We start from the raw sequence: 143,069 nt of genomic DNA on the forward strand, positions 1-143,069 counted from the left end.
CATTTCAACATTTTAGAAAATCTGAAGAAATCATACACTCATACTTATATCCATAAATTATAAATAAATCATATGGAAATTCAGAAATCATACATCTAGCCCATGTAAGTTAAAACCCAGTCATCTCACTAAATATTTAGGTTTTATGCTATTTTATGGCATATGTAGATAAATCTAGTTAGTATACAGAAAAATGTTTGCAAACCTGAGCGCAGGATAACGTTGGGAAAATTTCTCCTGTTTCCCTGACAGGGCTTTGTGTCCCTCACTGTGATGTCCATGGTATGGGATGCACTAGGCCTTGAAGTCTTCACTTAAATTCAAATATTTAAAGGTAGCTGAATATATTTATTTAGCTCCAAGTGTTGTTTCCACCTTTCTTTTTTTTTTGAGACAGGTCTCACTCTGTCACCCCCGCTAGAGTGCCGCTAGAGTGCGGTGGTATCGTCGTTAACTCACTGCAACCTCAAATTCCTGGGCTTAAGTGATCCTCCTGCCTTAGTCCCGAGTAGCTGGAACTACAGGTGGGTACCACTGTGCCCAGCTAATCTTTCCATTTTTAGTAGAGATGCTCAGGCTGGTCTCTTAACTCCTGACCTCAATCGATCCTCCTGCCTCGGTCTCCCAGAGTGCTAGGATTACAGGCCTGAGCCACTAGGCCTGGACTGTCTTCACTTTTCAATGATGTGTGTACATCCAGCTTTGCGTTTAGTCTGGCACCCAAGAAAACTAATCATAACCAGAATGTTACTTGCAGGTCCACCTTGAGGTGCTCTACGGGTTTACCCCATCAAGGTGAGAAAATCTTTTCCTCTTTTGCATGAGAAATTGACCTTGGGTTTACATAGAGTCTGTATCAAATCCTACATAACTAAAATAATTTTAGAAAAAAAGAAAAAACAGAGGCAGCAAGAGTATGTCACCCTTTCTTCTAAAAACTGAGGCTGTCCCTGTCCCCTTGAGCAAGCGTGGCACTCCACAGAAGGGACAGAAGGCCAGCCACGGAAAACAGTCCATAAGCTACAAGGCCCCTGTGGCAGACTAGGTCACTTTCCTCCGTGGTTTCTAGAAGTCATGCGGTGAAAGAGGTATATTCTAAGTCAATGTAGAAAAAGATTTGGTTAGCTAATTGGATTTTCTTCTGGATAAACCGTCACCTTTATTCAAAAACCAATTATCCTCAGGTGTCTGCCACATATTTCTTCCTGCCTGATTTTGTTTTTAGTATAATATATGTTCTTTGCCTTCTTGGCCAATTCAGGCTCTTCCGTTCTTTCCAAACTCAGTTCAAAATTTCGTTTCTGGAGAAAATTCTGATTTTAAATCCCCTCTTTGTGGATCTCTCCTTTACGCTGCGTTCCTGTTTAACTGACATAAGTGAATAATGTACTCGCTGTCATTTCACTGTCAACCGGACCCTAAGCTACTCCCCACACAGCACACGGGGGAGTCCCCAGGGAGAGTGGAGTGGTCTGGGCACACAGAAAGCTTTGGTGCTTACCTGTTGGTGCAGGACACCCGGCCTCATTACTGTTGCTTCTCGACAATGCTCAAGTTCCTTCCTCGTTCTCATCAGCAGCACCACTGTCAGGGCGCCTGAAGATCAGAATCCTTCCCCCTGATGTGGACAAACCCTGATGCCTCTGTAGCGGACTCCAGTGACACTGCCTACGAGATTCATGAAAACAAATGGTGCCTCCGGTTCCCCAAGGAGGGAACGAACACTCCCTGCTTCCTGATGCCCTCAGCTACCGGGCCAGGAACGCATCCACCTCGTACCTGCTCCTTTTGAAGACAGTGGTCAACTGTGGTTTTCCTGCTACAGATTTATTTCTGATCAATCATCCCCAACATTGCATATGTTATTCACTGTTTAGAAACAAAAGGTTTTCTAGAGTTTTAGGATGGAGTGAGTGGACATTCTGTGCTATACTAGGTCAATAAAAATAACATTGCTCTTTTCCATTAGTGTGACCTACATAGTAATTTCTTTTAAGATAGTCCTCTAGCATGTGAAATATCTGCATTGTACTATAACATACATGTTCTATAAATGTATAATGTTTTCACAGTATTTACATTAATGTGAAAGTTTCCAGAAAAAATATTTTTCAGAAACTGTTAAGAATAGTTGTTTTAAGGCTTTTTATTTATTTATTTATTTAGAGACAGAGTCTCGCTCTGTTGCCCGGCTAGAGTGAGTGCTGTGGCGTCAGCCTAGCTCACAGCAACCTCAAACTCCTGGGCTTAAGCGATCCTACTGCCTCAGCCTCCCGAGTAGCTGGGACTACAGGCATGTGCCACCATGCCCGGCTAATTTTTTCTATATATATTTTTAGTTGGCCAGATAATTTCTTTCTATTTTTAGTAGAGACGGGGTCTTGCTCTTGCTCAGGCTGGTCTCGAACTCCTGACCTTGAGCGATCCACCCGCCTCAGCCTCCCCGAGTGCTAGGATTACAGGCGTGAGCCACCGTGCCTGGCCTGTTTTAAGGCTTTTTATAAACAGATTTAATATTGCATCCTTAAGAGGTATGGCCTGCTATCATCCATGCCACTTATTACGAGTGAAGAATAGAAACAATGCATTTCTGTTCCTAAACTGTTTCTTGATAACTGCTGGACAATTTTCAGAGTTGCACATTTCAGGCAGTCATCAGATTACAGACAACCCAATTTACGACATCCTGTACTTATGAACAGGCTCCCAAGGCTCCCCATAAGGATCATTTATAATTAAATGATTAAATTAATAATTCGGGAACTAGTTTCTTCCACACACATAAACCCACCCACGTGGTGTAAATGGTTCGTTGGCGCAACATCTTTGCGCTAGCAGCTAGTCTCATTGTCTGTAGTCGCTTACGTACAGCATCACTTTTGTCTTAACTTTTTAATTTAATTTTGTGAGTTTTTTCCCCTTTGGATCGTGCCTCCAAAGCGAAAGCCCATTGCAAGTCCAGGAGAGCCTGCAGCGAAGGGAAAGGTGATTACAATGGAAATGGAAGTAGAAATAATCAAGCGTTCAGAGAAAGGCCAGGCGCCATCACTCATTGGGAAGGCATTAGGCTTCAGTCGCTCGACTATCAGAACAATTATAAATGATCAGGTGAGAATATTGGAACATGTGAAAGGCGGCACTCCAATGAAAGCATCAAATATTACTAAGCCGCATCGTTGGCTTGTTGATTTGGTTAGAAGATCAAAATAAGCGTAACATTCCTATTAGCCTAGGAATTAAAAGAAAGCACGGTGGTTTCTGTAACTTATTATGACAGTACAGGGAGGGGTATTATTATTGTTCTAGTATTGCACCCTATTACCACACATGAGCCGGTACAGTATTGTTATTATTACCATATATGCGCTGTTCATCAGGGATCCAAGTTACATACAAATCCAACCTAAAGATGTTCTCAGGGACATCTGATACGTAACTGGGGGACCACCTGTATAATACTTTCGTGTAAAAAAACTAGCACAGCTGGATTCATGTGGTCTTTATTAATTGGACAAATACAGGAAAATCTGCAATCATCTATCAAAATTATATCTCACCAAGAATTTGAAAGGTATTTATACAAAGGATGTATCCACAGTCTGTCTGAATCAGGTACAAAGCAGTGTCCATAGAAGCAGAAGCCAGACAGTGAACACGTGAGAGTAAATGACCCTGCTGAAACTCTCATCTCAGCACCCACCCCAACTGCACAAACAAGACTGTCCTGCACTCACCACTCTATATAGTTGATTTTGAAGCTGCCCAGTTTCAACAGGTATGTATTTCAAAAAGAAAATTGCTTTCTGGGAAATCTTTCCAGCTATACAGACCAAGTGGAAATGCCAACCCCACATCCAGGGGCCCAGGGTGGGCCCAGTGCCCAGCAGGAGGTGTTCCACTGCCCAAGGCCCTGGGAGAAGGCTCTAGCTTTCAAGAAAAGGGTTTATTTCAGCACCAGGGTGCTTTTCAATATGCAAATCTGAGGTATTGCCTACCAGAGGAGACTGTTCAGATGATAAGTAGAAGGTTCTGAGCTGGGAGCCTGATGACAGCCTTGTTGGCACACTCTGGTAGGCAATTTCAACAAGCCTTGTGAAGAGCTGAAACCAGTGTTTTTATTACTCTCCTGTGTTTTAGGAATTTACAAAGAGGTGAGAAGATCATATAGATCACTTCTGAGCTCACAATTATAACGATGATATTGTATTGTTTCCATCCCAAGGGCAAAACCAAATGTCCAATTTTCAAGTCTCTTTCCAAATTCAGGCTTCAGAAAACCTTTGGAGGTAAAGAGAATGGCCAGTCAGACTGTTCTTTATAGACTATCCAAAAGCAAATTTAGAGAAAAAGGAGTACTTGAAGGATTGGTTTCTGAAAGAATCAAGTCACCTTTGTAACATCAATTTTGTAAGCCCTCAGTAATGGCAGCTGTGAAAAGTGGTTATTGACAAATACCCAGTAGTTTAAAGAAGTTAAAGTGTCATATACCAGAAAACCAGAGACTACAGCTGCATTCTGAGAATGTGTCTTATGCATATTTGCATCCTTAGATGCCAGCACCATGCCAGGAACACAGAAGACATTGAACAAACCTTTTCATAGTGGTTTCTGAGCTTTTTTTCTTCTGGGGTTAGATTACAAATGGTCAAATATACAAAGCCTCGTTCTGGGGTTTGGGATCAGAGGCTTCCTGTAGACGCCTGACCCCAGGAGACTTTATTGGGTAGTTTAACTTCTGTTTCACATTATATAAATCATGACCAAGAAAACATGTTATAATACATATATATAATGTATATTATGATATTAATACATATTACATATATATTAAGTTATCTGACGCCAAGTAAAGAAGAAGTACTAAAGTATTATTTGTTTGGGCATTTATTATAGAAGGATTTGTAAAATCAGAGGAACATTAAAAAATGGGGACCCAGGAGTTTAAAAGTGAAAACAAGTCGGGCATTGTGGCTCACACCTCTAATTCCAGCATTCTGGAAGGCCAAGGCAGGAGGATTGCTTGAGGCTAGTAGTTTGAGACCAACCAGCCTTAGCAACATAGCAAGACCCATTCTCTACAAAAAGTAGAAAAATTAGCCAGGCAAAGTGGCGCATGCCCATGTGCTACACAGGAGGCTGAGATGGGATCACTTGAGCCCAGGAGTCTGAGGTTACAGTGAGCTATGATAATGCCACTGCACTCTAGACTGGGCAACAGAGAGAGACTCTGTCTCAAACAAACAAACAAAAAAAGTAAAAACACTGTCCCTTTAGCTATTGCTTCTGGAGTGAAATCAATAAATTGCTTATTATGACTATTTTCTTCCAGGTTGTTTAGAATGCTTCCCATTCTCCATTTTTTTCTGACTGAGCAAATTTAGTCCTTCAGAGTGAGAGCTGTGACCCTAGGACCACACAGCTGAGACGTGGCTCAAACGTGAGGAGAATCACTGCCATCTTTCTACATAGGATGGGCTTAAACACGCACACCCCATATACCCTCTTCTGCGGGGAAACTCATCATGAAAGACACATTTGGAACCCTCAAGAATGCTTCCAATCATAAACCGGCATTCGAGTGGCCTTGTTGCAGCTGTGCTTTCTCGAGGACAACACCCATGTTGCCATGTGTCTGAGAGGAGGAAAAGCGTGAATCTGGGAAAAAGGGACTAAAAGGAAAACATAAATGGAGATAACAGAACCTACTACTCTAAGTCCCACTCTTTTTTGGCATAGCTCTTATTTTTCCTGCTGTTCTTAACTGCCTATTCTATGCCAGTTTTCACTTACACTCAAGTTAGTACATGAACACTACTCCTGGTTAGTTTTTTATGAGAAGTATCTCATGACAGAAAACAAATACTCTAAACTCCAAAGAGAACTCCAAACTGGATCACATGATAGGCTGGGAGAGAAAACAGCATGCAACAGAGGAAAAGCCAGCCTTTCTTCATCCATAAGAGGAAACTAAGATTCTCAGAAATGCTTACCATCCATCTGGTCACCATGGCTGAGGGTTCTCTGTGGCGAAAGGAGGGCCGTGCCCCAGCAAGGCTTCATTTGGAGCTGTCATGTGCCCCCAGGCTGATGGCTCTGTGCACCGAACTGCGCAGAGACTGAACTCCACCCCACTCCGCTGCCCGATTCACACAAAGGCACATTGACAGAAATGTTTAGGCAGACAGGAGACCACAGAGCACCCATTGTGAGGTTCCTGAGGAATAACCTGGATCTCCTTCACACCATTAGTGCATTCTGTCCCCTTGGCCGCTGGAGGCCCCTTCTTTCTCCCTCTTGGCAGCTGGTTCTCCTCCCGACCCCAGGTTCTCCTACAGCTCACCAAGTGATGGCTGTCTCCAAACTCTTGCTTTGTACTGATACAACTAATTCATGATCTTATAAACCATCAGTTTTTGGCTGTTAGTACAAATTCTGACCTACTGTCAGAGGCAGTGGGTAATAGGAAAAAAAGAAAAACCAGGACAGAAAATGCTTCACCAGCCATTTTACTCTTCTTTAATTCTACTGTCTTTGGGTACACATCATATCTGCTATGGAAGACAGTATGACAGCAAGGCTGATAGCACTGATTCATAACACGTTCTTTGCATCATACAAAGAATAAAATCCTAGAACACCAGTATCATTTGCTACCATGACAGAGCTGCCTTATTTGCTGCAGGAGAGGACTGCTTGCATGGGAATGGAGGGAAGAGGGACAGAGGAGGCATCTTGGGGGAAGTGAACCTACATGTATGTCTAAAAATTAGGAATTTGGTGGAAAATCCAGAATTAACTTAAGGATGATAGGGAACTGTTGAGCAATATTTCCATTATTTTCAGAAATTACTGAATTTGGAACCTGAGGCTAACACTTTTAGGATAAAGCAACCTCAGATAAGTTCACACTGGCCTTGGGAAGAAATGGTGACCAAAGATGGTAATGAGTTTCAGTGCTTGAGAACAAAGATGGTCAAAATCAACCTACACATATGACTTGACTCAAAGTGGGGGACAGGGGAAGTCTTATTTAAAAATTATAAATCTGCAGCAAAAAAGTCTGGAAGTGAAAGAAAGCGTGAGCCCCTTTCCACCTCTCCATTTTGCTGCTGGTGCCTGCTCTCCTCACAGTATCTCCTGCAAAGGTTCAGAATTCAATTAATATAGATTTATTAGGTTGATTTTCAACATGTAGTTTAAGATGAAGAGTTGTTTGGTTTAAACCACTTCATTTAACCTTTTGGTAATGGTAGTCCTGAGAGTCTGCAGTGTTGGTAAAATCTCCCTGTGACAAAGGGTCAAACCGTTGAGGGAGCACAGCAACTTCTTGGCCCATCACATTTCCTTGTCCTTGTCCCTCAAATCTGGTAGTTTTGCACCGAGGGACACAGTCCACCACGATGAAGAATGTTCAAAACCATTTTCTAAAGATATCTCCTTCCAATGTCCAATACTGCAGGTGGTCAGGAAAACTTGGAAGGAAGCTGCAAAAGTCCAGCCAGGAATCTTGACTTTGTTAGATGTGGACATAGGAAAATCACCTTTGTCCTGCCCAGATTTTATTATAGTCAAAGGAGAAACATTGATGGGATTCTAACTGCAAATGTGCTAGATATAAAACTGATGGAATGCTAGTTGGTCCATGAAGGGCTGTACAAGATAATCCGTGGCAAAGTAGAAAACAAGCCCGAAGGTGATAGAGATTGGAAGAGCCGGCAATGCTTTCTTGAAAATGGCGAGGAGTAGTAACGTAAGGCACAAACCCTGCGGACAGGATGGGAAAGACACAAACTCACACATAATTCTGAAACCATTTTCAGGCAAAACAACTCAATCACAAGTCTTCATTTTAACATTTTTTTAAAATTATGATTTAAAAAAATCCTTTTAGAGACAGGATCTCCCTCTGTTGCCCAGGCTGGAGTGCAGTGGTGCCATTATAGCTCACTGTAACCTCAAATTCCCCCACCTCAGCCTCCCAAGTAGCTGGGACTACAGGTGTGAGCCACCATGCTCAGCTTTGGTTTTAACTTAGTTAATTGAATATTTTCCTTTGCGGTTAAATTTTAGAACAAATATTTCATTAAATCTGGAAGAGCTGCCATGAAAAAAAAGTAGCTTCTTGATTAAAAAGGAAACATTTATTTCTCTTTGCTACAGTTTACTAGGCTCACACTGTGGATATTTTATCTCCTAATTATAGGAAAGGAATAGAATTTGAAAATAACTATTTTTTTTTTTTTTTTTGAGACAGAGTCTTGCTCTGTTGCCTGGGCTAGAGTACCATGGCATCAGCCTAGCTCACAGCAACCTCAAACTCCTGGGCTCAAGCGATCCTCCTGCCTCAGCCTCCCAAGTAGCTATGGCATGTACTAATTTTTCTATTTTTAGTAGAGATGGGGTCTTGCTCTTGCTCAGACTGGTCTCAAACTTCTGAGCTCAAGCAACCCTCCTGCCTCGGCCTCCCAGAGTGCTAGGATTACAGGCGTGAGCCACCACACCCGGCCTGTTCATCTCTTTAACACCGACCTCTAGCAGAGCTAATTTCATACACATCTTTGCTGCTGAGCTTGAAGCAGTGGTTCCCAATCAGAAGTACTTATCAGAATGTCCTGGGGAACTTTGAAAAACTACACAATTAAAACAAATTAAATTAAGAATATCTCTGGGCAGAGCTCACAGTTTTAAAAGCTCCCAGGTGATTTTAATGTGTGGCCAGGAAGGAGAACTACTGAGGTGAGGTCCATTAACTGTGTTTTTAAAAAGCTCCTCGGGGGACTGGAACACTTAGCCCACCTGGGATTAAAACAGACCTGCCTTTAAAAGGATAATCAGTTTTGACATTACGAGTTCTGACACATTTTATTAGTGTATACTTACAATTAATATGGCTACAAAACACGCTATGGTTGTGTTCCAGTCTCCACTGGCTGTTGCTGAGGCTTTACCAACCAGAACACTGTAGAAAATGAAATCTCCCAATCCAAGTTTTACTCCCCCTAAAAAGGAAAGATTATGAATATAAAAAAGTTACTCTTTGCTATGATTTCACAATTCAAAAATATCACTGCCTTACTCCACCCCACATTGAATGAGAAGTAAATGATACACTTAGGCTTTGGCTAGGTTTTCTTTCTTTTTTTTTGGTTTTCAACAATAGGAGTTTCAGATTCTATGTGACTGACTCTGGAATCTTAACAGATGCCGCTGTTATTGATCAATAACAACAACAATAATAGTAATTGTAATCTATCAAATGCCTAGCTTATACTCAATATTTATACTAATAAATTAATAAATTCTTATATACCCTTATGAGACAGGCATCATCTTTCTTTTAAAAAACAGCTTCACTGAGGTATAATTTCTTTTTTTTTTGAGACAGAGTCTGGTTCTGTTGCCCGGGCTAGAGTGAGTGCCGTGGCGTCAGCCTCGCTCACAGCAACCTCAAACTCCTGGGCTTAAGCAATCCTACTGCCTCAGCCTCCCGAGTAGCTGGGACTACAGGCATGTGCCACCATGCCTGGCTAATTTTTTTCTATATATATTTTTAGTTGGCTAGATAATTTGTTTCGATTTTTAGTAGAGACGGGGTCTCGCTCTTGCTCAGGCTGGTCTCGAACTCCTGACCTCGAGCGATCCGCCCGCCTTGGCCTTCCAGAGTGCTAGGATTACAGGCGTGAACCACCGCGCCCGGCCACTGAGGTATAATTTCTTTTAAACTTTATCTACTGTAAGATTCAATGATTGTGGAAAACGTAGAGCTGTACAGCCATCACCACAATCTATACTCCCCTCACCCCTGTAAGATACTGCGTACCAATTTACAGTTAATACCTGCTCCTACCCCAGGCCTTAAGCAACCACTGATCTGCTTTCTATGTCTAGAAATTTGCCTCTTCTAGACATTTCACATAGATTCATACAATATGATGCTCATACTCATACAATATGAGGCTGGCTTCTTTCAGTATAATATTTTTGAGGTTTATCTACGAAATTGCATGTGCCTGTTCCTTTGTATTGCTGAATAGTTTTCCATTGTATGGATATACTATTACTTTGCTTACCCATTTACCAGTTGATGGACATCTGTGCTGTTTTGAGGTTTTGGATATTATGAGTGATGCTGATGTAAACATTTGAGTGCAAGACTCTGTGGGGATAGATTATTTTCTTTCTATTGGGTAGACTCCAAGGAGTGGGATTGCTGAGATACGGTAAGTTTAGGTTTAGCTTTTTAATAAACTGCCAGATTGTTTTCCACACTGGCTGTGCCAGTTTACATTCCCACCAGCAACACAAGAGGGTTCTAGTTTCTTCATATCCTCACCAACACTTGGTATTGTTAGTCTTTTTAATTATACATATTCTGATTAATGACACTGAACATCTTTTCATGCACTTATTAGCCATTATATTTCTCCTTTAGTGAAATGTCTGGTCAAAGCATTCCCTCCACACCCACCTTTTTTTTTTTTTTGGAGACAGGTCTCACTCTGTTGCCTGGGCTAGAGTGCAGTGGCATCACCATAGCTTATTGCAACCTAAAACTTCTGGGCTCAAGTGATCCTCTCACCTCAGCCTCCCAAAGTGCTAGGATTACAAGCATGTGACATCACACCTGGCCTCCATATTTAATTTGGACAATCTTATTAAGTTTTAAGTATTTATTTATTTATATTATTTTATTTTTTTGAGACAGAGTCTTGCTCTGTTGCCCAGGCTAGAGTGCCGTAGAGTCAGCCTAGCTCACAGCAACCTCACTCCTGGATTCAAGCAATCCTGCTTCACCCTTCCAAGTAGCTGGGACTACAGGCATGTGCCACCACGCCTGGCTAATTTTTTCTATATTTTTAGTTGTCCAGATAATTTCTTTCTATTTTTTTTTAGCAGAAACGGGGTCTCTCTCTTGTTCAGGCTGGTCTCGAACTCCTGACCTTGAGTGATCCTCCAGCCTCGGCCTCTTAGAGTGCTAGGATTACAGGTGTGAGCCACCGTGCCCAGCCTATGATGATAACTTTGAGGGCAGAAAAAATATCAGCAAAGGCAAGTTAAACTTGGTGTAAGAGTAGGCAATTATGTCTAGTTCCCCAGGAGTAGGAAAGTCACAGGCTGCAGCTGAACTTTGACATCTGGAAAACTCAGCCAAGCAACAAAGTCATGAATATGCCCAGGGAAAGTTCTGACTCAGTTAAAAGCAGAGCAAGCTATAAAAAGTGTTCTGCTCAAACTGAAGTATAATGTCAAGGTCATAATAATTAATGATTGGCTGGGCACCGTGGCTCACGCCTGTAATCCTAGCACTCTGGGAGGCTGAGGTGGGTGGATCGTTTGAGCTCAGGAGTTCAAAACCAGCCTGAGCAAGAGCAAGATCCTGTCTCTACTGAAAAAAAAAAAAAAAAACATAGAAAGAAATTAGCTATGAGTGCGTTGCACACCCTCTGGGGAATGGTCATGCTTGAAGGTGCAGACCCGGGGAGGTGGGCGGGGGAGGGGATGGAGGTATGACTACATGATGAGTGCCAGGCGCACTGTCTGGAGAATGAGAATGGACGCGCTTGGGACTCTGACTCGGGGGGATGGGCGGGACATGGACAATGTATATGACCTGAACTTATGTACCCCCATGATGAGCTGAAATAAAAAAAAAAAAAAAAAGAAAGAAATTAGCTGGATAACTAAAAATATGTAGAAAAAATTAGCCTGGTATGGTGGCTCCTGCCTGTAGTCCCAGCTACTTGGGAGGCTGAGGCAAAAGGATCACTTGAGCCCAGGAGTTTGAGGTTGCTGTGAGCTAGGCTGATGACACGGCACTCTAGCCAGGGTGACAGAGCAGGACTCTGCCTCAAAAATAAATAAATATAAATAAAAAAAATTAATCATTAAATAAACTAAGGAATCTAGGTGTTTGTTTCTTTAAAATTACTTAATATTTTGTTGTAATGTTTTAATCGAATTTCACTTTTGTGAAAACAGGAAAACTGAGGATACCTTAGTTGTAAAATGTGCTAATCTCCTTATTCAATACATCAGATCTCTAAGACTAACTGAAGAGATGACTGAGCCCTAACCAAGGGGCTCTAATGACTGATAGATAATGTTCCTAAGAAGTCCTAAGTGCTAACTTAAATCTATCAAGTGGAAACACATCTTAGACACTAAAGAAATATTTGCATTTCTGCCAATATTCTTAAAATTAATAAAATGTAGTACTTGCCAACAAAAGGAATAACAATGTAAAAGATTATAACGTGCAAATCCACAGATCTCAGTACAGCAAAGAGTGAAATATATTAATGAAATTTTTGTAGACAAATATATTACAGCCATGAAGTCTTACTGGAATAATTTCAAAATAATCTTTTACTTTATAAAATAAATGCCAAAAGATCAGGCTGTAAAAGGCCAATTTAAAACATCTGGGCAGGTCTGATGGTAGTGGGTTATCAGAACTTATTATTAATAACATTATCATCACTAAAGTTGGTATACAACCCCCTACTGCTAAATTTGACTGGCTTTTAAAAAATGAAACAGGCCGGGCGCGGTGGCTCACGCCTGTAATCCTAGCACTCTGGGAGGCCGAGGCAGGTGGATCGCTCGAGGTCAGGAGTTTGAGACCAGCCTGAGCAACAGCGAGACCCCATCTCTACTAAAAATAGAAAGAAATTATCTGGCCAACTAAAATATATATAGAAAAAATTAGCCGGGCATGGTGAGGCTGAGGCAGTAGGATTGCTTAAACCCAGGAGTTTGAGGTTGCTGTGAGCTAGGCTGACGCCATGGCACTCACTCTAGCCAGGGCAACAAAGTGACACTCTGTCTCAAAAAAAATAAAATAAAATAAAAAATAAAACAAAAAATAAAAAATATGAAGAGCAAAATTTTGCCTATTAGTAAACTTAACTGTAACAAAAGTCATCAACTATTACTGATATTTCTCACTAAAAGCTACATATGATATAGAATTAGACTGTAATGCTCTCAATTCATTTTATTCTTAGAGAGGTTGATAATGTAGCTACCTAAAGAAATCCAAGACTTTGCAACATAGAGAAATGCACATACTTTCCTCTGGATCTTCACTGGCTGGGATGCTGCTGGAAATTTCCTGGACAGCAGCTCGTGACTCCGATGTAGAGCGATGAGGTCCTAGTTGACTGTCCCTTTGGGCTTCCCACTCTTCACTGAAGCCGCCATCATCATTCTCTGCATCAGCATCTTGTGACTCCCTTTCTGTACCTTCAAGAGAAAGTGGAAATTACACTCTAATGCTTAGAAAAATTTCTTAATACCTTTAAGAAAATTATACAGACACAGTAACTACCTGTCACTGTATTATTAATAACTAAGTTAGCTGGCTCTTAAACCACGAAGCTATGGGCTGTAGTAGTGCCTGCTGGTGGCTTCTCCAATCACCATTTTCCTCCTGATTTCCTAAGGGCAGAATCCTGATTCATTCGGGTTTCCACCCCTCAACCACATGACTCCGGTGGTAAATCCTGACCAACCCAAGCCAAGCGTGGTAATCCCAACATTCCTCTTTTCCCAATGAAAGCTCTAAGGCTGTGGGGTTGTGACTCAGTATGAGCCAATGAGTGGTAAGGAAAGGTCTGCTGGGAATTTTGGGGAAATTTTCTCACTTTTTAGAGAGATTCAAGGAAGAAACAAACACTTTCTTGCCCTGGATGTTGTCTTATCTAGCTGCATATGATGCCTGGCATGACAGTGGTGACCATGAGAAGCAGTGAGGCTGACGACCAAGCCTATATGCTAACAATGGCAGAGTAGGAAGATGGAAAGAACCTGGACCTTTGATAACATCAGTGAGCTACAAAATTAACCCAATAGATGCCTCCGGACTTCCTGTCATGCGAGAGAATATATTTCATTCTTTATTTATGGCAACTGAGTTGGATTTTTCTGTTCTTTGTAGCTAAGTTTCCTAACTATTAGCATGCACCACTGGCTTGACTGACTAAGTTATAAAAGTGGATTCATTATGGTAGGAGAAGGGAGAAAGGAAGAGGAGTGAATTGCATTATAGGCTAGTTGCTTTGTTGTAATGCTTGTCAATCTGATTGAAAATGGTGAGCATGACAGTCTGGAGAAACTTCCATACATTAAAAATAGTTAAAATATTAATCATAAATGAAGCTCAAAACATTTTTCTTCCCTTATTTTTTATAAAAGTAATACACGTTTATAGCAGAAGTAAATTTACTGTGAATAAGTAAGTAAAGCTTGTACACGTCAGGGCTCTTACTTGAACAGACTTCCTCTGGGACAGCCCCAGTAATTTTGTATTGGTAGTTTTGTATTCTTTTTCTTAACCAAGTCTCCACAAAGCCCGAATCTTCCCTGGTTCAGAGTTTATAAAATCATTTAAGAATAAGACTTACAAATAAAAACAGCAGCCCCTGTTTGGCCCCATCCCTTCTCACCCCTGATCCTCATTCTTCCTTTCAACTTTTTTTAGCTGTTTCTTTCGGTATTTACCTCCATAATTAATTATAAATAGCATGCTCATCGTGCTCTGTCTTAATCTTTTAATTTAGGTGACTTATTCATTTCCTAGAGGGAAGATGAAGCATTGGCTCTCATCCTCTTATGCATACATACTCATTAACTCCTCCCATTTTCCCAATGTCATCATTTTGTTAAATTCAGCTTTATTAATCATATTATCACTATGAAAATAATATTTGCAACTAAACTACTTTGCTACAGCCAGAATATATTATAATTACATTTGCTTTTTTGAACAACTTTTTGTTTTCTCTGGATAACTGCCTCATTTTTTCCCTTGATGGATCTCTATATAATACCTATGTCTAATTTATCCTCAAACTCTCTGATAGAGTTCAAACACATCAGGTAATCTATCCATTCTATTATTTTTTTTCCCTTGCACAGACATCCCTATTGGAGCCCTATGTCTTTTTGTTCCAATCTAACTTCTAGTTTCACTAACACCGTGGTTTTCAACTATGGATGGCACTAGAGGGTGTTTGGAAATAACCAGAATGGAGGAGTTTTTGGTTACCACAAGGCCTTGGAGCCACCATTGGCATTTAGTGGGTGAGGGGCCAGGGATTCTAAATATCTTGCAATGTGAGACGAAATCCCACACAATGAAGAACTGTCCCACCTAAAATACCAGCAGCACTCTCACTGAGGAACTCTGAAGTTCATCCTGCCTTCTCACCTCAAAGCCTTCACCCATGCATTTCCTCTTTTGGAAAGTTCTTTCTCCACTGCTATTATCACTTCCTCAGGGAAGCCCTCCTTGACTTTCCAGAATACTTAAAATTCCTCTACTATAAACTTAATTATTTATGCAATAATATGTTGAACGTCTGTCTCCCCAAATATATTATAAGCTCCACAAGGGCAGCGCATGTCTTGTTCAGTGCTATATCCCCAGTGCCTGGCAACGTACTGGGCACACAGGTGCTCATATAAACTCACAGACAATTAACCTTTTAATTCTCTTTAACTGAACACAGGTTAACATAATAACCAGGGTTGTAGCAATTGTTGCCAATACATTTACTACTTTTCTACTAGGTCTACTACTGGTCTAACTCCACCTTGTTCTGTTTTCTTGCTCCCTGTAGAATGAAGCCTGATATCTTTGGGTCCCAAATATGAATTCCCAACTCAAAGTGTCCTCCCTGAAGTTACCCAAATGCTAACCCTGCAGTTTTCTTGGTTCTACAAAACCTCAACTCTCCCTTTCCTGATAAACAGCAATTCAAGACCTTTTTTCCTCACTAATCTTTATTTTTCCTGTTTTTCAGCTTCCTCATAAGATTAGCCCTTTGTTTTGCTTTAAACATTTTCCTGTCTTTACCATTTATATTATGCTGTTATTCCTCAACTCTTTCTAATAAAAACTTCTAATTTGTGTTATTAATATCTTCTGTAGTAGCCACAATGGGTCTTTCACTCTTCTATCCTAAGCCATTATTATTCTCTTCCAGAAAGTCACATCCACTGGAATATTTGACCTTCTCAGTATAAACACTACCACATCTCAAATCAAATTATAGTTAAGTTACTCTGGCCATGTTAGATAAGAGGCTCTCATTTTACATGTTTGGAGAGAGAGAGCTCTTACTTTTTCTTTAAAAAATCATAGCCTCAACTTGAACCTTTCCATACTATACTAGATATTCAATAGCAGAAATCTCAACCTAGAGTGCCTTAGTACTGTTGGGTCTGGAGTATCTGAACTCCTTAAATATTAATCTGTGTATTTACTGGGCATTGCCACATCTTTCAAGAAATTCTCAAAGGAGTCCATGATTGCTTCATAACCCACTGTTAGCCTGTAAGATGACAATGACCATGAAAAAGCAGGATATTTCCAAATAAAAGTCACCTACTTTGTGCGTTATACTTAGTGTTTTTGGATACCCTCCTTTGGGCTTCTGGGTCTCCTTCTGCCATATTCACCAGCCACACCATTGTTGCTGTTGAGAAAGACAAAATTCCAGGTAAGCACTGGAAATATGTAGGGAAAGTATATGAATAGACAGTAGTAGTCAGTTACTTCTCTATACAAATCACTAATCTTCTTAATGCTGCTTTAAGAATCCTTAACAATCAAAAATAAATGTATGCTAAAAACAATGATTCTCTTTAATTTTATCAGGAAAAAAAATTCTGAAACTGAACAGTGTAGTATTCAAACTGCAACTGCTACCACAAAACTGTTTATCATTGTTTATAGTCCCTGAAAAGTAGCCAGAAGGAAAACTGTTCAGGCTAGCAAAATACCACTGGAATAATAGCTGGACTAGCTGAATGTCATAAACAGCATCTCCTCACTGATGAAAATTACTTATTGGAATTAAATTCAAAGACAAACTGGGGTTCACAAAAGCCTCAGAAGACGATTATAATTCTAAAGATGAATGAAGGAAATTTCCTTCATATTATGTCTCACTTTTGGAATGTTCAATAATCCTAAACCATGTTTTAAATGTGGAGAAGAGGCCAGGCGTGGTGGCTCATGCCTGTAAACCTAGCCCTCTGGGAGGCCGAGGTGGGTGGATCGCTCGAGGTCAGGAGTTCGACACCAGCAAGAGCAAGACCCCGTCCCTACTAAGAATAGAGATAAAAAAAAAATTATCTGGACAACTAAAAATATATATAGAAAAAATTAGCCAAGCATGGTGGCGCATGCCTGTAGTCCCAGCTACTCAGGAGGCTGAGGCAGTAGTATCGTTTAAGCCTAGGAGTTTGAGGTTGCTGTGAGCTAGGCTGACGCCACGGCACTCACTCTAGCCAGGGCAACAAAGTGAGACTCCATCTCACAAAAAAAAAAAAAAAAAAAAAATGTGGAGAAGAAAAAAAAAAGTTAAAAGTAATGAACATAAAGGGGACTGTCAACTGGCCTGTGTCCCTTATATTGAAATACATACATAACAATATACCTATATAGATCTAGATATGCACACATATCTCTAACACATTTTAATTAAGAGACAATGTGAATACTTTAAAATGGTGCTTCTTTCTCTTATATATTTCAGGTAGGAATGAAAAATGGAATAATCCCTATTGGAGGGGAATTTGATAACATCTAACAAAACTACATGTGCATTCAACCTTCAACCCAGCAATACCACTTTTGGGAATTTATCCTGAAAATACACCAACAATAATAATACAAAAGCACATACAAATAAATATGTGCCATATGGAGCTATAGTAGGAAGCAATTGCCAGCAACAACCTCAGTCCAATCTGGTCACAGTAAGCAATTTTAAACAAGATACTTGGCATCTATGTCTCTCTGGTTTTTTATCACTATAATTGTATAGTTATATCCATGTTCCTAACACTCTTAGGTTTCTTGAAGAAATACGTAGCCAAAGAGGCTGAAATTCTGTAATAGCCAAACCTACTTATTCACCACAGCCTTGTAATTTCTGAAGTCAAACAGGTTTCATTATATGATAACCCAACTAACTGATGAAAAGTCAACATAAGCCAGGCAGGCAATACACTGTTTAACTAGATCCAAAGAAGAAAAACAGAAGGGCAACCATCACATACACTGTTCATGTATTTCTATACTGTTTTTGGCAATGAAGGTAACAGGTATTTATTTTCCTTTCTTCATGGAAGTATGAACAAATACAGTTACAAACCTTTCTGTTTTAGCATTGAATATTATGATGAAAATAAGGGGTCAGATAACTTTTTCTCTAAAGGGCCAGAGATTAAACAATGCAGGCTTTGTGAGCCACATATTCTTCCTTGTTCTTTTAAACAACCTTTTAAAAATGTAAAAACTGGCCCGGCACGGTGGCTCACACCTGTAACCCTAGCACTCTGGGAGGCCGAGGCAGGTGGATCGCTCGAAGTCAGGAGTTTGAGACCAGCCTGAGCGAGAGCAAGACCCCGTCTCTACTAAAAATAGAAAGAAATGATCTGGACAGCTAAAAATATATATATTTAAAAAAAAAAATTAGCTGGGCATGGTGGTGCATGCCTGTAGTCCCAGCTACTTGGGAGGTTGAGGCAAGATTGCTTGAGCCCAGGAGTTTGAGGTTGCTGTGAGCTAGGCTGACGCCACGGCACTCTAGCCCAGGCAACAGAGCAAGACTCTGTCTCAAAAAAAAAAAAAAAAAAAGTAAAAATCATTCTTAGCTTACAGGCTGTACAAAAATAGGCCATAGGGCCAGGCATAGTGGCTCGTCTGTGATCCCAACACTTTGGGAGGCCAAAGTGGGACGATTGCTTGAGGTCAGGAGTTGCAGACCAGTCTAATGAATGAGACCCCATCTCTACAAAAAATTAGCTGGGTGTGGGGGTGCACGCCTGTAGTCCCAGCTACTCGGGAGGCTGAGGCAGGAGGATTGCTTGAGCCCAGGAGTTGGAGGCTGTAGTGAGCTATGATGACGCTACTGAACCCCATCCTGGGCAAAAATCAGACCTTGTCTCCAAAAAAACAAAATAAAAAAAACAGGCCATGGGCCACATTTGGCTGTAGGCAATAGTTTGGTGACCCCTGATGTGATTATTATAAATTATATATTTGTTGAATGAATTAATAATACTAAAATAATATCCAATAAACCACTTTTCTATCACCAAACATCTTAGCTCAATAGGAAAATATGCAGTTTTAAAAATTTACATAATATAAAACCCTACAAACTGATATGAAATCAAAGGAAAGCTTTATATAAAATGATCTGTCTCAAGGAATTGTTAGCTTCATTTTTAGATAAGCTTCCTGAGTAGACCATCTCTGCTAATGACTATGAAGGAAGAATGAGTTAGTTCAAAGAGTAGGTATACATTTTTCATGCCAGATGATAGAAATAAAAAACAAAATTGCTCGTACATTTCCTGAGGATAAAAGCCTTTTGAAAACTGACTACCCTTAACTGGGAGAGAGTGTAAAAATGCACAAAAGGATTGTATTTTTAAAGAATAAATAGCTGAGAAGACTGACTTTCATATTCACGTTTATATCCACTTCCGGGGAAAAGTACTGATTAATGTTACTGTTTTCTTATATTCTGTTAAAACACTAACCAGTACTTTTCCCCAGAAGTGGATATAAACATGAGAATTCTGTATACACAGACACATCCACACATATACAGCCTCCCTTCCCCACTGTCTCCCAAAGGATATTGCATATACTGCTTTAAATCCTCTTTTATATTTAACATATATAATTTTGGACATTTAAAAAAACAGTTGGACATATACAGAGCACCCCATTCTTTCTGATAGCTGCACAACGATCCATTGTAGGAATGTGCCATAATTATTTGAAAGCGCCCCCTTCTGATGGACACTCAGGTTCCTTCACGTTTTTCTCTAATACAAGCATTGCTTCAGTGAACATACTTCCATACTTCTGCAAGTATATTCCTTAGTCTAAATTCCTAGCATTCACTATTAACATTTCATGTAACATTTTGTATGCACAAATATAAATTACATAATTAGATTTTAATTTCCAGATACAACATGGAAGAAGCTGACACTCAAATGTTCTCTAAGAGAAAAATGTTGATGCTCAAAACTTCATCTGCTCTTTTCTGCCAATAAACATAGTAAGCACTTGCTAATAGATTTACGTTGGAAACAGAGTAAAAGATCCTTGCATTCCAGACAGCTGTTCTAAAACTTTACCAAACTTCTCCAACTATGGGCATAACCCCACATCTCTTCCACTTGCCACAAATGACTAACATCAGGTTCACCAGAAAGACTGAGGTCAACTAACAAGTGCTCCCAAATTTACCTCCCAATATTTCACTATATCTCACTCTCTTCTGCTTTCCTGTCTTCCTTTTCCTTCCTTACAGGTATTTCCCTGTTCTAGGCCTAACTCCTCTTCCTGAACTTTTAAAGCAGTTTCTACCTGCTTTGCAGATAAGCTTGCTCTGCCTGTTAAGATTTTTTTTTTTTTTTTGAGACAAGGTCTTGCTCTGCTACCCAGGCTAGAGTGCCGTGGTGTGATCACAGCTCACTGCAGCCTTAAACTCCTGGGCTCAAGTGGTTCTCCTGCCTCAGCCTCTGGAACAGCTGGGACTGCAGGCCCATGCTACCATGCCTGGCTAATTTTTTTAATTTTTATTTTTTTTTGTAGAGACAGGGTCTCGCTATCTTGCTCAGGTTGCTCTCAAACTCCCTGGCCTCAAGGAATCTTTCTGCTTTAGCCTTCCAAAGTGCTGGGATTACAGGTGTGAGCCACCATACCTGGCTGAGACAGGAATCTTTCACATAGTGGGTGGTATTTACTATACCTCTCCTTCACCACTTGTTCTCTGCCTACACCATCACTTCCACTGCCAGCACCAACAAAACCAGATACACACACACCTTCTTCCCTTTGGAATACTGTTTCTGGTCCTATCATTTTACAGAAATTGCTCTCTTCAATGTCACTAATGATGTCTTAGGCACCAAATCCTGTGTAGTTTACTTAGTCCTTAGTCCTCTTTATCTTCAATGACATTTTTTTTTTTTTTTTAGAAACAGGGTCTCACTCTGTCACCTAGGCTGGAGTGTAGTGGCGTAATCATAGCTCACTGCAGCCTCCAACTCCTGGGCTCAAGCACTCCTCCTGCCTCAGCCTCCCAAAGTGTTGGGATTCCAGGTGTGAAACACCCATGCCTGGCCTCTCTTCTACTTTTACTTGAATCACTCACGCACTCCCAGAGCTCAACTATCACCTCTATGCTGATGTTCTTCAACTTTGCATCTCTAATATCAACCTTTTCCCAAGCACTAGTACTTCATTTCTAAACTCCTGCTGAAAATTTCTACCTGAATGGCCCACAGGTACCATAAACTAAATTAGATATGGGCCACAATATATATACATATATAACAGATTCCTCAAGGAAGAAAACATTTATTCTTCATCACCTTTCCTTCAGGCTTAAAACTTCTATACTCAGTTGCTAGGAACTACTGATTCTACTTCTGAAATCTCTCATCAAGCCATTCTCTTGATTGCTACTGCCAATGCCATCATTCAAACTCTATTTTCCAAGTAGATCATGGCAATATCATCTTAGTAATGCTTCCCATGATCTCAGCATCCACCCTCTCCAATTCATCTTACACTACGCTGCCAGCTTGCAAAGGCACGGCTCTGATCAGATTGTTCTTCTGCTTGAGAACCTTCTGATTCCCCAGGGATCACTGAACAGCACACAGATACCTAAACCAGTCACTCCTTAGTATCCTTGATCTTGCCCTAATCTGCCTTTCCAAACTCAACTCCTAGTATTCTCCCCACTTCATACTCCATGTTCTAGTCAAATTGAACACCTGAAATTTGATAAAGATGCTTTGCACTTTATAACTCCAAGCTATTTTTTGTGATGAGCTCACTTTTAGAGTCAACTCTTCCATCTCTACTTATGAAATCCCATCCACCCTTAAAAGCTTTAAACGAAATGCTGCCTCTTCCACCAAGCCTTCTGTGACTCCCCAGCCATATTTTCCCTTTTTTGAACTCTCTCTGCACTCTGATTGTATCTCTTGTAAATACGATAACACTCTGCCTCGGATGTTGCTTTTTTATATACTTGTCTTACCTCACCTCTAAATTGTAAGCAAATGAGCTCTGAGGGAAGGCAAAGTATCTTAACCATCTTTTTGGTTTTCCACAGCACAGATAAGGTTGATGCTCAATCAATATTTACTGAATGATTAGGAAGGGCATAACTCTAAAACAAAAAGAGACAAACACATTCTGAAGGAACAGTATAATTCTTTCAATAAACTAGGGCAAGATTCACCTGTAATATATATGTATACATAAATGTTTAATAACTCTTGACTAACAGTTTTTTAAATGGAAACACTAGCTCTCCAACCTCTAAATATTTCCTTTCTTTCCACTCATACTGAAAACTCTCTTGAATCAACGTCAGGTAAAAGACAATGGTTTGCAAGAAAAAGCGATCTGCAGGAGTTCCATTAATGCTGTGCATTTAAGATGAGAAAAAAGTACCACGATAATGACCACAAGTACATGTGTTAGAGTTCCTATAAATTCTAGGCTGATTACTAATTAAATATCATTCTCAATACTTACAGGAGTAAATGAGAGCTGGAAATAGAGTTTCATTTCTCTCCTGAGCTGTTTCAACCAGCATACGGAGTGGACCTTTTGGACACAAAACAGCCACTAAATCTAGAAAGAGAAAAATACAAAAGGCCTCTGATAAAACATATGGGCTAAACTTGTAAATGAGTGTGTTAGAGAGGAATTAACCAAAGGAAAAGGTTTAATTTTTTGTTTTCATTTACACAAAAGATGTCGAAAGAATATGAAATAAATGGCAGGTAAACTGGTGGAGGAAAAACAACCTAAACAAAATAAATAAAACCACACAGAAGATCTCTAACAATTTCATTTTGGGTATGACTGCTATTTGCTTAGTCTATAGTGTATCATTACTGGATTCTAGGAATAAGTCTTCCCAGTTTGAAGGAAAGAGGCAGAGATAACAAGACATACTATTCTAGGGCAGTTGTCAATCTACGACAAGCAAAAATAAGGACAAGTCACTTCCAAACAAATCACCGCTATGAGCTACAAATAGAAGCTTTACTCCAACAGGAATTTCATAGAGGGGATTTGACTGAACTTGTCAAAATATGAAGAGCACAACAGAAAACATTCATCCCTTCTCCTTTTTAAAAACAGTATTATGTAGATAACTGAAATAAGAGGACAATAAATTTGAATAAAACAAAATAATTAATAACTCTCTGAATGATAAAGTTTAGAATTTCTTTAGTCTCCAGGCAAATAAAAGCACTTTACAAACATTCAGGTCTCAGAACACATGTGGCTGAAATAAGTAGCTTATTTTACAAAAATAGTAATTCAGAGAAGAAGCAATATGCCTAAATTTTTCTTGATTACACCATTACTTCTTTTCATCAACTGCAATTTTTCTTTCATTTTCTGTGTCATGAAAATTCAGAATATAGAAATATAAAAATAATTTCAAACATTTAAAAATATAAAACAGGTATAGCTACATTTGTAAAGGAAGAATTGATAGCTTGTGTTGACATTATTGTCATTTAAATGCATTTAAATAAAAAAACTTCATGCCTTGAAGTGGTCAGGTCTCCTTGTAGAATAGTAACATAGTACAGTAATAAAACACACACACACACAGACACACACAAAGAAATCTCTATTCTCGCCATTCACACTTCAATTTGTTTGAATAAGGGAAATTCTGTCTTGCTCTGAAATAATGGGATTTTCAGCTTGTTTGAAGCTGCCACATCCTGTAACTGTTTTGGTTTTATGACATGTTCTCCCTAATAGAATTGCTAAATTATAAACTCACTTATTTTTTAAAGTAATTGAAGTGAATTAAAATTAATTTTGCTTGGAAAATTTCCAGAACAATCTTTGTAACAAATTACAGCATCTTGAGACCTTATAAAAATGAAGTTGAGAATCACTACTCTAAATATTAGATACAAAAATCTCTTAAGCTCTGTAGAAATAATCATTTGCATTATGTGCAGACAAAACAGAGGGTTGATGGCAGAAATAGCCTAATAAGGTAGAAAGCATACTGGACTTGGGAATTCAGATTCTAGATCAAACAGTTTATGCTTAGGCAAATAATTCACCTCTAAAATACTCCAAGTTTCTTAGCAGTAAAATAGGGACAATAACTACCTTCTTTACTTTATAGAATTATATAAAAAAATAACAACTAACATTTACTGACAGATACTGCTCTAAGAGTATTAGTGTATTACATGTAACACATAATTTAATCTACAGAGTAACTAAGACTTAGGGGTTGAGTATCCTATATCTGGTCAAACAGCCAGTAAGTGATGAGTAGAAGAGTCTAGATTTGAACCCAGGCATTCTGTCTCCAGAACTGGCATTCTTAATCACAGCTAAGCAATAAGAGATGAGTACTTTGCAAACCATCAAGTATTTTATAACATAAGGTCATTATGAAGTCAGGCATAGCAAGTATATGAATTCTATAGTTCCATGACAAATTATTCAAATACAAGAACAGAACCAGTTCAATTCTATTTCCACAGACTGTTTCTTCCTCAATCAAATGGAGATGATGAGGTTTCCCAGCATAGGCCACCAGACATTTTAGTAAGTTATGAACAGTGATAAAAGAGTATGGCCTTACCATATAGAAACTACATACTGACCTCTGAAATCAGATCTCTTTTTAGCTTTCATGCAGGGCAACAGCCACAGAGTATGTACCAGTACAGCTGCTTCAGTTATTTATGCTGGGATACACTTTGTTCAGGACTCACGTCACACTGGTTGTTACAGAATTTGAATCTTACACTGCCTAAATAAGCTTAATTCTTAAGAGTGATTCTACTTAAGTTACCTTATAAGAAGTAGGTAACCTAATTTTGATTTTAAAAATGAACTGAGCAATTTACACATCAAGCACTTTGCTTGTTCTTTTAAACATATATTCAATTCACTAAACTCCTACAACCCAAAGAAGCACTGTTCCCAATTTACAAATGAGGAAACTGAAGCTCAAAGAGCCTGAGTCAGTTTCCTAAGGTCATAAAGACTGTACATGTTAGAGATGGAATTTGAATCTAAGTCTTCTGACCAACAGTGCATGGTTCCTTCCATCAGCCCATCACCAAGCTAAACTGGTGGCAGTAAAAAAACATTTAAAAAAAACTCAACCTCAAAAATTTTGAAATCTTTATATGAAAAAGACATTATAATTACTCCTTGCCCTTTAGAATAAGATCAAGTGAAAAGATACTATAGCCAATTAATTATTTACTGAAGAGCTATAGGCTATAAATGTTACCATTTTCCCTAAGTCAAGATAATTAGATGAGGAAGAAAAATATGCCAGTGAGACATTTCTGTAATGAACAAATTATTAGTCTTGAGTTTTACCATATACTGAGATTACAGCCAAGATGAGCCACGCAGTCCATTCAGGGAGGTACTTGATAAACACCAGGGCCATGAGGGCACTGATCATAATGAGATATGCCTGCTGGAGTCGAAGTGGACCTTTCCAGTGAATGGAAATCATTCCCACCACACCAAAATTCCAGATCAGGAGCGCAACAGTAATGTAGTCCACGGCAACGTTATAGGTTTTAAACACTTCTCTGAAAAAAATTAAACAGATTTTAAAAGATTTATGTACAATAATGTTTGTTTTGTTTTTTTTTTAAGAGATAGGATCTCACTCTGTCACCCAGGCTGGAGTGCAGTGGCATGATCATAGCTCACCGTAACCTAGATCTCCTGGGCTCAAACAATCCTCCTGCCTTGGTCTCCCAAAGGGCTGGGATTATGGGTGTGAGCCACGGCATCCAGCCTTATTATGTACAATAACTTTCATCAAAACATTGTTTAGAATGATGGTTCCCAAACATTAGATGTTTACATCCCACCTTTACAATTTTACCGTATCCTACATCAACTGTGCTTGATATAGGATAAACATTTCTTTAAATTAATTCCCTCTTTTCCTCAAGTTGAGCTTATTTTAACAAGAAGCTCTATATCATTCATATAAATGGAAAATCAGTATCACAAGCCATAGCTATAAAGGCAAGTATGAAAACTGAAAAAGGCCATATACCACCTAAAATACCACATTATGCTTTGGGAAATACTAGTTTAAAATATCTGAAATTAGAAACAATTAAACATGCACCAAAAAATGTTATAGGTAGGACATAAATTTTCATCCAATGAAATTTAGTAGTCATTAATATATATATTTTTTATACACACACATAAACATGGAGTATAGGCATAACACATTGATGCTTGAAAAAAATATAATCCTTTTTATGTAAAATACTGTGAGAGAAGAGTGGGCAAGAAATTGATATATTAATTCCTGAAAAGATGACAGGACTTGTCTTTAGGTGGTCAGAGTCTAGTCATTTTTCACTTTTCTTTTTTATAATCGTTTTTTTTTTTCCAGACAGAGTCTCACTCTGTTGCCCGGGCTAGAGTGCCGTGGCGTCAGCCTAGCTCACAGCAACCTCAAACTCCTAGGCTCAAGGGATCCTCCTGCCTCAGCCTCCCAAGTATCTGGGACTACAGGCATGTGCCACCATGCCTGGCTAACATATTTTTTTTTCTTTTTTTAGTTGTCCAGATAATTTCTTTCTATTTTTAGTAGAGACGGGGGTCTCACTCTTGCTCAGGCTGGTCTTGAACTCCTGACCTCGAGCGATCCTCCCGCCTCGGCCTCCCAGAGTGCTAGAATTACAGGCATGAGCCACCACACCTGGCCTATAATCTTATATGATGTCTTTTTTTTGGTAAAAAACAAAAACAAAAACAATGAACATCTAGCATTTTTATAGTGAAGAAAAATACTATTTTAATTTTGGGGGAAAAAAATCCATCATCTAAAAAGAAAGATTCTGCAACTACAGAAGATGCCCTAGGTAACTGAGGAGAAAGCAAGCACTCCTTTATTTAAGTATAAACTTTGGGTTACTGGTACTATTCCAGAAGATGATTCTTCTCCCATTTTGAAATCCAAAATAAAGTAAATAATCACATTTCTGGACAATGTAGGTATTTGTATTAAGCACTTCAGATATCCTAGAATTCAAAAACTAATTAATCTTTGCCTAGGCAATACATCATAAGATATAAAATTCACAACAGATACTGTGAAAAGTTTTCCTCCCCATTCTGTCCCACAGTTCCCCCTTACTAGAGGAAAGCACTATTACTGATTTCATGTGTATCCTTCCAGAGAGAGTTTATAACATATCACAGACACAAATGATAGCATACTATATACAAATATAGCATACTATATTCTGTACCAGGTTTTTTTCTCTTACTAATATAATGGAGAATTTTCTACACCAGTATCCAGTATATCAGAGCTGCTCCATTCTTTTTAATGGCTATTTTAATTTTTTTTAGATACAGAGTCTCACTATGTTGCCCAGGCTGGATTCAAACTCCTGGGTTCAAGCAATCCTCCCACCTCAGCCTTTGGAACATTTGGGACTATAGGTGTGCGCCACCACGCCCAGCTTATAATGACTTTTTTAAGGATGTACCATAATTTATTTAACCAATTTTCTATTGATGGATATTTAGACTGATTCCATTCTTTTGCTATTGGAAACAATACTGCAATGATTATCCCTGTAATTTACTAGGTTCAGGACATATGCATTTAATATTTTAATGGATTTGTTAAACTGGACTTAATGAAAAGTTATATATCAACATGTATGCATTTATTTCCCTGTATCTTTGCTAGGATATTTTCAAACTATTTGATCTTTGTTAACTTAATATATAGCTTTAATTATTATAATATTAATCTTATGAGGAAGGTGTACATGTTTTCTTTTTTTGAGACAGGATCTCTCCTTCTCATCCAGGCAAGAGAGTGCAGTGGTGTCATCATAGCTCACTGCAACCACCAACTCCTGAGCTGAAGTTATCCTCCTGCCTCAGCCTTCCCAGTAGCTGGGACTACAGGCATGTTCCACCACATCTAGCTAATTTTTCCTCTTTTTTTTTTTTTTTTAAATGGGGGTGGGGGGTCTTGCTCTTGCCTAGGCTGGTCTCGAACACCTAGCCTCAAGCAATCCTCCTGTCTTGGCCTCCCAAAGTGCTTAGCACCTGACTCATTCTTAAATTTTCTTATTTAAGAATAATCTGTGTTTTTCTGTTAACTATAACTTTCTGTTATATCTTTTGTCCATTTTTTGGTTAGGCTGTTGATCTTATTTTCATGTAGAGGTTCTTTATATATAAAGCAAATTAGTCTTTGTCTATGAAATGAGCAGAAGATATATTTAGCAGTTTGTTATTCATCCTTGGATTTTGTTCATGGTGTGGTTTTTTTGTTTCTTCTTTGCCTTTCAAAAATTTTTTTTAATGGAGATGAATTTATTAATCTTTTCTTTTATGTGCCCAGGGTTTGTATCATACTTAAAAGGTCCTTCCTTACTGTAATATTTGTTATAATATTCCCTCTTCCCCATATTTTCCTCTAGTCAATAGTTCTACTTCCACATTTAGATCTTTAATCCATTTGGAACTCACCCCGGGTACAGATATAAGGAAGGAATACAAATTTCCCCCCCCAAATGACTACCGAATTATCCTAACATCAATTACTAAGTAATCCACTACAGTCTACTGATACTAAATTTAGTTTATCATAAACTAAATTCTGTCATATATTTGAGCATTTTTCTAGACTTTCTAATCCTTTCTGCAGGTCTCACTATTTTAATTATTGTAGCTTTATAATTTCATATCAGGTAGGCCTAAGTATGCCTTCATTTCTCTGTTTTTTCTGGATACCCTCATTTATTTTTCCAAATAAACTTTAGAATCTTCTTGTGTAGATTAAAAATAACAATTTGGTTTACAGTAAAATAGCCAGGGGTAGTGGCTCATGCCTATAATCTGAGTACTTTGGGAGGCTGAGGCGGGAGGATTGCTCAAGGTCAGGAGTTCAAGACCAGCCTGAGCAAGAGTGAGACTCCGTCTCTACTAAAAATAGAAAGAAATGATCTGGACAGCTAAAAATATACAGATTAACAGCTGTATATTAAATAAACATTAGCTGGGCATGGTGGCACGTGCCTGTAATCCCAGCTACTTGGGAGGCTGAGGCAGGAGGATATCCTGAGCCCAAGAGTTTGAGGCTGCAGTGAGCTATGATGACAACACTGCACTCTATTCTAGCCTGGCAACATAGCAAGACTCTGTCTCAAAAAACAAACAAACAAAAACAAAATTTAAGATCTCTTGGGAGTATACCTACAAATAAAACAAAAAGTGTTTTCTGTATACTATATAATGAGAGCAAAAGATATATTTGTCATTAAAAAAAAACTGCACTATTTATATGAAAAAAGATTCAGATCCATATTATATTATGAATAATATAAACTGGTAATAAAAATTTCAAGCAGATAATTGGGTAAAGGACAAAAAACAAATTTATACAAGAAAATATAATGAATATGTAAAAATATTCATGTTAACTAGTTATCAAAAATACATAGTAAGGCCAGGCGTGGTGGCTCACATCTGTAATCCTAGCACTCTGGGAGGCCAAGGCGGGAAGATTGCTTGAGGTCAGGAGTTTGAGACCAGCCAGAGCGAGACCTAGTCTCTACCAAAAATAGAAAAATTAGCTAGGCATGGTGGCATATGACTGTAGTCCCAGCTACTCAGGAGGCTGAGGCAGGAGGATTGCTTGAGCCCAGTAGTTTGAGGTTGCCGTGAGCTACGATAATGTTGCTGCACTCTAGCCTGGGCAACGGAGCACAACCCTGTCTCAAAAGAAAAAAGAAAATCTTAGAGAGAACTGATGTCTTATGACACATGTATTATGTCTTTCTATATATCCCGGTATAATTTTCCATTTGTTTAAGTCTTCTTTTTAAGCCCTTCAGAGGTACTGAATATTTCTTATTAATAGATCTCTTGTATAAATTCTTCTTTAATCCTAGACATTTTATCTATTTTGCTGCTATGATAAATGAGATTTTTCCTTTCATTATGTCTTCTAATTCTTTATGTGAAGACTATTGTGTTTAATTTTGTATTCAACTGTCTTACCAAATTTACTTAGTGATTCTAATTGTTTTTTGGTTAGCTCTGAAACAAGACAATCATTTTATGACCAAATATTGACAACTTAACCTTCTTTTTCAAATTATATAGTTCTTATTTCTTTCTTTCTTTCATTTAATTGTATTTGCTAGTCCCTCCCGAGCAATGTTAGGTAACAGTGGTGATAAAGAAAACCCTCACCTTGTTCCTGACCTTAATATGCAAGCCTTTAAAGTTTCCCTATGAGGATGATACTGACTTTCAGAATGAGAGTCACACAATTTTTCATTTTAGAGAATAACCAGCTATTTGTTTCATTAAGGAACTTGGTCAAGAACAAGTGTTGAGGCTGGGCGCGGTGGCTCACGCCTGTAATCCTAGTATTCTGGGAGGCCGAGGCGGGTAAATGGCTCGAGGTCGGGAGTTCGAGACCAGCCTGAGCGAGACCCCGTCTCTACTAAAAATAGAAATAAAAAAATTATCTGGACAACTAAAAATATATATAGAAAAAATTAGCCAGGCATGGTGGCGCATGCCTGTAGTCCCAGCTACTCGGGAGGCTGAGGCAGTAGGATTGCTTGAGCCCGGGAGTTTGAGGTTGCTGTGAGCTAGGCTGACGGCACGGCATTCTAGCCCGGGTAACAGAGTGAGACTCTGTCTCAAAAAAAAAAAAAAAAAAAAAAAGAACAGCTGTTGAATTTTTTTTTTTAACGTTTTTACTTCCCTATCTTAATGGAAAGTTGAATTTTATCAAATACCTTTTAGCATGTACAGAGATGATGATCTAACAAAGTGGTGACTTATACTGAGATTTCCTAATAATGAACCAGTATTCCATTCTGCAAATAAACTCCACTTGGTCATAATCTATTATTCTTTTAATTTATTGCTGAATTCTATTAATATTTAGTTATTCCTTTGGCATTGACAAAAAGGATTGGTCTACAGTTTTCTTCTTGATACTTGTAGGGCTTTAGTTATCAATGTTTTGTGGGCCTCATAAAATGAATCTGAAAGCTTTTCTTCTTTTCCTACATTCTGGAATAGTTGAAATAGTTAGAGTTATCCATTCCTTAAAGGTTTCACAGAATTTCCCTATGAAACTATTGGGGCCTGGTACTGTTGTTGATATTAGTGGAGGTGGAATAGAAACTTCTTCAGCAATCTTCTGTATTTCTTCCTTGCTTTGTTTGTTTGTTTATTTATTTCTTATAAGCCACACCAAGGGACTTTGCTCTGTTTAGATTTTCCCTCTTCAGTGGTCAGTCTTGGTAATTAATTTTTTTCCTAGAATATCACGCATTTCACATAAAATCTCACATTTGCTTTTTTGTCTGTGGTTATTCCCCCTTACCCCTAACCAGGGAAATAACTCTTCGATTTATTTATTAGTTTTACTGCCTCTTCCTAATTTCAGAGTTAGTACAATGGTTTACAAACTGTATTCGGCCCCTGGGAGTGAAAGGGCAGGATGGCAAATCTCTGAGCTTTGCTATGCTTTTCAACAGAGCAGCTCCACTTTTTTCTACAATGTATGTGAAAATTTCACATAAGATTTCATTTGAAAGAAAAAAAAGAATCACTGATAAAAAGAACATAAAAGCATGAAAATAAATTAACTCATGTTTATATACATTCTTGAAATCCTTTCTTAACATTCTGATTCACAGATTTCTACTAGAAGAATATACAACCTTGAAAAAGGCTTAGAATTAACTACATTCTTGAGTCCTTCCAATTATACCTAAGGAAGAACAAAAGAATACCTACCTCATCAGTAATATTGACTTGTCTTTTTTTTTTTTTTTGAGACAGAGTCTCGCTTTGTCGCCCAGGCTAGAGTGAGTGCCGTGGCATCAGCCTAGCTTACAGCAACCTCAAACTCCTGGGCTTAAGCGATCCTACTGCCTCAGCCTCCCGAGTAGCTGGGACTACAGGCATGTGCCACCATGCCCGGCTAATTTTTTCTATATAGATTTTTAGCTGTCCAAATCATTTCTTTCTATTTTTGGTAGAGACGGGGGTCTCACTCTTGCTCAGGCTGGTCTCGAACTCCTGACCTTGAGCGTTCCACCCGCCTCGGCCTCCCAGAGTGCTAGGATTACAGGCGTGAGCCACCGCGCCGGCCTGACTTGTCTTTTATATACCAAGTATGACCTATATGTAGAAACAATTATAATTTTAGAGTAATTCATCAACAAAATACGTGGCTTTAAGTGACAGTTACGGAGCACGAATACAGTTAATTTCTTTTTTTTTTTTTGAGACAGAGTCTCACTCTGCTGCCCGGGCTAGAGTGCCGTGGCGTCAGCCTAGCTCACAGTAACCTCAAACTCCTGGGCTCAAGTAATACAACTGCCTCAGCCTCCCGGGTAGCTGAGACTACAGGCATGCGCCACCATGCCCGGATAATTTTTCTATATATATTATTTTTAGCTGTCCATATAATTTCTTCCTATTTTTAGTAGAGACGGGGTCTCTCTTGCTCAGGCTGGTCTCGAACTCCGGAGCTCAAACGATCCGCCCGCCTCGGCCTCCCAGAGTGCTAGGATTACAGGCGTGAGCCACCACGCCCAGCCTACAGTTAATTTCTGAATGGTATACCAATCATAACTTACCCCAAGTAAATGAAGGAAAAAAAGAACAGCAACAAAAGAGATGATACAATAAGCCAGGCATGGATGACCTAGAAAAGAAAGCATTTCAATATAATAAACAGGTCCCACAACCCTTAAAAAGTACAAATTTCTTACCCCCAAAATAGTATATTATATCTGTGAATGTTATGCTTTTCAAATAGCAGAACAAATAGCTTTGGGATACTTACATATTTATATGGAACTCTTTGGTGCTGACTTACCCATAATATAAAATAGAAACTTCAGCAAGACATAAGCTTTTAAAAGTAGGTGAAATTTTTAAAAAGGAAAGAATGAACTCTAAAATATCAGATTATCAACAGGTAATATGTAAGCTTTAAAGAAGAAATATTTTCAATGGAGTAATCTTACAATGTTTCTGAAATAACAAAAATAACTGAATATCAGATATTCAGTTAAGTGATCTACGTATACATATATCAGCTTTACAAAGAAAATAAGCCCTCTAAATTGCATAACCATTTGACATAAGAATATTCAAAATCTAAAGTTTCAATAAGTACTGCAATATTCTGTTTATTTTGTATGTATGATTAGTAAGTATTAATAATACAAATTCTAAGTCAGTCTATCATTATCATTCAGAATTTATACAGCACTATGTGTTATAAATACTAGTCACTCTTATTAATGTATAGCTTATTAATGAGGGCTAGAATAAAAATTTGATTTTTGTAAACTATTAAATAAAATAAAAATGTTTAATGGTAATTTTATGTAATGGTATATTTGGGAAAATATACAACCTAAGAAGTCTGGAGAACTTTTAAAAACAGAATGGAGAAGCACAATAAATTGCCAAGTAACTTCTAATCAAAAGTGAAAATATTTTGTAGTGGATACACCCATTTTTTGCTTTAATTTTTCAATAGACTTTATTGTTTAATGACAGGAGGAGCTATATAACCAGCAACTTTTCTAAACACCTCTCTTAACCAGAACAGAAATCAAACCTTAAAGAAAGGGGAGAAAAGAACCTCCAAATCAAGAATATTTTTTGTCTTCATTTAAAAAAAATCTCCCACACTCATTCACCAGATCTAGTTGTTCCAATAATCACGCTCTGAGCTACCAAAATCTAGTTGTGACAAGACTCTGTTAATTTTCTCTGTGGCTGTATTTTGATCACCCAAGGTCTTTAAAATCAGTGATCATTAATTCCTTTGAAAGAAAGGATTTCTTAAAAATTCTGACTACATTTCTCTCTTTAAAGCAATCTTATAGAATAGTATAATTTGAGAAAAGGCCAGTAGAATAGCTTTTACTTAGAAGTTGATATTCCTTGGACATCTGAATATTCTAAGTTGACTTTTTAAATACAACAAAGTTATTTCTGGTGCTTTTTCACATAAATTCTCCCCCAACATTATAAAAATCTTAACACACACAGCAAAGTTTAAAGGATTTTACAGTGAATACACGTATACCACCTGGATTCTGCCATTCACATTTTCCAGTACTAGCTTTATAAAATTTCTATCCATTTTCATTCATTAGTCTTATTTACTTACTTATTTGTTTATTTATTTATTTATGAGATAGGGTCTCACTATGTTGCCTCAATCTCCTGCTTCAGTCTTCCAAAATGCTGGGATTATAGGTGTGAACCATCATGCCCAGCTAGTCTATGTTATTTTTAATACATAGCAAAGTAAACCGAGGACACTTGTACATTTTCTTCCAAAAACTTCAACTTTAGCAAAATTTTCTAAAGGGAGCCCTGCTTCTATTTCATCTGCCAAAAAAACCCCAACAGTGCTTAAGCAGAAAGGCATTCCCCATATACTCCATACTCCATCATCTAAAGCTGAGACTTTAGAATAAGCATATAAAACATTACAAAAGACAGAAAAGTTTTAAGGAGTGGGAGATATACATTGATATTTTATTATATATTAAGCTCTAAACTAAGGACCAGAGTAAATATCAAACAGAAATTCTCGTTTTTTCTTAAGAGATGCTTGGGTTTTTGGCAAGGGAATGTGGGGAGATGTTTTTATTTTTAAAAGCACTATTCTTCTGAATCAAAACTAACACACGATTGTAACACTTAGAAAATATTGAAACACTAAAAGAAGACAACTATTTCCAGTGGTCAGTGACAACCAAAGTTGATATAACATTTTCCTTTCAGACGTGTTTTCTGTCTACATGTGTAGGCACATGTAAAGACCTTTTAATAAAATGAGAATCAAGTAGTATAGTTTTACATTCTGCTTTTAAAAATGTAATCTTTTATTACATATTCTCACACCACCAAATATTTTCTGAAAATATGATTTTTAAATGACTAAATAACTAATTACTGATTATTAAAACACATTTGCTTAGTTACTTCACAAAAAGGGCTGGATTAATCTTTACCAAGCGAATATGCAAATATATTATTATTTTAATATGCATTTATTTTTTTACTAATGAAGAGATACACTCACACATTTATCTATCTACTTATTTATTGGCGATCTATATTTCTTTTATAATTTCTCTGCTCAGGCTTTTTTGATTGGTTAGGATGCCTGTAAGTATTCTTTATATCGTGAAATTAGCCCTTCGCCTGTAAGAATGGTTAGTAAACAGTTTTCCTATTTAGATTGGCCATTTATGTTGTAATTTTCTGAATTCAAAGCCTCTTATGATGACTAAATAGCACCTCCTTTTTCTAGAACATCAGGTGGTAAAATAGGCCTTCCTCATCTTGCAAATCAGGTGGTTCACGCCTATAATCCTAGCACACGGGGAGACCAAGGTGGGAGGATCACTTGAGCTCAGGAGTAAAATTAGCTGGGCATGGTGGCCCAGTGAGGAGGCTGAGGCAGGACAATTGCACAAGCCCAGGAGTTTGAGGTTGCAGTGAGCTACGATGATGAAGCCAATGTACTCTACCCAGGGCGACAGAGTGAGACCCTGTCTCAACAAAATAAAAATAAGTAAAATTCTTTTTTAAAAAAGAAAAAAATTTAAAAGAAAATCATGTGCCAAAGGCTCTGAAAGAAAAGTGCCCTACTTCAGCATACAACAGCAAATACCTCCTCTAAACCCTGAACTGTCCAGGCCAGAAGTCATGTGACTTTAATAAGTTACAGTTCCAACTATAACAAATTATGTGTAATAATTAACTACCTTTTGTTTCTAATTTTCTAAGGTTTGGTCTTTTAGCTTCCTGTGCTTCTTCTCATAGACATTGCACAACCAACCAGTGATATGAGAAATCCTTAGGGTTTATTTCCAAACAGGTTCTGGCAAGTTTCTCAATTTCTGACTCAAAAGCTCCTTTTACTTTATACCAGGAGTCAAAGTAAACAACTTATTTTTATAGAATTGGCTATGTTTGCTAAGACTTGAACATTAAAACACAAAAACAACACAACACTAATGAACAAGTATGAAAATCTGGCTGAATATACACCTTTTAGACTGTCTAAAATGAAGCATTACTTGATAAGACATAACTAGATAAGACAGTTAAGCACATTCCACCCTCTTTCCCCGTGAACGCAACTATAAAACCTGGACAGAAAGCAGACAGTAGCCAGCAGATGACAGTAAGTAAAGAGAGGTAGGTGGGCTTGGGGAATTAGAAGTACACTGAAGCAGGGGTGAGCTGACCGCTTTTTTCCTCCAGTACCACCCTCCTCCTCCTCAAGAACTCAACACAGCTCGAGGGGGCATTAGCAAGACAATGGGAGATCTAGAAGTCCTTCAGTTCTAGCTTGAGGAGCAGAAAGGGGGTCTCCTAACAACCAAAGTTAAGTATGAAAATAGTTTTCTTTCTTTCTTTCCTTCCTTCCCTCCCTTCCTTTTCTTTCTTTCTTTTCTGCCTTTCTTTCTTTCCCTTCCTTCTTTTCTTCCCTCCCTTCTTTCTTTCTCTCCTTCCAACTTTCCTTTGGTTCCTCTCTTTCTTTCTTCCTTTCTTCCCTTTTCTTTCTCCTTCCTTCCTCTCTTTCTTATTCCTTTCCTTCCTTCTGCTCTTTCTTTCTGCCTCCCTTCCTTTCTTCCTCCCTCCCTTCGACTCTTTCTCCCTCCCTCTCTCCTTCTCTCTTTCTTCTCCCTTTTCTCCATTCTCTCATGCCCAGCCCCCAAACAATGCTGTGGTGGTGGCAATGGGGATGCCAGGAGCCTAAAGTTCAGAGAGAGGGGAACCTTCCTCTCTGACTGGAAAAGTGGTAGTCCCCAGAGAGCAGGGCAAATAGCGCCTGCTTTATTTCTCTCTCTGTCCTCCAACTTCTTGGCCCTGATGCTAGGAAAATAAAGCCCAGAGGAACAGAAAAGGGAAGTCCAGAGAAAGCAAAAAGTACCAGAAAGATCACAGAAAGGCAGCTCATGAATGTAACCGCTTGAAGCTGTTTATGAACTAGTGGGCCCCTTCTCCCAGGTGAGCATGTGTGGATGACCCTCAGCAGCATACAACTGCATTAGAGGTAGACCACCACTATCCTAGTCCCACTGATGATCCGGCGGCACACACACAGGACAGACCTGAGTTACACTGTAAAAGCTCTGAAAACTGAACTGACAATGGAACCACTGGCCACAGCAGGCTGCTTGGAACTTGTGACCTAACCCAACCAGATTGGCCAATAAAACAAAAATATTACCATTCTCCACAGGATTTAAACAAGACCAGAGCCCATAACATAATAGTCAAAATGTTCAAGGTACAATCCAAAATTACTTGGAATAACTACAAAAATCTCAATTTTCATGGAAAAAGACTCAAACACCAATGCCAAGATGACATATATGTTGGAATTCTAACAGTCTTTAAAGCAGATATTATGAAAATGCTCCAAGAAGGGCAATCGCTCTTGATATGAAAATTTGAAAAGTCTCAGGAAAAAAAAAAAAGAAAAGAAAAAGAAAATGCACAGAACAACAACATGGAAATCTTAGAACTAAAAAAAAATAACAACAACAAAAAAATTCAATGAAGGGGCTCAGTAGCAGAAAGCAAATGACAGGAGGAGTCAGTGAACTTGAAGACAAATCAAAAGAAATTATTCAAACCAAACAATAGTGAGAAAAAGTTTGGAAAATAAATGAACAGAGCTTCAGAGACCTGTGGAACAATAATAAGGGTTATTTGTGTCATCAGTCTCAGAAGAAGAGGGTAAACAATGTGGTACAGAAAAAATTATTTGAAGAAATCCTGGTTGAAAACTTCCCAAATTTGGTTAAAGACATAAATCCAGAGACTTAAAAAGCTCAGTGAACTCCAAATAGGATAAACAAAGAAATCCACACACAGGCACACAATTAAAATGCTGAAAATTAAAGAAAAAGAAAATCTTGAAAGTAGCCAAGAAAAAACAATGTATTACTTATAGAGGAACAACAATTCTAATGACTATTCTTATCAGAAACCATGGAGGCTAGAAGAAAATAGAACATCATTTTTAAAATGCTGAAAAAAAAGAACTATGAAGACAGAATTCTGTGCTCAGTAACAATATCCTTTAGTATAAAGGCGAAATAAAAACAACCTAAGATGAAGGGAAACTAAGAAAACTTGACAGACTTGCTCTAAAAGAATTACTAAAGGAAGTTGTACAGACAATAATACTAGAAGGAAACAACATCAAGAATGAAGTGAGAGCAAAAAAAATGCTAAATAATCTAGGTAAATATGTTAATAATAGATGGTTGAAAGCAAAAATTAAAACTCCTCTGATGGGCTTTTCTTTTTTTTCTGTATTTCTCTTTTTTTAATTGGTACATAACTGATGAACATATTTTTAGAGTACATATGATATTTTGATACATTCATAAATATCTATTGATATATCTTTCCTTTATGCTGGGACCACAGAATTGAGGATTGGGTTTGAGAGGAATGTGTTGATCCAGGCCAAACTCTAGACTGAGACCCCCACACTAACCCATGACCTTCTGACTCATACTAGCTATAGACCCCTGCCCCAGTTCTCCATCTGCAAAATGGGACAACAGGAGGGCCAGCTCATAAAGCTGGTGCTTAGATTAAATGAAACAAAGCAGATATGGTGCTCTAGCATCCTCTGTGTTATCATTGCCCAAGAGTGGGAAAACCCATACGTGCTTAAATGCAGAGAAAAGGAGACATAGTTTAGAGATGGTGGTTTCCCTTATACACATGAAAATACATAAACTCAGACAAATATTTCCTAAAACTACCAGGAAAAAAAACTCAGGTAACATAATCATGAGCCCAGAGCTCCATCTAACCAATTACACAAGTATTTTGAAAAGGAAAGGCAAGAAATCTGGAAGTAAATTCTAGATTACAAGAAAAGGTAGAATTCCATTCCGCAATAAAAAAAACAGAAAACAAAACCCAAAAGAACAAAAGTAGCATATGATCCAAATTAAGAGTCACAAAGTGAGTCTAATAAAACAAAGAAATGGAACTGGCAGACAAAATACATATGGCGAAAAAAAAGATAAAGAAAATTAAGAAACAAGTATATTTAAAGTGGGAGCAGGGGAATGTTTGCCAACGTGGATTTACGTCTTGGCTCTTTGGCTTTTTAAGTATTGATGATGACTTGTCATCACCATACACACCTTTCCACATCAATGTTCTCCATGTGCCAATGTCAAACTACAGATGGTCATCACTTATTTTAACACTTTCACTCAAATGTTCAATAAGCAAGGTTAAACTCTGTATAACTTTAGAGTTTGTATATATTGAAAAGGTATTTGATCTTACCAGTAATCAACTTAATGCAAATTAAGACATTTTGTTTACCTATAAAAACTAGCACAGAGTTTTTAAAAACTTCAATGCTGGTGGGATAAGACAGATACTCTCATTCACTACTGATGTTAAGTACAAATGGATATAACCTTTTGAAAAAGGAATTTTGTATACCAAGAGAGTAAAAACATGTAGATAATTTGCCCCAGAAATTCCATGTCCTTAGGATTTTACCCTAAGGAAATAATTTGTAAAATTGAAGAAGCTCTAAGCATAAAGACATTACTGAGTTTTATAATAGTGAAATACTGACAACAATTCAAATGTCCAACATCAGGGAAATTAGAGGAAGTAGACTACAATATGCTCATTGAGTCAAATATTATATAGCCACAGAAATATTAAAAAATTTTTTTTTTGTAGAGACAGGATCTCGGTATGTTGCCCAGGCTGATCTCAAACTCCTGGACTCAAGTGATCCTCCTGCCTTGGCCTCCCAAAGTGCTGGGATAACAGGTATGAGCCACAGCGTCTGGCCTATATTTCCTAAAAATTCATAATACGGAAAAATGCTTACACCAAACTAAAGGTTAAGAAAGGACACATACTGATTATACATTTTAACCATGTTATTAATAAAAAAGCATACAGAAATAAATACCAAAAGGAAATAGAGTAGATTCCAATATTTGGAAAGTTAGCTTTTTTAATTCCTATTATTTGAAAATGACCTTAAAGGTCTACGATTTGTAATAATTTGTAATTTTTCTAAGGCATGAGTTTGAAACATGTGCCAGGTGGCTGAAATTCAGCAGTCAATCACTTAGCAAGAGAGTGAGCTAGGAGAGAGGCTGTGACCGTTGGGCCTGTGTCTTTCTGTACAACCTCCCTGCCCCCACTTCCCAAGGAAAGGGTAGAGCTCTGCAGGAGAGATGGTGAGGGAATGGATGGCTACCAGTTTAGGCAAGGTATGACCGGCCACCAGTGAGTTTAATACCCACATCTGAAGGTGGCTTTGTTGTTCTGTATCCAAATCTGATTTTTTCAGTTATACCATATTTTATAGGGACTATTATATCCTATAGTGCTATCTGTGAATGAGGGGATTCCCAAAGGTCTTAAGGTATATCCCTTTGGAATGTCATACATATATTACAAATTGAAATATTAAAACCACTTAGATTGTGGTATTATATGAAAATATTTATTTTCCATTTATGACTTTGTATTTTTATTTAATTTATATATAACATATATAAATTATATATTATAAATTATATAAATAATATATATTGTTTAATATATATCATATGTAAATTATAAATTATATAAATAATATATATTATTTAATATGTATATTTTGTTGTTGTTGGTTTGGTTTTTTTTCTTTTTTTTGAGACAGAGTCTCACTCTGTTGCCCGGGCTAGAGTGCCATAGTGTCAGCCTAGCTCACAGCAACCTCAAACTCCAGGGCTCAAGGGATCCTTACTGCCTCAGCCTCTCGAGGAGCTGGGACTACAGGCATGCGCCACCATGCCCAGCTAATTTTTTCTATATATATATTTTTAGTTGTCCAGCTAATTTCTTTGTATTTTTTTAGTAGAGACGGGGTCTCGCTCTTGCTCAGGCTGGTTTCGAACTCCTGAGCTCAAATGATCCGCCCGCCTCAGCCTCCCAGAGTGCTAGGATTACAGGCGTGAGCCACCGCGCCTGGCTGGTTATATATATATTTTTTGAGACAGGTTCTCAATACGTTCCCCAAGCTGGTCTCAAACTCCTGGGCTCAAGCAATTCTCTCGCCTCAGCCTCCTAAGTAGCTAGGATTACAGGCATGTGCATATTTTTAAAATGCTCTTCAATGTGGGGTAAGAAAACTAAAAATTAACTCAGCTCTAGAATTTAAGACCTTTTTCTTCACTAGATCAAGTACGATATGTGACCAAAAAACCCAAGCATAACAAGAATAAGGTGGAAAGCAAAGCTCTGCATCTCATGCTCACCTTATAGCACCTATATTTATATAGAACCACCAGAAGGATAGTCATGACAACAATGACACTGATCATGATGGCAGCATTCAGAACTGAGTGCAGGGCTCTCTGGCCCACAGTCTCGGTGTCTTCTGTGAATGGGGTATAGATTCTACAATAAAACAAAACACAAAAGTCCTAGATAAGCATTGATCCCAAACCACATACTCCCCCCAAGACCAGAATTTTGTTTTCCTTGATTCAATTAAGATCTTATAAGTCACTTTGTTCTATCTCATCAATCTAGCTAAGAATTTTTAACCTAAAGAAAGATAACTATGCTCTAAAATAACTGCTTCAAAATAAAATACCTAACACATATAAGAGAAGAACTTATGTGTGAGCCAGACACTGGCTCCATCTAGTGGATGCTTTACGTTGAAATAATTCATGAAATGTTCTTTCTCCACAGTACATTATTAATTTGTTAAAGAACCAGATTCTGCCACATAAAGTACGTAGGCTGACAAGAGGTTACCAGAGGAAGGTGATATGGCTTATAATTATTGTCTTTCATCTGCAGAGTGATTACAACTGGAGTTGTCTTGAGATAATGTCACATATTCATCTTCCCCTTCTCATTCACATAAAAACATTTTTATTCCAGGTGCCAATGTTCCCAGCCAAAGACTTTATTTCTGATTCCCTTATATTTATGTGTGGCTATGAGACTCAGAAATGGCCAATGAGTTACAGGCAGATGTGTTGAGTATGGAACTTGTAAGAAAGGAGTGAATTCTGCTGAGATGTCCTATGTCCTCTTCTCCCTCACTCCTTCCTGCTATCTGAACGAAGGCTGGGCCTCCAGCCTGGACCCTGAAGTAACCTAGAAGATAGAAGCTGAAGAAGAAGGGAGCTTGAGTCCTTGAATGTGAAGGCACTGCACCAAGCAGGACTGCCTACTTCTGCATTACTCTATGGGAGAGAGACAAAATATGTGTATCATTTAAACCAGTTATTTTGATTTTCCGTAACAGGGTCAGCAAACTTTCTGTAAAGGATCAGACAATAAATATGTTAAGCTTTGTAGGTTGTATGGTCTCTGCTGCAACCACTTAACTGTGCCATTGTAGCATGAAAGCAGCCACAGACCATGTATAAACAAATGGGCAAGGTTGTGTTCCACTGAAAATTTATTCACAAAAACAGGTGGCAGGCAGATCTGGGCTGTGGGCTGTACCTTGCCAACCTTTATTTTATAATGTTGCCAAACCTAACCCTAACTTATACAGATAATGTTAATATTCCCCATTCTCTTTGGTTATTATCTCTAACCCTTGCCCATCACTGTCTTAGCCCTTCTCTCAAAAGACTAAAATCTTGGCTTTCAGAATACCATGCAGTTTTTCAGATACTCCACAATTTTAAATTCTAAAACTTACTTAAAACTTTTCTTGGGGCCCCATGAGAGTATTAGGGACAGACCTAGATGACATCTGAATGGAAGCACTTTTCTTAGAGGCCGAGGGCTGACAGTAGCAGCACGAGGGAATCCACATGACAGCTCCTGAGGAGTCCAGACACTGCCAGCTTTGCATGAGTTATTCATTCTTTCAGTTAAAAAATGTTTTTGCCAAGCATTTATTACATACCTAGCTCTGTAGACAAAGTACCCTCATAGGCCTTACGATAAAGAAGGAAATTAAGTATTTAAATAATGTAAATAAATATATATTTGTAAATTGTGACAAATGAGAAAGAACAAGTTGCTAGCAGAAAGAATAACATGAAGGACCTAATTCTGTTAGGAGAATCAGGAAAGTTATCTCTGAGGATTTAACATCTAGGCCAAGATGAGCAGCGTAATAGGAATTTAATCTACCAAAGTTAGAAAAGGAAAGAACATTCCAAGGAGAACAAAAAAAGGACCAGTGGCTCCTGAGGGGGGAAAGACTGCTACTTTTTTTTTTTTTTTTTTTGAGACGGGGTTTCACTGTGTTGCCCAGGCTGGTCTCGAACTCCTGGGCTCAAGCGATCCTCTCACCTCAGCCTCCCAAGTAGCTGAGAGTACAGGCATGTGCCACTGCATCTGGCTAAGATTACTCTTTACGTGCTCAATTCCAAATAAATCCAGCCCTATCCAGTGATGCCATATAGGAAACATATTTCTGCAGTGTTCATTTTCTCTACTTATAACCCCTCACTCTCTCAACTGCTTCTGGCCATCAGAGAAGATGGACTCTCTAGCTGCCATGCCCCTTTAGCACAGAGGCCTTTAAGGTGATGATGATGCGCTGTGAGAAAAGCCATACTGGCCTTAAGAATAACAAAATATACACTCATACGTACAGCTGCCCATCCTTCCGGGTATAAAAGCTGACTGATTTGATGGTAGCCACAACCACCACCATACAGAGAGTCACAGGGACAAAGAGCATGATCACATGCTTGGCGCCATATTTCAATGTCAGCTCCTCATCTTCTTCCTCATCTTGCTCCACCACAGGCCCAGAGTTACCCTGCGGTCGTCCATTAGATAATGGCTCAGGGTTGCCAAGTCTCCGCCTGTCGCCATGGTCCTGCTGTTCTCTATTGTCATTCTAAAAGCACAAGAAAAAATTTCTCAGTAAATCAGACTCTCAGCAGAAACAAGGTATTCTATATCAAAAACAGAAAATGTAACAGTTAGACCTGGGATTAACAACAGACCCATCAATACTTGAGTTCTAAAAAACGTGAGGGAAGAAAGAACCAATTTACAGGAAGTGTGCAGTTTAAGTCTAGATTATTTACCATTGTTCCCTGAAGGCACTCACGCCTTCCCTTTTATCTGGGCCTCCTTTACCTCACTCTCCCCGTCCATTCTCAACCTAATACAACAATTGTACTCACCCTTTGAAGTTTGACTAAAATACTGACACCTGCAAAAAACCTTCTTTATTAGCTATAGCTGCAGGCAGAGTAATAGCACTTTTTTCAAATTCATTTAGTATTTTCTAACCATGGTTTCATACCAGTTACAAAGGAACTATCTTACCTTCATTATTAATAGGACTTTAAAATCCTTGTAGTGATGTTCAAGGGATCTCTCTATATTATTTTTTACAATTGCATGTAAAGCTAGAATTATTTCAAAAATTTATGCAATTAAAAAAATCTTCAGAGAGAGAAACCAGGCCTTAAACAATTGTGATGGCCCATATCTCTACCTTCCCCACCCCTCAACCAGGCCCCATACAGAGTAAGAGAACAATAAATACTTGATGAATGAAATTAGAATCTTTCTTAGATTCCACTTTCCTCAGAACTTTAATCCAGACACTGTTTTGTTACTTTTATCCTTATCTTGGGTTTATCTTTTCCTATTCTTCCAGTTCAACTTCTGTTATTGATATCACTGTTCATATCTTACAATTCAGTTTTTGTAAAGGGTAGGATGAATAATAAGAGCAATAACAACAACAATGATAAAAATAACACATGACCAAAAAACCAGCACTCCTCTCCTCTTAGATAAGTAAATAGATGAAAGCAGACTGACAGTCACTGTTGCTGGTCACATGACATTAGTTTAAGCTAGGGTTCTGGTAGGAAGATCATTTGAGAAGAAGCCACTCTCATATCTCATTTTTCACTACATAGTATAACTACATACTACTATAGAGTATTACTAGTATTCATTAAAAGTACATTCCACATTTAATAACTGCTTAGAATGATTACAATGCACTAGGGACTGTGACATGTGCTTTACATTTAACACATTGACTGCAATGTGACTTGTATTTAAGTCAGGCTAGTTTTGAACCTGGGGGCCTCGTGAAGCAAAACCCTGCAGTTGGTTCATGAAAATCTTACTTGTTGATGTTCTTATTGTTACAATTAATATTGACAATTTAATTCTAAAAACATGGATTGTGTTACATATAACTCACACAAAGAAAACAATACAAAATAACACACTAGAAAGGATCGTTTTGTTTTAATAAAACACTGGTCCCAGAGAAAAAAATTTTTTTTCTAATGCGGCAGTCAATGTGTCAATTCTCACAGTCATCCATCCCATCATCACCACTTTACAGGTGAGGAAACAGCCACAGATAGTGAATGTTACAGAAAGAGCTTGAACCCACGTCAGCCTGACTCCAGAAATCAGGTTCTTAACCACCTCTTAATTTGCTATTCCCAAGACAAAATGGGAGCTCTGCAGACTCAGTGTGGGCTGAGGATTCTCTTTCATTTCACTTTCAATATATTCATCCCACAAATAATTATCAAAATTTTACTATGTTCCAGGTATTCTGCTGTGGCAATACTGAAATTCTGATCTGGGTTCAAACCCAGGCATTGATAGGGATAGGGAACACAAGATAAGCAGGCTGGAAGAGAGTAGAAAATATTTTGCTTAGAGATATAGGTGAATCTGAAGTACCTACAACCAGGCAGGAAAGTCCAAAGGCAGTTAGCAATATAAATTTCAAGCTCAGAAGAGTTTGGAGGAAGTCATTAGTCTCTATAGCCTCATAAATGATGAAATGTCAAGGAGAGTATAGATAAAAATATGAACCGCGTGGACTTGTTGGTCATTAATGTAATATAAACAGTTATGGAAGGAAAAATATAGAGTGAGAAGATGACCAAGGAGAGAAATGTAAATAACCTCTAAACCTAAGCAGCAGACGATGGGAGAAAACCAGCAAAAGACATTAAAGGAATAGGGGAGAGGAAAGAAAACCCAGAAATGTACATAACACAGAAGCCAAACGCGGAGCACAATTCAAGAAGGTGTCATTAACCGTTGGTCAACAGGCAGGCAGGATAAGGGCTAAAAAGCCACTGAGTTTGGCAATGGGAAGATCGCCAAGCTTTTTACAAAACTAAAACAGTGAAGAGGGAAGTCAGATCATAAATCAGAATGGACTGGAAAATGAATGAAAATTGAGAAAGTAAAGGCAATCATTCTTTGAAGCCAAAACAAAAAAAAAGTTTTAAAGGTCTGACAACAGAGAGGTATAAAAACTTTTTCAAGTTATTTTAGAGCTGTTAGAGACTTGAACATACTTGTCAGGTCAAAGTGTAGACTTAAAATTTAGAGGAAGAGATTGAACATATGAAACAGGGATGATAACTACTGGAATAGCGTAGGGACTAAAAGGAGGATGCTATAGTTTGAATATGTCCCCCAAAAGTTCATGTGTTGAAACTTGGTTGCCATTGTGGTGGTGTTAAATGGTGGGGTCTTTGGGAGGCGGAGCCCTCATGAATGGATTACAGGTTGAGTATCCCTTATCTGAAATGTTTGGTACCAGAAGTGTTTCAGACTTTGGATTTTGGAATATTTTCGTTATACTTACTGGCTGAGGATACTGAATCCGAAAACCCAAAATCCGAAATCCTCCAAGGAGTATTTCCTTTAAGCATCATGTTGGTGCTCAAAAAGTTTTCGATTTGGGAGCACTGGGATTTCAGATTTGGGGATTAGGGATATTCAACCTGTAATGCCATTATTGCAGGAGTGGGTTAGTTATCGTGGGAGTGGTTTTGTTATAAAAGCAAGCTCTTTCCTGCATGTGCTCTCTTGCCTGTCTGCCTACAAACCAGGAGGATGACTTTCACCAGATGCTGGTGCCATGCCCTTTGACTTCTCAGCTTTGAGAACTGTAAGCCAAATAAACTTCTTTTCTTTATAAATTACACAGTCTGTGGTGTCCTGTTATAGCAACACAAAACAGACAAAGACAGAGGGGACAAGAGACAGAGGAACTGGCCTTATAAAGGCATGGGTGCCCTCCTCCTCACTCTGGAGGTCAGGAGGTAACTGTTAGACCTCACAGAGAAAATATTTATGAAGATCCAAACCCTATATAGAATGGAAAGGCAACTATTCCAAAGCATAAAAGGTAAAAATATATATACCACCCATCAAGAAAGATAATTTTTGCTGAACCCAAGTCACTAGAGTGGCCAAAGTCCAGTAGGATGGAAATAGTTATGAGGAAAGTGACGTCTGGAGGACAGGGACATGGTGTGACAGATAGCAGAGGAGCAGGAGAATTGACAGAATTCATACTATTTTCCCAGAGAAGGGGTTAACTAAGCCATCTGCTAAGAATGTTATATCTGCAATTTAATGTTCAACAATACACTTCTGACCAACTTGGTGGACTGATTAATGTTCAATATAAACTAAAATACATGGAATAATAGCTCTCTTTAGATAGTGTTTGATAATTTACAAAGTACTGTCACATTATTTCATTTATTCTTTTTATATCTTGAGAGATTTTGGTAGATGAACACAAAAGTAACTTGTCTAAAATCTAACAACCAGAAAGCAGTAGAGGCAGGAATCAAATTCCAGTCTCTTGCTTCAAAACTTGTGTTCTTTCTATGGCACCACAACCATCCTATCAGGCCATATGAACAGTTTCATTAGGTAAGTCTAGCATGAAAGAGGCAATCATATGCTCATTCACAGTCCTCAACTGGCTATTCTGGTTTATAATGAACATTAGCCAACCAACCCTGTCCTGCCCCTGAGGCTGATAATGGGATACTAGAGCACTGTTTACCAGTAACACACACACACACACTCTCTCTCTCTCTCCTTCTCTTTTCTCTCTCTCACATACACAAATTCTTTCTCTTTGTAGTACTTTGGATACTATTTTTAAAACTATGTTTTTGGGTGTTGTGGCATACAACTACAGTGCCAGCTACTTTGGAGACTGAGGCAGGAGGGTCACTTGAACCCTGGAGTTTGAGGTTGCAGTGAACTACAATGATACCACTGCACTTTAGACAGGGTGACAAAGTGAGACTGTCTCAAAAAAAAAAAAAAAAAAGACATTCTCATTCCCCCTTTTCATACAAATATTAGTTCAGTAAATGTACTGCACTGCACTTTGCTTTCTTCACTTAACTATGTATCTTAGAAATTTTTTACACATCTGTACATAAAGAACATCCTCATTCTTTAAAAAAAAATTGTTTACCCTGGACAACACAGCCAGACCCCATGTCTACAAAAAATAAAATTAGCCAGGAGTGGTGGCATGAGCCTGTAGTCCCAACTACTCAGGAAGCTGAGGGAGGAGAATGGCTTGAGCCCAGGAGTCTGAGACTGCAGTGAGCTATGATGATGCCACTATACTCTAGCCTGGGTGACAAAGCAAGACCCTGCCTCAAAAAAAAAAAAAAAAAATTTTTTTTAACCAGCTACATACTCAGTTTATAAATGTATCACAATTTATTTAGCCAATCCCCTAATGATGAACACTTAACTTGTTTCCAATTTTTTGCCATATAAACAATGCTGCAATGAATGCACCCTATAAGTTATTTAATGTGTGTGGGCATACTGTTAAGGTAAATCTCCTCAAGTATAATTGCTAAGTCAAAGTGTATTTGCATTTCAAATTCTGATGTATGTTGTCAAACTGCCCTCCCTATGGATTGCACCAGTTTAGAGACACAGCAATATAGGAGACCGCCTAATTCATCACACCTTTATGTTAGCAAGTGCTTGGATTTTTACCAATCTGATAGGTGAAATAGCGGATCTCAGTATAATTTAAATTTCTATTTCTCTTATTATCAGGAAGGTTGAGTACTTTTTCATGAACTAATTATTAATTTCCTTTGCCATTTTTGTATTTGGCTTATGATATTCTTAGTTCCTAAGTACTAATTACTATATTAATTTAAAAAATAAGTGTTACAGCTCTTTTAGAATTTGTCTAGCAGGTTTTCTGATTTTCACTAGAAAAACCCCCACTGGGAAAAAAGTAGTAAACACCAGCTATGTGCAAGACACTGTGCTTGGTGCCAGGGATACAGTAGTAAATAAGACAGATAAGGTTCCTGCCCTCATGAACTGCTTTCAAACAGGGAGACAGATAATAAACAAGGTAATCATACACTGGGATAGTACTCTAAAAGTAATAAACAGGGTGACATAATACAGAATACCTGGGATGGGACTGCTTTTAGATAGTGTGGACAGAAAACACCTGTCTGAGGCCAGGCGTGGCGGCTCACGCCTGTAATCCTAGCACTCTGGGAGGTCCAGGTGGGAGGATCGCTTGAGGTTGGGAGTTCAAGACCAGGCTGAGCAAGAGCGAGACCGTCTCTACTCAAAACAAAAAAATTAGCCAGGCGTGGTGGTGCGCAACCATAATCCCAGCTCCTCGGGAGGCTGAGGCAGGAGAATGGCTTGAGCCCAGGAGTTTGAAGTTGCTGTGAGCTAGGCTGACACCATGGCACTCTAGCCCAGGTAACAGAACAAGACTCCTTCTCAAAAAAAAAAAAAAAAAAAAAAGAAAGGGAAAAGGGAAAAGACAAAGAAAATACCTGACTGAAGAAGTAATGTGTAAACTGAGACCTGAAGGATGATGCACAGGTCTGTTGTACAGTCGAAGGATCAACATCCAAACCCTGCACATGCCAATAAAAGACGTGGCCCCTGCTGAGCTCCTGGAAGATGAGCTCTAAGTCCTTGGAATATCCTGCCTGTTCAGACTGTCTTTGTTTACATGAGGCCTTGGATCATGCCAGCCAGTTTCTGCTAACAATGCGATCTGGTGGGGGTCCTGGGTCATACGGTATCAGCTTGGCCTCTGGAAGAAATAGAGCACTAAGGTCAGCCACGTCTGATGTAGACACCAAGGCTCGGGGAACTTTCCTGGTTGGCAGTATTCCAAGTGTGTTGTCACACATTATTGCCAGAATTAAGCACTGTTGGCACAAATCCCCTGGGAGAGGATTGTGCCTGTGCTCCACTGGGAGAAGCTTGTACCTGGTGTCTCCTGGACCCTGCTCTATGTGTCTTTTTCTTTTGCTAATTTTAATCTGTATCCTTTCACTGTAATAAACTATAACTTTGAATATAACAGCTTTTCTGAGTTCTATGAGTCCTTCTAGTGAATTATTGAACCTGAGGGATGCCCAAATATCCTGTACACTGAAAATTACAAAATACTGCTAAGAGAAATGAAAGAACAAAAGCAAAAATAGACATGGGACAACACCAAACTTAAAAACTTCTATGTATCACAGGAAACAATCAACAGAGTGAAAAGATAACCTTCAGAATTGGAGAAAAATGTGTAAATCGTATACATGGTGAGATTAATATCCAGAACTTACAAAAAACAATTCAATAGTAAAAAAAAACCTATTTTTTTTAAATAAGCAAAGGACTTGAATAGATATTTCTCCAAAGAAGATATACAAATGGCCAAAGAGCATAGGAAAAGATGCTCTATATCACTAATCATTAGAGAAATGCAAATCAAAACTACATATCACTACATATGCAAATCAAAACTACATATCACCTCACACTCCTTAGGATGGTCACTATCAAAAGAAAGAAAATAACAAGTGGAAATGATGATGTGAAGAAACAAACCCTTGGGCACTATTGGTGGAAATGTAAAATGGTGCAGCCACTATGGAAAACAATACATAGGTTTCCCCAAAAATTAAAAATAGAATTACCGTATGATCCAGCAATCCCATTTCTGGGTATGTATCAAAAAGAAACTGAGTTAAAAGCAGGATTTCAGAGAGATATGTGCATACCCATGTTCACCGTGCCATTATTTAGTATAGCAAGAGGTGGAAGTAACTCAAATGTTTACTGACAGATAAATAAAGAAAATGTGGTACATATATGTGATAGAATATTATTTGGCCTTTAAAAAGAAGGAAATCCTGTCACATGCTACAATATGTATGAACCTTAAGGGAGTTATGCTATGAAATAAGCAAGTCACAAAAAGACAAATACTGTATGATTTTATTGATAGGAAGTATTTAAAGTTGTCAGACTCCTATGAACAGAAAGAATAATTGTGATTGCCAGGAGCTGAAGGAAGGGGAAAATGGAAAGCTGGGTATAGAGTTTCAGTTTTGAAAGTTGAAAAAGTTCTAGAGATCTGTTGTATGACAATGTGAATATAGCTAATACTACCTAACTGTATACTTAAAAATGGTTAAGATTGTAAATTTTAAATGTTTTGTTATGGGCTGGGCATGGTGGCTCACACCTGTAATCCTAGCACTCAGGGGGGCCAAGGCGGGAGGATCCCTTGAGGTCAGGAGTTTGAGACCAGCCTGAGCAAGAGTGAGACTCCATCTCTACTAAAAATAGAAAGAAATTAGCTGGGCATTGTGACACATGCCTGTAGTCCCAGCTATTGGGGAGGCTGAGACAGGAGGATCACTAGAGCTCAGGAGTTTGAGGTTGCTGTGAGCTAGGCTGATGCCACGGCACTCTAGCCTGGGCAACAGAGTAAGACTCTGTCTCAGAAAAATAAAAATAAGTGTTTTGTTATGTGTTATTTGCTACAACTTAAAATTTATTTATTTATTTAAAAAAATAGGCCGGGTGTGGTAGCTCACGCCTGTAATCCTAGCACTTGGGAGGCTGAGGCGGGCAGATCCTTTCAGCTCAGGAGTTCGAGACCAGCCTGAGCAAGAGCAAGACCCCGTCTCTACTAAAAATAGAAAGAAATTATATGCACAACTAAAAATATATAGAAAAAATTAGCCAGGCATCGTGGCGCATGCCTGTAGCCCCAGCTACTCGGGAGGCTGAGGCAGAAGGATCGCTTGAGCCCAGGAGTTTGAGGTTGCTGTGCACTAGGAGGACGCCATGGCACTCACTCTAGCCTAGGCAACAGAGCGAGACTCTGTCTTAAAAAAAAAAAAAAAAAAAAAAAATCTATTATTTCTTTCTTTCTTTCTTTTTTTTTTTTTTTGAAGACAGAGTCTCGCTGTGTTGCCCGGGCTAGAGTGAGTGCCGTGGCGTTAGCCTAGCTCACAGCAACCTCAAACTCCTGGGCTTAAGCGATCCTACTGCCTCAGCCTCCCCAGTAGCTGGGACTACAGGCATGTGCCACCATGCCTGGCTAATTTTTTTTCTATATATATATTTTAGTTGGCCAGATAATTTCTTTTTATTTTTAGTAGAGACGGGGTCTCGCTCTTGCTGAGGCTGGTCTCGAACTCCTGACCTCAAGCAGTCCACTGGCCTTGGCCTCCCAGAGGGCTAGAATTACAGGCGTGAGCCACCGCGCCGGCCTATTATTTCTTAAAGGCTGGTCAAGTGAAGCAGTGGTAGTGGAGAAGGAACAAAGGAATCTGTAACTGGTTGTGATCAGTTAGTTGTAAACACCACTGCACTCAGACCAACCTAAAATTTTTTTTGTTAAAAAAAAGACCTTGTCACTTGATGTACTACCTGGGAAAAGTAAAAAAAAATAAAAATTAAAAAAATGAAGACCTAAATAAACATAGAACTATGTTATGTTTCCAGATTGGAAGACTCAATATTGTTAAGATTGACATCTTCTACCAAGTCCCCCCTAAATTTATCTATAGATTCAATGTAATCTCAATCAAAGTTCCAGCAGGCTTTTTTTTTTTTTTTTAAGACAGAGTCTCACTCTGTTGCCCAGGCTAGAGTGCCATGGCGTCAGCCTAGCTCACAGCAACCTCAAACTCCTGGGCTCAAGCGATCCTCCTGCCTACCCCCAGCCTCTCCTACTATCAACATCACGCACCAGAGTGGTACATTTGTTCCAACTGATGAACCTACATCAACACTTTGTTATCACCCAAAGTCCATAGTTTATCTTAGGATTCACTCCTCGTGGCATACATTCTACAGGTTTGGATAAGTATACAATGACATGTATCTACCATTACAGTATCATACAGAATAATTTCACTGCCCTAAAAAAATCTTCTGTGCTTCATAATTTATCCCTTTCCCTCCTCCCTAAACACTGATCAACCACTGATCTTTCAACTGTCTCCATTGCTTTGCCCTTAAAGGTTTTTATTTTTAAGGTTAAGAAAAACCAGTGTTGTAGCCATTATAAATGATTTCATTTCAGTGACAAAGGGAAGGATGACTCACTATATAAATGTTGTAAGTTTCAGAGAGGGCGGGGTCCTATGGGAAGTGGTGAGTATGTGGGAAGTGAGTTCCTATGAAGCCAGATTCCTCACAGTTCCCGCAGCATTAAGTCAGGGGCTTCATTTTAATTTTCTCCCTTCCCCTTAATGCAAGTACAGGTCAAGCCACCCACAGCCTGTGGAAGTTACTTCTCAAGCAGCAAAAATTCTGGCAGCATTTTTAATATAGTATAATACCTGCGTGGTTCTTTTTGTATTTTTTTAAACCTGTTTTCTCCCTTTTTTTAGTGTTTATTTCTGTAATTGTTTATAACATAGAAAGTACCCTCCCTAATCCCCTGTCCTACAATATGAACATGGTGAGCAATGTGATGCATGTTTAGATTTTTTAAAAACCATATTCATCAATTTGCTTAATCACTTATTAATATATTGAATACCTTTCTATGCCTGACATATAGATATACCTTAATCTTAAATATTACAATGGGAGCACGGTAATAATGACAATTTTGATAATAATTGTTAATATTTATTGAAGTATGATAAGCACTTTGGGTGGATCTTATTTAATGTAAATAAAGCCCTAAGTTTATTATAGACTTCATTTAACAGATAAAGAAACTGAAGCTTAGCAAGGCCAGATAATTTGCCAAAGATCATAGCACTAAGAAATTCTAGAGTGGAGATTTGAATTGAAAACAGTTTAGCCAAGAGATCCTACTGTTAGCCATTTCGTTATACTACTAATTGGGTAAACCATAAGTAACTAATGCCCCAATGATAAAAGATTTATATCATCTCCAAATTCTCACTGTTATATTAATAAAGCTTCAATAAAAATTCTTGTGGTAATGTTTTTATGGGATAAATTTCTACTAGTTGAAATGCTAAGTCAGATTAGATTAATTGCTAAATTATCTCCAGAAGGCATGTGTATTTGTAGATTTAACTGACAACCTCCCTCCAAATAAATACTAATTTAACTCCCACGAACAGCATATGAGAAAGACTTTCTCCACACACTCAGTAGCAATGGGTATCAATCTTTACTCACTGATAGGGGAAAAATCAAGTTTTAACTTTTGTCTCTGATTATTAGTAAGGTTGATTAACTAGGCTTTTCATATATTTATTGACATTTATATTTCTTCTTCTATACATATTGTTTGTATTCTTTGTTAATGTTTGAGTTGTTCATGTTCCTTTTGACTTTGTAAGAATTCTGTTGTGTATTAGGGAATATCTGTCATTATGCATCACAAGCCTTTGCCCTAGTTTGTTATTTGACTTTGTTCATGGCAGTTTTTGCCACACTTAAGTTTATAAGAAAAAGTATCAAACCTGTAAGACTTTATGGATAGTGTCTGGATTTCTAGAATTAGAAATGTGCAGCTCCTAAGCCTGCACTGTAGGACAGAGCTAGAAGAGTAGCTTAACCAAAGAACTGGCAAGTTAAGTGGAAAATTTGAAAACATTTATTAATCACAGGCCATATGTGTTTCAACAACATGCAGAACTCCATCCGGCACCTGCCCAAGCTTCGTGATTCCCTGGAGTTAGAGGTTTAAGCATTACTCTAATGCCAAAGGCAGCCGTCATCTCCCTGAACAGTTGACCTAACTGGTTAGAGATAATATTTTTTAGGGGGCTGTTGTGTTAGGCTTGAGCCTAGTGTTTCTTAACAAATCATTAAGATCTGTGCCTAAGATTTCTGACTTGATTCTCACGCAAAAGCTAGCATGTTCCTTTGGAGGTCACCAAGATTTTAAGTTCCTTTTCTCCATACTTTACTTTGACATAGCTGGGAAAACAAATTCATTGCTATCAACAGTACAATAACACTGTCAAAAGCTGACTGGCCCTGTGGATCTGATTTAGTTTAAATTTAGATCACCACTTTCACTTATTTTTTTCTCCTCAAGGTCCATTAAGTAGTTTATAGATTTGTTTTCTGTTTAATTTTATAGATTTCTTACAGTCAAAAAGTGACCTACCACCATCTAAAAAATGAAGCCAGTTCTGCCACTCTGATTTGCTAACAACTTAATAAAGTTCTTCACATTTAATGCTTTGAATTCTGAAAAGATATTATATAATATATGACCTTCACTTATAAAGATCAGACACATTTTAATGTTGTAAATTCAGCAGCTAAAGGTAGTAGATTTATACAAATGTTCTTCAGCAATTGCTTTTATATAGGGAATCATTATTAGTCTTTCAATGATTAATTACTACTTTAAGGCTTCTTTTTTAGTTAAATGATTATATTCTATTCTAGATCAAAAAGGCTATTGACTATTTCCTTAAGCACTAGAAAATGTGGGTCAGAATAAATTAGTATGAAAAAATACTGAGTATTCAATATATAAATCTAAACATTTTTCTCTAATGTTACTTTCCCTTTATTTCTTCTTTCCTTTTTTCTTAAATTTTGTTTTGAGATGGGGCCTTGCTATGTTGCTCACAATGGTCTTCAACTACTGGGCTCAAGCAATTCTCCCCACCTCAGCCTCCCTAGTAGCTGGGACTACAAGTACACACCATCAAGCCTGGCTTTCCCTTTATTTCTTTATTCAAATACAACTATTCTCAAACGATGGTTCCTGGATCAGAAGCATTGGCAAGACCTGAGAACTGGTCAGAAATGCAAATTCTCTGGCCCCATCCCAGACCTACAAGATCAAGAACTCTGGGATTGGGGCCAGAGAATTTGTTTTAACAAAATCTCCAGGGACACTAAGGCACACTAAGGTTTGAAAACCATGGTCTAAGACTTACTGTAAGACTAACTTAAGAGGCCAGGCCGGTATGGTGGCTCATGCCTGTAATCCTAGCACTCTTGGAGGCTGAGGTGGGAGGATTGCTTGAGCCCAAGAGTTTGAGGTTGCTGTGAGCTAGACTGATGCCACGGCACTCTAGCCCGGGCAACAGAGCGAGACTCTGTCTGGGGAAAAAAAAAAAAAAAAGACTAACTTAACAATATAAGTTAGTTTAGGCTTACTTCAAAAAAATTTACTATTTTATACCATAGAAAAACAAACAAACAAAAAAGTCTCAGTTAATCCACATAAAAGATATAAACCTATACCAAATCAAAAACATGAATTTTCACTATTCTGAAGTTTATATTTTCAATTTTCTCTAGTTTTAGTGTATTCTTGTAATGTCAGTAGAAATGAAATGGAGGCTACCTCTGGCAAAGGATTATAAAAGGCCAAGGAAAAAGAGCTCTACATGTCAAAATTTTTGCTACAGAAAAATAAAATGCTACAAATTACTTAATTGGTATAGTGAAAGTAAATCAAAGGATTATGATAGGCCGGGTGCGGTAGCTCACGCCTGTAATCCTAGCACTCTGGGAGGCCGAGGCGGGTGGATCGCTCAAGGTCAGGAGTTGGAGACCAGCCTGAGCAAGAGCGAGACCCCGTCTCTACTAAAAAAATAGAAAGAAATTATCTGGCCAACTAAAATATATATAGCAAAAATTAGCCAGGCATGGTGGCACATGCCTGTAGTCCCAGCTACTCGGGAGGCTGAGGCAGTAGGATCGCTTAAGCCCAGGAGTTTGAGGTTGCTGTGAGCTAGGCTGACGCCACAGCACTCACTCTAGCCTAGACAACAAAGTGAGACTCTGTCTCAAAAAAAAAAAAAAAAAAAAAAAGGATTGTGATAGATTACAAACTATAGAAAAATAAGCAATGTTCTTGTTAGAGTTACTTAAATATCCAATCTATACGACATGGTTAGGAAACAAAGAATTTCAGTTATTTCACAACTTATAAACTTTGCCTTTTTTCAGAATCATTAGTCTACTTTCTAGTATCCAGTCCCTATAGACAGCAGTCCCCAAGATTTTTGGCACCAGGGACTGGTTTCATGGAAGACAATTTTTCCATGGACCAGGGTAAGAGAGTGTGTGTGTGTCGGCGGGGGGAGGGATGGTTTCAGGATGATTCAAGCACATTACATTTATTTGTGCACTTTATTTCTATTATTATGTTGTAATACATAATAAAATAATTATACAACTCGCCATAATGCAGAATCAGTGTGAACTCTGAGGTTGTTTTCCTGAAACTAGACGGTCCCATCTGGGGGTGATGGGAGACAGTGAATGATCTGACAGGAGCCAAAGCTGAGGCTGGAATGTGAGAGATGGAGAGTGGCTGTAAATACAGATAAAGCTTCACTGGCTCATCTGCCACTCACTTCCTGCTGTGCGGCCCAGTTCCTAACAGGCCACGGACTGGTACTCGTCCACGGCCTGGGGGTTGGGGACTGCAGCCCACAAGATATAGCCAACCAATGGCAAAAACAAACATGAAGTCTATACCAGCTTCTAGGTAGAGGCAGAGGGTAAATGAATGGAAACCAGTAAAATCTTGAACTGAATGACATCTCTAAAGAAGCAGAACACATGTTCCTGAGGAAAAATATAATAAAATGGATTCTCCATTTGATTCTTATGACATGTCAAGCTATCATTTGACAGTTCTACATAAAAACTGTAGCTCTGCTCCACACAGTGAAAGCAGTGCAGATGTAAGTGGCAGCAAGAGCAGTGGCGTAAGATGGCTAAGGAAGTTCCCAGGGAACATGGGGCCCAGAGACACTCACATGGAAGCTGATGTCCTTAGTCAAGCGATGTGATTCACTTCAGACTTTTATTTGTAGGTATAAAACCTAAACTTTCTCTTGCTAACATGAGGAAAAAACCCAAAACACCTTTGTTCTTTTGCTGGGAGATTTGTATTGAGCTCGTTTAGAGATACTTGGTAACCAATAAACTCTAAAGGCAGCTCAGAAACATGAATAAAGTTCTGCCTTCAGGGAATTTACAACCTAGATGGAATTAAAGAGCATAAAAAAGTAGAAAATTCCAGGCCAGGCGCGGTGGCTCACGCCTATAATCCTAGCTCTGGGAGGCCGAGGCGGGTGGATCGCTCGAGGTCAGGAGTTCGAGACCAGCCTGAGCAAGAGTGAGACCCCGTCTCTACTAAAAATAGAAAGAAATTATCTGGCCAACTAAAAATATATATACAAAAAAATTAGCCGGGCATGGTGGCTCATGCCTGTAGTCCCAGCTACTCGGGAGGCTGAGGCAGTAGGATCCCTTAAGCCCAGGAGTCAGGTTGCTGTGAGCTAGGCTGATGCCACGGCACTCACTACTCTAGCCCGGGCAACAAAGTGAGACTCTGTCTCAAAAAAAAAAAAAAAAGAAAAAAAAAAAGTAGAAAATTCCAAAAAGTGAAAAGGTGAGACCAATGCAACCATATCTCTCATCTGGCATTGGCAGAAATTAAGATGTTTTATACAGATTAGTTTTCCAGATAATCAAACTTGGGTAAATATAAACTTTTTAGTAATTTTTAATGAAAAATTTCCATAAAGCATTATAAACATTTCAGTCTTTTAAAATGGAGACTAACAGACATACTGAAGCTTTCACTGATGAAGAGGGCATAATACAAACTTCAATTGCCAATGAGGGTGCTCTCAAAGGCCCCATGCTATCAGCCTTCTTTGATTTCTTTTACATCAGCTGTTCTAACTCACCTATTTTAGTCAATCATCATGGAAAACCTTAAATGCTTGCCTGCTTTCCATAGATTCCCTAGGTAGCATACTGCATTTGTGTGACTCTTCCTCATATTTAAAAAATATCTCACTTTTTCAAAATAGTTTTTGTTAAAATTGTAAGACAACTATATTATGAAACATTTGGAAAATAAAAGGGGAAAATCACCAAGATCACCCACATTTTTCTTCTCTTATTTTCCCGGTATAGATGTAAGACAAAGATGGAGAGCTGAACATTGGCTCACTACACAGCAGTTGCTAGTATAGTAGTTTATCTCAGTCTACATAAGATATGGAAAGCTTTCTTCATATTCAGTGCAGCCAATCTATACTGCACATTTTTCTTTTCTTTCTTTTTTTTTTTTCTTTTGAGACAGAGTCTCACTCTGTTGCCCAGGCTAGAGTGCCGTGGCGTCAGCCTAGCTCACAGCAACCTCAAACTCCTGGGTTCAAGCAATCTTTCTGCCTCAGCCTCCTGAATAGCTGGTACTACAGGCATGCGCCACCATGCCTGGCTAATTTTTTCTATATATATTTTTAGTTGTCCAGATAATTTCTTTCTATTTTTAGTAGAGACGAGGTCTTGCCCTTGCTCAGGCTGGTCTTGAACTCCTGACCTCAAGCCATCCTCCCGCCTCAGCCTCCCAGAGTGCTAGGACCAGGCGTGAGCCACCGTGCCTGGCCTATACTGCATATTTTTCTTAAACTATTTTTAACTGAAAAAATACAAATAAATTTAATTTTTAAAAGAAAAGAATAATTCACTTACTTAAAATATTTAAACTGTACACCATAAACAAACTAGAGCTACAGACTGGGAGAAAATATTTGAAAAGTGTATAGCCAACCCCCTAAAATATATATTTGTATGAAATCAGTAAGAAAAACACAGACAACCAATAGAAAAATGGACAAAGAACACAAACAGGCAATTCATAAAAAATACAAATGGCCAATAAGCGTAAGAAAAAAAGTTCAATCTTATTAGCAATTAGGGAAATACAATTAAAATAATAGCAGATATATTTTAAGCTCATCAGATTGATACATAGTAAGTCAGATAACACCAAGAACTGGCAAGGATATTAAAGAATAGACACTGCAATACACTGGTATTTTGGGTTTTGTTTGTTTGTTTCCAGACAGAATCTTGCTCTGTTGCAGAGGCTAGAGTACCATAGCATCAGCTTAGCTCACAGCAACCTCAAACTCCTGGGCTCAAGCAATCCTTCTGCCTCAGCCTCCTGAATAGCTGGGACTCCAGGAGCACAACACCACACCCAGCTATTTTCTTCTATTTTTAGTAGACATGGTCAGGCTGGTCTTGAACTCCAGTCCTCAAACGATCCTCCCACTCGGCCTCTCAAGAGTGCTAGGATTATAGGTATGAGCCACCTCGCCCAGTATGCAATACACTCTTGATGTATAACCACTTTGGCAAGCATCGTGGCAGTCTCTAATAGTTTAAGATCCACATACCCAATTGTAGCAACTATCTTTGAGAAACTCACATAACTACACTAGGATTAAGGAATCAGAATGTCATTGCAGCACTGTTGGTTATTTTGAAAAACTGGAAATTACCAAGAATTTGTGAACAGAGTATATAATTTTTACATATTCACAAAAGAAGAAAAAAATGAATGCACTAGAACTACATGCATCTATAGACACATAAATTGCAAAAACATGGGGATGTCTCTTCTGCAATATATACCTACACATACAAATTTCAAAAATGCGGGAACTTTCTTCTACAACTTAGACATGCACACACTTTTTAAATATAAAGTTTAAAAACATGCAAAGTACTATTATATAACCTTATATATTATTTATGTACAGAAATATATGTAGTAAGCATGGTAACCACCCAAATAGTAACTATCCTGGGAAAAGAGGAATGGGAATGGGGGAGGGGCACTTCAATTTTAACTGCAATTTTTTTGTTGTCATGTAATTAGTCTCTCTTTTCAAATTAAATGCAAAATTTTGTTTAGTTAGGATTTCATTTAGTGTAGCATCAATAAATAAAAACAGAAAAAACAGTGAAGATAATCTTTAAAAACAAGGTATACAGAGCAAATAAGACAAGATATTAAAGTATAATAAAGTTGGGTGATAGGTACATTGGTTCTTGTATTATTTGCCATACTTTTCTGTATACACTAGAAACATTATACAACAAAAATGTGAGAAATACATATTTAGTTTAAAAAAACAAAGACTATTTTTAGCTCTCTTGACTACTCTCATCAAACTTCAAATCCCTTTTCTGTGAATGAGATTACAGCCAACAAAATGAAAACCTATTCTCTAGGTGATATATAGCAGCCCATCACTGTTTCTGCTGAGAGTTGAAGAAATGAAGCTAAGGTCAACCTTTGACCTCTGGAATAAGAAAAACGCTTTAGATATTATCTTCTACTGGAATATTAACAATATACAACTGTAAAGATACTTGAGGTTACACAAGAAAGTCAACTAATTGAATAGACTCAAATCCAAAATGATTTCAATTTCACTGTACTTCTGGTAGGGTAACCAACTCAATCCTATTTTGCTCAGAACTGTCCCAGTTTTAGAACAGTCCCATGTTTCAGAATCTCTAGTATCAGGCAAACCAGAACAACTGGCTACTCCAACGTCTAGTCACATCACATCAAAACTTTTGAGTTGGAAGAGAATTTTGAGATTATCTAGTAAATCATTTTACAGATAGGAAAAGTGAGAATCCTAAATCTTCAATGTGTAAAGGGAACTTCCGGGCCATTGAGTGCTATATTCCAACTGCCCATTCCATAGACTAATCCTCTGCAGATCTGGCTAATGGTCTTTCAGCCTTCTGAGACTGCTTTATGATAAGTACACACTAGTCCATAAGGCAGCACATAGTCTTTCAGACATACTATAATTGTGAGAAAATTCTTTTTACTGATCCAAAACCTGTTGCCTGGTAACTTTCATCACCGTTCCTAGCTCTGCCCTCTGGTCCGAATAGAGTAAAGTTCAACTCCTCCACGCCCTAGTGCCACCTGCATAGCTTATAGTTGGCCTTGTGTTTTCCCCATTCTGGCTCCACATCTAAAAATCCTACTGATTCTCCAGTCATCTCACAGGACATCTGTGAAGTCTGCACCCAGTATGTAATGAGCAGCTAACAGGGTTGTAGGCACATCTGATGTCTGTGTGTGTAGCTGCTGAACAATCTCTTCGTCCCATGGCACAGATTATACTCCTTCCTGATTCCCTCCTTTGAACTCTCAGAACCTCTAGATTGTGCAATCATCCTGTCAATGAACATTTACTGAGCACTGTCAGGAACTGTGCTAGGTATTGAAAAAGATAAATAAAATGTACTCAGCCTGTAGAAGAGCAAGAGCAAGACAAATAAAAGAATAAACAATGTGAACTATGAGGTGCTATACACCTCAAGAAGTTGGAGAAGGCTTCAACAGAGGGGGTGATACCTGAGCCACGTAGGAACTATATCAACACTTATTTCTTGAATAGCCTTGAGTCCCCCAGCACTCAGTTCAAGTTCAACAAATATATAAATTAGGTAGAGAAAGCCTACTCAGCCCCCTGAGCATCTCTTGGAAGTGAAGGGGGATGACAACCGAATCCAGTCTGGCAAGGGCAGTTTTAGAGGCGGACACGGTACCTGGCTACGTACAGTATTGCTCAGGTGGTTATCCTCGGACATCTGTGCATTCTGAAAGTAGGACAAAGGTGCAGGTAATTCTGTCATTGGAGCAACCGTATAGAAATACTTTTTCACAGAAAACAAAGCCTCTTGGGGTTCTGAAAAGCGAAAAAGAAAACAGAACTTTGTATATTATTACACTTTTATTTTTTTTAAACATTTTCATAAATTATACTCAGCAGAAACAAACCTTTCTTTCATGTGTTCTCCTCCAGGCCAAGCTATCTAAGGATCTCGAGGGCTGTTGTCACTTGTAGGTTCCTGGATTAGGTCTGAAATAGGATTTTGCCAGGTCATTCATTGTTGGTTAAATCTTAGCAAATTCACCCACACCTGATTTGATTAATACTTAAAAGACCAATTTGTAAACCAGAAATGTATTAATTTGCCATGACCTTCAATTAAATGACAAACTTATTGTCAGCTCACAGTAACTCTTTAGCAATGAGTAGATCCACTTGAGACACCAAATATTTTCAATCACAAAAATACTTAATGATTTCAGATGTAGAGCAAAGAGAGCTGAATGATCTTAAGGAATGTTCTTGACATTCCTTTTTCCATGCTGACCAGTCTAACCTGATTTTTGTATCCATAAAAGTATTTTGTTTAGTGCTTTCAATTTTGTAAAATTCTATCATCTCATCTTATCCTTAACACAATACCTCAAGGCAAAGTGAACAGGTAACATACCTATTTTACAAAAACAGAAGGGGACCCAGAGAAGTTCAGTGACTTGCTTAAGACCACACAATTAAGGCAGACAAGGACAAGAATCGCAGACTCTTGACTCCGGACTCTCAGCTTCACGTCTCTCCTCTGTGTCCTGGCATTGCCGTTTTTTACAGACATGGTTCTACGGCTATGTCTCTAAGAGTTCACCCTCCTGGGGGGCCACATTCCCATTTGCCTATCTTAATTTCCATCAACCGATTCTTTTTACTTTTTATTTTTGGAGACAAGGTCTCATGCTGCTGCCCAGGCTGGAGTACAGTGGCATGATCATAGCTCACTAGTCTCAAACTCCTGGGCTCAGCAATCCCCCTGCCTTAGTCTCCTGCGTAGCTAGAACTACAGGCATGTGCCACCATGCCCAGCTAATTTTTTTTTTTTTAGAGATGGGGTCTCACTATGTTGTCCAGTCTGGTCTCAAATTCCTAGCTTCATGTGATCCTCAGCCTCCCAAAGTGCTGGGATTACAGGCATGAGCCACCACACCTAGCCTCCATCAGCCAATTCTTCATGATTCCAACTTTTCCTTTTCATAGAGTCTTCAGAAATCTAGAAGGGAAAAATCTGTGTATACACCCAAGCAGTATTCTAATTAATATATAGTATCTAAAACATTATTGTGCACATTTACATAAAAAAGCATTTTGTCAATGTCCTGTTTCACTTCCACTTTTAACACTTCATGATCCTCTATCCTCTAAATATTCCACTTTTTTTCTTCTAATGACTTTTCATCAAAAACGCACAAAGCAATTTTTTCCTCCAATAAAGGTATCAAGTTCACATTAGCCCTTAACTACCTACATTGGGATCATTCAAATCATGACAAATTTTTACCAAGTTAGGCTTTCCATGCTATCCCACACCCTTTTATACACCATGTCCGTCTTTCTCCTCCCCTCCCCTTCAGCTCATAGTCAGCTGGAATGGGATCAGGGAATTGTAAACCAATATGAACTAAAGACATAATGTAAAATCATTAAAAAAAACAAAGTGAATTAAGAATACAAATACAGACAACAGTTACTCTTTGGGGTGCTTACTCACTGAAACGGACATGGAAAGCTTCTGGGGTATCAGTAATATTCTGTTTCTTAATCTGGGTGCTAGTTACAACGGGGATTCATTCAGTTTGTGAAAATTCACTGAGCTGTAGTCTTATGCTCTGTGCGCATTATCATATTATACTTCAATTTAAAAATTCAAATAAATTTCTGTAGGAATAAACCTATATTTAGGATTATTCCTGTCTTTTAATATGGATAAAACTAAGATTTGGCAATACAGATGGTGCCTGACAGCAGTTTGACTTAGGACTTTCTGGATTTACTATGATGCAAAAGCAATGTGCACTCAGTAGAAACTGTACTTTGATTACCCAAATACCCATTCTGTTTTCCACTTTCAGTATTCAATAAATTACATCAGACATTCAACATTTATTATACAGTAAGCTTTGTGCTAGATGATTTTGCCCAACTGTAGGCGAATGTAAGCATTCTGAGCATGTTTAAGGTAGGCTAGGCCAAGCTATGATGTTCGGTAGGTTAGGTGTATTAAATGCATTTGCAACTTACTTACGATGGGTTTACTGGGATGCAACCACATCATAAGTAGAGGAGCATCTGTATGTATATTAGCACACCCAAAAAAAGAGAGTGGACTCCAATAGAAATAGTTATATTTTTGAAGTACAGTAAGTATTCAAAGTAAATGTTTTGACCTAAGCTTCTAGATTTTTAAAAGCTGACTAGTTGAAATTTTAACAGCGTAGCATTATTGATGAGTAAACAGAGTACATATTTAGCCCTTCCTTTCCACAAAAACATTTAGTACAGCACCTACTTCTTTAGGTAACCCAGAAATGCCACAAGATGTCAAAGAGAAAAAGTTCTTATCAGTTACCTCTACTGGCTGCGCTGAAAACTATTCCTATCATTTAAAGTATACTCTAGTATAGAAAAACCCTTAGAAATCTTATTAATATTCTCATATGATCCCTCAGAAACAAAACAAGTAAACAAGAGGGTATCAGCCAAATGAAACAAAAGACAAAAAAGGGCAATGCAAGCAAAAGTAAATAGAAGGTAAGTAAATAAAGTGTATTACATTTACAGGCAAAATATGAGAAGCAATTATCCATGCACGAAATAAGATCAGTATAATCTTACACTATAAATTTGGCATAAATAAAATAATACTAAATAAGAAAAGTGATTATCCATTCACTAAAGAGAGAGACACTGTCAACTTACATGCAAAACTCAGAGACAGAAACTTAGGGGATTTAATAATTTATTATGTTCACTTTACCCACTTTACAGATCAAACAATGTGGCACACAAAAGTTAACTAACTTAGTTAAGGTCACATTTGGCAAGCAAGGAGTTGGAATTCACATATTACACTATATTACCTCTGTATAAAACTCTATCCCTGGTCTCTAGGAGTTTATAGGAATGAGGATTAAGGTACATTGAGCTGATTTTTATTACTAGTAAAACTACTGCTGAGATCTTAAATTTTAATTAATGCTCTAACTATAAATTAAAAATTGAAGTGCCAAAAGCATTCCCAATATACACTCCTAGCATGTATGTATGTACATATTTATTTTTACAGTATAAGCTATAATGAGAATCTGGTCATTTTAATTTAAGTAGTTTCCATTTTTACCTTTATGCTCATAGGATCTGTTCAGCTATGACATGAAATCATACAAGCTGATTACTACACTGGAGCTTTCTCAGACAAATCCTGTAAGAATCATCAATAATATATTCGTCATTTTAGCATGTCCCAATCCTATCTTCAAAGTTCTTTTCACATCCATTATTGCATTAGATTCTTTAAAAAAAAGAACAAACAAACAACCAAAAAACGCTCATGAGGAATCTGTATTAACATGTAAAAAACCTCAGGAAAGCTGAAGGAATGTGCCTAAGCAGTTACGGTTCTGGAATGCTGTTTCCAGAACTCAGGTCTGATGCCCAGCCCAGGTCTTTTCCAGTTGGCCCACAGAAATCTCACGCCTCCCTTGATGCTCTGAAGATCACAGTGCTACAGGGTGAGCCTCCCTAGAAGAGCTGCTCTTTACATGGAGCTCAGTAGGAAGCAGAAGCAGGCAACAGGGCTAGGTCTCAGTCAGGCCTGGTGAACAAATAAACGCTGTTGGTACAAAGAAAGGCACAGGCAAAGCTTGATTTGATTTTGGTCCAGTAACAGCTGACAACAATTGATGATTGCATGGAGAAGGTCAATGACCCCACTGTTCAAGCAGCGTGGCAAAAGACACTAGTAGATTTTATAACATTCTTAGCTGAGCCCTGTGAACACAAAAGAGTTACTCCGAAGTAAGGCTCTTTCATGTGACCTGGATTGCAGAGGGAGTGGGAGTAGGGACAGAAATGACTTCGGTGTTTCTGCTCTCTGGCAACCTGCTGAAGACTGACAGAGCACAACACATAAATTCACTGCTATCATTTCCTTCTCTCAAGACACTTGCTCAATCAGACAAAAGGAAAAAGAAATCCTCCTCTGATGGGCAACTAGGATTTTTTTATATTACATACAAAGAGACTGAAAATGCCCCAGCAGACTACCCATAATCTCCAAGCTTAGATGTGCTGAACAGAAAAGTCTGTCTAACCAGAAAATCCTCTACCCACTGGCACTTCAAAAAGTATCACAGAAGCAATGCTTAGAATTCAAGTTTATTAAAAATCCCATTCAAGCGCCAACAGAAAAGCACATTTTTTCTCTCACTATATCCCAAGGTAACAACTAAACCTCAAACTCCTAGAGAATGTAGTTACTTTATGATTGATAATTTTCTTTTTTCACTCTCAGAGATAATACATAAACAAAATTTGCACTCTAGAAAAACATCTTCATAAGACTTAATCATGCTCTCTAGCACAGAGGGCTTCTGTCTTGCTTTAACATCTCTAAGCCACTTGATTTGTTACTCTTTCACTTAGAAAAATGCTAACAGTATTTTTTGCTGCATCTGCATTGCAATGCTAAGAAGTTTTCAAGCACAAAAGAGCTTGTGATTTAATCATTTTCTACAAAAGTATTTAACCAGCCTTGGTGTTACTTTGACAGTTTCTCCCTCAACAGGCAGCCCAAGTTCTGATTGTATGGATGGACTAGAAAAGCCTCTACTTGACTTATTAAATGTTCACATCCAACAGTAAATGTAACCAAACTCTAAACTACATTCTTTAATTGAAACTAAAAAAATAATTTAAAATTAATTTAAAACTTTAGAAATACATCCTGAAAATAATCCTCTGAGTTTTAAGAGACTAGGAGCAAATCATTTCCCTAACCCTAAAAAAGCCTTTGTGAAAGCGGTAGACACTAAAAAGAGCAAGGATAGTGAGTGATACATTCTATTTGATTTTTTTTTCCTCCTTCCATCCCACTCCACCTCTGTGAACCATCTGTGGTAGATTAAATTATTATTCAGCAAATAGTCACTCCCTCCCCCAGCCTCCCCAAGGGAGGGAATATATTTCTCTACAGTGATGTTGGGCTTGGCTTTGTGTCTTGCTTTGGCCTCATAGTGGGTGCAGTCTACTATCCACCCCCAAGCCTTTGGGCATGATCATATGACTTGCTTTGATAAATTTGATCGCAACAGATGTGGCAGAAGAGGACATTTGAACTACGCTTGTGCAACTGGCCTTACCTTCTTGCACTTCTGTTGAGAAGAGCTTACCTTGAGTAGCCACTATCCAAGAATAAGACGTGCAGATAAGAATCGTCCCCTCTGATCTACACCTTGATGCAAAGCCTTGCATGAGAACAAATGTTCTAAGACTCTAAGTTTGGGTAAGGTCTGTAATGTAGAGTTACTATAGCAACTTGTTTTTAAATAATGGTTATGTTGGCTCAGAAGATGCAATAAAAATGAACAAAGACTTATAATTACAAATCCAGAATCCCTTATGTGAAACCATTAGGACTAAATGTGTTTAGAATTCACAATTTTTTGGATTTTGTAAAGGTAATATGATGCAAATACCTTATGTTGTATAATGCCCCCACTGGATCTTAGCTAGAACCACAAAATCAAACACATTATTCAATCTATAGTGAAAAACACGCATTCTTTTAAATTACATTAAAAAAGACACAACTAGGTACAGGTCAGATTTTGCTGTCAAATTAGTTATGAAAAAATTTTTGGTTTTCATGAGTTTTTGGATTTCAGAATTGTGTATATGGGACTACAGTCCTGTATTATCAACCTCTGTATAATTATTTAAAAAATCTTTCCCAATAAGTTATTTAATTTCAATGGCTCTACAAGGAAGGTATGATTACTTCGAATCATTGTCTCATATTCTCTGTGGAAATGGACAGAATACAACTAATTTTTAATGAAAAAATGATTACTTACATCTAATTAATTTACAAATCACTGGTTATATTCAGTATTGTCTGCATTCTTTCTTTTGCTTTGAATCAGCTTTAACAAGAAATGGTACAAAGGCATTGTGAAAAGGAAACATTAATACCCTTTAATCAGCAAACACTTATTGGGTTTCTTCCACACAACCAGACACTGTGATGGGTACTAGGGATACTATTAAATCAGATACTGCTTCTGTTTTTAAGGACCTTACTATCTACAGGGGAAGACAAACAAATTTTTACATTGATTAAATACTGAAATAAAGCTGTCAAGTATATTGGGTTAAAATAAATATATTATTATGTTAATATATTCAAATTAATTTCACCTGTTTCTTTTTATCTTTAAAAAATGTTTATTACTTGTGTTTGGGCTAAAAAAAAGAAAAAGAAGAAAAATTCAGACACTTGTGTTTGAGCTAAAAAAAAGAAAAAAAATGTTTATTAGAGAATCTGAAATAACATTTATGTACAGTATATATTTCTACTGGAGAGTGCTGCTCTAAATCTTCAGTTCTTTCTGCTACACCAGATCTAATATTCAAAATCCCTGACAATCTTTTCCTTCCTGAAGCTTCCTCTCTTTCTCAGCTTTTGTGACACTGCACTATGGTTGTTCTCCTCCCACCACACTCATTCTCCTCAGCTGGCTCCTCTCCCTTCTTCCACCCCCTCATTATAAGTGCTCCTAAGTAGTGTCTGTCCTTTTCACTTAGACATCTCCTCCATTGCTCCAACATCGACTGGTAAATCTATTTAAGTGACAAATATTTACAGCTCCAGTCCTGCCCACAAGACATTTTCAACTGCTGACACTTCAAAAGTAATACTTTCAAGCCACTTCCTTGTCTTCCTCTCTGGTTCTTTCCTCCTAATTTCCTTATTTCTGAGAACGTCCCTCCTATTCTCTAAACTTAAAACCTCCTAGTCAACTTTACACTTTATTCCTTGCTCCTCAACTGGTTCCCACGTCCTGTTTATATTTCTTTTTTCTAAACCTCTGCCACCGTCGCAGGCGGAACTCTCATTATATCTCATCTGAATTATGCAAAAGTCACCTTAATTCTCTCACCATCCCAGCCTCTACTACCAGATTAATGTGCCTAAAGCAAAGCTCTGACCATAACAGTGCCACACATTTGAAAAGAACCTAAGAGGTAAGAAAAAGCAAACACATGTAAGCACTAGACATGCACGCCTCGCGACAGACCCCGTTTTCCGCCTCGAACGTGAGACTGAGGAACTTAGCCCTGAGTGCCACTCGCTTCCGCACAAGGACACACTTCAGGGGTGAGGCACAGTTTGACCAGTTGCTCAACCCGACCCAGCCCAAAGAGCTTCCTCTTTTCCCTGCTCCACTCAAGACGGGTCAACCCCAGCCCAAGGCACCTGCGCCTGGAGATGTCTTCGGGAAAAAAGCATTTCCGTACCAAAGCTCGAAGGGAATCTTTCTTCAACCTTACCGCGCGACGCACCCGGAGCCCGAGAAACCGGCCGTCCCTCCTCGTGTCCCATGCGGGGTCCCTCGGTCCCAACCCGGCCGCACCCCCGCCCCTCACCCTCGAGGACAGCGGCTCCGCGGCCCGGGCAGGGACAAAAGGCCGGGCCCTGCCCGCGGTCTCCCGTGTCCGCGGTGCGTTACTTTCTCCCCGGACTCCCCACCACGCACGTACTTTTCCCGTCGCCGCAGCCGCCACTCGCTCGCAATCCAGGTTACTTCCAGACCAGCCGCTGTTTTGTTTCCGATGTGAAAGCGCGGCCCCCGGAGCTGCCCGTCCTAGGCCACGCCCGAAAGCCCTCGCCAGTGTCGTCATTTCCGGCTCTGGCGCCGTTGGCGGCCAGGCCAGCGGGGGCGGAGCTTCCGGCAGCGCGCGAGGCTTGCGGGGGAAATCCCGGGCTCCAGCTGGCCTCCTCCACCTGGAGGAATGCGCCTAAGCAGGCGTGGGTTGTCACGGATCCGAGACTGCTCTTGAGCTGAGGAACTGGCCCCCGTGCGTTTCTCCGGCCTACAAGCAATAGATCTTAATCTAACTTCTTTCATTTCTCTGTAGTACTTGTAGTGTTTGTATAGTTTCTCAAAGTGCGAACTAGGGGCTTCACAATCAAGAGGATGCTAGTTAAAATTGTAAATATCCATGCCCTTCTCCCCCAATCAATCAAAACTTCTGGTGGGTGGGGAGAACCAGAGAAACTTCACTTTAAACAAACATCCTCCAAGATTCTTGGGCTCCAAGCTTGAGAACCAGTCTTCCTAGATGTAAGCTAGATGAGCGTAGAAAATGTGTCTTATTTTTGTTGTCCCTAAGCCTAACAACATCTGGTTCATAGTGGGTTGCTTGGTCATTTGATGTTTTGCATCCGCCAGCTTTTTGTCAAGACAATATCAACTAACCCATTAAGCAGCATAGCACTCTTCCGTTCATCTGTTCATCTGAAAGTTAAAACTAAACAATGAATACTACCTTATAAAACTACAGGTTTACAATGGAGAAATTCAAACTCACAGGTAATCAGAAAACTAAAAGTGAAATTAATGATATATGGTATCTGGCCAAGTTATATTTTTCTAAAGTTTCTTTTAAATTCCTCCCCAAGATATGCCCTCACATCCCTACTGCATCAATCCCCAATCCCTCCTCCCAACCCTGATCCAAAGTATCAAACCGACTTTAATAGTTTTTTCACAAAGTAACTTCATATTTAAGAAGTAATCTTATGTATATAACCTGAGCTTTTGTACCCCCATGAAGAGCTGAAATAAAAAATAAAAAATAAAAAAAAAAAGAAGTAATCTTTTCCAAAGGAATCCTCCTTAGTATAGTGGTGAAAAGTGAAGAAATTAAAAAGTTTAAAAAAAAGAAAAACCGGGAAAAGATTAAGTTGGGGGAGGGAGAAAGATTGAACAAAAAATATTTTAAAAATTCCTCTCCTACCCACCCCCGCCCTTAACTTAACAAGGGTAGAGATTTTTGATCATTTATATATTACAAGTGCTGAGAACAGTGCCCATCTAGCGCATAGAACAGTTCAATACATTTGTTGAACAAGCATAGAGGCTAAAACCCATCTATTTTATCAACTAGTTCGATCTTTGCAGTCTGCTAATATGGGTAGAATGTCTTAAGATGCTGGTAAACTATTCTTAGAAACAATCTCTATAAAACTTTTGTGCAAAGATATTCATGTAATATTTTATAGCACAAATTAGAAGGCTAAATATGTTCTACAATAAATTATGGCTCACCCACTTCGTCAAATGTCACCAAAATTGTTCACGAAAATTACGTGTAACAGAAATTTTTATTGTTAAATGAAAAAAAGACACGTTGTATTTACATTTACTGCCAAAAAAAAAAAAAATTCCTGCAAACAAAAACAAAAAAGACAAAAAAGCAAACGACTTTGAATGACTAGACTCCAGATAATTTTTCCTCCAGTTTTTTAATGAATATGAACACCCAGGTACCCCAAGGAAGAGCCACCAAGAGACAATGGGAAAGACAGTCTAGAGAGGAACAAGGCAAAAATGATATGCTAGACATCAAGGAAAAGTCCCCATGCAGACAGCAAAGGTCCAGAATGCTAAAAGATAAACCAGAGTGTAGGCTCTTACAAAGCCTGTTTAGGTTGTCACCAGTTGACAGTGGCATGATGAGGTACAAACTAGAATAGGTTGAGTGAGACTCAAGAAATTTCGAGGGCACAAACACTATGACATACTCTTTCTGAAATTTTGGTAGGGTAGTTGAAAGGAGGATCCCAAGATTTTTGTGTTGTTTTTCAAAAGATGTTGCAGACTGAGGCTACAAAGAAGGTAATGGAAATATCTGAGCAAGGGTTAAGGAACCAAAGAATGTGGCTAGAAAACAGAGCCAGTGGGGTGAGGGAGATCTTCTGGATAGGATGCATGTAGTATCTATCTTCACTTACAGAAAGCAGAGATTTAAGATGGATGTTGCCATAAACTGGAGAGCTAGAACTGGAGAGAATGTGCCTAATAACTTTTTTCAAGTTAAGTTTTTGTTAAGATTGAAGGATTATCTGCGAGGTGAAGGGGAAAATCAGATGACTTTTAGTCATTCTGTGAATAGTTTTTCAATATCTACTGTGGCACTGAAGGTTCAAAAACAGCAAAAGCTACTACTAGTAAAAGAATGACCAAATAGCACTGAAGGTCCCCAGAGGGTTTGGAACTTGGGAACTGGAACGGAGAAGTTAATGATAAAATAAATGATGGCAAAACTCAGTGGTAAGTAGCGAAAGAAAAAGCAGAAGGGAAATTCAAAGTGCTGGACTTCTCCCCTTGCGGGAGGGGGTAGTTAGGGACTAAAGAGGCTGGGTCAAATGACTAGTAAAGTCAGGACCTGGTCAATCAGAAAAGAAAAGGCCAGTTCTTCACACCAATAACTCTAAGGCAATCCGATTCACTCACAGTTCCACATAAAAACAGTTTGCCTTCACTTACAATGTCACTGCCATGTTCCCTATAGAAGGCAAGTAGAATTGATGTGAGATTAAAATTGTCATCAGGACTCAGTGCTTGGCCATATTATTAGCTCCGGAATCTTATAAGCTCCTGAATTCTTTGCAAGTACTGCTTTCCTAAGATTAGAACCTTCTTAAAAGCAAGGCTGCTTTGTCTTATTAATCTTGTATTTCTAGCCTTAAGTTCTACATTTGTCACCATTTTATTAATTATGACTTCCTTCTCAACCAAGAACATGGGCCCCTTATTTAGAGACTTTCCTCAATAATACACTGAACAAAATGAAATTTTATTAACTAGGTTTTCCATCTTTAGTAACAATCAGTCAAGGCTCTTCAACTAGGTACTACATTTACCAAAACTGTAAAACTGACAGGAAAAGAGTGAACCTTCATAGTTCTTGCATTCTACAATGCAAAGTGCTCACTAGATTTTGTTTAAAAAAAAAAACAAAAAAACAGGAAAAGGGTTTTTTTAGAACTATTCTTAAATTTACACAATATTTTTGTTTCAACAAACATTTGCTAAAAATCCATTCTATGCTGGCATTTTATTAACAAGCACCTTTCTCTACCCTTAGGTCTGTATTAGAATTTAGACCAGCACTGTCCAATGTAACTTTCTACAATCATGATAATGTTCTATAACCTGCAATGTACAATATGGTAGCCACTAGCTAGATATGGTTATCAAGCACTTAAAATTTGAATAGTGCAACATAAAAACTAAATTTTTTATGATAATCACACATGACTGTTGAACACTTGAAATATGGCTAGTGCAACTGAACAACTGAGCTTTTAAGTTTTATTTCATTTTAATGCATTTAAAACCACTTGTCATTAGTGGTTATTTTTTGAGAGTGCAAGGCTAGACCATGAATTAGAATCCCATATATAGGGGCCTCTACATAACCATCTGCAGGCAACATTGTAGTAATTACCTTGGGCTGAAGGTCTCTTCCACAAATCTGATAATTCATACAGTATTTTGTACACGTCAACTGGTTTTCCTGAACTCCTTACTAATTACAATCTATTAAAGATGAAAATGAAAACATTAAAAAAAACCCAAACATATTTCAATATTTTACCATAACTACATTATAAAACATTTACCAGCTTATCAAAAAATCATAAATTCATATATCAAAATTATAAGTTTGGTCTACAATACGATTACATTAACAACTCCTGAAGGGGGTGTTAATGTTTCCTTGGTTTCTTCTTTACACCTACACTGTTTTCTTTGCCTGCTGGGAATTCCTTCTCACATCCTTTTATCTCCAGTAACGTTCACAAACCAATCTCATCATTTTTTGCTGAGCAAAACGATTTCTCATTATTAACAAAAGGCTGAAATATAAACTGGAGAAATCTGTCATGAATTTGACAAAACATTATGGCAGTTTCTTGGGCATTCATTGGGGATTTCATAAAACTAATTAGAAAAAGTTGGGTAAACAAGCCTCATCTAAACACTGTATACCTGCTTATATTTCTTTTCATTAAAAATTTTTTTTCATGGCCGGGTGCAGTGGCTCCCACCTGCAATCCTAGCACTCTGTGAGGCCAAGGCGGGTGGATCGCTTGAGGTCAGGAGTTTGAGACCAGCCTGAGCAAGAGCGAGACCTCCATCTCTACTAAAAATAGAAAGAAATTATCTGGACAACTAAAAATATATATAGAAAAAATTAGCCAGGCATGGTGGCACATGCCTGTAGTCCCAGCTACTTGGGAGGCTGAGGCAGTAGGATTGCTTGAGCCCAGGAGTTTGAGGTTGCTGTGAGCTAGGCTGATGCGAGCTAGGCTGATGCTATGGCACTCACTCTAGCCCGGCCAACAGAGCGAGACTGTGTCTAAAAAAAAAAAAAAAATTTAACTTCATATAAAAAGAAAAAATGATACAGTGTTTAGTTCAATTTGGCTCTCAAGCCAAATGTTTTCTCAATTTTTCCACCAGATCTGGTATTCATGCCTGATTAATACCTGAAAGAGCACTCTCCACAAAATAATCACTACCTTATTACTTACAAAGCTTACAAGGAAGGGCTGTAAGATTCAGAATAAGTAAAAAAAAAGTTATCTACAGAAGAAATTTTCTGAGGCTGGCTAGAAATAAAGCCTAGAATATTAAGGTGGTTCTCAGCCATCATTTTGGAAGATCATTTTATATTGATCAATATAACAATATGATTTTCAGCCTCAAAAAATGTTTTTCTCTTTAAAATCTAACTAAAATGAAAATTAAGTTGCATTTATATAGTCTGTTAGGATAAAATGTTACCTTAAAGTGCTAATCAAAGTGTAGTCCTTAGGTCGGGTGGCATTGACATCACTGGGGAGCTAGTCAGAAATGCAAAACCTCAGGCCGCACCCCAGCCTTATTAATTCAGAATCTGTGTTTTAACAAGATCCCACTGATTCAGAAGTACATTAAAGTTTGAGAAAAACTGCTTCAAACTTATCTTTCTTCCTTGAAAACAGATATACATATTTTAAACGATTTTATTTTTAGAGTCAAATAAGGAAAAGTCATTTTAGTTTTCTAACTGCCAGATCAAGAATAGTTCTTAAGGCCGAGCGTGGTGGCTCACTCCTGTAATCCTAGCACTCTGGGAGGCCAAGGCGGGTGGATCACCCGAGGTCAGGAGTTCAAGACCAGCCTGAGCAAGAGTGAGACCCCCGTCTCTACTAAAAAATAGAAAGAAATTAACCGGACAACTAAAAACATATAGAAAAAATTAGCTGGGCATGGTGGCACATGCCTGTAGTCCCAGCTACTCAGGAGGCCGAGGCAGGAGGATCGCTTAAGCCCAGGAGTTTGAGGTTGCTGTAAGCTAGGCTGACACCACAGCACTCACTCTAGCCTGGGCAACAGAGTGAGACTCTGTCTCAAAAAAAAAAAGAATAGTTCTTAAGACTTTCATGTTGTTCTTATAACAACTCTGGGCAATATGAATTCATACTGTGTAAAGGCTTCCAAACCGAAATTGATTTATGGACTTCTGGTAAAGACAACCCAGAAAGTTCAAGCATTTAACACAAATTTCTTATCTGTATTTCCCAAGAAACTAGAATATGCCAGTTTATACACGTCCAATTCTTTATATGCAATTCTGAAGAACAAGAAATTCTGGAAATCCAAAGGTTTTTCATTAATCTTATCACAAAACTTAATTTGAACTGGCATTTAACAATTAATTGAATGATCTTTACCCCACTTACTGTGATGGTTCCCACTCTGCTGCAGAAATGTTAATATATAAATTAGGGGTCCTGCCACAAACCTCACTGAAGGTGTTTATGCAATATATGGTACACGCCACCTATGAGTTTCAGATAAGTGATATCTCTAGTTTTTAAGAGGGGTCCTACAGCAGCAGGAGAGACCAGCAAGGGAAATTAAATTTACCGAAATAAACCCACATACTGATCTTGGCTAAATAAAAACAACCTAATATGATGCTTCAGAGGCACTACCTGGGCAGTATGCTAAGACAGTGAGGCTTAATATAATAAATTGCTCAAACAAGGTCCTGGGCTGGAGGTGAATCACAGAAAAAGCTGGTAAATAAATTTATAAATTTCAAGTGGCATCTTTCTGAAATTTTCCTTTGAGAAACCAGAACTTAAAATTTAACAGCAAAAAGAGGTATTTCCATAGATGTATAGATTCATCCAAAATAAGGTAAATAGCTTCTTTGACCCTTAGATACCAACACTCATAAAAATCAAGTCCATAAAAAATTCAGCCCATATTGTCAAGTTTTCTAGTATGCACCACACAATTACAACATGATGCCATTTATTTACAAGACTCTGAAAGAAGATGAGTCCCCAAGATCAAATATATACATTTTTAATACTTGAAATATTTACATAATGGAACCATGTCAGGGTTCAATGTTAAGAACAGTGTTTTCAAATGTCCTCTCAGGGTGTTAAAAAAAAAAAATCTAGTAACTCAAGCTCACAGTTATGCTTTTTTAACAGGTCAATCTTTATCTTTCTTTTAAATACTCAGACATGGAAACAGCTGCATCTAATTTGTTTTAAAAACTGTTTAAAACTTGTTAACATTTTCGGGTAATTCTGCTCCCTGGTGAAGTTTTGATGTATAATAAAGCAAGCCTCAGGTATGTTTCTAAGCACACCATCAGTATATTTATACACTTTGATGAGCAGAGGTAAAACAAAGTGTGTAGTATACACACACAGTCACGATATAAGCCCTCTATTGAAAACAGACGAAAACAAAAAATTAGTGGTTGGGAACTACCTTGAATGATTTACTTTATCCTTAGAAATAAGACGTAAACTTTGTAAATTGCCAAGCTGAATGAATTCCCATTGTGTTTGTCCAATTCCAGTCTGTAAAGTTGCCTAATGTTATCTTTTGTATGTTTTTAAAGGGTTTTTCACTTATGCTTTTACAATGAAGATGGGATACAACAAAATCAAACTATGGACCAATTAGTGCAAAAATGCATTAAACAAAGCTCTTCAGGATTTTAGGATGTTCCTCATTTCTGAGCAATGAAATTAGCAGGGAAAATCACTGTGATCCACACTCCTTTAGAAGAGAAGCTGAAGAAGCCAGCTATTAATAGGGAAACCCCATCCTGTTAGCAGACTGTTGCTCACCACAGAATACCATGCTCTGGGAAACCAATAACCTAATCATACCAGACATTTGGATTGGCACAATATCAATTTTTCCTTTACGATTCTATTCTTTAATTAGGAAATGTTTGAGGGACCCCACACCAAAGCAAACAAGGGAAAGGAAAGACTTTTACACATACATTCACACAAACACATTCATACGGAGATACAATAGGAATGGATTGTCTGCTAATTTTTGCACTCTAATTTTAAATTCCACGACTTTACGAGGGCTTGCCATTTCTAATCAAAGGGGAGTGAGATGATAGTAGATATGACTGGTATTCTATCAATTAAAATCGTTCATGTTGGTTCCTATACAGTACAGTTCAATATTAAGTGCAATTCTGCAAAAGAATTGGGGAGTCATTTTAATATTTACAAGGAACAAATCAGCAGAACAAGATTATATCAGATAGGCTGTGTACAGTAGCTGCGGCTTATAAAACATACCAGTAATTTGTACCTGGTGAGTATAAAGAGAACCAAGGATTCAGATGACTTTACAACCAAGGGAGTACACAAAGCATCAACAAATTGGAGGACAAAAAAAATTCACATTTTCTACATTAAAAAAAATTACAGATCTCACAAGTGTCTTTGAAGACAAAGAAAAATTCAAAGTCCTTTAAAGGGTGGGAAAGAAGAAATCTGAAATGGAACTCTAAATGTAAAAAGAGTTTTACTTCACAAGACCAATTTTCTTGGCTTCTGTTTCATATATCAGTAATCTCCACATTTTGACTATAAAAACTTCTGCTTCCTCATCAAGTACCTAGAAGAGAGAAAAAAATGCAATTATCCTCCTATCTATTATTAATGAGTTAAGTGCCTCGTGTCCCCACAAACACTCCTGCCCACATCCCACACACATATGTGGCCCTCTACCTCAGGGCTGCTGCAAGGAGAAACGGACTATCCTGCTCCTTCTAAAGGAGGCAACTATGACTGTGCTCCAGGGTACCACTACTGGCTTGACAAAACCTGGCTTAATGTTACCAGATCTTCACAGAGGCAGTTTAGGATAGGAATTTAAAGAACTGGATCTCTAGTCAAACTACTTAGGTTCAAACTCCACTTCTCCCTCTTATTAGCTACGTGTCGTTGGTTGGTTACTTAACCTTACTGAGCCTCAGTTCCCTTATCTGTAAAACTGAGGAAACGTGGCTATGTCAAAACACTAGGTACCACTGTGGGAATTAAAAGCTATTATGTACTGAGTGCCTCATACACAGTAAGTGCTCAATAAGTACCCCAAAAAAGCCAGAAATTTTTATTTTATGAATAATTTCTGTCAATTTCTCAATGATGGCAACTAATTAAAGAACTAATTCGACTTCTATGACCCAGATTTTACTCTAGTTTGAGAATTATATTGCAACAGTAATTCATATGAAAGTCATACTTTAGAAATAACATAGATATAGGCACAAAATACAAAGTTCATTAATTTATGTAAAATGAAGAAAGGTATAGTTTGAAAGTTAGATTTTTTAGTACGAGTGAAATAGTACTCAGACTAAAAATTCGATTTCATTTATTCAAGAAATATTCAGAGTGACCATGAGCTTTTACCAGAGTTGTCTGACAACACTAGCTCAAATTTCCTCCCTTTCTGAACAAGAATGAGCCAGAATAATAAAAAACAATTGAGTCTAATTAAACTCAAAATATTACAACAGGCCGGGCGCGGTGGGGCTCATGCCTGTAATCCTAGCACTCTGGGAGGCCGAGGCGGGCGGATCATTTGAGCTCAGGAGTTCGAAACCAGCCTGAGCAAGAGCGAGACCCCGTCTCTACTAAAAAAATAAAAAGAAATGATCTGGACAGCTAAAAAAAATATATATATATATATATAGATAGAAAAAAAAAATTAGCCGGGTATGGTGGCACATGCCTGTAGTCCCAGCTACTCGGGAGGCTGATGCAGGAGGATTGCTTGAGCCCAGGAGTTTGAGGTTGCTGTGAGCTAAGCTGACGCCACAGCACTCTAGCCCAGGCAACAGAGCAAGACTCTGTCTCAAAAAAAAAAAAAAATTTACAACAGATCAAAATGGATTAACATTGACATGAGAAATCTATGACTGCAAGTCTGCTGAGGCCAAAATCAAGAACACGAATCTTTTAAAAATTCTATCACTCAGGCCTAAGTATGACACCCTCTCTCTCTACCCCAAGAAAAAAACAGCTCAAGAAAGTTCAAAATCCAGCTCCAAAGATTTGAGACCTAATCACATTTCTCCTTTTCTTTGAAGCAATGAATTTTTCACCAATGTTTTATTAGGAGTTCTAAACAACAGCTGCATCAGGTTGGCTGGGCATCAGAAAAGGAACGTTATTTGGCTTTAGACATCATACAGTGAGTGACTGGACACAAAACATCTTGACTTCAGAACTCCTCCTTTTAGCTAAAAACCCCACCATGCCCCGCGTTCACATCTTTGCTGTAGTTAAAAATTCGATTTCTCCCAGTTATCTATCACCTCATATCATGCTTAATATTTCCTGTTCCTCCCCACTGACTTTCCATTGCTACCTTCTCAATCTGCCCTTTGGACTGCTACTATTCCACTTTATACTAACCACCAACAACTCGTCAGTTTTCTCACCTAACCTTAAGAGAAACTCTGATCTATCCTCCAGAGCCCCTGACAATCCTGGAGCCTTCTCAGGAAGTCCCTCACTCTCAATGTCTTAGTCTCTACAAGAGAGGCTGCTGGATCTTCACTGTTTCTATCCTTATAAAACAAACAAACAAAACCATCACCATGGAAGATCATGAAATCTCACAACATTACCATTTTCATTCCAAACAGCAGCTATCTAGCCAATACCTAACCTAGTCTTTCCCTCCCATTAAGTGAGTGCTCCGGCACCTGGTTCCAGTATTTCTCTCCAATCCTTAGCCCAATACCCAGGAATTTCTCGTGGCCATACTTTGCACCTTGATATCATCTGGACTGATCTACCCTTTATGTTTTCTTTTTTAAGACAGGGTCTTGCTCTATTGCCCAGGCTAGAGTGTAGTGTCATCATCATCATAGCTCACTGCAACCTCAAGCTCCTGGGCTCAAACCATCCTTCTGTCCTAGCCTCCAGAGTAGCTGGGACTATAGGCATGTGCCACCACACTCGGCTAATTTTTCTAATTTTTTGTAGAGACAGGGTCTCACTCTTAGTCAGGCTGGTCTCAAACTCCTAGGCTCAAGTGATTCTCCCATCTCAGCCTCCCAAAGTGCTAGGATTATAGGCATAAGACACCTAGCCCAACCAATAAACCCTAATTTTAAGTGCCAGGTAACAGCAGATATCTTGGTGTGGATTCCTTTAACCTCTTTAATGAATATTCATATTTTAATTCAGGACCATAAAAAGAAAGATTCTGGAAGAAACACAGTTAGAAAATGAATGAAATTCAAAAGTGAGTTTGTTTATCTATTAATATTAATAAGTGAAATCTCTAACTTACCATAGCAACATCATCTAAAATGCTCTGAGGAGAACTATGAGCCATAACCTAAAAGACAGAATTGTCACATTTAAAACAAACAAAAAATTAGCAATATAGTCAAGAAATTTCAAGGTACAAACCTTCATACCAGTATAGGAATTGCTTCTGGTTGAGGAACCTTTCTATAAATTTTACTTCTCAGAAATTTCACTCTCTGCAATAAAAGTTTGACACCAAAACCTGGGATCTTAACTGCTATAGAATGATCTGTCTTCTGACTGTAAACCAAACCTTATTTATACAAGTTTTAGTGCTACAATAACTTCAAGTGGAGAGGTCAGCCTAAATTTGTTTTTCATATTATTAAAAGAACAGTTACTGGTGGAAAAAAACAGCATAGTTATACCCTTATAGGAATATGGTGCTTCTACTACAGTAACTGTCTTAAGACTATGCTTTCAGAAGACAATGGAAGGATATGATGCATCTTGGCAGGGGTTTTAGAAGTCAGACTCTCTTACTAAACAATCACGGCCAAGACAAAATCTCTCCCTAAACCTCAATTTCTTCCCATATAAAATGGATATGACACATTAGTAACTTTCATTTCCTAAGGTTGTTAGGAGGTTTAAAGAAAATAAAGTTCTATAAAATGCTAAGACAGTACCAGCCATGAAGAAAGCCTGGCATATGATAATTAGTCCATACGCATGACCATTATTATGATATGGAAACTATTTTGTTCCTGTCCAAAGGATAGGACACTGTTAAAGGTGATCAGACAAGCTATCTATCACTTTTTCTGAACAAAACCTCAACATCATTCTTCTAACCAAGACAAACAGAGCACGGCATAGCATTCTCAGAGGAAGGAAGACAGAACATAATTGGCAGTAGCTAGCAATTCTGTCACCCTTGACCCTCCAAAATGAGAACATGTGGTGAGAGGGGTCTGAAGTGTAGTAGAAGAGTTCACTAAAGCAGCCATAAATCACTTAATTGAAACTAAAATATCAGGGACTTGGCCCTGCAAGTTTTTTGTTATTTTAGAAAGTGTCTAATATTTTAAAATTTAAAATAAATGCTGGGAGTGAAGAGAATAAAAGACTAACCTTAGAACAAACAAAATCAACTAACGTAGCTTCTTCTTCACCTATATATTCTATGATTTTCTTATTAATCCATGGTCTAATTCGTCGTTCCATCAGAATCTGGAAAACAAAGCATAGTTACTGAATTAAAGAATTACAGCTTTTTATTACACTTACTAAAGTCTATACCTTATAACTTCATGATTTTTCTTAAGGCTAAAATATAGTATGGTCATTCACAAGTTAAAGTAAGAAAAGTACGTATCAAGATACAATTATTTGCTTCTAATCTTTACTTCAAGTACAACCCAAAAATAGCCCAATAACATGTATTCCATGGTCATGGCATTTACTTGGTGTCAAGATGATTATCCCCTTACTTGTCATTAATAGAATCAAATGAGTTTACATGGCATATTCAAACCACTCCCAATAACATGATGAAACATAATTTCCTACTCACAGAATCCACAATAGACCAATCAAGAGGATAAGCAAAGAGCTCAGGTTTGGCTGTAGGGATTTTCTCAATGAGACTCTTAATGTGTTTGCGTTTTTCTTCAGTGTTTACAGTGCCTTTGGCAGCATTTTTATCATCTTCACCATAATCCAAGGGAACCAGTTTCCTTTTTCGGGGTACATCATCACTGTCTTCATCCTCAAATTTGTTGAATACACTATCTACTGGTAGTTTCTTTCTCTTCACAGAATTAGGCTGACCCGGACTATTGGAAGCACCTATAGTAAAAACACGCTCTTAGCATGCTGACTTAACTTGCAAGTGTTTCATTTTACATCCCACCATCCCTCAAACGCAGTATAAAGTATACTTCCACAAATCTCAAGAGAAAGATCCCAACTGTAAAAAATAACTCACTACTCACAAGTGCTAGAAAATTTAACTTTTCACTTCTTCTCGAACTTGAGGCAGCTGCAGATATAGGAGCACTACTAGAACTATGAAAACAATCGTGAGCTAGAAAGGCATTTTTTAGTAATTTTCTATCTACCTACCAAGCACCACATATTTATTTTTTTCCTTAAAGCACAATATAGGTATTTGCAGGGAGGGAAAAATGATAAGAAGAAAGAAAATGCTAACATACCCAGTTTAAGACTTAGTCCTATTTTTGGCCTATGCTCCTCAGGTTGCTGTTGATCTGGTGAGTTTTCATGAGGAATAATAATACCACAGGGAGACTCATCCCCAGGAGTGTTGGGTGTTGCATTGCCACTAGCAGAAGAAACAGATGGGGCAGAGCTGATCGGCCTCAGAGTGGGCTTGAGACAAGGCTTTTGTTCTGGCTCTTCTTCTTCTTCTATGGGTTCTTCTCGTTTTTCTTCTTTTTCTTGCTTTTCTTCTTGCTCTTCTTCTGATTCTGGTTCTTGCTTTATTTGTGGCTGTCTGCGCCTCTCAGCTTCTTGTTCCATCTAAAACCACAAAAACAATCTGATTAACTTGGAAGAGACTACAACTATATTCGATTCAACTATGTTCTATTTTACATTATTTTTGTAAAATATTTCTCTTTTTGGTTAAGAATAACTGAACACCGCCTCCTTCTATAATCAGAAAGCTAAGTAAATCTATAGAGTACATTTGGTGCCATCAAATTTTTAATTTTTTAAAATTATATATATTACATTTCTTCAGTGGCTTATATAAGCTCTTCAGGGATAACAAAGATAAATACGTAGTCTGAATTCACAAAGGAAGTTATTTTCCTTAAAGAAATTACAACCAGAATTTTTATTTTATAATATAGAAAATCCACAAAAGGCAGCTCATATCCTCAGCTTGTTCATACACAATCATCTGTTCTTTCTAGGTAACAGTTGAGGCTGGTAGTCACTTTTGTATTCATAAACAACAAGGAAAGGAAGAAAAAAGAAATTTTGGAGTAAAAATGAACACTTCCCCTGAAATGATAAAGGATATTAAGAAAGAAAAAAACCCACATCATAATAGTGTTTTTAAAAACTGGGTGGTAAGATGCAGGTAGTCACCTGTAATCCCAAAGCCTTAGGAGGCTAAGGTGGCAGGATCATCTGAGCTCTCCCAAAGCACCAGGATTATAGGCTTGAGCCACCATCCTGGTCCTCTCACATGATTTTTTAATTGCTTCATTATCATTTTCTACCTTGCCTAAACTTTTAGTTATGCAAGTACTTACTTTAATCAATGGAAAAAAGTAACACTGTTTCATTTTGAAAAATAAATGGGACATGTAAGATATGGTTTCTGTTAACCAAAAGAATATAACAGGTTAAAAATAGTTGATATGAGGATGGGTTTGGTGGCTCACGCCTGTAATCCTAGCACTCTGGGAGGCTGAGGTGGAAGGATCACTTGAGCTCAGGAGTTTGAGACCAATCTGAGTAAGAGTGAGATCCTATCTCTACAAAAAATAGAAAAAAATTTGCCAGCCATGGTGGCAAGTGCCTGTAGTTCCAATAGTTCTAGCCACTAGGGAAGCTGAGGGAGAAGGATCACTTGAGCCCAGGAGTTCAAGTTAAAGTGGGCTACAATCACAACACTGCACTCCAGCCTGGGCAACAAAGGGAGACCCTGTCTCGAAAAAAAGAAAACTACTAATAACCTTCCACAAAATAGCAAATTTTATGGAGCATAAAGTACATTCTCTTTAACTATAAATTAAACTATTATCATAGGCTGGCTTTAAGATGACATGATAATCTTAAAACAAAATCATATGAATGTTATGGTATCTCACCCTCTGGAGTTCTGCATCTGGATCTGGATGCCCTTCTGCCAGAAGGCGTTGCCTAATCTCCTCAAGCTCTTCTTTCTCTCTCTTCCTATCTCGTTCATCTGCTTCCATTTCCTTTTCTCTATCACGCAGCCTTTTCTGAAGAGCACTTCCTCTGTAAAAGAAAATGATAACAGGCCTCATTTAAGGCCGGGCGCGGTGGCTCACGCCTAAAATCCTAGCACTCTGGGAGGCCGAGGCGGGTGGATCGCTCGAGGTCAGGAGTTCGAGACTGGCCTGAGCAAGAGTGAGACCCCGTCTCTACCAAAAATAGAAAGAAATGATTTGGACAGCTAAAAATCTATATAGAAAAAATTAGCCGGGCATGGTGGCACATGCCTGTAGTCCCAGCTACTCGGGAGGCTGAGGCAGTAGGATTGCTTAAGCCCAGGAGTTTGAGGTTGCTGTGAGCTAGGCTGATGCCACGGCACTCACTCTAGCCTGGGCGACAAAGCGAGACTCTGTCTCAAAAAAAAAAAAAAAAAAAAAAAAAAAAAACAGGCCTCATTTAATACACAGATCACTGACTATTACAGATGTTTCCAGCACTTGCTTTCAACACCATAAGCTGCATACAGGCGGGGAATGGTGACTTACACCTGTAATCCTAGCACTCTGGGAGGCCAAGGTGGGAGAGTCGCTTGAGGTCAGGAGTTTGAGACCAACCTGAGCAAGAGCGAGACTCTATCTCTACTAAAAATAGGAAAACTTAACCAGGTGGGGTAGCACAGCCTGTAGTCCCAGCTACTCGAGAGGCTGAGGCAGGAGGATTGCTTGAGCCCAGGAGTTTGAGGTTGCTGTGCGCTAGGCTGACACCATGGCACTCTAACCTGGGTGATAGAGCGAGACTCTGTCTCAAAAAAAAAAAAAAAAAAAAAAACAAACCACAAAATTGCATGCAAATAGACTGAAGATTGTCTTAAGAGTCTGTATCTACTGAACACCTAACTAACAAAGTGTGCTCTCTACATATTAATGTGTGATAAGTAAACATAGTCTTGTCATTATCACTATGTTTCCTCCATTCTTAAAGTCATACAAAGTGTCAACTCTCACTTCAAATAAATAAGACAATTATATGGGGATGGGATGATGGAGGGGAGGACAGACTGCTATATACCACTCTTGAAGTACCTGAAGAAAAAAATTTCTAGGCAATGCTAGATAGTTATAAAAATTAGTCATAATTTGCTATGAAACTGGACCTATTTAAAACACAAGAAGAAAAAATAGTAGTATTTCACATAATACTATCATCCCCCACACACAAAAAGATACATAGAATTGTCGATCCTTTTCTGATAGCTGTATGCCACATGGAAAAGAGCATATAAGCTATAAAAGTGATCATAAGATAGAATGTGAAGATTTCTAGCTTTCTTATTCCACTTGGTGAACTCACACTCTTGGGTAGACAAGGGAAAATACAGCTGATAAAAAGTTCAGAGTATGAGTTCATAAAGCAAGGCTTCCTTACCTGTAATATTTGGGATCATCTCTATCATCATCATAGTCTTCTAAGAATTCTTTTAGTCGTTTAGCTTCTTTGGCCTTTAAAGAAATGAAGGACAAAATACGTAAAGTAAACATAAAATTCATTTCTGAATGAATAATTACCTCCTCCTGCTTTCTTGGAAACAGAGTTTTCTTATTTATACCACTTAAAACTTTATAGCCCTCACATAGTTCATATATTAAGTATAAATCACATTAGACATTTTTTAACTTTTACCTTTAAAATATGTCTGCTTTAGGATTTATCTGTGAAATGAAAATCACATATATACACTATGCTATATAATAAATATCCTCTCTGAATATAATCTTCAAAGTATAATAATCATTTTCTAATGCAATGCGAGCACACCAGGAAACAAAACTGAGGTTACCTTATAAAATGGACAGATATATTTAAAATTTCATTTTGTAGGTACATAATGCTACAAGTAGTTTCAGAAATGCAGGGTTAAAAATTTAAATCACGGGCATGAATCAATCTAAAGGCAATGCTACCTAATTTTAAATTGATAGTAAACAAACCATGAAATTACATAAATCTCTAACTTCTATTTTTGGAATTTCAAGAGCAACAACAGTAACTAATAACAATTACATCTAACTATCATATATATATTGTTACCCATACCTATATATATCTATTATATCTAACTACTATTGTATTAACAAATATCATACGTATTTTCAAAGCAGATAAAGGTAGATTTCTAAATGCAGTAAAATTTTTATATATTTCAGCCAGTTTAAATGTTACCTCTCCCTAAAAGACTCCCCCAACCTAACCATCTATCCATGATCAAGCTCTTCCCCTAGGCAGAAGTAATATTCTTACTCTGTACTCCCAATATACTGTGAACACACCTTCAACACACTCTAAATACATACACATCCCTTACAGTAACTATCTTTTATGACTACATTGATCATTTGCTTTCAAATTAGGATCAATTACTCATTCTTGTATGCTTAGTAACTAGCATAAAGACATGATATTATGTATACTCAAAAATGAGTGAAAGTAGATTGTTAGGTGGCAATAGCAATTACAGTATTTATAAATAGCTTCAATTATAAAGTATGAGCACCAAGGAAGGCTCATAAAGTACATACTGAAATAGAAACAGAATTTAACTACTCTGGAGAATATAGGAGAAACCTTCACGTATTTGTGTTACTTGAAATTGAGCAAGTATTTGTGTAATTGGATTTTTTAAAGCTTCCAAACAAAAACACAACCAATATGAAATTTTTCTCAAGAAAGATAGATTTCAGAATTGCTCATAGAAAGCAATACCATTTTAAGAAGTTTATTCCACAATATTATTGATGACATTTCTTCAAATAATTACATTATTATATTATTCTCTTCATATTTTCTAATCTAGGGTTGAAAAATAAATTCTAAAAATGGGAGCTTTAATCTCATTTTAATTTAATTTTTTTAAAAGAATTAGTATCATTTTAAATAATCCTATGACTTTAGAGAATCTAACATCCAGAAAACTAACACTATCACACTATCTATCTAGTTACTGCATGCACCCTTTTCGTCAGTTACAAAAATTCCCTCTATGTCTCTTGTTCAAAAGCTATCTGAAGAAGATTCCTAACTTCAGTGAAGGTTTTGGAAGAATAATCTCCAAACTGGAGATAAAGAAACTTCCATGAAATTCTGGCAAAGACAGAACACAAGGAAATACTATAATAAAATAAATTATCTTTTTATTGGTTTACTTTATAACAACTTATACCAATTGCTCCACTGTTATAGTTTATCAACAGTGTAAATGCAAAAAGCAAAATTCATTTTATAACCATCATATAGTTAAAAGAAAGAATAATAATAGCTGAGTGTGGTGGCTCACGCTACTAATCCCTGCTACTCAGGAGGCTGAGGAGGGAGAATGACTTGAGTCCAGGAGGAGTTTGAGATCAGTCTGGGCAATATAGTGAGACCCTAACTTGACAGCGACCACTAAAAAAAAAAAAAAAGAAAAGATAGTGTGGTAGCATAAGGATAAACCACAAATGTTATATACACAAACAATAATTTTGATTTATAAGAGTAATTCTTTTCACCACACCATTTGTTTCATTGAAATGCACTGTACTAATTCAATACTAAAGATTTGTGGGTTTTTTGTTGTTGTTTTTTTCTCTTTTTGAGAGAGTCTCACTCTCGTCACCTGGGCCAGCGTGTAGTGGCTCGCTGCAACCTCAAATTCCTGGGCTCAAGCAATACTCCTCCTCAGCCTCCCCAGTAGCTGGGACTACAGGTATGAACCACTACACCTGGCTAATTTTTCTATTTTTTGTAGAGATGGAGTCTCACTCTTGCTCAGGCTGGTCTTGAACTCCTGGTCTCAAGCAATCCTCCTGCCTCGGCCTCTCAGAGTGCTAGGAATAGAGGCATGTACCACTGTGCCCGGCCAAATATTGCAGATTCTTAATCAAAAATGTTCTACAAATTGTTTATATATTGCTTTATGATGAATTTACTTTGAAGGTATGCAAAAAGATAATTTTATTTATTTGCAGTAAAAGTTTGAAAAATGGCACGAAAAAAGATTTTGGTGTACTGAAATTTTCCAAAGATTGCTTGAAATCCACAAAAATTAACTTCAAACTGAGAAGCTTGTACATTTCAATTATAGTTACTTGTAGTTAACAGCAAAGATCTGATCTGATTTTTATCTGAAAAATCACTTATTTTAAGCTAGAATCTTACCATTTCTCTTCTTCTTTCTTCTTCTCTTTCAGCTTCTTTCTCATATTCTCGAGTTTTCTTCCGTTCTCTGATTTCCCAATTCTTAAGACGCTAAAAAAGAAATTTTCAAAGCTTTAAAAATTTACATAAAAGATGCCACAAATTTTAACTAGCACACTAAGTATTCCAGCTTTAAGAATAAATGCACTTCCTCAATTTACCTCTTGATAAGCAGCTTCTTTTTCTCGGAGTTTTCTTTCAAGTTTTCTTCGTTCATATGCATCTTCTTCATCCTCTTCTCGGTCCCGTTTCTTGTCTTTTTCCCTTTCTCGTTCCCGTTCCCTCTCTCGTTCTCTCTCTCGCTCCCGTTCTCGTTCTCTCTCTCGTTCTCGTTCTCTCTCTCTCTCCCGCTCCCGTTCCCTTTCACGATCTCTGCTCTTCTCTCTATGTAAACGAAAGATTTAAAAATTCAGTCTACTGTGTTTTCCCATAAAGACCAAAGGAAAGGACAAATATACATTTTGAAATAATACACAAACTCACAAGACAGAATTTAGTGCTCAATTTCAGCAGAACTGTAAACTCATCAGAAAGATGTATTAATAATTGCACCCCAAATTTCTGAATTACATTCTAAAGTCAATGTTACTGCTTACTGCTATGTCAGAAAACAAAACCAAAAATCTGAGTACACATAATAAAGTACTGAAAAACTATATGATTAATTAAATATTAATGAAATACTAAATACTAGTCAATCACGTAACAGTATACAATAGAAAAAAGGAAAATTGGCTGGGTGCCATGGCTCACGTCTATAATCCTAGCACCTGGGGAGGCCAAAGCGGGGGATCTCTTGAGCCCAGGAGTTAAAGACCAGCCTGGACAACAGCAAGACCCGATTCTCTACAAAAAATTTAAAAGTTAGCCAGGCATGGTAGCACATGCCCGTAGTTCCAGCTACTCGGGCGGGGTGTAAGACAAGAACATTGCTTGAGCCCAGGAGTTGATGGCTGCAGTGAGCTAGGAGGATGCCACTGCAGTCTAGCCCGGGCAACAGAGTGAGACTGTGTCAAAAAAAAAAAAAGAAGAAGAAGAAGAAGAAGAAGAAAGAAAAGGAAAATTGTTAATTCCCAAAAGAATTATGAAGGACTAATAAACATGTTAAATGTTAGTGATTCAAGGACTATACTATTGGCAAACATGGAGAAAAAGAGAATCTTGGTATGCTGCACAGATAAATTAGAACTATATGTATGAACACCGAAAGTTCTCAAATATTTAATTCACAGTGCTAAGGGCAAACTGCAGAATGTGTGTGTGTGTGTGTGTGTGTGTATAATGTCAGGGATCCAATTAGATACACACATACGATATACTTTTTATGAATACGTATGTCATGAACCTTTAAAAGATTGATTTTTTTGTAAAGACAGGATCTTACTGTGTTGCCCAGGCTGTTCTAAAACTCCTGGTCTCAAGCAATCTTCCTGCCTATGCCTCCCAAAGTGCTAGGATTATAGGCATAAGCCACTGTAGCTGGGCAAAAATACTGAGTTTATACATGTTAAATTCTTAATAATGGCTATATCAGGGAAGGATGGGAGTTAAGGATTTTAATGCCCACTAAAGATTGAACTTCCAGTTTCAGCAACATGGTGAATTAAAGTGGAAAACTGCAACACAGTAATATATATTTTAAAACCAGCTTAAAAAAAGGTGAGCTTCTCTCTCTTCCCTCCTCTTTTCTCTACTCCCTCATTCATTTTTGCTCTACTGTATTCCTCAATAATGATATGACTCATCAAAAGAATTCAATATAACAAAATTTTTTTTTTTTGAGACAGAGTCTCGCTGTGTTGCCCGGGCTAGAGTGAGTGCCGTGGCGTCAGCCTAGCTCACAGCAACCTCAAACTCCTGGCTTAAGCGATTTTACTGCCTCAGCCTCCCGGGTAGCTGGGACTACAGACATGCGCCACCATGCCTGGCTAATTTTTTCTATATATACTTTCAGTTGTCCAGATAATTTATTTCTATTTTTCAGTAGAGACGGGGTCTCACTCGGGCTGGTCTCGAACTCCTGACCTCGAGCGATCCACCCGCCTCGGCCTCCCAGAGGGCTAGGATTACAGGTGTGAGCCACCGCACCCGGCCTGACAAAAATTTTTAAATAAAAGATAAAAAAATGAAAAGTGAAATTAACAGAAGCTAGAAATAGACAATAAGTTTAAAGCCAGGAAGGTAAGTTTTGGCAGTCCACTAGGCCACAGGATCACATAAATACACCAGGAGCTAAAAGGAGTGGTGCTGGAGCTGATTTCTCAGTATACAGGACACCTCAATGAAAGGGCAACTAGAAAAAATATCCACAAACCCAGAGAGACAGCAGGGAATCGTATCTGCCCAAAATAGCGTGGCTAGTTAGCTGGTGCATCCTGGGTTTCTGTAAAAACTGGCCTCAGACAGAAGCTAATCAGAGTTGGAAATTTTTACTTTCACCAATGTTATCCGTGTGTAACACTGTTATCTCTAAGGAAATTCCCTCATCACATAAATGCAAATGGTCCTACAGAGGGCTAGCCTGTAACTCTATTAAAGCTATAAGAAACGGTAGCTTCTATAAAGCCTTACCTCGATCGACTCCGATCCTTATTACGGTCTGAGCTCCTTTCTCTATCCCGGTCACGATCTCTCTCTCGATCCCGATCTCGATCTCTCTCTTTTGTCCGGTCACGGTCCCTATCCCGTTCTCGTTCCCGCTCCCGTTCCTTCTCCTTTTCTCGTTCACGTTCTCTTTCCCTTTCTCGTTCCCGTTCTCGCCTTTCTCGTTCCCTTTCACGCTCCCTCTCTCTTTCTCTCCGTTCTTTCTCAATTTCCTGTCTTTCTTTTTCCTTTTTGCCTTTCTCTTCTTCCAGTTTCTAGAAACCAATAAAAGTACTTTTAGAGTTAACTCTGTAGCTCCAGTATTGAGATTTTTCCCGGCGCAATGCCCAATACTGAGAACAAAAACACCAAACCACTGGTACTTTAATATTAAATACTTGTGGTTTTACTTGACAAATTAAACTGAATCAATCACAAGACTAGATAGAATTCGTGCAAAACCATATACTCTACACAGACCAGGAATCTCCAATCTTGGATGCTGGGAGATTGTGTCAAGTGTGGCTGACCACTCAATGACTATGTAATAACTAAAATGACCATGAGGAATGTAGTGGTTCATAATACGTTCTACAAATACAATCACATGGCTAAAATTTAATTCTGCCCGTTATGAATTTCTGTAAATCAGGGAGACTACTGATGCTAATTATAACCTCAGATTTCCCATTACCTAAACGTTACTAGTTAAGGATTTTAAAGGGCAGGTGGGGGAGGAGAGTCAGGTCACTGTAATGCAACTACATAATCTCTGCCCTCTGCTTTGCCCACCCTCCAAAAGAAACACAAGCTGAATTCAGCCAAGATCTGCCTTCTGAGGTATGGAAACATTTACTCCCACCATGACAAGATGGACAGCCCACCAAATACAAAAAGTTCAAAAATCACTCACTTCAAGCAAAATGTAAATAATTGTAATATTTTCATTAAAAATATTTAAAAGCAATATATTTATACCCATTATGCCTGCAAGACAATAAAAATATATTTACAATGATAAATTCATCCTTGGAAGGAACGATTGTGTATTAACTTACAGATGCTGTGCTAGGACATGGATCGCCAACACTGGATTAACCTTGCCTACAAGCTATGTTTCTGGGAGGAAGAGCAAGTACATGGTTCACAAATAAACCAAATAACAATGTCAGACCAAGTTTGTACCCTGACAAGATTACCAGTGTACCACACGGTTTCTACTCAAACTAAGAAAAAAAATACCCCAAACAGGTAAAACAAAACAAAAACAAAACACATTTATCTCTTTGGTTCCATGTTTAGTTCCACTGAAATGAAATTTAAACCGCAACAATAAAATGTGCATTTTTCTTTTCTCAGTCATGTAAAGCATTTAAAACAACTTTAAAAAACAATCTTACCTGTTAGATACTCTTTTTCTCTTGCTCATGGATCAGAGAACTGATAGAGGATTATGAAAGAAAAGCTAATGTATGAGAGGTCAATATATTCAGCTGCTGTGCCAGTCTGTATCAAAGTAGAATGCAGGCAAAGCCAATACTGAATACATTGAAACTACGAAAGGAAGAAATAAGAAATGGTTGAAAGAGGACAGAAACTGAAAGCTATTAAAGGGGCAAAAATCTCATTTCTGAAACAGTTCTAATGAAACATAAAAATTTATATTGTAATATGAGGCTAGACTACATAAAACTTACCTCAGTGTCATACACTTATAAAGAAATTTGTTTATTTCTGAAATAATAGATACTTACAGATTATTTTAGCTCTTCCAATATTAATTTCATGTGTAGAATTCCTCAATTTTTTACTCTCACTTATTCACTGTGCTACGTTTATTCGCTATGTAAATAACAATTTGTTTCAGACCTCATTTCAAAAGTTTGGTTCTAAATAAATGAAAAAATGAGTGAATCTAGTCCGTACTAAATGTTTTTCTAAAAGGTTATATATGATATATATATATGTGTGTGTGTGTGAATATATATATAGCATATATATGTGTATTTTTTAGGAAAGACTGGAGAAAGAAAATGAAGTGAACCTAAAAAGATGTAAGAAAGTAATGAAGAAGAAAGGACAGATTAAAAAATCATAAATCTTACCTTATTCTCTCTTCAGACTCATCCGTGCTGTAAATGGACGCCCCCTGCCACGCTGATACCCTGACAGTCCCTGGTTATTTAATAAACTCATACCAAAACATGCAAAGGTTCACTGAGCTCATTTTTTGTTACTAGTTTCAAACATCCCCTTTAATCACACCACCCAATAAAAAGAACTGTTTTTGGTTTCCATTTTGATTATTTATTTTTAAAACACATTTTGGAAATTCAAAGCATTCCCCCCAGTGAAATAAGAGATTCTCAAACTTTGAAGCAAACACAATTTAAATTAGTTTTTAAAAACATGATTTCCTCACAATTTAACAATAACATGACAGGGTTTAACAAATAAATAAAAATAAAAAAGGGGTAAACCACACACACAACTATATACCATTTTTAAGCTTACTCAGCCCTGAATTTGAATATTGTATCTAACCAAAAGTTTTCCCCTAAAACTACTTCCCAAAGACCACCTTTTCAACTCTCAAAATTACTTTTGGGAAAATTACACATTTGTGCTTTCACACATTTAATTTCTGAAAAAGCACTGTGTACATGAGCTAGGGCTGGGCATCTTGATAATAAGTGTTCAGCAGCATTGATTCATTGGCAATAATTGTCAGCTTAGGATTTTAAAAGCAATAAGAAAAAATAAGATTGAATAAAAAAGGAACATTTAACATTTCACTGAATTTAAGATCTCTCAGTCTATGAATAAGAACCAGCAACACTTTATTACCTCTAACACCAAAATACATTTCATGCAATGTTTGCATATCACCATCTGTAAGCATCACCTTCAACACCAGCGAACATTCAGAGATGCACTGTCACTGAGAGAAGCTTTAAATAGGCAAAACTCGTGAGTGGGATTTACTATGCACAAATACCCATTTCCAAGCCAGTTACCCCTTTGCATATTTTTCTGAGGGGGCATCCATAAATATAATAAAAAACAGAAGCTCATACTTACATCCTATTCCTTGTTACTTTCCAAGCTGAGAGTTTCATCTTGCATTAGTCACCATATGATCTCTATCATAATGGTGGGGGTCAATGAATAGATTAGCTTTATGGGAATTTACAGTTCTTCCATGCATCTAAAATTTGGTAAGTCTGGTAACCACTGACCTACTTTTAAAAATCTCCCCCACTCAACTTAAATCTACACAAATATAAATCTTAAGTTTTAATCTCAGCTCTAAAGAAAAGATTTTCCTAAGATTAAGTTAAATAACTGCCCCCAGAAATACACTACAGTGTATGTTATCCTGCTGCCCCCTTGAATCTAGTTTAACTCTGAACTTGATGTTTATGTTGAAATCTAAAGATAAAGTTAGCTTTTATTCATATTAAAGTGAGATGACTGCAGAGTAGTCAGTAATTGAAAAAACTAAGCACAATATGTCAAGGACCACTTTAATATGGTATTGGTCTTCTGTTTCTTTGTTTCTATCTAAATATCAATCAAGCCTATAAAATGCATTTAAAATAATATTCTATTGTAAGGTTGAATTTTTTGTCTGTTTGCTTTGGATTCTGTAAAAAGTCTAGATTGGTATCAAGTGAAAAAACAAGAATACTACCTTGTGTGTGTCTCTGAATTTGCTGATCTCTCGGGATATCAGGTCTCTTTTGTCTTCTTCCATTTCTATAGCATTTATATCCTCCTAAAAACAAGAGGAGACAGCAGGGAATGAATCAAGATCAATCTACATCAACATAAAAAGTTAAATGTTAGATATTTTGCATAGGTCTTATAAAATATATAAGTAAATAAATGAATAGAACACATCTACAGTAACAAATCTAACAACCTGAAGTTAAATAGTGAAAAATCAGATAAACAAAGAAACACAAATCTGGCAATTAAGCAGTAAAATACAGGTATTGTCAAAGCCTATAATTTAAACGAACCTTAGTGATGAGTGGATAAGGGATCAGTGGGGCCACTGGAAATCTGCGGAAAATCTGCGGAAAAACCCACAAAGATTAAAAAAAAAAAAAAAAATAGAGCTCATGCTACTCTGTAAAGCAATGCCCTATACATCTATACTGTGAACAATATAGTACTTCTATTATATTTTCTTGATTTCAAATTATTTGATAGTAAATGTGATTTCACTCTTTATAATTCCTCTGAATACCCACCACCTCCTATCCCTCCAACACCCCCACAAACAATGGAATAAGGAGGGTATCGCAGCAGAATGAATTTCTCCCTCATCTCCTCTAAGATACAGGAAACAACCATACCAACAAAATTTACCTATAATTCCTGCCACAGGGCAAGATTTTTCATCCTCTACTCCCAACCGAAATCAAATAAATGTCTAGTTATTCTTCTCCTTTCCCATTAATGGAGGAAGAAGAAAAAACAAACTCTACAAGCCTCCATTACCTTACATCTTACTGACCCTACCAATTCCCATTCCACTGCTAAGAGATTGCACCTCACTAGACAGATTTTTATTACTAAATGAGGAAGAATAAGCCAAGTTATAAAAATGTATTTAGCCATAAAGAAAACTGAAGATGGCCTTAAAAAGCTCTGAAATTAAAAAAAAAAAATGAACTGTCACTACCCCTTGATAAATAATCATAATATATATTCTTTATAGTACTTTTGCATGACCTACACAATCCACTCAATACATCCAATATTTTTAAAGAGCACTCCCCATAATTTCTCTAAGTTTATCCAAAGGCAATGGGTGTAAGAAAATCAAACATTTTCTGTCAACCTGGACTCCCTACTATCAACTAGCTTAGTCTGAAGAGGCAGCACTCAATTTACTGAGGAGGATTGTTTCATCTTGTGCTCCTCTTTCAGAGTCCTCCATCCCAAAATACAAAACAGGAAAATTTTGGTCAGAAAATTAGGAAGTTTGTTGGTAAAACATAGTCAAATTAGGATTCTATACACACTGTATGCGGGTGTGTCTGTGTGTGTGTATATACACGTGTATATATATATACACACACACAAAGTTGTCCCTTGGTATCCATGGGGGATTAGTTCCAGGACCCCGTCCCAAAAATATCAAAATCCATGCATGTTCCAGTTCTTTATATATTAATAAAATAGCATATAACCTATGCATGTCATTCCATATATTTTAAATCATCTCTAGATTACTTAGTAATACCTGACCCAACCAAATGTAATATAAATAGCTGTTATATGTTGATTTTTATCTGTATTATTTTCTATTATTGCACTGTTACTTTTATCCCCCTAAATATTTTCAAGTCCAAGTTGGTTGACTCTACAAATGTGGAAGCCACATAAGGAGGGCTGATTATATATACATATTTTTCTGTAAATATATATTTTATAGTACTTTTTCATGGTATATAAAACACTTCCAATATTTTTTAAATTATAGTCCAATTTCTCTAAGTGTGTCCAAAAGAAATGAGTGTAAGAGAACCAAACATTTTCTTTCAATCTGCATATTGTTTATAAACCCTAGTTATAGTTATTCTATTTTCCCTTCGAAAGTTAAAATATAATCAAGGCACAAGAGTGACATCATAAAAAATAAACTGTAGAAATGACTGTGTTGTCAGAACACATACGTCCTCCTTTTTTTCCTTCTTCTTCTTCCTGGGATGAGAGTCAGATTCCTGTGAGGGGGCATTTAGCTCGCTGGAGTATTCACGTATTAAAACTTCAATGGCCCCTTTAATCATCTGATCTCTTCTCTTTGTTTCTTCATCTAAGGCTTCTTCATCATCATTAGTGACAGTTTCTGGCCTGGCATTCTTAAAACACACGGCAAATTCAGGGAGAAGAAAAATCAAACGAGAAAATGAAAATCATTCTAAAACGAGTTATTAAAAAAAGCAAACATTTTCTCCAAAACATCTCCATAGTCCTAGTAAATGCAGGGCTGGCTTTGTTCTTAACTTCACAAAACTAAGTTTCATTTGTTTTAGTTTGTTTTTTCCTCAGGTACTAGCACTTTTTTTCTTTCTTTCTTCCTTCCCTTAAAAGCTAAAATCGGGGCCCCACTAACCAGATATAAAAACATTAAATCACAGGACTAGCACACTAAATAACATATCTGCAAAGCTTTCACAACTTTTCAGATTGTCCTGCTCAATAGTAGCAAACTAATGATAATTACTAACTATATTTACTAAATAATTCATTCTTGCAAAGACATTAAAACAGTTGAAAATTCAGTCATGTAATAAAAGCAAAATGCAATTTTAAGTATGCTATGATAGCCACCATATAGAATAAGCAAAAGTATATATGTAAGTTAAACAAACAAACAAAATAAGAAAAACACTAGATAGATATATATACCAAAAATGCAAGAAACAGAAGATATTAGGAGCTGAAATGACGGCCCCACTGGTTTCTACAAATTCTTATAATACAGGAATACTACTTTTAAAACCATACACTTATATACTAAGGGATCAACTCTAATACTGTACAGGTCTCCCATTCCATGAGTTACACATCCAACATAAAAAAATAAAAACACATGTAAATTCATGTAACACTTCTCACAAATAAGTAACTGATTATTTGTGAGACTTTTTTATTGATCCTTTTTTTTTTTTAAGAGATGAGGTCTTGCTATGCTGTCCAGGCTGGATTCAAACTCCTGGGCTCAAGCAAGATCCTCCTACCTCTGCCTCCCAAGTAGCTGGGAATAATAGTCTTTCACAAGAAGTCTAGATTGTTAACTCTGTCTCTGTGGAGAAAAAAAATTACTGGCTTCTAATGTAATGCTATTCTACATATCCCAAAATACTTATCAATTTACTTGGTAAACATATGCTGTGCACATTTTTAAAAATATATACAGAAACCATGCTCTTGTAAATAAATGCCAAGCTCTAAGTCATAATGCATGCAACTCTATTCAAGGTGAGTTTCATGCCTTATGGCTACTTAACAATATAACCTAGCAGTGATTTCATAACTCAACCATCAGTATTCTGAAAGCTGTCTCCAATGGATGCATATTCAACAACTATTTCTTAAGGTGATGTGCTCAAAAATTCTCATAAAGAATATAATGTGTGAAAGACACTGCCCTAGAGGACATAAAATTCAAAATTGAAAAAGACACAACTCTGCCCTCAAGCAATTCCACTACAGGGTAAGAGATGGGTTATGACACAGATAACTTCAATATAAGGCATTATGTGGTATTATAACCACTCTAAATTAGTTTCTTACTTTCTTAAATCTGTTTCTTCGTCTAATCTTCTTGTAACCAACTTTCTACTTGGCATCTTGGATGAAGACAAGATGCTTTACCCAAGATGTAACTGAACTACTAAATTTACCAACAACATAGTAAAGTATAGTTACACTGATGTAGTTCTTTCTTATTTTAAATCAATAATATATCACAATAAAGTCTTTAATTTATACACCTCTCTCTAAAATTCCTTCAGTTATACCTTACTTCCTCCAAGGTTTAAAATGAAAAAGAGTTAACCCTTTAATAACTTGGCACTGAAACCTTACATCTTGAGGCACAAATGGCTATCTCAACTCAAACTCTCGGCTGTTCAAACCTTATTTCAAAATTATAAAAATATACTTTATTAGAAAGCACTCAGTCTCTCTTTGGCATATCCCCTGCATTCTGAATTCTTTTTCCTGAGCCACTCGTATCTCCTTACTTTTCTAAGCATAGGAATAGAAGCAGGGTTATAATTCCAAAGGCCTACTCATAAAAAATAACCATAGCCCCTAAGTTTACTACCCTCCATTGTAAACCACAATTTAAAAACCAATATGGCTATTTTACCTGAATTAGAAATAAAGCATTTAGAATGAATTAATTCACATCACCTTTCAAATGAATAATCGCCCCTCAATCTACATTTTCAGAAGGAAAGCCCAAATCTCTTAACTGATTGATAATGTAAGAAAAACAAAAATAACCTGATATGTCACTGAAGGAAAAGCTATTTTTGGTTAAAGAGACCATTCCACAGGCTTTCCAAGTTTCATCTAAAGCTCTATCTCTGGGTCCTCAACCATAAATGACTTCTTGATTTCCAGTTTCTTCTTATACTTCAGAAGCCAGAAAGCATATTTAGTAATACTGGGGAGCAAAAGGTGAACGGTTTAGCTGTCAAGTGGCTAATGGAAATCAACTGATTATCTGAGATGTTTATGTGGCCTACCTATTTGGCTCTTTTCAGAAGAATTAAAAGTTCAATAGTAAAGCTAATAGTTGTGAAGTTAAACAGCTCTTCTGGGCTCATTCTTTGGCACATTGATTTCTAGAGCCCAAAACAAGAACCTCTTTGAGAACTTAAGCAAGTGTAATTCTTTCTTCTGAGAAAATGTAGACTCAACAAGACTAATTTCCAGGCAAAGATGTTCACCTGGAGCATCTGTCTTCTATCAGAATGTAATGTTCTTTCTGAAAATATCCGTCTTTGTAATGCTCTTTCTAGAAAATATCTGTATTTCCAACACACATCAGAGTTCATTCCTGAATGTACGGTTAAAAACTACAACTTGTAACAATCAAGCAGATATATCTTCTCTTATGCTATTATTGCTAGACAGCCATAAAGCAATAGGACATGGACTAGATTATAACATGGCTACCTCAAATGCAATGCTTTTAGGAAAGGTCAGTAAGAAATGGAAAGAAAAGCAATTTGTAGTTGCTTCTACAAATTCTGCAAAACTTAAATAAAATTTTTCATCAAGTCGTATGACAAGGCAACATGATTCTTCTTAAAATTCTGTATCATAAAAACTATCTACTCTCCTAGACAATCTCGTATTTCTCTCAGTCAGTGAGAACTATACAACTAATTGTGTTTTCTCTTCTGCCTGGAAGTCAGGAAAATGTCTGGATAAAGTAAAACACAAGGTTCAAAATGTTTCTTTCTCCTATTATCTACCTAAGTAAATTACAGCATTCTAAATTTCCCCAACTAATCGACAATAAAGGAGAATGAATAAGCACTCTCTCATATTTTATCTTGAAACTTCATAGCAAATCTGCAATCTACCCTAATATATAGTTATATTTGCTTAAGTTAATTAAAAAAAATTTATATCAGATAAAATTGTCCAATTTTTAAAATCTATATTGAGTAAAATTGACATTGCAAGAAAATATGCTATGTTTATCCTGTGACTTTAAGTACCTTTAGGCACAGTGTAAAGTACACCTAGAAAATATACATATTTGGAACAATAAAACATATAAGTGATGTCTGCTAATTGTTTTAATTTCATTTTATCTGAAATAATTGTTCTGTACATTTTTATTGAAGGTGGTTTTTCTTGAAGAAAGATATAAACAGATTTAAAGTGTGGTTTAATGATGATTACAAATAAAATTCAAAGACATAAAACTGTGCACTTCCCTGTTTATATACATACATATATAGTGATTTACTTCATTTTCAGAGTTTTTCAGTATACCATTTGCAGATGCTACATATTAAACCACCTCACAAACCAATCATTAAATCTAATAAAACTGTGAGTCCTAGAAAACTAGTAATTTTGAAGACACTGAATCCATCCTTTCTTTCAAGTAAGTGCTCAGTTATCACAGCAAGGAAAATCTGAAAATACTTGTTGCAAACATTTCTGTTTTCTTAAGGTTTTAGTGATGATGTGACAGGCAACACTACTCATGTGAAATACAATTTATATTCCACAGAAATTATATTTTGTTAATATAATTTTCTTATGAAGCTGAGTGTGGACAGTAAGGAGAACAACATAACTGCAACTGTAAATAAATGTTCATTCCACGCTTGCTGTATGCAAGATACTGTCCTGGGTGCTGCAGAGGTACGAGAACAAATAGAGTCCATGAACTTAGTGCCCTTTCTACTTGTAATCAGAGATTGGGGGTGAAGGAGGATATGGGAATGAAAAAGGTTATAAAAGGCTGTAAGAGAAAGAAATATAAACAATATATGCTACAAAAAAGACTAATATACACCTGCAAATTTATATGGAAAGAGAGAACTAAGGGTAGCGTTAATGAATCAAGAGATATATTAATTATAACTGTGGATAGAATTCTAACAGGAAGCTTGGATGGGCAACAAAGACATGAGATGTCAGCAAAGCAAAAAGGGAGTTTGTAGGGTTACATGGTCTGGTACACATGGAGACGGAGGGAAAGAGGAAGCTAAAAACGTGGATTGGAGGCTGGGCGTGGTGGCTCACGCCTGTAATCCTAGCACTCTGGGAGGCCGAGGCGGGAGGATCGATTGAGCTCAGGAGTTCGAGACCAGCCTGAGCAAGAGTGAGACCCCGTCTCTACCAAAAATAGAAAGAAATTATCTGGCCAACTAAAATATATACAGAAAAAATTAGCCGGGCATGGTGGCACATGCCTGTAGTCCCAGCTACTCGGGAGGCTGAGGCAGTAGGATCGCTTAAGCCCAGGAGTTTGAGGTTGCTGTGAGCTAGGCTGATGCCACAGCACTCACTCTAGCCGGGCAACAAAGCAAGACTCTATCTCAAAAAAAAACAAAACAAAACAAAAAAAAAAACGTGGATTGGAGCAAGCCTTAAGTGCCACACTGAGAATGGGCTTTATTCTTTAAGAAATCCAAAACCATTAAGGATGGATTTGACGTAATTAGCAAGAGTCTGACAAAATTTTACTTATGTTTTAGAAACATAGGCAGTACTATAACAGATTAAACTAAACACAGGGAAATCAGATAAGGAATTAGTAAAAGTCCAAGGAAAGACAGAATTAAGTGGGGAAAAAGCTATTTATAAAACAATACTTAAAATTCAATCCTGTTTTTAATGAAAGGAAAACAAATTCACATATTCCAATTAAAACTGTATTCATTCACACAGAGAAAACTTCTGGAAAAACATAACAATCAAAATGTCTATAGTGGTTACTTATGATGATGGGATTATGGGTGGCATTTAATTTCTTATTTATACTTTAAGTTTTGAGGGTTTTTTGTTTACAAAGACCATATAGTGTGTTTATGAAAGGGAAGGGGACAAGAAAGCTATTTCTATTTTGAAAGACAATGAAAGTTTGGTAAGAGCAAAAGGCTATTTTGGATTTTTTTCTTTTGGGAGCAGAAGATGATAATAAATCTATCTTGGAGTTGTTCAGTTTAAGCTTCCAAAAAGGAACTAGGAAGAGGAAATGAGGAAATAAATACTCAACTTTTAGCTATGTTTTGCTTTGTCGAGAGGGGATGATAATGCACACATGACAACACAACACACAAACATTTCCTTTGCTTTAGCTTTACTTAATATAGCCTGAATAAAGCCATCTAGCTGAGGACAGGAAATAAAAGTTATTTTCATTCATCTCAGAATCTGGGTACTTCTAAAAGAGAGGGCAACTAATAAAAATTGTGTAGGTTGAAATATTTTGTACTTACTTACAAAGCTGCCTTAATGAATAAGCTCTGTTTGGAATAGTCTGTACCACTGTTTTCTCTGGCAAGTTAACCTTGTCCAGCCTCCCTTACTACCTTCATCCCAACCTGGAACAAGCAAACCAACAGTCATCCACCCACTGTGGGTAGACAAAAGACTTAAAATAACTACAAACTATAAAATACCCTCCTGCATTTAAGCCACAAGCACATATGATGACGATCTTGTGAAGCCCCATATGAGATTCATTTATGAAAGGTATTTACATTGAAATAGCACAGCTGGCCTAAAAAAATAACACTATAGAAAACATACCCCATTAGAAGCTTTCTTCTTTGCTTTCCATTCATCCAGCTGTGCCTTTGTCTTTGCATCAACTTTGACAAGTAGTTTTTTCTCTCCAATCTGCAGATCATGCAACAATCTGAGTGCACGGAGGGTCGATTCAGGCTCCTTATACTCACAGAATCCAAAGGCTAGCAATGGATGTAAAGAATTAGTGAGAAATCAATGCAATTAGGAAAAATTAAAAATTATGGACAAGTAAAATCACCAGAGACATGTAAGAATTACTCAAGTTGTCACTCCACCCCTGTCCTTCAATTCTCTTTGATAACCATTTCATTTTAGCACCTTCAAACAACCAAAAGAAAAAGAAAAAAGATAGAAAAACAGGGGAAAAGAAGAAAAATTCAAATTAGGCAAATTGCTACTTACTAGAATTTCATGATTAAAATGATTTTTTTTTTTTTTTTTTTTTGGGAAACCGAGTCTCCTTCTATTGGCCTGACTAAAGTGCAGTGCCATCATCACAGCTCACTGCAGCCTCCAACTCCTGGCTTCAAGCAATCCTCCTGCCTCAGTCTCCCGAGTAGCTGGGACTACTGGCAGACATGAGGACACCTGGCTGATTTTTCTGTTTTTTGTAGAGACAGGGGCTTTTGCTCTTGCTTAGGCTGGTCCCTAACTCCTAAGCTCAAGCAATCAATCCTCCCACTTCTCACAGTGTTAGGATTACAGGCATGAGCCACTACACCCCACCTTCATGAAATTACTTCATGAATTGATCCATCCAGACTTCCTAGCAGTCACAAAGAAGAACAGATTGCTTGGACCTAAATAAAGCATTTTTTAATTCTGAGATGTTAAATTACAAAATTAGTGATCTTTTATTCTAGTTACCCATCTATTTTTTTCTATATTTCATTTTATAACTAGTCAATCTCACTATTAACTTTAGACCAAAAAGGGTTATCAAAACTAAATTAAGACAAGTCTGGTGGCTAGCACCTATAGTCCCAGCTACTGGGGAGGATGAAGCAGGAGGATGGCTTGAGCCCAGGAGTTTGAGGCCAGCCTGAGAAACATAGTGAGACATTATCTCTTTAAAAAAAAAAAAAATTAAAAAGTAATCAAAAAATTTTTAAATTAAACAAATGGATGTAAATATGTACACAGTTAGTGACACAACCACAGAGAGAGGAACTACTGTGAGTGATATTAAAACAGCAAATTTTACCACACATTTTTAGTGACAAAAAGACCTGCCCCCTAAAAAAGTAACTTTCAATAATTATATTGTTAATGACAGTGTTGGTGATACTAGTCTGAAACTGTCCTATGTGTGAGATAAAGCAAGTCAGTAATTACTTAATATTATTCTATCATCCCCAGTGTCCTTGAAACGTAGGATTCTCAGTGTGGGAGATATATGACAGAAGAGGTTAAATTAAAACCTTTTGGTCCTGATCCCGATTTAGTGTGCAATGGAGAAACCTAAAAACAAACACCAAACCACTGTTGCACAATGAGTGCATCTAATGCCGAGATTACAATTTCAATATAATCTCCCACTAAAAGGAACCAAAGCTCCTTGGGGAACTGGCTGATTCCAAGTCTGGAGCTGAAAAACTACTAGATGAGCTTGGAACATCTTGTCATATCAGGTAACAAGAAAACTATCAAAGGCAATTAGGGTCATGTCAAAACCACTTGCAAAGGCAGATAAAAGGTTTAATAGAAGTAAAAACTATAATTAATCCATATTAAATATAATAACATTAAATATGCTTCAGTTCACAAATTCCAAATGATTTAAAAGAAAAAAAAAAGTTGGGCAAGGTACCTCACATCTATAATCCCAGCACCCCGGGAGGCTGAGGTGGAAGGATCATTCAAGCTCAGGAGACCAGCCTGAGCAAGAGGAACACTCCGTATCTATAAAAATTGAAAAACTTAGCCGGACGTGGTGGCGCACACCTGTAGTCCCAGTTACTAGGGAGGCTGGATCACTTGAGCCCAGGGAGGTTGCAGTGAACTATGATGACACCACTGCACTCTAGTCTGGGTGACAGAGCAAGACTCCGTCTCAGGAAAAAAAAAAAAAAGCCACAGGCTGCCAGAGAACTGAGGGCACCAGCTCATTCTTTTGAAAAATAAAAAGAAGAGCCAAAGCATTTACCCTGTCTTTCCTACGTAAATCATGCCTCTGAGTAACCAAATAGTAGATGGAAGAAGTTTCCCCTTGCTGAAGTATTCTACTAATAAATGAAGACTTGTTCTTCAATGAAGCAATGATAGAAGTCTTCCACATAGATAATTACATTTTGTAACCCCATAATAAATGAACCTAGGCACTGACAAACAGTGCTATCACTAAAAAAAACAAAACAAAATCTGACATAATTCCCAATGAAAAAAACAGTATCCTTATAATATTCTTGCAAAGAAAAACATCAAAAAAGTAGCACACATCAAGATACAACCACTGACCAGTTTACAGAAAACAGAGGATAGATTCATGGCAAAGTGTACTACTGGAGCTGCAACCAGCAAAACCAGACTAAAGAAATGCTGAGCAAATGACCCAGTTCCCTCAACAAATAAATTGCAAAGGAAATGAGAGAGACACAGTAATTTGAAATATTGAAAGAGACTTAAAAAACTAATTGCAATATGTGGACCTCATACAGATCCTGAATCAGATGAACTGTTTTTAAAAATTGACATTTGAGAAAAATGGGCATTTGAATAATGATTGGCTAGTAAATAGGAAAAACAGTTAATTTTCTTAGTCCTTATATGTTTTCTGGATATGATTTTTAAAGCTCTTATATTTTAGAGATACATACTAAAATATTTATACACAAAATCATCTGGTGCTTCAGATTTGCTTTAAAATAACAAAGGAAGAAATGGATAGGGTATAGATGAAATACAATTGGCCATGAGTTGATACACCTATGTGGTGAATAAATGGGAATTCATCACACTATTCTAATTTCATATATGTATGAATTTTTCCATAATAAAGTTAAAAAACTTCTATCAAATAGGTGTTTCTACCAACAAGTATTAAAAGTATAGTTTGCATTCAAGAGTGACGGGCCATCTGATTATCTTTTCTCCTACTCTCTTCCTAAGTTCTATTTGTTCCATCTTTTTTTTTAATTTTATTTTTTCAGGTTCTATCCAATTGGATATTTGTTCCATCTTGATCATACAGTCCAAAAAGGACTTTTGTTAGTCTTAGGAATTTTAATTTCTTCCTCTTCTTTCACCTTTCTGTTACACTTTCCCACTTTCTAATCTCAACTCTCAGCCAACATCTTCCCAATTGCCTTTCAATCCTATTCCAGTAAAAAAACGCAAAGAGTGCTAAGGAAAGAGTTAAGGACAATGAACAGTAAATCATGCAAAGTGATTTAAGCATACAGGTTAAAAGTGATCAACAAATAAGGAAAACATGACCTACCTTGAAGTTTTCCAGAAGCACCTTGTACTCTCTTCCAGCTCAAAACCAAACCACATTTCTAGGGGGGAAAAATCATTACATTTAACAAACTAAAATAATTTTTAATGACAATAAGAGCACAATTATATTCCCACTTAGGGGGCAAAAAAAAAAAAAAAAGCAGAGAAGTGAAAAAAGAAAAATTATTTGGTACCAATGTTATGAAAAGAAAAATTTTAAAAGAAAAATAAGACCACATCAGTAATTTAGTTGAAATTCTCCCAATTCCCACGAACTTATTATATGAAAGAAATGTGTAACAAATCATTGTAAGAAAAATGTAAATTCCTACTTATTTTTCATTTGCAGAAAACTCCCTATCTTCCAATAAATTAAAAGCATTACGGCATTATTATTATCTTTTTTATTTGAGACAGAGTTTCACTCTGTTGCCTGGGCTAGAGTGCCGTGGCGTCAGCCTAGCTCACAGCAACCTCAAACTCCTGGGCTCAAGCGATCCTCCTGCCTCAGCCTCCCGGGTAGCTGGGACTACAGGCATGCGCCACCATGCCCGGCTAATTTTTTCTATTTTTAGTTGTTTGGCTAATTTCTTTCTATTTTTAGTAGAGACGGGGTCTCGCACTCTGAGCTCAAGCAATCCACCCACCTCGGCCTTCCAGAGTGCTAGGATTACAGGTGTGAGCCACTACGCCCGACCAAGATAAAATTTTTAAAGCAAAGACAAAAAAGAAAATCAATAACTACCAAATCTAAAGAATTTATTATTATTCCTGCTCAGAATAAAAACTTTAAAAGGAATCAATCATCATTAGATACTAAAATTGTTTTAAACGTTAGTGGGAGAAAGGACTCATGGAATCTTAAAATATTAACCCAGGGATTACTTATTACTTATAAGAGGGAAAGGTACTCTTACTATGGAGAGATCTGACAACCTTAACCAAGTAATTTAACATCACCAAAAATAAGACTAAGAAATATGTGTCTCTTGCTATGCTACACTGAGAAGAATGCCTCACCAATGAAACATTGTTACAAAAAACGTTTAATTCTCAATCTAACTATGAGCAAACAATCAGTCAAATACAAATTGGGAGAGACATTCTACAAAAGATTTGGTCTCTTCAAAAATGTCAACGTAATGGACGACAAACACAAAATAAACAAATGAACGAAAAAGGCAGGGAAATGTTCTATACTAAAGAAGTTGGACAGGTGTGGTGGCTGACGCCTATAATCCTAGCACTCTGGAAGGCCAAGGTGGGGGGACTGCCTGAGAGCAGGAGTTTGAGACCAGCCTGAGAAAGAGCAAAACCTCACCTCTATTAAAAATACAAAAATTAGCTAGTGGTGGCACATGCCTGTAGCCCCAGCTACTCAGGAGGCTGAGGCAGGAGGATTGCTTGAGCCCAGGAGTTTGAGGCTGCAGTGAGCTATGATCACACCACTGCACTATAGCCAGGGAAAAGAATAAGACGCCCCCTCATCCCTTAAAAAGCAGCTGTCTAAAGAGGCAACATGATGAAATGCATCACAAAATCCTTCACTGGATCACAAATCAAAACCAAAAAATATCTACTATAGCCATTATTAAGTATATATGTAGGCTGGGCACGTGGCTCACACCTGTAATCCTAGCACTCTGGGAGGCCGAGGCAGGAGGATCGCTTGAGGTCAGGAGTTCAAGACCAGCCTGAGCAAGAGTGAGACACTGTCTCTACTAAAAATAGAAAGAAATGATTTGGACAGCTAAAAATCTATACAGAAAAAATTAGCCAGCCATGGTGGCGCATGCCTGTAGTCCCAGCGACTCGGGAGGCTGAGGCAGAAGAACTGCTTGAGCCCAGGAGTTTGAGGTTGCTGTGAGCTAGGCTGATGCCACGGCACTCTAGCCCGGGCAACACAGCAAGACTCTGTCTCCAAAAAAAAAAAAAGAAAGTATATATGTATTAATTAGCAATATTATATCAGTCTTAAATGTCTTCAGTGTGGTAATGGCATTGTGACTACGTAGGAGATTGTCCTTAATCTTAAGGAAAACACAAAGGATTCAGAGGTGAAATGTTACCTTGCAACTTACTCTCAAATTATTCAGCAAAAATAAAAGTGTGTTTGGTATACGTGTGTATATAGAGATAAGGTAAATGTACTAAAATATGTTCACTGATGAGTCTAGGTAAATACAAGTGTGTTTACCTTTTTTACAGGATTGAAATTTTTCAAATAAAAAGTTCAGAGAAAATAATCATTCAGAGTCCTCTTTCTGCTTTTCCTACATTTGAAATTTACAATAAAAAATTTTTTAATGAGAACAGTTTAACTTACCGCTAGTAGCTGTCTTATAAGCATGTCTGAGGCTTTCTCAGAAATATTGCCAACAAAAACCGTAGTGGTGGGACCACAATTTTCATCATTTTCTTTAGTCTTTAAGCCTGGATGATCCTTTCTTGCTCCCAAATGCTTTCCAACCATGGACACAGTAGGTACTAAGACCTAGGTGATAAAAGGCAATAAAATTTATCAAGCAATTAAATTTCCTATCTTATAACGCAACATTAGGTTAAAACATCAATTTTAAAGTAGTAAACATATAGCATATAAATTTAAGCTTCTGCATTCTTGCACATTTAATCTAAAGCTCCTAAAACACATAGCACATTTCATTAATCTAAACTTACTCATGACAAGTAAACTTGCAATACTATTACCAGATTAACTTTATTCTAAAAACAAAACTTGAAAAGGCAAATAAAAATAACTAAGACAATTTTAAGACATAATTTTTAAATTTTAAGACATCATAAACCATTTAAAACTCTCAACTATATCCAGGAAGTTTTTTCACAACTGTACTCTCAGCATCAGTATAAAAAATTTCAATTATCCCTGCTAATCCTCTGGCAGACTATTCAAACACCCCTTAGCACTCTCCCCATTTATATTTTGCCTTTCTTCAGTTATTTATGTTCCTATCTTATTTTCCCTTTATAGCTTTCAAGTTCCCAGAGGAAGATTGCTGTACTTGACACCAAATTCAACAAAACACCCTCACCAGGCACTGAATAAACAGTGGTGAACTAAGGGAGCTGCTCCAACCCCAAATTCTACCTTTTCCTATCCTGAAATAAAAGGAGTAAGAGTACCTGTCCCAGGAAGGCTTTTCAAAATAGCCCAGCTATGGGTGTCCAATGCAAGAAAAACTGGATTCCCCTTGGGCTGCAGAACTAAATCTTAGTAGTCTGCCTCGCAGCAGATTCCCATTTACCCATGTAGTTCCCCTCTCCCTTTTACTATGAATAACATTCCCCTCCCTTTTCAAAACCCACAGATATTTTTAAAAAGTTGAGGAAGTAATGAGATCTACCCTCCCTCATAGAATTCCAAATGAAGACTATTATAGCATGTAACTCAAAGAAAATTTCTGGCTAAACACAAGTTAAGAGAGTTATTATTATTCATGCACCAGCATTCTTTAAAAGATGCTTGCAGTGTTCAGAAGCTCTGATAAATGCGGACAATTAAGATTCAGGACCTAAGAATGAAAAATAGAACACTTCAGGAGAACGCTTCAGTAAAGCTTTATAAAGCTTGAAAACATCATACTTAAGGATAGAAAAGACTACAGATGAAAATATTAATAGCTTTGAGAGGGCTAAAAATTAGGGAGGTGGGAGCAGAAAGGTACTCAACACAAATTTCATTGCAAAATTTAAATTTTTCCAAGAATCATTCCTACATTCTTTCAGGAGACTAGAAAGATCATTCTTCCATCTCCCAGGACCAAGATAAGATGAGGAAATGATAAAAGAGCCAAAGTCCTGTAATCCTAGCACTGTGGGAGGCCGAGCGAGGCAGGAGGCTCTTTTGAACTCAGGAGTTTGAGACCAGCCTGAGGAAGTGAGACCCCTGTCTCAATTGAAAATATAAAAAATTAGCCAGGTGTTGTGGCTTGTGCCTATAGTTCCAGCTACTTAGGAGGCTGAGGCAGGAAGACTGGTTGAGCCCAGGAATTTGAGATTGCAGTGAGCTATGATGATGCCACTGCACTCCAGCCAAGGCAATAGAGGAAGACTACGTATGTATGTATGTATAAATAAATAAATAAGCCAAAGTCCTAAATCTGTAATAATAAATATATAAAGGACTAAGAGTAAAAAATCATAAAATTATCTAGGGAGCATACTTTAGGGGCAATTGCATATATGCACAGCTGAGTGAAAACGATACTTATTCACACAAGTGGTGTAAAATGCATGGGTGCTCTCACTCTCGTTTTTCTTTTAAACATTTGTAAATAATTTACTTATCAAGTTGTTTAGCTTTCAAAGCACTAGCACTACCATAACTTTTAATTCCTCCTTTAAATTATACTCACAGTTGGAGCAGGAGCCATAATGCTCATTGGTACAGGAATCATTGGGGTTCCTAAAAAACAAAAAAGCATAATGAGTCTTAAGAATAGCATTATAGGCCAGGCGCAGTGGCTCACGCCTGTAATCCTAGCACTCTGGGAGGCCAAGGTGGGTGGATGGCTCGAGGTCAGGAGTTCGAGACCAGCCTGAGCAAGACCCTGTCTCTACTAAAAATAGAAATAAATTATCTGGCCAACTAAAAATATATATGTAGAAAAAAAATTAGCCGGGCATGGTGGCACATGTGTGTAGTCCCAGCTACTCGGGAGGCTGAGGCAGTAGGATCGCTTAAGCCCAGGAGTTTGAGGTTGCTGTAAGTTAGGCTGACGCCACAGCACTCTAGCCAGGGCAACAGAGTGAGACTCTGTCTCAAAAAAAAATAATAATAATAATAATAATAATAAAATAGAAAAAAAATAGCATTATAAATAACTGTATTCTACAAGAACTACATACAAATAAGTATCCTCACTCATAGATAACGGAAGTGCAAATCTAGGACAAATGAAAATATTGATGAATAATGTCTTGCTTTCAAAAGCAACATGGTATCAGGTCAACCTACATAAACTGGCCGGGCGCGGTGGCTCACGCCTGTAATCCTAGCCCTCTGGGAGGCCGAGGCGGGTGGATGGCTCGAGGTCAGGAGTTCGAGACCAGCCTGAGCGAGACCCTGTCTCTACTAAAAATAGAAATAAATTATCTGGCCAACTAAAAATATATATGTAGAAAAAAAATTAGCCGGGCATGGTGGCGCATGCGTGTAGTCCCAGCTACTCGGGAGGCTGAGGCAGTAGGATCTCTTAAGCCCAGGAGTTTGAGGTTGCTGTGAGCTAGGCTGATGCCACGGCACTCACTCTAGCCCGGGCAACAAAGTGACACTCTGTCTCAAAAAAAAAAAAAAAAAACATAAACTTACAAAAACCCCTATTCTGAAAGCAAAACAGCTACCACAACATGCTTTTGGCTTAAGGAATAATAAAATTCTGGACAGTGATCCATTCATGTTTATATGGTTCAGTGATCCTCAAAACCAGCACTTTTCACAAACACATACAGGTTTACTTTATGGGTGAACAATGGAATTAATGAATCCTTTACAAGTAAAAATACATTGTACAACATGGTTGACTACAGTTAACAATGTACTATAGTCTTCAAAATTGCCAAGATTAGATTTTTAAGTGTTTGCACTAAAAAAAAAAAGCATGTGAAGTAAAGTATATGTAAATTAGCTCAATTTAGTCAGTCCACAATGCATATGTATTTCAAAACAACATGTACACAACAAATATATACAATTTTGTCACATAAAGTAAAAGCAAGTCCTTTGAAGTTTTTTTTAAGTATTAAATGAGAAATTAATCTGAAAACCTAAGAATCCTGTTATTCCAGACTCTTTCACAAAAAAATGAAAATCATGCAAAAACTGAGATCAACAGCCAGATGTGGCAGCTGTATCCTGATGCCTGTATTCTGATGCTTTGAGAGGCCGAGGAGAGAGAATCACATGAGGCCAGGAGTTCAAGACCAGCCTGGGCAATATAGTGAAGACTTTGTCTACAAACACACACGCACTCACACACGCGCACACGCACATGCACACGCACACACACACAAATAGCTGGGGCACAGTGGCCCACACCTGTAGTTCTAGCTACCTGGGGAGGCTGAAAGGGGAGGATCACTTGAGCCTAGGAGTTGGAGGATACAGTGAGCTATAATTATGCAACTACACTCCAGCCTGGACAACAGAGCAAGACCCTGTCTCTAATTTAACAAAAAAAAAAAAAAGGGTCACATCGGTAATCTCAGCCACTATCAAAGAGGAAACCAATCTCTTAAGACAAGCATCTGCTGCTCTGAATAACTCATTCTGAGGGTTTAGGAGCTGTCAATGGGCTACTTACCACTGACAACTTAGGGGTATTTGCTTTCAACTGCATTGTTTACTAATTAATAGCTTTGGGTACTTCCTTATTTACAAAACTAAGGACAAAACTGTATTATTTGAGAACTGAGGAAAAGGTTGCGATGAAAGAAAAATTAAACATTTCACTACATTCCGAACATAAATTATTAAATGCTTCCAAATATCTTAAGGTCTGAAATTACCTTTTGGTTCAAATTTAATAACAATTTAAGATTATTTACCATCTAAGACTGGTAACAAATTCTGAAACATTTAATACTATCCGTTTATTTTCTTTTTTGTTTTTTGAGACAGAGTCTCACTCTGTCGCCTGGGTAGAGTGCAGTGGTGTCATCATAGCTCACTGCAACCTCAAACTCCTGGACTCCTGGGGTCAAGCGATCCTGTTGCCTCAGCCTCCCAAGTAGGTGGGACTACAGGCTCTCGCCACCATGTCCAGCTAATTTTTCCATTTTTAGTAGACACAGGGCTCTCCTCTTGTTCAGGCTGGTCTCCAACTCCTGGCCTCAAGCAATTCTCCTGCCTCAGACTCCTAGAGTGCTAGGATTACAGGTGTGAGCCTCAGCGCCAGGCCCCTTTATTTTCTGATAATTCATTTAACATAATTTCAGTTTTCACATTATGATTTTTAAAAGGTACGAATCAAGATTCCTATCAATATGGATACAGCAAACTGCAAAACAGAAAAAAGAGACTTCAAAATCAAATTAGGGTTCAATTCTTGGTTGTATCAACTTTTAGTTATGCAACCTTGGGCAAGCACTTTAACCCCAGTTTCAGTTTCCTCAATTCTATTTCCTCAAAGTGCTTGTGAAATCGAGATAATTTAATGTGAACCCACTTAAAACTAAATCAAGTTGTATCTAAATTTTTCACCTTAACTTTACAAAACAAAAACACTCCATTTATCAACTGTAATCTATGTGTAAACTTTCTGTTAAAGAAAACATTCACAAAACGACATCTTGAAAAAAATTTTTCCCTTTACAGTTACTCAAAGTTTAACAATATCTTTCCTACTCTAACTTACTAATTTCATGCTATTGCACAGAATTGACACTGAAAAATACACTGCTTCATTTAAGATCTATGCATGCTGAAGTGGAAAAAAGCAAAGTGCACAAAATGTGAACAGTATGAAACCATTTGAGTTTTTTCAAAAAATAAGTGGGAAAAGAGTAAATATAAGCAAACATATTAGAAAGCGCATAGCATATCTCTGGAGAGAGACACACTAGAAACTGATAAGAAAGGCAGCCTTTGGAGAAGGTAACTAAGGAATGCTAGGGGCAAACTTTTTTCTGTATATATGTATTGCTTTTTAAGGAAAAATAATGACTATTTCTCAAATTTATTTTGTAATTTAATGTATACTGTCATCACCACATGTTATCTCAGAGTTCACTTAACTGTACTCAGAGGCAAAAGAAGAAAACTATACACGAAGACTAGTATTGAGGTTTTGAATTATTACAGTGGTTTAGCATACAACTGATGCTGTACACAGAAAGCAGACAGTGACTGAGCTGGAACTGAAGCCAAATTTATCAGCCAGGTAAAGTATGTTTTCCTAAACAGAAATGGTATTGTATGCTTTTACAAATGGAGTCAGAATTATAACAGCATTATCACACTGTGAATAAATGCCCACGTTAGTATGCCATCACTCAAACAAGCAACAAAAAATACTAAAAAACTCATTTTAGGGTCTATCAACCCATATTAAAAGATAAGAGCTGGGTGTGGTGGCTCACAACTGTAATCCTAGCACTTTGGAAGGCCAAGGTGGGAGAATTGCTTGAGGTCTGGAGTTCAAGGCCGGCTTGAGCAACATAGCAAGACCCCTTCTCTACAAAAAATAGAAAAATTAACCAGGCATGGTAGCATGCTCCTGTAGTCCCAGCCACTCGGGAGGATGAGGCGGGAGGATCATTTCAGCCCAGGAGTTTGAGGTTGCAGTGAGCTATGATGATGCCACTGCCCTCACGTCCAGGCAACAGAGCAAGATCTTGTCTCCCCACCCCCAGTCCTGCTCACCAAAAAAAACAAGAACAAAAACAAAAACAAAAAAGATACATAGAGAGTAAGTACCCTTGAGAGAAACATATCCCACTTATCCCAATAACATTCATCTTTAAGTGTCACACTTAGTATTTTTTCTTTAAAAATTCAAAGAAATTTAAAATTTTTTCTATAAACCCAACGTATTGGTAAGGAAATTAAAGCACAGATTTTTCCATTTCTCACCTCTCCTGATTTTGTATAAGTGATTAAGCTTTACTTCAAATCCCTTAAATTTCTTCACAAAGAAATAGAAAGTAAACTATCTTCCCTATAACTCCTACAACACCTGGGCTTTGCTTCATGGTTATAGTAAGGTCTATCAACAGATCTGCACTGAGAATAAAAACATATAAATAAAATCAGGCTATATGGATGAAAGAAAAAAATTGATGCCCAAATGAACACTTTCCTTCTATAGTTATTATTCTGTTTGATTGCTGATAGCTACTTTATTCAGTTTTCTGCTAACATTGTTTTCTCAACCTACCCTTCAGCAGCATTTAGTCTACTTATGGTCCATTATGGAGCAGCTAAGTTACTGTTTAAAATTCTTTAACTGTTACATGGGATAATAAACCAATAGTAAACTTTTACAACACTCTTCTGGTAGCAAATGATAACAAATACACATCCATGATTATCTAGAAACACAAAGTAGCACTGATATAAGTATAAATGTTTAAAAGTATTTGTAAAAAACTGCATTTGACTCCACAATACATATGTAATTATTGATTTTTAAAATTATGATTTTCCCCCAAATTCTTGTTTGTTTGTTTGTTTATTTAGCTAGTCAAATTTAGCAGTGGTAGGTTGTGTACCAACTTTAGTGACACTAATGTTAGTAACTTCTGGTAATCCACTACCATCGGACCAGCCTCCCCCAAATTTTCGAAGTTTAAAATGATATTCCACAAAAACTGTCATGTTTATCTTGTGGCTTTTCAGACCACAAGTATGGAAGGTCCCCAAAGCTGAGCCTACATCAGTAAACTGCCTACTTCAAAATTAAGGAGTAGTAGAATCTAAAAGACACGGCCAGGCACAGTGGCTCATGCCTATAATATTAGCACTCTAGGAGGGCTGAGGCAGGAGGATTGTTTGAGCTCAAGAGTTCAAGTGCAGCCTAAGCAAAAGTGAGACCCTGACTCTACTAAAAAAGAAAAATTAGCCAGGTGTCATGGTGTGCACCTATAGTCCCAGCTACTAGGAAGGCTGAGGCAGGAGGATGTGCTCAAACCCAGGAGTTTGAGGTTGCAGTGAGCTATGATGGCCCCACTGCACTCTACCTGGGGTGACAGAGCAAGACTCTTGTCAAAAACTAAATAATAAATAATAAAAAATTAAAAATAAAAATAAAATAATAAAAAAATGAGAATCCATCATTTCCAGAGTGATGCTGAGAGACATCTTTAATACTAACACAGTCACATACATAAAATTTTCCTAAAGTAGTACCATAATGAGAAAAGTACAAGACAAAAAACAGTATCAATAAACTTACCTGGAGGTACAGGTGGAGGAAAGCCAGGAAACTGTGGGGGTGGGATCCCTGGTGGGAGTGCTGGGATTCCCATGGGAGGGCGATTCAAATGAGGGGGAAAAGACATTCTTACTGCAGCGGTCTAAAGAAAAAAATCATGACAAATCATTTTATTTGAAAACTTCACAACTTGATATGCCTGGTTTGTTTGCCTTCATTTTTAGAGTATCTGCAAAATTCTAAAGTTTTCTTACCCAAAGGAGTTGGCAAAGACCCTCTTTTCTCTGTCTGTCCATTGAGAATTTTTAAAACTTAGATCTTTTCTAAAATAAGTTGCCAAAATGTACACGATCTAAGTTCAGGATAGACTCCTACAATCATGTGGGAATACATATAAAGGAAGAAAAAAATTTTGAGGTTCAGTTAATATCCAAAAATTAAATACCATACATCAACGAATCTTTTTAAACCAAACTCAGAATCCAGAGGGTATCTAACAGGTTTTTTTTTTTTTAAGTGTTCTGATGCATTTATTTTTTAAATACCAGTCAGCACCCTGAAAACTAAATTTACAAGGTTACACAGTATTTGTTGATTCAATCTTGGCCAGTTCCTAAAGGACAAATGTGTCTGTAAACTACACACCTGGGAGGGAAAAACTGTTGACATCAGGTCACACAGTAACAACTCAAATATAAAGAGAACATACAACTTTTGACAATAAGAAGTCGTAATTTTTCTTAAACTTAAAAGTAAACCTCTTAACAATTCTTGAATCAAATTTAAGAATCAGAAGCTAACATTTGATTTTTAAAGATGTAAGAACATATTTAACTGTTCTGTTTAGTTTATAACATTAAACGAAAATGTCCTTTAGCTAAATGAACAGAAGTATTTAAAATTTTTCCTCCATCAAAATTTTATTTTTGTTGACATATTTAAACATCCAGAAATATCGGAAAAAGCAGAAAACAATGTTAGGATGTCCTAGTAGGGTTCTGTGCACCAATTTAAAAAAAAAGCAGCTGGGCACAGTGGCTTATGCCTGTAATCCCAGCAATTTAGGAGACTGAAGCAGAGGACTACATGAGGCCAGGAGTTCGAGACCAGCCTGGGCAACAACAGCTAGACCTCATCTCTATGAAAAAATTTAAAAATTAGCCAGGCATGGTGGCACATGCCTACAGTCCCAGGTACTCAGGAGGCTGAGGCAGGAGGATCACTCTTGAGCCCAGGAGTTTGAGGCTGAATTTCCAACTGAGTTATGATGATGCCACTGCACTCTAACCCAGGCAACAAAGAAAGACCTTGTCTCAAAAAACAAAACAAACAAAAAAGTAGCCAAAATAAGTGGGATGATTCCCCTATCACTGATCCCTCTAAATTTAGTGATTTGATAAATAGGAGATGTATCTGTTGGGACAGCAGGAAAAATTCCCAACCCATAAATGAAATTCCCCTGCTCTGCAAGTGAAGTCTAGAGTTGATAAAAGCTATTTTAAAATTTTTTCCTCTACTATTTTCTCTCTTTCATGTTTTATAATTGTTTTACTCACCCTTCAGAAGAGACGAAATAAAAAGTGCAAGTTTTCCACTTCCTTGCTCCCTAACCCCCATAGTTTGGTATATATTGCTGTGTTCTTCTAAATATCTTTCCATACATAAAAACTAATATATGATAATTTGTGGTTTTTTTACAAGGTAATCATGATATGTTGTCACGTGAATTTCTCCATCATCACTGACATCTCTTCATGTCCGTTCATAAAATGTTATTCCAGTTTTTGTAATGTAGTAAATTATTACAATACAGACATAAAACATTAATAGTTGGCTTCACTTTTTAGGTCTTACAAATAATGTTGAACATTCTTGGACTTATTAGGCACATAACCAGTCGTACGCATCTGTGCAGGCAATTCTACAATACAGATTAGTACTGTATGTATGTATCTACACTTTACCTCCAAATCATCTCCCAAAACTGGTGTACAAATTTATATTCCCACCACCCATACATAGGTATGCCCTTTCCTCACCTTCACTGGAAGAAATCAGTGTTAAACTCACAACAATATAAGTAAAAATGCTGTTATTTCAATTTACATTTCCCTTATCACTACTGAGGTTGAGTATCTTTTTACCTGTGTATTAAACATTTCCTTAAAACAGAAAAGCAAGACCTTCGTGCTCCAAGTGTTCTTCCTCCAACTGTTCCTTTGACTTAGTAATTAGGATAAAACAATATTCTATAAAATCTAAACTTCAACTTCAGAAAATACAGTATACTTAAAATATTTAGAAAACTCTACAGGTAAAGGAATTCCTGGGATGATTTCATGTACTTAACAAATAAGGGACTGGAAACGCTTTAAAATATTAGGTAGGTATCAGCATATATTAACACAGGGAAAACATAAGATTAAAAAATTGTAAATGTGTTGAGTTTTTAAATAATCTTTTCATAATACTCTTGCCCCAAAACAAAAATAAGTATTCCAGAGGGTGTATCTCCTTTTTAAACAGAGAAGGCTACTGTCCTACTTACAGAAGCTCTTGTATTATTATAATACTCTATCTCAGCAGTTTCTTAGGAGGGCAGTTGATTTTAATACCTGTTGAATAAATAAATTGATTAATGAATCAATCAGTAAACAAACTCTGAGGACCTCAATAAACAAATGTATTAAGCTACCTCATGTTGGGTACTATGCTAGCAATGGTCCTGTGCCTAGCCTTACAATGGTCATAAGATTGGGGCATGAATCAAGAATTGGGCATGAATTCATCTTTAGAACCACTTTTTCCCCACTAGTATAAAATATAAATAATATTTAAAAAGTAAAACTCTATATTATGGGATATTCCTTTTTTTCCCTTTTAGATAACGGCCCCTCCTACAGAAATTCAGAGAACAAACATTTCTGGTGATCTTTCATAATTTTTTTTTTTAAACAGGGTGTCTTTTTTATTTTGTTGAGATACGGTCTCACTCTGTTGCCCAGTCTAGAGTGCAGTGATGTCACTGTGTAGCTCACTGCAACCTCAAACTCCTGGGCTCAAGCCATCCTCCTGCCTCAGCCTCCCAAGCAGCTGGGACTACCGGTACATGCCACTGTGTCTGGCCAATTTTTCTATTTTTATTAGAGATGGGGTCTCACTCTTGCTCAGGGTGTTATCAAACTCCTGAGCTAAAGCGATTCTCCTGCCTCTGCCTCCCAGAGTGCTAGGATTACAGGTTTTAGCCACCTTGCCCAGCCAACCTTTGATAAATATTAATATCACTTAACACAGAACTGTACATTAAAATAAGCAGTTTTAGAAAATGAAAGTATCAACTACTTATTTCAACATACAGTTTTATGTTTTGCCATGTGAAAATGATTGAGAGTAAACTTTTATAACCAATGAGCAAAGCCTATCAGTTGTTACCTACAGATGATAAATAAAATAAATTATAATATTCTTATGATAATAATTCATACAGACATTGAATTTGGTAGATACTTTGTGGAAAAACAAAGCAGGGAAGAGAGCTAGGGAGTGGTTTATTTTAAATATGGTGATCAGGCCTCACCACGAAGGTGAAGATTTCAAAGATTTGAAAGAGGCTGAGGCAGGAAGTTCTATTCCTATCTGGGGAGAAGAACTTTACAAGCAAAGGAAACAACAAATACAAAGAGACAGTGAGGTGGGCATGGTGTGTTTGCAGGAGGACCAGCAAGGCCAACAGTATGACTTGAGCAGAACAAATGAGGAAAGTCAAGTATAAATATTGAGTGTTATCTGGGGAGGATATTCAGAGAGTGTAGGGCTTTTAACACACTGTGAAGATTTTGGTTTTTACTCTGAATAAGATGGAAAACATTTGAAAGTGTGTGTTGTTTTTTTTTTTACTTGATTTACATTTTAATAGTATCACTGGCCACTGATTTAAGACTGGAAGGAAACAAGATGGAAGCTAAGAGACTATTGTCATAATCCAGGTAGATGAGATGGTGGCCTGGAATAGGAGGTAGTGATGAAAGTGGAATCAAGTTGTTGGATTCCTGATATATTTTGAAGGTAGCCAATAGGATTTGCTGAGGAATTGCATGTGAACTTTAAGGAAAAACAGAGATGAAGAGTTATTTTATTAGCACTAAAATCATTTAAGTAGCATTTTTAAAAATATTAAAAGTGTTTTACTTTTGGAAGGTTCAATGCACCTTGATCTGCTAAGTATGAAACTTTATGGTCCGAAACAACAAAAATGAATACCTATGATGGAAGTGTTCCCCATCTCTAGGGTGGTGGTGGTCAAGCAGGGTGTATGCATTTGTTAAAACTCATTGAAATTAAAATGGATGCATTTTATTGTATGTAAATTTTATCTCAATAAATCTGGGCAAAAAAAGGGAAATAAATCATTTACCTCTACTATCCAACATATACATGCACTTTGCTTTTCTCTTTTCCACTTTTTTCTCTGTGTTCTTTCAAACCATTCTTTTTTTGCACTCCTGAGGAATACCATAGATATACAAAATACAGCAAAATACTGCTTACAAGCATTTCTCTATTGCAGACTTATCCAGATAGAAACAAGGTATTTCACCCAGGATAGATTTCTAGATTAGCTCTCCATCATCAGTACATTGCGCGCCTAATTACTGGTAAAAATGAACTCATAGATTCCCCTAAGCACACACTCACACACAACTCATTCATTCATTCAGTAAACATCTACTTGCAATTATGAGCCAAGTCTGCAGAATTATTCCAGAATTATTTTGTTCCATTCCCAAAGAAGAACAGGAACTGCTTAATTAACAAAATTATTTCTTTTACTGTAAAGCTTTTCAGAAGCATGAAAATACTCAAAGGTCTCCAAAAAGGGAGCTGATCTGAGAGATTTCCACATTGTTACTTCACCATTTTCACAACGATTAAAAAACAACATTATCTACAAAGAAAAATTAGTGGTTGCCCGGAACTGCCATAGAACAGAGTGACTTGCAAACAAGCAGGAAGGATCCCTTTGGGGTAGTGGGTACACAACTCTGTACATTTACAAGTGAATTTTATATGTGAACTACACCTTCGTAAAGCTGCTTTTTTAAAAAGTTGGTTATCATCCTGCAGGAGCTGGATTTTATGAAGAAATAAAATTTTAAAATGTGATATCAATTCAGGACAACTGGCAAAATCTAAGACCTGTAGATTAGGTCTTAGACCTGTATCAATGTTAATTTCCTGATTTTGATCATTGTACTATCCTTAAACAAGAGATGTGCTAGTTTTTAGGTAACACACTTAACTGGGTTAAGGGGCATCATGTCTGCAACTTTCTACCAAAACATTTCAGAAGAAAACTGTAGAAAGAGGATTAAGCAAATTGGCAAGATGTTAACATTTGAGGAATCTGGGTGAAAGATATTTCAGAATTTTTTGTACTAGTCTTGCAACTTTTTTGTAAATTTAAAATTATGTCAAAATAAAAAATTTTTTAAAAGTAATAATTCTGGGAATTATTGTGGAAATATTCTTCCCTTTATTTTTTGCACATTTCAAATTTTAAAAAAAGGAAGAGAAGCTATTTAAGAAGCTTTAAGGAATCAAACCCCCTTTCAAGAATGGCAGTGGTAGTATTGGAAAAGACAATCAAAATTTTAAGAGTATACAGAACATTTCTGCACAGATGTTAAGATTCATCAATTACTTTTGCCTCCAAAGCTACAAAATAATCAAAATAATTTTGCTCCAAATCATGTATAAATGAGAAAAGTAAATTGCTAATTTGTTTGTGGACAGAAAGGTAACTTAACTTGAAAATTCCAAATTCCTATTAGGTCTGAAGTAGCTACCCAATGTTAACATAGACCAATTTTATTAAAAAATACATCCACCAGGCTAAGCAAGATCAAGACCCTGTCTCTACAAAGAGTTGAAAAATTAGCTGGGTGTGGCACACGCCTGTAGTCCCAGCTACTGGAGAGGCTGAGGCAGGAGGATGGCTGGAGCCCAGGAGTTTGAGGTTGCAGTGAGCTATGATGATGCCACTGCAATCTAGCCCAGGTGACAGAGTGACCCTGTCTGGGGAGGCGGGGATATATACGTATATATATATATGTCTATCTCTAGAGCCTCAACACAGTGGAATAAAAAGACAACAAACCACAAAATACTTAGTCAAAACCATTATTAATACATGGTGCCTATATTCAACAGTGGGACATTTTTTTCCTAAAAATCTTTTGGTACTCTTCAGGGGGTGGGGAGAAGAATCCACTTTTGCAACCAAAAAGAGAAAATGTGGTAACTCCAAAAAGATGATTTAATAAAAATATCTTAATAAAAATGTAATAAAACATTTTTATTTACAACAGTCTTCATCATACATTCTCATTTAAATTCCCAAATTACCTGGTGTAGATTTTTATTATTCTTTTTACAAATGAAGAAGCTAACAAGTCCAAAGGCACACAACTAGTAGGTGGAGACTCCAAGGTCCCCACTACTCAGAAATTAGCAAATCAAAGGCTGTTTTCACCGTAACAAAATGCCTCTTGCTAGTAATAACGTATCAATAAGAAAGGAACTTCTCAAGGACTCAATTTTAATTTTGTTTACAAAAGCCTATTCAGAATATACAGGTTCTTGCACTTCACTGAAAATTCTTAAATAACAAATATTAATATGGACTTAATCACTTACTATATGTTACCTGGATACCGCACTAAGGATTTTACATAGGTTTTTCTCAATTAATCCCAACCCCAATAACCTATAAAGTGGACACTATTATAATCCTAGTTTTACAGGCGAAGAAAACCAATGTCTTAAGAAAAATTAAATTAATTAGAATATTATAATATCTACTTGAATCACGAGGAACTGATGACCAACTGAATGGCTTTCTAGTCCTCTGAATGTTTTTAGAAATAACTTTTAAAAAATGAGAGGTCCAAAGACAATACAAAATTGTTTATACACTACTGCCAACTACCTAAGACACAGTACTTCACACTAGAGCAGTCTGGTGCAAGAGAAGTCCAATCTCTTCCCTCCTTTTGGTCGACTCCACTTTGCCCAGTATCAAAAATGGCATTTCCATGGCAATATAAATCCATACTACATAACTTCAAAATAATCTTCATACTCCTAGATCTATTTTGAAAACGTTATTTAAAAAGCAATATTGAAAACCAAAGAAAAAAGAAGTAACATTTCAACGAGCTTAGTAATCGCCTAGAATGAATGGCGATATTACTGCATCCTCCAATGCGGAAAGGGGGCAGGACGACAATGCTCATCACAATCTTAAGCAGGCCAAGAGAGTGCTAAGAAAGGTAGGCATCAGCTACATGGGGATGGGGGGAGCAGTTCACTTGGTGGCGGGCTGTAGATGACCAAGAGGAAGGGAAAGAAATCCGTTGGTGGCCAGCACCTCGCTAAAAAGGGTGGGTGCAGGCTGACTTCAAGGCAGAGCCTGTGACGAGTGTGTCCGAGGCCCGGAAAATTTACCGTGGGGTTCCACAGGCTCGGGTAAGTAAGGGGCTTTAGGAAAAGGCTCCCCAGATGCAAGGCAATCGTGTTCAGGTTAACGTGGAGCCCAGAAAAGGCCGAGACGAGACGATTCACTCCGTGGCGGAACGTGGAAGGAAAAAGGAAAGTGGGCGACAATGCAAAGAGGAAAGCTCAGGCAGTAGGTTCGGCCTCCACGGGCTCCGGCTGGGCCCACCGGTTTTTGAGGCCTTAGAGAGGCGAAGAAACCCCAAGCCTCGTGCCCGACCCCTCCCCCATCCTACCCCCCCCACCCCACCCCACCCCGGCCCTTTGGCAGCCACCCCGGCTTTTTCTCCTCCCCTAGTAGAGGTACCCGGTATCCCGGTTTCCACACGCGTTCAGAGGCGTGAACTCACCCGCCGCTGAGGAAACAGTACTGTGTTCGTGGTCTTCTGTGATCCAGGTTACGAGTGGGCTCCACCGGTTCGAGGTTTCTGCGCGCCGCTCGCCCGGGAGACTGGTTCCGAAGCGCCTACTCGCACAGGCCGCAAACACAGCCGCGCTGCGCGGGGAGCTTCTGGAGGTCTTCCTCTTGCCCGGCGTGCACTGCGGCCGGGGGCGTGGAGCGGAGGACCATAGAGAAGAACGTATATAGATAGTCTCCGCTGTTGGCTCCAAGCGGAGACGAATAACCATAGAGAAGGAGCGCCCAGTGGGGACTAGAAAGGCTCGAACTGTAAATTACGACCCACCCTGCCATTTTTGATTGGAGCCAATTGAATCTTGTGACTACGCGACGCCATCTTGAGGTCAAGGTTCTGGCTGGGCACGGCTCGAGGGTTAGAGGATTTCTCACTTTCCGTAGTTTTTCAGGGATCAGAACCTTGTTGTGTGATTCATTGGCGTTCGAGGAACTGATAACTGGGCCCGACCCACAACCTCAGTAGAAAACCCAAGTGCTAATTTTTGCGTAGAAAACAACTACTCTTGATAACAAGGAATAACTGGCAAAGGCTGTGGTGGTTTTGTAGAGTGTGCACATACAGAAAAACTGATGCGCTCTAGCAGGGCGAAAGAGGTGGCCAGATGTTTGAAAACGTAAGAAGGCCTGTAAGACAGTTTAACACAGCATTCATTCTGTAATGTAAACATGCTAAAAGAACTTCGCTTATTAGTGGAAATGAATAGAACTAATCACGAATTATTATTGTCAGCGGAAAAGAAATCAAACTCTGTAAAGTAATTTTAAGGAGATTTATTTTGAGCCAAATTTGAGGATCATGACCCGGAGTCACGCCTAAGAGGCCTTGAGCAAGTGGACTCGCTGCGGCTGGGTTACAGTTTGGTTTTACATATTTCAGGAGACAGAGGTTATATGTAAAGTTATAAATCAATACGTGGGACTCATACATTGGTTTGGCCCAAAAAGGTGGGCCATCTCGAAGCGGGGACTTGTAAGTTATAGGTGGGTGTAAAGATTTTTTGGCTTGTAATTGGTTAAAGACAGGAAGTTTTGTCTAAAGGCTTGGAATGTTTTAACATAGTTGTTGTTTATCAGAGATAAGCCACCGGACATAGATTTGTTGTGTAAATTGAGGGCCTGTAGGTTTGTCTTGTATACCCTTAGTCTTGTTAATGGTTACAACGGATGTCCCCAAGAAGGGAGAGGGCCTGACCTCCCTCCTCCTGGCAGGCAATTTAGTTTTAGGATATTCTTTTGGCCACGAGAGCTGGGGGGGGGTGGGGGGGGTGAGCCTTAACATTTTATTTTAGTTCACATTATTATATTAGATCAATTTATGTACCTTATAGGCAATATCTATTTATATGCCTTTGCTTCCCAACTGCTTGCTTCTCGGAAAGCTTATAATTTATTCAGTATAAAGTTATTGCCTCCCTGAGTACCTGACGCTGTGCTAAGTGCTGGAAGTATGAAGGTAAATGGGAGTGAGATTTGTTCCTATTCTGGAGGAGTGGCGGGCAAGGTGGAATCCATGACAAACCCTAACCATCGTATATAAAATTGAAACATACCTACACTTTCTCTTGTCTGCCTTTCCTACTTAATTTTACTCTAAAGGTCTTATAACCATCTACCATGCCACATATTTATCTTACTGATTTTATGGTTTGCCCCTACCCCACTAGATTTTAAAAACTTAGAGCACATGAATTGTCTGTTTTGCTCACTGCTGTAGCCTCAGTGCTAGAACAGCAAGCACTCAATTGTTGAATGAAAGAAATGATTACCATATAATGAGTACCAACAGAACACAAAATGCAAGGGGAACACTAATAAGAAAGTCTACATATAACTCATTAATACCATCTGTAAAATTTACAGCCATCTCTATTTCTGCTTGCCAGGCTTCTTTACCATTAAGTAATGTTAGTAATGCCTACTCCCCAGGACTATTGCAAGGATTAAATTAACAAATGTATATGAAAGTATTTTGTTCAGTCAAGTGCTAGTCAAATGCTATTTACAATTTGTAAATAAAAAGACTGTGCCTTTTTTTTTTTTACAAGCACAGGCATAAACAGAAATCTCAGGTTACTCTGTATCCCTCCATATTAGAAATCTTGTACACAAATTCACTTATTACTTGTATAATAAAATAAAGCCTTAAAGAGAAAGCTCGTAACACCTCATAAGCTCCACCTCCTGTCAGATCAGCAGTGGCATTAGATTCTGCATTATGGTGAGTTGTATAATTATTTCATTATGTATTACAATATAATATATTACAATATTATAATAATAGAAATAAAGTGCACAATAAATGTAATGCGCTTGAATCATCCCGAAACCACCACACTCCATGCTCCCCACCCCCCAGTCCTCGGAAAAATTGTCTTCCTTGAAACCGGTCCTGCTTCCTTAAGACAGGGATAAACTTGGCCGGGCGCGGTGGCTCACGCCTGTAATCCTAGCACTCTGGAAGGCCGAGGCAGGCGGATTGTTTGAGCTCAGGAGTTCGAGACCAGCCTGAGCAAGAGCGAGACCCCGTCTCTACTAAAAATAGAAAGAAATTATCTGGCCAACTAAAAATATATAGAGGAAAAAATTAGCCGGGCATGGTGGCACATGCCTGTAGTCCCAGCTACCCGGGAGGCTGAGGCAGTAGGATCACTTAAGCCCAGGAGTTTGAGGTTGCTGTGAGCTAGGCTGATGCCATGGCACTTACTCTAGCCGGGCAACAGAGCGAGACTCTGCCTCAAAAAAAAAAAAAAAAAAAACAGGGATAAACTTACAGCCTAATCAAAGCCCGGTAGTTTGGCCCTTTTTTGTACCAGGCACTATTTTGAGCATTTTGCAAATATCAACTCCTTTAACCCTCACAACAACCCCTTAAAATAGAAACTGTTGTGATACAGATGAAGAAACTAAGACTTGGAGAAGTTAAATAACTTGCCAAAGGTTATAAATAGTAAATGAGCCACTCTGGTTTCTGAGTTCATGCTCTCAACCAATACACTATACTGCTTCATCCTATCAGGAATAATGCTAATAAGAGGGGGAGGGAACTCTATATTTTTCACCTAACTTGAATTTGGGAGGATTTAAGCTTGGGATTAAATGAAATCATCACTGAAGAAAGCAGAGCCAAGAGAGAATGAGAGATTTTTTATATTACCAGTTGAGAACATGGATTCAGCCATTCCTGAGGCCAACTATACTGCTAGACTTCTCCTTTCTAAGCCAATAAATTCTGTTTTCTAAATCAGTTTGAATTGAATTTTCTATTCCTTCTATAGAAAGAGCCCTAAATGATAACACTTATCACTTGTAGAGAACAGACCAAGCCATTCACTTGCAATGCCAATCAACCTCCTCCGATGTGTTTTTCCTTGCAGGCCCTTGCTGAGGAAAGTGGCTATAGATAATTTGGATATTGGTGGCCATAATCTGTGCATTCTAACCCTATTTCCATGGCCATATCTGACCCATATCAGGTGACCAATTAAGAAAACTTTCCTTGAAAGGAAAAACATTGTTTAGCTGGACCAAATAGATCTTCTCAAGAATTGAAACTGGAGCTGTTGTGGGGAGAGTCAATTAATTAATTGATAGCAGAAGAGAAAACTAGTGATACGGTAGGTGAATTATGTTAAAAACAGAAGGTCACTAGAATAGGCACCTTTGTACTCTGGATTAGGAGGAAGATTTGAATTTTTGTTAAGGCACCTAAACTGTCATCAGAACTGTTGGAGCTAAGGTGGTATCTTGATGTTCTAGTGTCCCAGAAGCCCATCCATGTAGCTTCAGGTCCTGCTTCATCATTTCAGGGTATATACCACGGTGTGAAAATCATCTGTTTATTCACATAGTTCCCTGAAGGAAGGAACCATGTGTTTATTCAACTCTAAATGGCCAAGCTAGACATAATATTCACAAAGTTAATGTTTGATTAAAAAAATGAGAGTATATCTTTAAAATGCAGCAAAATAATTTTAAACAGCCAGATAGCAATCAGTTTTTTTCTCTACATCTTTGCCTAGAGCTCTCATTCAGGCTCCTTTGCATCAAGATTCAGACTTTATGTAAATTTCAAACTACTACCACTTGACATTATTAAAGTATTTCTGTAATGATAGGAGCTAGATATGTTATTGATAACCTTCTAAAGTTATTGAAGAAAAAGTAATAATATTGGGTAAAAGAGGAAATGGGTGTTTGACGAAAAGGCAGTTTTCTATATAAAGTGGTGAGTTAGACTATGCTTTGGGTTGTGAAAAAGAGATACTGAGGTAGCCTAGAAAAATGGAGGGTTTGTTGAAATGGAATGCTAGAAATATGCAGAGTATTGGCAGCATCACTCACCCAGCCTGGTGATCTGTGGAAGTCAAGGAAGGCTTCCTAGAGGAAGTATTATCCTGAGCTGTATCTTAACCAGGACTGCAGAGGGAGGACAAATGATATAGCATTGGCATTAGCACAAAATCTGGAGATCAAGCCTGGAGTCCTCAACAAGGTGAAGTATCTGAAGTTTACCAAGTTGTTAGAACCATGAAAGGAGGTTAAAGTGGTCCCATATTAGTAGTGGTCCAAGGCTCTTAGCAAAAGCAAACACAAATTCTCTATGGAGGATTTAGGCTCCAGGATTCAGATATCAAATATTAGCTTAAAATTAAAAAGTTCCAAGAATTTTAGAAATATCACGAACAAGTCACCATGAATGTGGCACATACACACACATAAAACCAATAAATTTAAATTTACAATAAACTCAGATATTGAAATTATTACACACAGAACATAAAATAACTATGTATGAAATGTTTAAAGAAATAATTTTTAATTAGCAAGAAACAAGAGACCAATAAAATGAAGCAAATATAAAAAACAAATGCACTTTCAGAAATGAAAAATACAAATAATGAAACTTTTAAAACTCACCTGATGGGTTACAGAGCAGATTAGGCATAGCTGGAAGAAAAAATAGTGAAGATGGATACAAATAAGTTGCCCAGAGTGCAGCAAAAAAGATAAATAAAGCCAGGTGCCATGGCTCACACCTGTAATCCCAGCACTTTGAGAGGCCAAGGGGGGAAGATCGCTTGAGGCCAGGAGTTTGAGATCAACCTGAGCGATATAATGAGATCCTGTCTCTACAAAAAATAGAAAAATTAGCCGTGTGTGGTGGCACTCACCTGTAGTTTCAGTTACTCCAGAGGCTGAGGCAGGAGGATCATTTGAGCACAGCAGTTTGAGGCTACAGTGAGCTATGATGATGCCACTGCACTCTAGCCCCAGTGTCAGAGCAAGACCCCATCTCAAAAAAAAAAAAAAAAAAGAAAGAAAAAAGATAAGTAAATGGAAAATATGAGAGTTAAGAAACATAGAGAGGGCTGGGAGCAGTGGCTCACTTGTAGAGAACAGACCAAGCCATTCACTTGCAATGCCAAGCACTAGCACTCTGGGTGGCTGAGGCAGGTGGATCGCTTGAGGTCAGGAGTTCGAGACCAGCCTGAGCAAGACGGAGACCCCCGTCTCTACTAAAAATAGAAAGAAATTAGCTGGACAACTAAAAATATGTAGAAAAAAATTAGCTGAGCATGGTGGCGAATGCCTGTAGTCCCAGCTACTTGGGAGGCTGAGGCAGAAGGATTGCTTGAGCCCAGGAGTTCGAGGTTGCTGTGAGCAAGGCTGACGCCACGGCACTCTAGCATGGGCAACAGAGCAAGACCTGTCTCAAAAAAAAAAAGAAAAGAAACATAGAGAATAGAATTAAATGTTCTCATAGGCCTCTAATTGGAGTTGCAAAAGAAAAGTGAGAGGCAGTATTCAAAGAGACAATTCAGATGCAAGAAGTCCAACTGTTATCAAGTTAGGCAAATAAAAAGAAATCCACACATAGATACATTATGGTAAAGTGACAGAAATCAATGACAAAGATCTTAAAAACAGAGTAAAAAGACAGATGAGGCTGGGCATGGTGGCTCATGTCTGTAATCTTAGCACTTTGGGAGGCCACAGAGGGAGGATCGCTTGAGGCCAGGAGTTTGAGGCCATCCTGAGCAACATAGTGAGACTCATCTCTACAAAAAATAGAAAAATTAGGCTGGGACCGGTGGCTCACTCCTGTAATCCTAGCACTCTGGCAGGCCGAGGCGGGAGGATCGCTCGAGGTCAGGAGTTCAAGATCAGCCTGAGCAAGAGCGAGACCCCCGTCTCTACTAAAAATAGAAAGAAATGATCTGGCCAACTAAAAATATATAGAGAAAAAATTAGCTGGGCATGGTGGCGCATGCCTGTAGTCCCAGCTACTTGGGAGGGTAAGGCAGCAGGACTGCTTGAGCCCAGGATTTTGAGGTTGCTGGGAGCTAGGCTGATGCCGTGGCACTCTAGCCTAGGCAACAGAGTGAGACTCTGTCTCAAAAACAAATTAAAAAATTAGAAAAATTAGGCAGGTGTGGTAGTCTGCACCTGTTGTCCCAGCTCCTTGAGGGGGGCGGGGCTGAGACACGAGGATGGCTTGAGCCCAGGAGTTTGAGGTTACAGTGAGCTATAATGACACCACTGCATCTCTAGCCCGGGAGACAGAGTAAGATTCCGTTTCAAAAAAAAAAAAAAAGAAAAGAAAAAATACATGAGGGATTAATGAGATTTAATAGTGTTAAACCACTCAAATTTTGGAGTCAATTTACTATGAAGTTAATGTAACCCAAGTAATATACCCAATCCTATATCAAGACTTAATTTAAAGCCATAGTAATTAACACGGTGTGGTAATTGTACAGGACTAGACACACTAATAGACTGGCAAGCCCATAAAAAGCCTATACATATGTGAAAAATGGATACATGACAGAGGTGGCAATGGCAGATTGCTAGAAAATGAGGAAGTACACAAAAAATGATGGTTGAATCACTCTATCAAGTTAAAGAGGTACCCTTTTACTCCTAGACGGCTATTAGACTTTTAAATCATCAAGTGTTGAATTTTACAGAATTAGTTTTAAGCAAATGTTGAAATATCATGTTACTTATATATCAATGATAAACCCTTAAAACTTTGAGAGTATCTTTATGACATCATAGCAGGGAAAGACTTCTTAAGCAGGATACCATAAACATAACCTAAAAAACAAAAAAGATCAATAAATTCAACTACATTAAGAACTTCTGATACATTAAAAGTCATCATAAACAAAACAAAAGACAAGCCACAAACTGAGAGAAGATATTTGCAACACATAGATTGTCTTAGCCTACATTCCTTAAAAAGCAGAGTTTAAACTGAAGGTTAATGCTTTATTGGGAGATGTAATGCCAGGACATCAAGAATGAATGAAAAGGGGCTGGGCCGGGAGCGGTGGCTCACGCCTATAATCCTAGCACTTGGGAGGCCGAGGCGGGTGGATCGCTCGAGGTCAGGAGTTCGAGACCAGCCTGAGCAAGAGCAAGACCCCCGTCTCTACTAAAAAAATAGAAAGAAATTAGCTGGACAACTAAAAATATATAGAAAAAATTAGTCGGGCATGGTGGCACATGGCTGTAGTCCCAGCTACTCAGGAGGCTGAGGCAGTAGAATTGCTTGAGCCCAGGAATTTGAGGTTGCTGTGAGCTAGGCTGACACCACGGCACTCACTATAGCCTGGGCAACAGAGTGAGACTCTGTCTCAAAAAAAAAAAAAAAAAAAAAAGAATGAGGTTCTTCCTGTCTCTTTTTTTTCCTGTTTCTGTTCTACCATCTACAATATTGGCCTCATTCTAAGGCTGTCCCTCCTCATGGTCCCAGGATGGCTACATTGAGTCCACAAGCTTTTTTCCCCTTGTTTTCTTACCCCAATTTCACCTACAGCTGCACCACAAGCTTTTAAATTCAGGAAAGAGATTGAGTTGATTTCAGAAACCCTCCCAGAAGATCAAGGAAGAACTTTTTGGAAGCCTCAGGAACCTGAATTGAGTCACATGCCAAATGAATGAGATAATATCTCATTGTGGTTTTGATTTGCATTTCCCTGATGATTGGTGATGTTGAGGATTTTTTCATATATTTATTTATTGGCTATTTGTATGTCTTCTTTTGAGAAATGTCTATTCAGATCATTTGCTCTTTATTTTAATTAATTAATTTTTTTAGACAGGGTCATAGCTGCATGATCTTAGCTTACTGAAGCTTCAAACTCCTGGCTCAAATGATCCTCCTGCCTCAGCCTCCTGTGAATAGCTGGGACTACAGGTGCATGCCACCATGCTGGGCTAATTTTTTGTTTCTATTTTTAGTTGCCTGGCTAATTTTTTATATTTTTAGTAGACACGAGGTCTCACTCTTGCTCAGGCTGGTTTTGAACTCCTAACCTCCAGTGATCCTCCCTTGTCGGCCTCCCAGAGTGCAAGGATTACAGGTGTGAGCCACTTTGACCACTCATTCATGATTTTTGCGTTGATTTTTGTATAGGGTGAGAGGTAGGGGTCTAGTTTCATTCTTCATTCTTCCACTTACGGACATCCAGTTTTCCCAGTACCATTTATTGAAGTGACTGTCCTTTCCCCAATGTGTGTTCTTGCCAATTTATCAAAAATCAGTTGGCTACAGATATGTAGATTCATTTCTGGGTTCTCTATTCTGTTCCATTGGTCTATATGTCTGTTTTATGCGAGTATCATGCTGTTCTAGTTACTACTGCTTTGTAGTATATTTTGAGGTCTGGTTATGTGATACCTCTAGCTTTGTTCTTTTTGCTCAGGATTGTTTTGGCTATTTGGGGTCATTTGTGGTTCCAGATAAATTTTAGAATTTTTTTCTATTACTGTAAAGAATGTCATTGGTACTTTGATAGGGATTGCATCAAATCTGTAGATTAGTTTGAGTAATGTATTGTATTGTATAGTATTGTCATTTATTAATTCTTCTGAGCCATAATCATTCTTCTGATACACAACCATGGGACCATTTGTTTGTGTGCTCTTCAATGTCTTTCATCAGTGTTTTGTAGTTTTTCTTCTAATTGTCTTTCACCTCCTTAGTTAAATTTATTCCTAGGTATTCTTTTGTAGCTACTGCAAATGGGATTGCCTTGTTGATTTCTTTTTTAGCTAGGTCATTGTGGTTTTTTTGTTTTGTTGTTGTTTGTTTGTTTCTTTGTGTGTGTGTGTGTGTGTGTGTGTGTGTGTGTGTGTGTGTGTGTTTCACTGCAGCCTGAAACTCTTTGGCTCAAGCCGTCTTCCTGCCTCAGCCTCCCAAGTAGCTAGGGCTACAGGCACGCACCACATGCGTGGCTAATTTTTTTTTAAGAGATAGGGTCTCATTATGCTGTCCAGGCTGGTCTCAAACTCCTGGTCTCGAGTCATCATCCTGCCTCAGCCTCCCAAAGTTCTGGGATTATAGGCGCGAGCCACTATATCTGGTCTAGGGTTGCCCCTCAGGTCCAGCACGTGATTGCACACCAGCTTGATTGACCTGGGGGCATGTCTGCCAGGAGCAGCCTGCAAAGCTCTTTCTCAGGCCTGGGGTCTGGTCTGCTGGGCATGGCTAATGGGGCTATTTCTCAGGTCCAGGACATCAGCACAAGGCTGCTTTGCTGGTCTGGGGGTGATTTACTAGGGGCAGCCCACAGAGCTGTTTCTCAGGCTCTGATTGTGGGCACAGGGCTGTTAAGCTGGTCAGGGACTTGTCTGCAGGGGTTGGACACCTCAGCACTGTTACTCAGGCCCTGGGTACGGACATGTAGCTGCTCCACTGGTCAGGGAGTGTGTCAGCTGCTCAGAGCCTTGAGGGCCTCTTCTGCTTGGGGCAGGGCATGCAGCAGTTTGGCCAGCTCAAGGATGGGTTTGTCCTGGGGGGAACTGCCAGACTGTTCCTCTGGCTGGAAGTGAGGGTGGTGGGAGTTTGTTTCCCTGCTGTGCCAGAGCAGCATCGCAGCCAATCCTGAGCCTGGGCCCTGCAATATGTGGTGTTCAGCCACCAGTGTGGACTTGGGGGAATGAAGATGGAGCCCCGGTGCTGGAGAGGTGCAGGGAGAAGGGCACACACCAGAGGTGACTCTGGTCTCAAGATGGTACTGTGCTTCAGCAGCTTGGCTCACAGGGGGTGGAAAGGTGGAGAGTGCACAGCTTGTGTTCCTAATCTGGGGCAATGTGCCTGTGTGAATTCCCAGCAGGTCTCCAAACCAGGAGAATGTGGGATTCTCCTGTTGTTAGGACTGTAGGTGTTTGCCATGGCAATAGGGGTTGGGGGCAGGGGGGGATCTTTTGCTTACCTTTTCCTCACAACAGGAAGACTCTTCTGACTCCGGGCAGATCCAATTCAGGCAGGGGAGATGGGGCTGTAGAGGTCAGGTGCCTGCACGCTGCTTCTCTGGACTTCTGATCACCACACGTGCATCTCCACTCCCCCACTGCACTCCAGCACTCTCCATTCTACACTCCAAATCAAATCTTAACTGTTTATTTATTGCCTTAGTCCTTTCTTGTTGGGGGGGGGACGAATGCTAGGTGTCTCTCATCAGTCATCTTGCTCCAAGGTTAGAGGTTCTTTACTGCTAGGTCACTGCCTCTTTTTTGGCTCTAGGTGGTGCCTTAAGCCCAGGTTCACCTTGGCTCTTGTAAAAAAAATTGGAGCTCTGTCCTTCCCAAATGGGGGAGGTCCCAAGGAGGCTATCTGGGCAGTGCAGGAAGGCGGGCTAGGGGTTCATGCCCAGGGGACTTGTGGGAAGAACCTCCTACAGTGTGGTGCTGCTAAACAGCTGCTCTGATTTGGCCTCCCCTTTGGCCGAGTTACAGAGCAGAGCTTCCAGTGCTGGGTATGGTAGTCCCACCTCCCCACTTTGTCTCTGCCTATCCTCAGGGATATTTCTCCCTTTAGGTACTTGCAGTGCTTCCTTTGGGTTAATGTGGGGATGGGTCTCATGACAGGGAACTCAAGATGGTGGGGAAGCTGGTTGTCCACTTCAGTCTCACTTTTCCCAATGTAGAAACAGTGAGTTGGGGGGAAATTTTCCATGTGTTTGGTGCCAGGCAGAATGGGGGAAGGGGTGTCACAGATGTGGCAGTCTGATACTTTTACCATCTGCTCAGAGTTTTTTCACTTCTCTGGTCCTGGGAACTGTTCTGGACTTCATGTTTGAGTTCTGGGATATTTCTGGTAATAATTTTGACACTGTATGTTTGTTTTGGGTTTTTTGTTGGAAGGAGTAAAGCCAGCTTGCTTCTAGGCCACCATTTTGGAACTGGAAATCCAGGTTTTTTTTTTTTGTTTTTTTTTTTAAGATTCCTTAGGTGTGCTACATAAATAATCATGTAATTTGTAAATAATGACAGTTTTCCTGCACCATTGGACACTTTTTCTTTGTTTGTTTCTTTCTTTCTCCCTCTCTCCTTCCTTTTTCCTTTATCCCTTCTTCTTCCTCCCCTTTCTTCTTCTCCTTCTTCTGTCTCTTTCTTATTTGTAATTGGTGGAACTTCTAGTACAATACAATTGGTTAGAGAAGACAATCATGCTTTATTACTATTTTATTATTATTATTTACCATTAATTTACAATTTATCCATTTGCCATTAAGTATGTTATTAGCTGTAGATGTTTTGTAGATGTCCTTTATCAGGTTGAGGAAGTTTTCTCCTTGTTTGCTGAGAATTTTTGTCATAAATGAGTGTCGATTTTTTTTTTCTTTTGAGATAGGGTCTTGCTCTGTCACCCTGGCTAGAGTGCAGTGGCGTCATCATTGCTCACAGCAACCTCAAACTGCTGGGCTCAAGTGATTTTCCTGCCTCAGCCTCCTGAGTAGCTGGGACTACAGGCACGCGCAACACCCAGCTAATTTTTCCTATTTTTGGTAGTGATGGGAGTCTTACTCTTGCTCAGGCTTGATTTTTTTTCAAGTGCTTTTTATATGTCTTTTGACATCATCATGTTTTGTTTTGGTATATTAATATGATAAATCATATTGTTTGATCTTTATTATATAATCCTTACATTCCTGGGGCACAGCCCACTTCGTCATAATGAATTATTCTTTTTATATATTGATGAATTTCACTTTGAAATTATTGTTAAAGACTTTTGTGTTTAATCTACATGAGGGATATTGTAGTTCTATTTCTTGTAGTGTTTTTTGGCTGATTTCTGTATCAAGAGAATACTTGTCTTATTAGATATAAGTTGGGAATTGTTCCTTCCCCTTCTATTTCCTGGAAGAATTTATGTAGAGTTGGTATTATTTCTTCCTTAAGTGTTGGTAGAATTCACCAGCAAAGCCAACTGCACTTGGAATTTTCTTGGTAGGAATGTTTTTAATTAAAATTCAATTTTCTTAATAGATATAAGGTTATTCAGATTATATGTTTCTTCTTGAGTGATATCTGGCAGTTTGTATCCTTTGAGGTATTTAGCCATTTATTTGCAAGTTGTTCAATTTATTGACATAATATTATTAATAGTATATTCTTTTTTTTTTTTTTTTGGGACAGAGTCTCGCTTTGTTGCCCAGGCTAGAGTGAGTGCTGTGGCATCAGCCTAGCTCACAGCAACCTCAAACTGCTGGGCTTAAGCGATCCTACTGCCTCAGCCTCCCGAGTAGCTGGGACTACAGGCATGTGCCACCATGCCCGGCTAATTTTTTCCTATATATATTTTAGTTGGCCAGATAATTTCTTTCTATTTTTAGTAGAGACGGGATCTCGCTCTTGCTCAGGCTGGTCTCGAGCTCCTGAGCTCAAATGATCCGCCCGCCTCGGCCTCCCAGAGTGCTAGGATTACAGGCGTGAGCCACCGCACCCGGCCAGTATATTCTTATTATTCTTTTACTATATGGAGGATTTGTAGTGGTTTTCTTTTTCATTTCTTTAGAGGTTTTTGTGTCATTCTTTCTTTCTTTTTCTCCCTCCATAAGCCTGGCTATAAAGTTATCCATTTTTAAAAATCCTTTCAATGAAACAGGCTTTTGGATTCTTGGATCTTTTCTTTTTTTTAAAGTACAGTGATATACTTTATTATGCTAAATAAAGCAGAAGAATTTTTCTCACTTATAAGGCCTGATTGGCTCCACCAACTTTAACGGATGGGTCTATTGTGTTCTACATCATTGATTTCTGCTCTTATTTTTATTATTTTCTTCTCTTTGCTTAATTTGCATTTAATTTGCTCTTGTTTTTCCAGTTTCATAAGATGGAAGTCCAAATAATTGATTTGAGCCTTTCCTCTTCTCTGAGACAAGCATTATTTTCTACAAATTTCTCTTTAACATCACTTTTGTTTCATTTTCAATCAGCCCAAAATATTTTCTAATTTTCCTTGTGATTTCTTCTTTGACTGAAGCATTATTTAGAAATGTGTTGTTTAATTTCCAAATATTTGGGGATTTTCTAGTTATATTTCTGTTTTAGATTTCTATAATGGTTAATTCTATTGTGGTCAGAATAAATACTTTATACAATTTCAATTCTTCTAAGTATATTGAGGTTTATTTTACCAAATACAGTCTATGTTGATGAGTGTCCTGTGTACATGTGAAAAGAATGTATTTCTGCTCTTGTTGGATGGAGCATTCTATCAATGCTGTAAGGTCAAGTAGATTGATAATGTTCAGGTCTTCCATATCCTTACTGATTTCCTGCCTATGTTTTCTATCAGTTACTGACAGAGGAGTTTAGAAATCTCCAACTTTATTTGTGGACTTATTTATTTCCCTTGTCAGTTCTTTTAGTGTTTCCTTTAAATATTTTAAAGCTCTGTTATTAGGTGCATACATATCTGGAATTATGTCTTCTTGATAAAGTACCTTCTTTATCATTATAAAATGTCTCCCAGTTGGGCATGGTGGCTCACGCCTGTAATCCTAGCACTTTGGGAGGCCGAGTCAGGAGGATTGCTCGAGGTTGGGAGTTCCAGACCAACCTGAGCAAGAGCAAGACCCCCATCTCTACTAAAAATAGAACTAAAAATAGAAACAAATATTAGCCAGATGTCGTGGCTCACGCCTGTAGTCCCAACTACTGAAGAGGCTGAGGCAGGAGGATCCCTTGAGCCCAGGAGTTTGAGGTTGCTGTGAGCTAGGCTGATGCCACAGCACTCACTCTAGCCCAGGCAACAGAGCGAGACTCTGTCTCAAAAAAAAAAAAAAAAAAAACGGGTCTTCCTAACCCTGGTAAAATTTTTTGTATTAATGTCTTCCTTGTTTTATAATACTATGGCCATTCCAGATGAGTTTCAAGTAGTGTTTGCATAGTATATCTTTTTTAATTCTTTTACTTTTACTCAATGTCTTTATTTTTAAAGTGAGTTTCTTATAGGCAGCATATAATTGAGTCTTGCTTTTTTAATCAATCCAACAATTTTTGCCTTTCCATTGTAATGTTCAGACTATTTAAATTTAATATGATGTTCAGTATAGCTAGGTTTAAACATACCATCTTGCTCTTTGTTTTCCACGTGTTTTATAGGTCATTTACTCCTTTATCCATGCTTCCTGTCTTATTTTGTATTGAGTACTTTTTATTCAATTTTATTGCTAATCTTGGCTTATTCATTATATATCTTTGCTTCGTTTTTTAGTGGTTGATGAAGTTTAACTCATCTTTATTTAAAAAAATTTTTTTTATTATTTTTTCTTTTTTCTTTAATTTGAAATTTTTGTGTCATCCTTGCACAGGGGCCATGTTAATCTTCTCTGTCGTTCCAATTTTGGTGTATGTGCTGCCGAAGCGAGCACAGTTTAACTCATCTTTAACTCATCACAGTCTATCTTCAAAAAATATAATACTTCCATTTTCCCTCTCAACATTTGTGCTGTTATTTTTCCACATTTTACTTTTATGTATGTTATAAACTGTGTGATACATTGTCATTTTTTTGTTGTTTGTTTTAAACAGTTAATTGACTTTTAAAGATATTATCTTTGTCTGCTAACAAAATACCTGAGACTGGGTAATTTATAAAAAACAGAAATTTATTTCTCACAATTCTGGAGGGTGGAAGTCCGAGATCAGGGCACCAGCAGGTTTTGAACCTGGTGAGGGTTCAGTCTGTGCTTCCAAGCTGGCGCCTTTTTGCTCTGTCCCCACATGGTGGAAGGTAGAAGGGGAAAAAGGGGCCTCCTAGTTCCCTCCAGACCTTTTATAAGGTTGCCATTCCCATCCGTGACCACTTCACCTCTGAAAAGGCCCCACATCTTAATCTTGTTGCATTGGGGATTAAGGAGGAGACACAAACATTCAAACCAAAGCAGGTATTTTCTGACAGTCTTTATTCTTTTGTGTGACTCTAAATTTCCCTCTGGTATCATTTTCCTTTTGCTTAAATTATGTTTTTTATCCTCTAGTGCAGGTCTGCTTATGATTCTCTGACTTAGTTTGTTTGAAAAGTCTTCATTTTGCCCTCATTTATACATATTTGATAATTATAATATCTGAGAATCTCAGAGGTAAAAAAAATATCTTGCTTGTTGCTGATTCTTTTTTTTTTTTTTTTTGAGACAGAGTCTCACTGTGTTGCCCAGGCTAGTGTGCCGTGGTGTCAACCTAGCTCACAGCAACCTCGAACTCCTGGGCTTAAGTGATCCTCCTGCTTCAGTCTCCCAAGTAGCTGGGACTACAGCGGTGCAACCACACCTGGGCTAATTTTTCTATTTTTTGTAGAGATGGGGTCTTGCTCTTGCTCAACTGGTCTCAAACTCCTGAGCTCAAGTAATCCTCCTGTCTCAGCCTCCCAGAGTGGTAGAATTACAGGTGTGAGCCACTGCGCCTGGCCAACTTGTTGCTGATTCTTATTCATGAGAACTTGTTTCTGTGAGTTCATATTTAGCTTAAGTTTATTTGTGACTATACTTAGGAGCTTGAGTTGAGCATGTTTTCCTCCAAAGAGGGTTTGCATTTATATTTGCTGCATGCCAAAGTACATTATCATCCTGAGATCACTTCAATACAAACTCAGAGAGTAAAGCTATGTTCACAAATTCTCAGAAGAGACTCTTATTATTATCATTATTAAAGCATAGTCCACCTGGAGTCACACACACAAAGATGGGTTTCCTTTTCTTCCTCCCTTTGCTGGCAGGCAAATTTTTTTCTAGCCTATATTTGACTCAGCCTGTTGAGTCTGCAGGCTCTCTTTTTAAAGTGCTCTCTTTTATTGCCCAAAGCTTAGTCTCACATTCTCCTACACAGTTATTAATCATCGGGACTCTAGGATGAGCCCCCAGGGCTTCCCAAGCAATTTATTAGCTCCCTTTTTACCTTCCTTCTTTCTTCCTTTTTCTATTTTTTTTTTTAACACTGGGGAATTCCTCTTATTTTCTTGTCAGTTTAGTAATGCATTTAAATATATACTTGAGGTTCATCCAATATCCTTGTATTCTGCTACATAAGCCTTTTTAGAATATTAAATCACGCATACTATTGGAAATGGGAGTCCCATTCTGAATTCCAGACTCTCAAACTTTTCCTTTTTTTTAGACAGAGTCTTGCTTTGTTGCCCAGGCTAGAGTGAGTCCTGTGGTGTCAGCCTAGCTCACAGCAACCTCAAACTCCTGGGCTCAAGTGATCCTCCTGCCTCAGCCTCCCGAGTAGCTGGGACTACAGGCATGCACCACCATGCCTGGCTATTTTTTTCTACATGTATTTTTAGCTGTCCACATAATTTCTTTCTATTTTTAGTTGAGACGAGGTCTTGGTCTTGCTCAGGCTGGTCTCGAACTCCTGATCTCAAACAATCCGCCCGCCTCGGCCTCCCAGAGTGCTAGGATTACAGGCGTGAGCCACGGCGCCCAGCCATCTTCCTTTTTTTTTTTTAAGGTGGAGTCTCTCTATGTTGCCCAGGCCAGACTCAAATTCCTAGGCTCAAGTGAACCTTCTGCCTCAGCCTCCTGAGTAGCATTTCTTTTTTCTAATTAAGTTTTAAATTTTTTTTTTTTTTTTTTTTTTTTGAGACAGAGTCTCACTTTGTTGCCCCGGCTAGAATGAGTGCCATGGTGTCAGCCTAGCTCACAGCAATCTCAAACTCCTGGGCTCAAGCAATCCTTCTGCCTCAGCATCCCGAGTAGCTGGGACTACAGGCATGCACCACCATGCCCGGCTAATTTTTTCTATATGTATTTTTAGCTGTCCATATAATTTCTTTCTATTTTTTTTTAGTGGAGATGGGGTCTTGCTCTTGCTCAGGCTGGTCTCGAACTCCTAAGCTCAAACAATCCGCCTGCCTCGGCCTTCCAGAGTGCTAGGATTAAAGGCGTGAGCCACCACGCCCAGCCAAAATTTTTATTTTTTATCATGAGATATACAAATATTAGAGTGCAAGAGACATATGAACTGTTTAAAGTATAATTATCAAGTGAAGATTGCTGCAACCACCACCCAGGTCAAGGGTAGAATACTGCCAACACCCAGAAGCCCACCATGTGTCTTGATCATATCACCTCCCTCCTGAGCTAACCATTAGCTTGACTGTTCCTTTTTTGTGATATGGCTCATAATGTGGTAAAGCAACCACCCTGCTGAAAGCAACAAAAAATGTTGGTAAAATATTGAAGAGGCAACAAGAAGATAAGGAATTATCAGACTAAAATCTAGGTGAAGGCAGGATACAGAGAGTAAGAAGAGTAATGATGTCACCTTTATCCTGAAGGTGTGTGCCTTACTTCAGGCACTTTAGCTGGGTTTTTCTAGGCCTCCTGAGGCAAGTGAGACAGAAGACAAGGCCCAGGACCTGGTGGAAGTGGGAAGTACAAATCTGGGAACTCAAAGGCTACAGTTTCAGTGACAGTGAATGAAAAGTACACACAACCCCACTGGACAGACTGGAAAGAAAATTGTCTTGGAAGGGAGAGGTTGTGGAGCTGTGGGT

At 38.0% G+C, this 143,069-nt stretch overlaps 2 protein-coding genes and 2 non-coding genes across 9 annotated transcripts; 1 reads left to right on the forward strand and 3 right to left on the reverse strand.

Moving 5' to 3' along the window:
* Nucleotides 1-6,490: 6,490 nt before the first annotated feature.
* On the reverse strand, nucleotides 6,491-70,626 carry PSEN1 (presenilin 1). 5 transcript variants are annotated; one of them, XM_045564388.1, is made up of 13 exons: nucleotides 70,489-70,626; nucleotides 66,068-66,148; nucleotides 62,850-62,931; nucleotides 62,618-62,757; nucleotides 43,789-44,039; nucleotides 41,470-41,611; nucleotides 32,749-32,816; nucleotides 25,448-25,668; nucleotides 22,595-22,693; nucleotides 16,395-16,481; nucleotides 13,072-13,245; nucleotides 8,881-8,999; nucleotides 6,491-7,764 (listed from the first exon to the last, which is right to left on the reverse strand). In XM_045564388.1, the coding sequence occupies exons 4-13, from the start codon at nucleotides 62,702-62,704 to the stop codon at nucleotides 7,609-7,611; spliced, it is 1,404 nt and encodes a 467-aa protein (XP_045420344.1). In that variant the 5' UTR covers nucleotides 62,705-62,757; nucleotides 62,850-62,931; nucleotides 66,068-66,148; nucleotides 70,489-70,626; the 3' UTR covers nucleotides 6,491-7,608. The 5 variants fall into 5 exon arrangements, with proteins under 5 accessions (XP_045420344.1, XP_045420363.1, XP_045420336.1 ...); XM_045564407.1 differs by lacking the exon at nucleotides 66,068-66,148 and having other exon boundaries at nucleotides 62,630-62,757; XM_045564380.1 differs by lacking the exon at nucleotides 66,068-66,148.
* On the forward strand, nucleotides 49,152-49,214 carry LOC123631253. Its single transcript, XR_006733097.1, has one exon. It is a non-coding gene; the product is annotated as a U7 small nuclear RNA (small nuclear RNA).
* Nucleotides 70,627-77,146: 6,520 nt separating the features above from the next.
* RBM25 (RNA binding motif protein 25) lies at nucleotides 77,147-125,384 on the reverse strand. 2 transcript variants are annotated; one of them, XM_045564426.1, is made up of 20 exons: nucleotides 125,199-125,384; nucleotides 117,549-117,665; nucleotides 117,316-117,436; nucleotides 111,778-111,827; nucleotides 109,728-109,895; nucleotides 107,403-107,460; nucleotides 103,964-104,124; nucleotides 97,840-98,025; nucleotides 96,175-96,228; nucleotides 95,844-95,927; nucleotides 92,138-92,424; nucleotides 89,728-89,950; nucleotides 89,528-89,617; nucleotides 86,759-86,832; nucleotides 85,246-85,396; nucleotides 83,617-83,941; nucleotides 82,974-83,248; nucleotides 82,532-82,630; nucleotides 81,438-81,485; nucleotides 77,147-78,743 (listed from the first exon to the last, which is right to left on the reverse strand). In XM_045564426.1, the coding sequence occupies exons 2-20, from the start codon at nucleotides 117,588-117,590 to the stop codon at nucleotides 78,651-78,653; spliced, it is 2,589 nt and encodes an 862-aa protein (XP_045420382.1). In that variant the 5' UTR covers nucleotides 117,591-117,665; nucleotides 125,199-125,384; the 3' UTR covers nucleotides 77,147-78,650. The 2 variants fall into 2 exon arrangements, with proteins under 2 accessions (XP_045420382.1, XP_045420392.1); XM_045564436.1 differs by lacking the exon at nucleotides 117,549-117,665.
* Nucleotides 125,385-139,836: 14,452 nt separating this feature from the next.
* On the reverse strand, nucleotides 139,837-139,941 carry LOC123631200. Its single transcript, XR_006733065.1, has one exon. It is a non-coding gene; the product is annotated as a U6 spliceosomal RNA (small nuclear RNA).
* Nucleotides 139,942-143,069: the final 3,128 nt, after the last annotated feature.

Source organism: Lemur catta, chromosome 1 (genome assembly GCF_020740605.2).
Source record: "Lemur catta isolate mLemCat1 chromosome 1, mLemCat1.pri, whole genome shotgun sequence".
In the NCBI taxonomy this organism is placed as follows: domain Eukaryota; kingdom Metazoa; phylum Chordata; class Mammalia; order Primates; family Lemuridae; genus Lemur; species Lemur catta.

Bases quoted from the DNA above. Each gene is read 5' to 3' on its own strand.
- PSEN1 (XM_045564380.1), bottom strand. From the start codon at position 62,704: ATGACAGAATTACCTGCACCTTTGTCCTACTTTCAGAATGCACAGATG. The intron at 41,612-43,788 runs GTACGTATGAGT...GTTTTATTGTAG, and splicing joins ACCCGGAAGGATGGGCAGCT to AATCTATACCCCATTCACAG. The intron at 7,765-8,880 runs GTAAGTATACAC...TCCTGTCCGCAG, and splicing joins GTTTTGTAGCCATATTAATT to GGTTTGTGCCTTACGTTACT.
- RBM25 (XM_045564426.1), bottom strand. From the start codon at position 117,590: ATGGACAGACAGAGAAAAGAGGGTCTTTGCCAACTCCTTTGG. The intron at 92,425-95,843 runs GTAGTATTCTTG...ATTGGTTTCTAG, and splicing joins AATTCAGAGACACACACAAG to AAACTGGAAGAAGAGAAAGG. The intron at 83,249-83,616 runs GTATGTTAGCAT...TTTTTACTATAG, and splicing joins AGGACTAAGTCTTAAACTGG to GTGCTTCCAATAGTCCGGGT.